This window comes from Pituophis catenifer, unplaced genomic scaffold (assembly GCF_029215685.1).
Source record: "Pituophis catenifer annectens isolate HBS135680 unplaced genomic scaffold, rPitCat1.0.hap2 SCAF_1, whole genome shotgun sequence".
NCBI classification, from domain to species: domain Eukaryota; kingdom Metazoa; phylum Chordata; class Lepidosauria; order Squamata; family Colubridae; genus Pituophis; species Pituophis catenifer.
Genome location: NW_027256881.1, coordinates 346902855 through 347047033, shown reverse-complemented (window position 1 = coordinate 347047033; position 144179 = coordinate 346902855). Strand labels below are relative to the sequence as shown.

General features: G+C 42.8%; 4 protein-coding genes across 4 annotated transcripts in view; all 4 read left to right on the top strand.

Moving 5' to 3' along the window:
- The window catches only part of LOC139312357 (vomeronasal type-2 receptor 26-like), a 12635-nt gene extending 972 nt beyond the window's left edge, over positions 1-11663 (top strand). The window contains exons 2-4 of the mRNA XM_070937081.1: positions 9724-9853; positions 10600-10656; positions 10759-11663. Coding sequence (XP_070793182.1) covers positions 9724-9853; positions 10600-10656; positions 10759-11663 — 1092 coding nt within the window. The remainder of the gene's footprint in view (positions 1-9723; positions 9854-10599; positions 10657-10758) is intronic.
- A 17831-nt stretch (positions 11664-29494) lies between these two features.
- On the top strand, positions 29495-35632 carry LOC139312350 (vomeronasal type-2 receptor 26-like). The gene is made up of 4 exons (XM_070937068.1): positions 29495-29632; positions 30374-30502; positions 33956-34016; positions 34728-35632. Exons 1-4 carry the CDS (start codon positions 29495-29497, stop codon positions 35630-35632), a joined length of 1233 nt encoding a protein of 410 aa, XP_070793169.1.
- Positions 35633-57892: 22260 nt separating this feature from the next.
- On the top strand, positions 57893-58822 carry LOC139312340 (vomeronasal type-2 receptor 26-like; the record flags this gene model as incomplete). Its single annotated transcript, XM_070937056.1, has 1 exon — positions 57893-58822. A coding segment is annotated over exon 1 (930 nt), but the record flags the coding sequence as incomplete, so codon positions are not given.
- Positions 58823-78754: 19932 nt separating this feature from the next.
- On the top strand, positions 78755-124749 carry LOC139312332 (vomeronasal type-2 receptor 116-like). Its single transcript, XM_070937044.1, has 8 exons — positions 78755-79009; positions 85979-86128; positions 86740-86814; positions 109979-110128; positions 116081-116317; positions 120202-120268; positions 121059-121942; positions 124597-124749. The coding sequence occupies exons 1-8, from the start codon at positions 78755-78757 to the stop codon at positions 124747-124749; spliced, it is 1971 nt and encodes a 656-aa protein (XP_070793145.1).
- Positions 124750-144179: the final 19430 nt, after the last annotated feature.

The window sequence follows — 144179 nt, the reverse complement described above, 5'->3', positions numbered from 1 at the left end:
TCTGGATGATTCTGAAGTCATATTGCTATATCTAAAGCCTTTCCATGGAGCCATGCATTTTAGGGATCACACCGGGGATATCTCAGAATTCAGCCATTTCCTCCTGTCTTTAGACCCCTTGAACCCACAAGAAGATATCTTTCTCTCAGTATTTTGGGACGTTGTCTTTCTTTGCAAACCAGGCAAGATCCCTCCAATGGGGGAAAAACAATGCACAGGAAAGGAGAATTTGCAGAATCTGCCAAATTACGTTTTTGAAACAAGCATGACAAGTGAAAGTTACAAGATCTACAATGCCATTTATGCTGTGGCACACGCCTTACATGCAATGTTTGCATCCAGAGCCCAACTGACCATGATGAGGCTTGGAAAGAGGATCTCAAATATCCAGTCATGGCAGGTAATTTCTTTGGCTTCCTTAGAGAGGAAGCTTCCCATATGCATTTCTTCAATTATTGATTAAATATCTGCATGTTATTATATCAATGCATATTAAAAACAATTACTAGAAAAATGTGAATTAAGAATGTTTTGATATACTTAGGGGAGTGGAGGAAATGGATAGAGTGGAATAAATGTTAAACTAGATTTTATGGGGAAGGCCGCTTTGAAATGTTATAGTAATATATATAGAAGATTAAATGTTAAAGTAGGACTTATCGTATAGTCTTAAAGTGGAAGGTGGTTTTGAATTGTTGTAATAATATATAGATATAAGTTTGGGAGAGGAGAAAAAAGGGCAGATTATTGCCAAATTGGGAGTTATAATACTATTATGCTAAATTAGAAGTTATTCTACAATGTTATAGTATAATGTCCTTTTTTTTTCTCTCTTTTCTGAAATGTATGGATAAAGGGGGATGTTATAATATTAATATTATATTAATATTAAGGTTTTATAATATTAATTAATATATTAATATTAAGGTTTTTTGTTATGAAGAAGTCACAGGGGGGGATGGGTGGGGAGGGGGGTTAGGGAGGGGGAGGGGAAAAAAAGGGGGGAAAATTTGTATTTGAAAACTTTTTCAATAAAAAAAAATGTTTTGTTGGAAGAGACGGGGGAAAAGAGAAGCAAACAAAGGAACTGTCCATAAGACCCATTGTTGTTGTTAGTTGCGAAGTCCTGTCTGACCCATCGCAACCCCATGGAGAACGTTCCCCCAGGCCTTCTCTACTGTCCCGCGGAGTCCATTTAAGCTCACACCGACTGCTTCAGTGACTCCATCCAACCACCTCATTCTCTTTCGTCCCCTTCTTCTTTTGCCCTCAATCCTTCCCAGCATTAGGCTCTTCTCCAGTGAGTCTTTCCTGCTCATTAGGTGGCCAAAGTATTTGAGTTTCATCTTCAGGATCTGGCCTTCTAAGGAGCAGTCAGGGTTGATCTCCTCTAGGACTCACCAGTTTGATCACCTTGCAGTCCAAGGGACTCGCAGGAGTCTTTTCCAGCACCATTGTTCAAAGGCCTCCATTCTTTGGCGCTCAGCCTTTCTTATGGTCCAACTTTCACAGCCACACATTGCAACTGGGAAAACCATAGCCTTGACTATACACACTTTTGGTGATGTCTCTGCTTTTTAATAAGCTATCTAGATTTGCCATAGCTTTCCACCCCAGGACGAAGTGTCTTTTAATTTTTTTCGCTGCCGTCCACATCTGCAGTGATCTTGGAGCACAGGAAAATAAAATCTGTCACTACCTCCATTTCTTCCCCATCTATTTGCCAGGAATTGAGAGGGCTGGATGCTATGATCTTAGTTTTTTTAATGTTCAGTTTCAAGCCAACTTTTGCACTCTCTTCCTTCATCCACATCAAGAGGCTCTGTGGTTCCTCTTCACTTTCTGCCATTAGAGTGGTATCTTCTGAATATCTGAACTTGTTGATATTTCTCCCAACAATCTTAATTCCATCTTGTGATTCATCTAGCCCTGCCTTTCTCATGATGTGCTCTGCATATAAGTTAAATAGGCAGGGTGACAGCCTTGCCTAACTCCTTTCTCAATTTTTAACCAATCAGTCGTTCCATGTCCAGTTCTCACTGTTGCTTCTTGACCCCCATATAGGTTTCTCAAGAGACAAATAAGATGGTCTGGTACTCCCATCTCTTTAAGAACTTGCCACAATTTGTTGTGATCCACATAATCAAAGGCTTTAGCATAGTCTATGAAGCAGAAGTAGATGTTTTTCTGGAACTCCCTAGCTGAATCTCCACGATCCAGCGTGTCAGCTTTGGAAGCCATATTAGGCCAGAAGCTTCAATGTTGCCACCTTCTAATGTGTGGGAAAGTAGGAGGGGGGATTAAGGAGAGGGGTTGATAGTAGACATAATAGCATTCTGCCTGTCGCTCAAGGTCAGGGCGATCCAGCATTTGGAGAAGGAGTGGTCAGGGGGCTGGGTCGAAATGGAACGGATGTTGATTGGATCATGTAATCGACTGGGGAGAAAGGGGATGGTTTTGGGGGTTTTGACTTACTGAGCTTTTCAGATTCAGGTTTTCCAAGATGTGCCAGTTTGCCTATTCTAGTAAAGAGAACTTTGGAAAATGCTTGCTTCTGCGTCTTTACTTGGAGTTGGGGTTTTTATGGAACACTGACACAGCATATGTTGGCAATTTGATCTCTAGTTCCTCTGCCTCTTCGAAATCCTGCCTGTACTGCTGATAGTTCTCGATCCACAGACTGCTAGAGTCTAGCTTGTAGGATTTTGAGCATAACGTTACTAGCATGTGAAATGAGTGCAATGGTGTGGTAGTTTGAACATTCTTTGGCATTGCTCTTCTTTGGAATTGGAATGTAAACTGACTTCTTCCAACCTGCAGCCACTGTTAAGTTTTGGTTATCAGGGATGTTAAGCTCGTTCTTGTATAGTTCCTCTGTGTAATTTTGCCACCTCTTCTTAATCTCTTCTGCCTCTGTTAGGTCCCTGCCATTTTGGTCCTTTATCATGCCCATCTTTGCATGAAACGTTCCCTTCATATCTCCAATTTTCTTGAAGAGATCTCTGGTCCTCCCAATTCTATTGTTTTCTTCTATTTCTTTGCACCCTTCATTTAAGAAGGCATTCTTATCTCTTCTAGCTATTCTCTGGACTTCTGCATTCAATTGGGTGTATCTTTCTCTTTCTCCCTTGCCTGTCAGGGTTCCAAGTAACACCCCCAATGAATGAAAATTCCAAGGCTTGAGTTTCCTTAAAGTTGCATTTTATTAGAGATGTCATATTGGCACATCTGGGAAAACCCGAATCTGAAAGTTTCCAAGTTTTCCCCACCCAAAGAAACATTCAAGTCCCTGCCCAACAACCACATGTCCATCACATGGTCCAATCAAATATCATTTCAACTGGAAATGCCTCTCAGTTCCAGCCTTTGAGGTGCAGGGCAAGTTGTCCTTGACTTCTTGAGAAAGGAATGTTATTATTACTATATTTATTTATTTATTTATTTATTTATTCAAATTTCTATACCCCCCTTCTCCTTTCGGACTCAGGGCGGTGAACAGCCAAGATAAAAACATCTATACAAAACATCACAGTTAAAAAATAAAGTTAAAATAATTTATAAATTTGGCCCATAATTTAAAACTTGTCAATTAAAATCAATATTAAAATTTTAAAACTAACCCTAAAATCAAGACAGACCGGCTAACTGGAAAAAATGAGTTTTTAGGGCCCGACGAAAAATCCGAAGGTCGGAGATCACTCGTATCTCTGGGGGTAGATTGTTCCATAGGGTAGGTGCCACCACAGAGAAGGCTCTCCTCCTGGGGGTCGTCAGCCGGCATTGTCTGGCCGACGGCACCCTGAGCAGGCCCTCTCTGTGGGAGCGAACCGGCCGGTGGGAGGCTATTGGTGGCAGAAGGCGGTCCCGTAAGTACCCTGGCCCTAAGCCATGGAGCGCTTTAAAGGTGATCACCAACACCTTGAAGCGCACCCGGAAGTCCACCGGAAGCCAATGCAGCTCGCGCAGGAGAGGAGTCACATGGGAGCGCCCCGTCGCTCCCATAATCCCCCGCGCAGCCGCATTCTGCACCAGTTGGAGCCTCCGGGTGTACCCCAAGGGGAGCCCCATGTAGAGAGCGTTACAATAGTCCAGACGAGAAGTGACGAGTGCTTGAGTGACCGTGCGTAGGGAGTCCCGGTCCAGAAAGGGGCGCAACTGGCGTATCAGGCGAACCTGACAAAAAGCCCCCCTGGCCACGGCTGTCATATGCCCTTCTAAAGACAGCCGCGCATCCAGGAGGACACCCAAGTTGCGGGCCCTCTCCGTGGGGGCCAATGATTCGCCCCCAATAACCAGCGATGGCGTCAGCTGGCTATACCGGGACGCCGGCAGCCACAGCCACTCGGTCTTGGAAGGGTTGAGTCGAAGCCTGTTTCTCCCCATCCAGACCCGCACGGCCTCCAGGCACTGGGACATCACTTCCAAGGCATCATTGGGATGGTCTGGGGTGGAAATGTACAGCTGAGTATCATCAGCGTACTGATGGAACTCCACCCCAAAACCACGGATGATCTCACCCAGAGGCTTTACATAAATGTTGAACAGGAGGGGCGAGAGGACCGACCCTTGCGGCACCCCACAAACAAGGCGCCTTGGGGTCGACCGCTGCCCCCCTGTCAACACGGATTGCGACTGGTCGGAGAGATAGGAGGAGAACCACCGCAAAACGGTGCCCCCCACTCCCAGTCCCTCCAGCCGGCGCAACATGATACCATGGTCGATGGTATCAAAAGCCACTGAGAGGTCTAATAGGACCAGGATAGAGGAAGAACCCCTATCCCGGGCCCTCCAGAGATCATCCACCAACGCGACCAATGCCGTTTCCGTGCTGTACCCAGGTCTGAAGCCGGACTGGAGCGGATCCAGATAGACAGCTTCATCCAGGTACTGGGGAAGCTGTCGCGCCACCACACTCTCAACAACCTTCGCAATAAAGCGAAGGTTGGAGACTGGACGATAGTTAGCCAAAACAGCCGGATCCAGGGATGGCTTCTTGAGGAGAGGCCTCACCACCGCCTCTTTCAAGGCGGCCGGCAGGACACCCTCGCTCAAAGAAGCGTTAATAATCCCCTGGAGCCAGCCTCGTGTAACCTCCCGGGAAGCCAGCACCAACCAGGAGGGACACGGGTCCAATAAACATGTGGTTGCGTTCAGCTGCCCCAAGATCCTGTCCACGTCCTCGGGAGCCACAGGATCGAACTCCTCCCAGATAACACTCTCAAGGCCTGCCTCAGTCATCTCGTCTGAACTAACCCAGTCGGCGGCCAAGTCTTCCCGAATCTGAGTTATTTTATCATCCAGATACTGTACAAAATCCTCAGCTCGGCCCTGCAAGGGGTCCTCCCGTGCTCCCAGATGGAGGAGGGAGCAGGTCACCCTAAACAGGGCGGCTGGGCGGTTATCTGATGACGTGATAAGAGCGGCAAAATAGCTAGATTTCGCCGCTTTTATCGCCACTATACATCACCCATGTTCCATACAATCCCCCCTCCCAATTTCCCACAGTAGTAAATGTAGCAGGTCTGAAGGCCTAATATAAAACATGGCTTCCAGACTTCCGGGTTGGCTCCGCGGCTCCATGGACGGTCTTTTTAGACCGCCGCCCCCGCGATCTCGTTGAGCCGTTCTGACAGCGCTAATCAGCTGTCAAACGGCTTGAAAATCTCCCCTTCGGGAAAAGAAGGGGAGGAGAGCTGGTGGGTGAGGGTAGAGCTCCCCGAAAACCCCTGGATTAATTCCAGGGATTTGGAGGGCGAGAGCTCCCCATTCAGCCCACTGAAGCTCCGGATCCGAGGGGACTCTTTTTTTACAGAGCTAGGTGTCGCATCCAATTTCTGCTGTCAAATAGAAGATTAAATGATTTCAAAAAAGCAGGTGGAACGGAAGCAGGAGGACAAGCTTTTTGCAAGTATAATGCTTAACTTCGGGGATACAATGTTTCTAATTGAATTTTCTGAGCTGGAAGTAAAGATGGCGTTTTTGTTGCGATTTTTAAAAAGTGAAAGCTAGAAAGGAAAGTGCCTGCTAATAGATTTGTGCTCAGAGACTGGCTTTAAGTTGCTGGATTAGATCTTAAAGAGCTGTTTGGGAAAAGATTATTTCGTTTGGTGATTTATAAAGAAATTGCTGAAAGTTGTTCAAGAGGATGGCTGTGATTTTATGACTTTATGGTTGTGGAAAGAAAGAAAATCTTTTTAAAATAAAATGGCTTCCAAGAAAGGAGATTTTGAAAGTGCTGGAAGCTATTTGGAGGTGTCAGAAACGATACAGTTGTCTGATTTACAGAACTACAAGGATCCTAATGCAGAATTTACAGAGTTTATAAAAGAAGCCATGAATAATCATACTGCAGCTATAAGTAATCAAATAGCAATTCTCAAAGGGATAACAACAGAAATGATGGAGCAGATAAAAGAAAGTACGGAGCATGATGACAATGCAGGAGACATTTTGACTGAAGCAGAGAAGGTGGAACTGGCTGGTTCTCAAGAATCTTCTCAAGAATTTTCAAGCTTATTTTCTGCTCTTTTTGAAAAAATTGACAGAATCTTTCAAAATTATGACTTGGTTTGGAAGAAAGTAGTAAATGATCAGACTTCCGAAGTTTTAGAAGAGGAAGGAGATTTGCCAGTGGTATTTATACATTTAATAGAAAAGAAACAACAACTTTTTTTTCACAAACTTTGGACAATCTTTGGTTTTACAGACGAAGGAATGAACTGATCTATTTAAGCAAGAAGAGGCAATATGGGGGCTCTAAATCAGAGGAAATTTTCTTAAAAAGGGGACAATCCTTGCAGTTACATCAACCTCAAATTAAAATTAAAAACCTCCTCAAAATTGAAGCAGGAGAGATGCAGAAAGACTGGAAAAAATATAAAAAGAAAGCAAGAATGGAAGATTAACTTTTCTTTTTGGCTTTGCAGTTGTTCTATTAATGGTTAAAAATGATTATGTTTTAGGTTTTATAACTACTGAGGGGGAAAATGTATAAATTTAAATATTGATTTTTAAATATGATGCATTAATGGTTAATTAAAATGATTATTTTTTTTAAAAAAAAAAGGTAGAAACTTAAATAATGATAATGGCTAAAAATGATTATGTCTTAGGATTTAAAAATGGGAGGGAGGAAAAAAGACTGAGGGGGTAAATGTACAGATTATGATTAATTAAGGTTTATTTTTTGTTTTAAGATTTTTAAAATATTCGAGAGTAAGAATGTAAGATTAATCTTTTTTGATATTCTAGTTTATGTATTAATGGTTGATTAAAATGCTGATGTTTATGTTTTAAAATTTTAAAAGTTGGAGGGAAACAATGAAGGGGGAAAATGTAGAAATTTAACTTGAATATTTAAGGTTTTTTTTTCGTTATAAGACTTTAAAATATTTGAATTTTGAGAAAAGTAGGAGGGGGAAAAATGTTTATGTAAATGAATTGAATACCTTATTGATATATTAAGAGATTTTTTAAGGTTTGAATGCTTTATATCTGTTAATGGTTTTAAAACTCTTATAGTTATTGGATTATATGCTATTTTGAGTCTATAAAAAGGGAGGTTGATGAAATTGTAAAAGGGGAGTTAAGGGGTCTTGGGAGCTATTAAATCTTGCAGTTAGCTAGTTTATTTTAGCGAATGTTTGGTGAAATCTATACCCTGTTTTTGTTCTGGGAAGTCGGGGGTAGGGGGTGGTGAGGAGGGGTTGAAGATTGAGTTTAGAGACGGATTATGGATTTAATTTTTTTTTTCCTGAGGATAGTTCGAATGATTGTTTATATTGTATACTTGTTTGATCATAAAATAAAAACTTTTTTAATAAAAAAAGAAAAAGAAAAAGAATAAGAAAATAAAAAAATAAAAAAATAAAACATGGCTTCCAGGCCTGACATTGCCTTTCGCTTCCCTTCTTTCTTCAGCCACTTATAAAGCTTCCTCAGAGAACCATTTTGCTTTCTTGAATTTCTTTTTCTTAGAGAAATCAATCTGATTTCTGTGTTGACTGTCTGGTGATGTCCATGTGTAGAGTCATCTCTTGAGTTGTTGGAAAGGAGCATTTGCTATGGCCATCCTATTCTCTTGACAAAATTCTATCAGCCTGTGCCCTGCTTCATTTTGTACTCCAAGGCCAAACTTGCCTGTTATTCCAGTTATCTTTTGGTTTCCTACTTTTGGTGTTAATTCTATTAGGTGCTGTAGGGTTTCATAGAACTGGTCAACTTCATCCGCTTCAGCACAGTGGTTGGGGCATAGACTTGGACTACTGTGATGTTGAATGCTTTGCCTTGGATTCGAACTGAGATCATTCTGTCATTTTGGACATTGTATTCCAGTATTGGTTTTCCTACTCTTTTATTGACTATGAAGGCTACTCCATTTCTTCTGAGGGATTCTTCCCGCAGTAGTATACCTGATGGCCATCAGAATTAAAATTCACCCATTCCTGTCCATTTTAGTTTGCTGATTCCTAAGATGTCATTGTCCAGTCTTGTCATCTCTTGTTTGACTACATCCAGCTTGTCTTGGTTCATGGATCTTACATTCCAGGTCCCTATGGAGAAAAAATCTTTTCAGCATCAGACTTTCCTTTCACTACCAGATACATCCACAGCTGAGCATCCTTTTGGCTTTGGCCCAGTCGCTTCATTCTTTCTGGCGCTACTAGTACTAGCCCTCTGCTCTTCCCCAGTAGCATATTGGACACCTTCCAACCTGAGGGGCTCATCTTCCAGCATCATATCTTTCTGCCTTTTGGTACTACTGTCCAAGGGGTTTTCATGGCAAAGATACTGGAGAGGGTTGCCATTTCCTTCTCCAGTGGATCACGTTTTGTCAGAGCTCTCTACTATGACCTGTCCATCTTGGGTGGCCCTGAATGACAAGGCTGTAATCCATAAAGAAAGCCATAACCGTAGTGCTAACTAAATAGTCCTATTTCTAAACGTCTCTTTTATTTCAGATTTTTGCCTATTTGAGGAATGTGCAGTTCAACAACAGTGCTGGAGATGAAGTCTCCTTTTCAGAAGATAGACTGGGATCTGCTCGTTATGATCTTTTAAATTGGGTTCTCCTCCCAAATCGATCCTTTGTTCCCATAAAAGTTGGGCAAGTAAATCCTGCGGCTCCCCCAGGCCAAGATTTCACCATTAACTCTGATGGAATCATCTGGGCCAGAAAGGTGAGCTGCAAGGAAATGTTGTAAGTTCAGGGAAAGATTCATTCTCTTCCTGAGATGCAAAACGTCTTTCTAATGTGAAAAGTAATCAATTGAATCAGAAATTATGGCATTTGGTGAAAAATCTGCTTTGCACATAACACCTTTGAGGTTGATTTATGTCATTCCACAAAGAATTAGGCTTGGGAATGACTTCTGCTTGAAACACAGGATGCAATTAAAAGGAAGCGATTTCCACAACCACTTCCTCTCAGTTGTATCCTCACAGTTCTTTCTTTTAGAAATTCTGTTGTCCCATCACAAGCCTTCCTCTACAGGCTGAGACTCCAGTTTCAATCTCCCACATCCATGGGTGTGTCAAGAATGCCACTGGCCTGAATCCCTCAGGACTGTTCTTGATTTCTGATAGACACTGGCAATACGTTTCTTTATAAGAGAATCTGAACACAGAAGAAGGAATAAGGAAGGGAAATAGGAATGGGGAAAGGAATGAATGCAGCAGGTTCATTGCTTAGGCCATCTCGAGTATTTCTTTTTTCTCTTTCAGAAGGTGCCCATTGCCAGGTGTGGCATGAAGAGATGCCATGCAGGAGAGAGGAGAAGAGTTCCAGAGGGAGAGCCAGTTTGCTGCTACCATTGTGAGGGTTGTCCCGAAGGGACCTTTTCTAATCAGACAGGTAAACAAGACTTCAAATGTCAATCTTCCAGGATGAAAGAAGACATTCATTAAGTCATTTTTCTCATTTTAAGAAGATTGACATGAAACAATATTTTTCAGGAAAACCTTTCAGTTTACAGATCTAAACTGCCCTGGCCACAGAGACACTTTTCCCGATCCTCAGCAGTTCCGTGCAGGATAGCTTTAAAGCAGAATTTATGAATCTCCAACTTGGATGTCCACTCCTACTCTAACATCCAATTGAAAAAACCACCTTCCAATCTTTCCTGGGGAAGTGGGGTCTGTGATCCAAGCTTTAAGTTTATTATTTATAATATGCTCCTTCCGTGAGCACTATCAACCTCTGAGGAAATAGACCTGCCAGGGAAAGAGGACATTCATCTATCTATGACTCTTTGAAAGAGCAGGAGGGAACAAAAAAACATCTGAATGAACAGATTTGAGATACAAAGCAGAGAGGTTGAGGCAGGGATAATGTACACAGAAACAAAACAGCAGCCTTTCTGGATAACAGATATATCACTCTTCTTTGTGTTCCATTATAAAATGGTGGAAAAAACAGGCAGCAATCTCAGATTAAAAGCTGCATTACTCATGGAAGTGCTGAGTGAATGGATAGCTGGAACTGAATAAATACTTGTCTCTGGCTAATCTATCCCCAGGATCATCATAAACAAAGGATGATTTGCTCTCTTTGACGCCCCATAATTAGCACAGGGGATTGTTTCATTGCTCCCTTTGTAGGTAGGACGACAGCAGAAAGGCAACACTCCTATGATTCTTTCATCAGTCCCTTTGTGGGTAAGCAATAGCAGAAAGGCAACACATGTATCTGTTATGCGGGAGAGATAATGTGCATGGTAGTTACTCAAGGAATCCTTAGACAAAGACTCTTGATTTCAGATGCAGCTCACTGTGAACCCTGCCCAGAAGACCAATTTCCCAACAAGGACAAGGACCAATGCATTGCCAAGAAGATCCACTTCCTTTCCTATCAAGAGACCCTGGGATACACTTTAGTTTCTCTCACTCTTTTTCTCTCTGTGATCACTTCTGCAGTCCTGGTGATTTTCTATAAACATCATGACACACCAATTGTTAAGGCCAACAACAGAGAACTCACCTACATCCTCCTGGTCTCCCTTCTGCTCTGCTTCCTCTGCTCCTTCCTATTCATTGGTCAACCAGAAAAGATCACCTGCCTCTTCCAACAATCTGCCTTTGCCATACTCTTTTCCCTGGCAGTTTCCTCTGTGTTGGCAAAAACTGTCATGGTGGTTCTGGCCTTCATGGCCACCAAGCCAGGGAACAAGACAAGGAAATTCTTAGGAAAACCACTGACCAACTCCATTGTTATAGCCTGTCCCCTGATCCAAGCAGTCCTTTGTGCCACCTGGCTGGGAACCTCTCCTCCATTTCTTAACTTGGACTTTCACTCCTTGTTTGGAGAGATCATCTTGGAATGTAAGCAAGGCTCAGCTGTAATGTTTTACTGTGTCCTCTCTTACCTAGGACTTTTGGCCCTAGTCAGTTTCACAGTGGCATTTCTAGCTAGGAAATTGCCTGATAGTTTTAATGAAGCCAAGTTCATTACTTTTAGCATGCTGGTCTTTTGCAGTGTTTGGATCTCCTTCCTCCCCACCTACCTGAGCACCAAAGGGAAGTCCATGGTGGCTGTGGAGATCTTCTCCATTTTGGCCTCTGGAGCTGCTCTCTTGGTTTGTATCTTTCCCCCCAAATGCTACATTATTCTGCTGAGGCCCCATCTTAATTGCAGAGAAAATATAGTAAGAAACAAGAATTTCTAATTAATGCAAGAATTAGCCTCAGTTATATTTGTCTCTGAGGCACATTTAGAATGGGATAAGATTTCTAATAAATAATAACATGAAGGTGGAATTTGTCCATAAAAGAATTCCTTATCAAGTGCTGCAATTGGTTACAATATTCCTGTGGTCAGTCTTTTGCTTTTCATGTTTTTCAAAGTGTCCTTAGTGAGGTCCAGTGCCTTGTTTGGAAGGAAAACTTCTCGTTAAAGATGTGTTTATTATTTTGGATATTTCTAAGTTTATATGGCAAAGGAAAAAACCAAGAATTAGATACAAACTACTGCAAGATGCTAAGGAAAAAAGGGGGCTGGGTTTTCCAGACCTGAAATTGTATTTTGAGGCATGTTGTCTGGCCTGGTTAAAAGAGTGGGTGAACCTCCAGAATAAGAGGCTACTTGGATTAGAGGGCCACGAATTAAGGTTTGGTTATTTATGGTATGATAAAGTTAAAGTTAATGTTGATTTTAATAATTATTTGCTAGATGTGCCATGCTAAGAGTTTGGAATAAATATAAAACAAGGTTCTGTACGAAGTTGCCTCATTGTATGTCCCCCCCAAGAAGCTTTTATAAGAAAAGAAATTGTGGTGAAGCCAGACTGCTGGACGTGTGATAAAATATTATCTTTCAACTCTGGTGAACCTACATTAAAGTTGAGGGAAGAACCTGAATTAGAAGGTTATGTTTGCCATTGGTTTACATATCAACAACTGAAAGAACGGTTTAAATCAAATAAAAAGAGTTGTGGGTTTGATTTTGCTAAGAATGAATTGGAAATATTACTATGTGGTAGTGATACTATTGCTAAGATTTATAAAATGTTATTGAAATTGAATTTGGAAAGTGAACATGTAAAACTTTGTATGATTCACTGGTTAAGAAATTTTGGATATAATGTGATGCTTAAACAATGGGAAAATATGTGGATGAAAGGTTTAAAAATTACACTAAACTATAATTTAAAAGAAAAATTTTATAAGATGATGTATTGCTGGCATTTAACACTGGAAAAGTTATCCAGAATGTATAAAGGTAATTTGAAATGAATGTTGGAAGTGTAAAAGCAAAGGAACCTTTTCCCATTTATGGTGGACATGTGATAAAGCAAAGACATTTTGGAGTAAGATTCATATTATAATACAGCATATTCTTCAAATGAAAATAAAAATGAAACCAGAAACTTTTCTTTTGGGTTTAATGGAAAAAGACTCGGAGAACATTTTTTATCTTATATATGTTGACAGCAGCAAGACTATTATAGGCACAAAAATGGAAGGAACCTTAGATTCCCTCTATGGATGAATGGCTACAGAAGCTGATGGAGTTGGCAGAAGTGGCAAAATTGATCGTTTTGGTTAAAGGAAAGAATATAAGTACCTTTATTTCCACATGGAGACCGCTTCTGAACTTTGTGCTTGTGGTGGAGAAAATCGGGTTTTGCTGATTAGATTGATACGTTTTTCTAGAAATGGCTAGCTTATATTACTATGGAAAAACAAAAAGTTGTGGTTTGATGTTAATGCTTTTTTTTTTTACTTCAACAGAGGGAGTCGGAAGTCAATGTTTCTTCTTTTCTTTTCCCCAATTTCTTCTCACTTTCCCCTCCCTGTTTCCCCCCTCACACACACTGTGTCTTCCTATTTACTTTTATATTTTATCTTATAACCTAATAAAAAATGTTAAACTGGAAAAAAGATGTGTTTATTATTTCAAGGAGGAAACTTTCTTATTTTGTTCCTTAGTTTATGTAGTTTATTTTTAAGGTAGTGTTTTAAAGATTTGGGTTCATTCAGTTGTGGTCCCTTGGAATATGGTGGCCGCTTCTGTCATTGCACCATGTGGCCTTGTGACAAAGTGATTCGTTCTGCTTCCCTCTTGCTGTTTGTGCAGCATTGTAGAAAACTCTGGAGCTCCAGCGAAGGTGAAGTTTCAGGTTGGGGTTATTTATTTTATTTTCTGAGTCCAGAATATCTTACATTAAAAGGAGAAAATATGCTATTTCAAATTATTCTTTCTATCAGAAAATGAATCCCCCATTTTAGGTTGGGGCTCTCTTTGATAAATTTCCAGCCATTACTTCTTGTCATTCCTACAAGCGCTCTGGAGAATAGATTGATCTCCTCTTCTCTGTGGCAATCCCTTAAATATTGGACAATCTCTTGGCGCAGTATTGGAAGAAGGAAGACCTACTTACTATTGAAGAATGGACATTAAAAGTATCTAATTTGGCGGAAATGGCTAAAATCTCTGCATATTTCAAGGATCACTCGAACGAAAGATACATATTGGAATGGAGAAGATGGATTGATTATATTCAAAACAAATATGGGACTAAAAAGTTGCAAATAGCTTATGAATGAAATATTTAGGTGAATTCTTATATTATTATATTTTGGTATATATGGGGGAGTTAAAGTGTGAGGGGGAGTTAAGAGCTTATAGTTAATTTGCTTATATTTGCTTATGTTTGTTAAATGTTATACCCTGTATTTTACTCTGGGAAGTCGAGGGGGGGGAGAAGGGAATGGGTGGGGGGGAGGAAGGGGGGGAATTTGTTTGTAAAAATATTTTAAAACTTTTTAAATAAAAAAAAAATATTGGACAATCTCTCAAATCTCTATCTATGCACCTTTGTCGTATAGCCATAATGGCCACAACACCATGGAAATTGTTTTGTTTTTTGTGCTTTAATTTATATGCCGCCCTTCTCCGGAGACTCAGGGCAGCTTACAATGCGTTAAGCAATGGCCTTCATACTTTTGTATATTTATACAAAGTCAGCTTATTGCCCCCACAAACTGGGTCCTCAATTTACCTACCTTAGAAAGGATGGAAGGCTGAGTCAACCTTGAGCCTGGTGAGATTTGAATTTGCAGTAATTGCAAGCAGCAGATGTTAATTACAGGGCTTTAGTCCACTGTACTACAGACTTTTCAGACAACACTGGTTCCCTTGGCCAAGATACAGAGATGAACACATGTGCAAGAGCCGGACACAACCTGATAACTTAGCTCTCCTGTTAAAATGCCATGTAGGACTTTCAATGGAATATCCCAAACCTTGAATTGGATGCGGATGCAAACCAGAAACCAATGCAGCTTGTACAACTGGGCTGTTACATGTGCCATTCTAGGGGTAGCTAACATTGTCCACCCTGATGCATTCAGCACCAGCTGTAGCTTCCAAATCCTCTTCAAAGATAGCCCTATGTAGAGCACATTCCATTAATTCATAGGAGAGATGACCAGGAGGCATGAGTGACTGAGCACAGGGACACATGATCCAGGAAAACGTCCAACTGGGACACTATAAGAAGTTACACAAAGGACCGCCTAGTCACAACTGTCACCTGTTCCTCAAGGAAGAGTTGTGAATCCAAAAGGGCCCTCAGATTCCACTACAACTCAGTCGGAGGCATTGCAACACCTTAATGTCCAAAGAAGATAAACACTCAGATAGAGAAGCCCTTCCCCCACACAACCACTCTATCCTACCAAGGGTCAGTTGAAGCCTGTTGTTCCCCATCCAGATCCCCACAGCATCCAGGCACTATGAAGGAACATCCATAGTACCTGTTAGTTCACCTGGGACACAGATGTACAACAGAGTATCATCTGCATAGAGACATATCTCATTCTATGGCAACATGTAGATGTTAAACGGGAACAGAGAGAGCACCAAGTCCTCTGGCATCCCACAAAGCAGGGGCTGCCTGGTGGACCTCTCCTTCTCCCTTGAGGTCAATTGGGACTGGCCACGGAGGAAGGAGAACAACCAGCACAAACTTCTACTCCAATCCCTTAAGTCCTGGAACCGACCCAAAGGTATACATGGTCAATCATGCCAAAAGACATGGCTAAGACTGCAAGAACAAGAATGGATGCATGACCTCTGTCCTGCTTCCACCAGAGATCATACAAAAGGGTGACTAATGGTGTTGCTGTCCCATTTCAGGTCTGAAATCTGACCGGATGAAGTCTAGATAGTCTAGATAATCACCTCAATCTCAATCACCTTATCTTAAAAGAGGAGGTAGGAGACTGGATGAAATAATCAGCATGGTGGTTTCCAGGAAAGGTTTCTTGAAGAGAGGCCATAACAGCACTTCTTTAAAGGATGCTGGGAAGACCCTTTTCCTCAAGGATGAATAAACCATCATTAGGATCCACCCACATGTGACCTTCCAGGTGGCCTTGACCAGCCAAGAGGGGCATGGATCTAGTTCACAGGTGGTCACATCTACATTCCTAGGATGACTTCCTTGGGTTCAACTGGATCAAACTGTTCCTAGATAACTGGGTAAGTTCTTTCCCCAGCCATCTCCATAGGATCTATACCAGTGATGGCTAACCTTTTTGCCATCGTGTGCCAGGAGGGGGGGGTGGGGGAGGGTCGCATGCGCACATGCCCACGCACATGTGTGTGCAACCCCCTCCCCCCCTGCTCCTGGCACATGATGGCCTGGTAGGCCCGTTTTTCTTTCTTACTTGGTTCCAGATCCTCTCTGTGTATCTGGGAATGGCGAAAACAGCCTTTCCCACTCCCTTGGAGGCCCTACGGAGGCTGAAAAGGCCCATTTCCCAACTCCCGGTGGGACAGGAAGTGACATTTTTTGCTGTCCCCAGCCTCCAGAACCTCTCTAGGAGTCTCTGGAGGCTGGGGACAGCGAAAAACGTCACTTCCTGTCCCACCGGGAGTGGGGAAATGGGCCCTTTGAGCTTCTGTAGGGCCTCCAAGGGAGTGGAAAAGGCTGTTTTCGCCGTTCCCAGATACACAGAGAGGATCTGGAGCCAGGTAAGAAAGAAAAACGGGCCCTCCCCACCCACCCCAGGCCCTTCAGCAGCAGGAAACAGCCTGTTTCCCTATTTCTGGTGGGCCCAGAAGGCCCGAAAATCAGCTGGCCGGCGCGCGCATGCGCCCCAGAGCTGAGCTGGCGTGCCCACTAATATGGCTCCGCGTGCCACCTGTGGCACGTGTGCCATAGGTTCGCCATCACGGATCTATACCATGCTTGGGTTCCAACTGGGAACAGATCCAAGCAATTTTATCAACCAGATGCACAGAGAATTCCTCGGGGAGGTCAGAAGGTAAACCTTCATGTGACCCTTACCAAGAAGGTTCTGGATAATCTTTTAAAAGGCTATGGGTGGCACTCAGTGCAATAAAAAGTGCAACAAGAATGGAGAAATATAGACATTTTGCAGCTTCTACTGCCGTGAGGTGGGCCTTAATAGAAGCTCTAGCTTATGTTCAGTCAGATTCATCCCTCATTCCTTCAGCAGAGCTCTAGATGCCTCTTGATCCTTTGTGATCCATCTATTGAATCATGGGGCATGTTAGGAGCAATGGATCAGGAGAGGTTGCATGCAAGTGATCCTATCCAAGGCCACAATATCTTTCCTATTTCAGGCAGTAACCAAAGTCTCAGCAGAACCATGCATCAGAGCCTCAGGTATAATCCTCAGTTCCTCAGATCTTGTCTCCCTGCAGAGAAGGGCAGCATAAAAGAATCTCACAGTCATCAGGCCATGATCTGGCCAGGACAAAGAGGACAAGGCTAGCTCCTCCTCAGATCACATTCTAGGAGTCTGTCAAGAAAACCATGTTGGGTGTATCATCGTTGTTTTGACTTGAGCCAGGAATGATGGTGGCCATAGTGAGATGCCTGTAAGGCCAGCCTCAGGGATAGCAAATGGACACCTCTCAAGACCATCAGTCTGGGGAACCCCACAGTCAACTGTGAAATGTTCTCCAGAGGCTCAGACATGGAGGTTGCTATGCAGCAGGAAGGTTGGTACAGTGGCAACGACCCCAACCGGTCCTGTGAATGTGTTGTGGCGTGGGAATAACGAGAGGAACAAACAGGCTAGTGACAACAGCTCTTTAATTCAGGGTGTGTTGTGGCCCCGCCCTCTGAGCCTGTCCCATCGGAGGAAGAAAGCTCCGAGCATGAGGAAGAGGAGTCAGCCAGGCCTCCCTCTCCAGGCCCCTCCCCTCTGGCATTGTCTCAAGTGCCGGTCGAGGGAGAGGAGACAGCTGATTCGAATCAAAGTGATAATGAAACATCATTCCTGGACGCACACCTCCGAAGGCGTGATAAACGTTTGCAGCAGCTTAGGAGGCGTGCTAGGGATTAGAACTGAGTCACTGGACCACACCCCAGAGACTATATAATAGAGGGTAGTGGTCAAAGGATCCTTGTGACGAACAAAGCAAAACCTTGGACAGTCACTAAAGCCTCGTCCGGAACTGCTGGGAGGAATATTATTTCTGTTTGGACTTTCTTGAACGTTCGTATCTTATCTGTCTGTTTGTGAAAATAAAGTCCCTTGGCAGACGGTGTGTCTATCGCTGCCAAGAGGGAGATAAGAACTGGGTGCGTTCCAAAGTGTTTCCTTAACCCTCGACTGGCTGTGTGTGTGTGTGTGGGTACGGGGACAGATCATCTTGTTCGTCACCCCATACTCCATCGTTAACCCACGATGGACCAACAGCTGCAGCAGCAGTTACAGCAGATACTGCAGGCCAATCAGCTTCTGCAACAGCAAGTAGCACAGCTAACTGCCCAACTTGCTTTGGGAAATGCTCCTGCAGCTCCACCTCCTCCCCCTCCCCGTCCGAGATGCCCAGTGAACGTGCCAGATAGGTTTTCTGGGCAGCAGGAGATGTTTCCGGCCTTCTTGGGACAATGCCAACTGTTTATGGCAATGAGGCCGGAGGATTTTCTGGATGACCGGGCTCGGGTGGCATTTGTTATCAGCTCCCTCTCTGGCACTGCCGCCCGATGGGCCACGCCCCTATTGTTGCAAGATAGCCCCTTGCTCCTGGACTTTCAGGGCTTTTTACAACACCTGCGCACCATGTTTGAGGATCCCCTCTGGGTGCAGACGGCAGCGAGGCGCATCAAGGACCTCCGCCAAGGCAAGCGCCCCCTGCAGGACTATATTGCAGAGTTCCGACTGCTAGGCCAGGATTTGGCTTGGAATGAGGTGGCGCTGATGGACACCTTCCAGGGCGGCCTTTCCGATGAGATGCAGGACGAGCTGGTTCGTGTGGAGGCGCCACCGACCCTCGATGCGCTGGTGACCCAATGCCTGCGCATCGACGCCCGCCTGCAACGGCGACGGCCCCGTCGGGCTCTTCTGGAACCATCGACAGCGTCGGCACCCCCGCGTTTCGCACCGACAGCGCTCCGGACCGCACAGCGTTTTGTGGCGACGGCTGAGGAGCCCATGGAGCTCGGAGCAGCCAGACCTCAACTGACGGCCCAGGAGCGGATGCGGAGACGTCAAGGGGGGTTGTGCCTCTATTGCGGCGAGGCGGGACATTTTGCCGCCTCGTGTCCCCGGAAGTGGAGTGGACCGCTCAAGCCTGTTCCGGAGTCTCGGCGTGACCAGCCGGGAAACGGGCCAGGCCTGGCCTAGGGGAAACTCTGGGTCAGGCACGTGACCATGCCCCGCCGGAGTCGGCGGCTGTGGACTGTGAGCCCCCTCGGCACCTGATTTTGAACACCCGGGTGTTGTTGGCTAACCGGTCGGAGGGGCTCCAAGCGCACGCGCTGGTGGACTCGGGGGCCACCACGAACTTTATGGACCAGGCCTTTGTGGCCCATTACAAAGTCCCCTTGGTTCCAGTGGACCCTCCATTGAGGGTTGAAACTATAGATGGGCGGGAACTCGTGGCGGGGCCCATCAAAACCGCTACCCAGCCCTTGCACCTCGCCATTGGAAACCACGAGGAGGCGATCCAGTTTTACGTAACGGCGGATCTGCACTTTCCCTTGGTCCTGGGGATGGCCTGGCTTCGGGCGCACGACCCTCAGGTGGCGTGGTCGAGAAATGCCATCTCGTTCCCGAGCCTGCAGTGTGTCGACCACCTTCGCCACACCTGCGCCGGCCAGGACGTCTCTGCCCCAAACGTCTCCTTGCCTCCGGAGCTGACGCCCTTCGCCGACGTGTTCAGTGAGAAGGAGGCGGACCGCTTGCCCCCGCACCGACCCTACGACTGTGCGGTGGACCTAATGCCCAACGCGCCCCTGCCCTCGGGACGCCTGTACTCCATGTCGGAGCCCGAGCTGGCCGCCTTACGGGACTTTCTGGAAAAGAACCTGGCCCGTGGGTTCATCCGGCCTTCAACCTCCCCGCTCTCGGCCCCGGTCCTCTTCGTTAAAAAGAAGACGGGGGACTTGCGCCTGTGTTGCGACTACTGGCGCTTGAACGCCATCACAGTGCGAAATCGCTACCCCCTGCCGCTGATCCCGGAGCTGATGGAGAGGTTGCGGGAGGCCTCGATCTTCACTAAGCTCGATCTCCGAGGGGCCTACAACCTGGTGCGTGTGAGAGAGGGGGACGAGTGGAAGACGGCGTTCGGCACTCGGTACGGACACTTCGAGTATACCGTCATGCCGTTCGGATTGACCAACGCCCCCGCGGTCTTCCAGCACTTGATGAACTATGTGTTCCGGGACATGCTGGATCGGTTCGTGGTGATCTATTTGGATGACATTTTGATCTATTCCCGGACCCTGGAAAGTCACCTCCAGCATGTCCGCCAGGTCCTGCAGCGCCTGCGGGAGCACCAGCTCTATGCGAAGTTGGAGAAATGCTACTTCTTCCAGACTTCCATAGAGTTCCTCGGGCACATCATCACCCCCGAGGGCATCGCGATGGACCCGCACAAGGTGGAGGCCTTGCGCAGTTGGGAACCCCCGCGTCGGGTGAAGGACGTCCAGCGTCTGTTGGGATTCGCCAACTACTATCGGACCTTCATCCCGGGCTTCGCCACCCTGACCTTGCCGTTGACCCAGCTCCTTCGGAAGAAGGTCCCGTTCCAGTGGGGGCCCCCGCAGCAGCAGGCCTTCGAGGTCCTCAAGCAGGCCTTCCTCACGGAGCCAGTCCTGAGGCACCCCAATCCACACCGTCCATTCGTGGTGGAGATGGACGCGTCCAACGTGGCGATTGGGGCGGTGCTGCTACAGGCTCCGGTGGATGGCGGCACTCTTTTTCCCTGCGCATACCACTCCCGGAAACTCAACCCTTCCGAGCGCAACTACACCATCTGGAAAAGGAGTTGCTGGCCATCAAGGCTGCGTTCGAGGCTTGGCAACATCACCTCGAGGGGGCCCGACACCAGGTGGAGGTGCGGACGGACCATCGGAACCTGGAGCACCTCACCACGGCCAGGAAGTTGAACCAGCGGCAGATCCGGTGGTCGTTGTTTTTTGCCCGGTTCAACTTCCACGTCACCTACATTCCGAGCAACCTCAACCAGAGGGCGGACGCGCTATCCCGTAAACCGGAATACTTTTGCCCCAAGGACTCCCTTCCCCCCCGGACGGTGCTACCAGCGGACTCCTTGGCCGCGGTCCAGGAACCGGTGGACCTGCGGGCTCAGGTGCTGGAAGCGCAGCGGCGGGACGACTGGTCGCAGCAGCGGAGAGCGGACGTCGGCCCCGCATCCCCATGGACCGTGGAGGAGGGCTTGCTCAGACATCGGGGTCGGCTGTACGTGCCCACGAGTCCGCTCCGAGCCCTCGTCATGAACCAGTGTCATGACAACCCCGCGGCAGGGCACTTCGGCTTCTTTAAGACTTTGAACCTGGTGACACAGACTTTTTGGTGGCCTCGGGTACGGCACGATGTGCACGCCTACGTGACGTCCTGTGTGACGTGCCGACAGGCCAAAGCCGCGTCCGGCCCCCCTCCCGGACTCCTCCAGCCGCTGCCGACACCGGAGAGACCATGGGGAGCCATCTCCATGGACTTCCTGACAGACCTCCCCCTGTCCGCTACGTACACGACCGTCCTCGTGGTGGTGGATGCGCTCACGAAGATGGCACATTTCATCCCGTGCCGCGGCCTGCCCTCGGCCCGCACCACGGCTCGCTTGTTCCTGCAACATATCTTCCGCCTCCACGGCCTGCCGGACCGGGTGGTTTCGGACCGCGGGGCCCAGTTCACGGCCCGCTTCTGGAAAAGCCTGATGGCCGCGCTGGAGGTGCAGGTGTGCCTGTCGTCGTCGCACCATCCGGAGACTGACGGGGGCACGGAGAAGGTCATCGGCATACTGGAGCAGTACCTCCGCTGTTTTGTCAACCAGCAGCAGGACAACTGGGCCGAGTACCTTCCCCTGGCGGAGTTCGCTTTTAATAACTCCCAACACACCTCCACCCAGATGACCCCGTTCCATGCCAACGTCGGATACCATCCACGGCTTTTCCCGTTGACCATCATGGACTCCCCTGTTCCCGAGACCCGGGACTTCCTCTCAGAGCTGCAGGCAGTGCAGCAACTGGTGCGGCGGCAGCTGATCCGGGCGAAAGAGGATTATAAACGGTTCGCCGATCGCGCCTGCCGGGCGACGCCACCGCTGGAAGTTGGAGATCGGGTGTGGTTGTCCACGAAACACCTCCCCACGGACCAGCCGGTGAGGTAACTGGCCCACCGCTTTATCGGTCCCTTCCCTATCGAGGCGGTCATCAATCCGGTGGCCTACCGGTTGACTCTACCCCGCTCCATGCGGCTCCACCCTGTTTTTCATCGGTTCCTCCTGGTCCCTGAGGCCCCCGCGAGCCATCTCCGCCGCCCGCCGACGCCTGCCCCCCCAGCTGCAGCCGACGAGGACGACGCCTCGACGTACGAGGTGGACAGTATCTGGGACTCCCGTTGGCTGAAGGGGTGCTTCCAATACCTCATCGCCTGGAAGGGGTACGGGCCCGAGGATTTCACCTGGGTGGACGCGTCTGCCGTTCAGGCCCCTGACCTGGTGCGGGCTTTCCACGAACAGTTCCCGTCCCGACCCCATCCCGACCGTCAGACCCGGGGGAAGGGCCCTGCGGTGGGGGATAGTGTTGTGGCCCCGCCCTCTGAGCCTGTCCCATCGGAGGAAGAAAGCTCCGAGCATGAGGAAGAAGAGTCAGCCAGGCCTCCCTCTCCAGGCCCCTCCCCTCTGGCATTGTCTCAAGTGCCGGTCGAGGGAGAGGAGACAGCTGATTCGAATCAAAGTGATAATGAAACATCATTCCTGGACGCACGCCTCCGAAGGCGTGATAAATGTTTGCAGCAGCTTAGGAGGCGTGCTAGGGATTAGAACTGAGTCACTGGATCACACCCCAGAGACTATATAATAGAGGGTAGTGGTCAAAGGATCCTTGTGACGAACAAAGCAAAACCTTGGACAGTCACTAAAGCCTCGTCCGGAACTGCTGGGAGGAATATTATTTCTGTTTGGACTTTCTTGAACGTTTGTATCTTATCTGTCTGTTTGTGAAAATAAAGTCCCTTGGCAGACGGTGTGTCTATCGCTGCCAAGAGGGAGATAAGAACTGGGTGCGTTCCAAAGTGTTTCCTTAACCCTCGACTGGCTGTGTGTGTGTGTGTGGGTGGGTACGGGGACAGATCAGGGTGAGACTTCAGCAAAGGAACACAGGCAACAGCCCTCTTTATATACTATTCAGGGGCAACCATTAACCAATCACAAGTCACAGTGCATTTGAATTTCCCGCACAAAATAGATACATACATAACACCCCTCCACTCCCAGAAGGCACTTATCCTATCTATTTACATATTTACATACAAAATCACGCAGGTGACCAGGGCGTGTCTTTACTCTGCTTGACCTGCGCAGTTCAGTTGCCGGAGAGGCGTCGAGCGGGTCAGAGGGACCTCCCGTCTCTCCTGGCTCCGCCAATGGAACCTCCTGGATTTCTCCAGAGGCGTGGTTATCCCCGGCTGGGAGTGTCGACTCGCTGGGGCGGCACGGGAACTCTGGCTTGCCTGATAAGTATTCCGGCTTACTCGGGCTTGAGATAGCTGTTTCAGGGAAACTTTGGAAGTTAGGATTTACCGTGTTGGGGTTTTCATAATGCAAACGTTTACGCAATTGGTCTATGTGCCTTCTCCAAATTTTACCATGCCCTACATCTACCGTGTATGATTTTAGACTGGTGATTCCTACGATAATTCCCTCGATCCACAGTGGGCCGTTGGCATAGTTTCTAGCGAATACCGGGGTTCCAATTTGGAATTGTCTTAATCCTCTCCCTTCCCCCTTGTAATTATCTGAGGAGTAATTTGGGTGTAAACGATCGAGAATGCACCTGAGCTTTTGGCCCATTAAGAGCTCGTCTGGGCTGTGCCCCATGGAAGCGCACGGGGTTGCATGTTGTATTGCTAAGAATTGATCAATCCTAGCTTGCCAATTTCCTGCATCAAGCTGGGACAGTGCTTCCTTGGCCCTTCGTAGAAATCTCTCTGCAAGGCCATTCAAAGCTGGATGAAAAGGAGCAGATAATGCGTGTCGTATGCCTAACTCGGCCAGATAGCCCTTGAATTGGGTTGCTGTGAATTGGGGCCCATTATCCGAAACCAGGATGTCTGGCAATCCATGAGTTGCAAAAAGTTTCCTGAGGACTTTAATTACGGCCTCAGAAGTTGTTGAGGGCATCAAAACGATCTCTAGCCACATAGAAAAGGCATCAACAATTATGAGGAAATTCTGGCCGTGGAACGGGCCTGCAAAATCGATATGGATCCTCCTCCATGGTCCCTTTGGTTTTTCCCATTCTCTGATGGGAGCTATAGGGGAATCCGGGCGGGACTCTTGGCAGGGCCTGCACTTCCCCACCCACTCAGTGACGTCTTGGTCGAGATGTGGCCACCAGACATAGCTTCGAGCTAGGCCTTTCATTCGAACAATACCAGGGTGGCCTTCATGCAGCATTTCCAAAACCCTATGCCTTAATCGAGAAGGAATGACCACCCTGTCTCCCCACAGCAAGCAACCCCCAACATAGACAGTTCATTTTTCTTATTAAAATACAATTGAAAATCCCCACTGTCCACCTTGGTAGGCCAACCCCGCATTACCCAGCCCATCACAGTGTGTAATACAGAGTCTTTGGCAGAAACCTTCGCCACTTCACTAGAAGAAATGGGGCCCAGGGACACGACATCAATCAGTAGCACTGGGGCTTCCGGAGTCAGGTTCTCTAATATCTCGGGCAAGGGGCAATGGCTGAGGGCATCAGCATGGCCCAGGGTTCGGCCCGGTCAGTGGCACAGTCTGTATGAATAGGCAGCCAGGAAAATGGACCATCTGGTCATCCAGGGGGAAAGTGCAGCCGGGGTCGGCTTGTCACCAGCCAAAAGTCCCAAAAGAGGCTGATGGTCTGTAATAAGTTCAAAAGTCCGGCCAAACAAATACTCGTGAAATTTTTTGACCCCAGCTACAGCCGCTAATGCCTCCCTGTCCAGCTGGCTGTAATTTCTTTCTGCACTAGACAAAGTTTGAGAGTAATATGCAATGGGCGCCTCTAACCCATTCGGTAGTCTATGGCTCAACACAGCGCCCACACCAAAAGGGGACGCGTCGCACGCGAGTACGAGAGGCAATTCTGAGTTGTACTGTATTAAGAAGCTGTCCTCGGACAAAAGTTTTTTAACTGCCCTAAATGCAGCCGCTTCTGATTTGCCCCACACCCAGGGAACGTTTTTTCCTAAGAGTCTATGCAGTGGCTCTGCAATGGTGGCTTTGTACTTTAAAAACATTGTGTAGAAATTAAGAAGTCCCAAGAAAGCCTGCAGTTCGGGCTTCGATTTGGGAATGGGCGCATTCTGAATGGCCCTGACTTTGCTTTCCGAGGGGTGAATACCCGTTCCGTCAATCCGGTAGCCCAAAAATTCTACGGAGGGTACCGCTATTTTACATTTGGACTTTTTGAGTTTAAGTCCTGCTTCTCTGAACCTGGTTAGGACTTGTCTAACCCTATCCCCAAGCTGTGCCTCATTCTGGCCACTAATGAGGACGTCGTCGAAATAGGGGACGACTCCTGGGAGGCCTTGTAGAAGGCGCTCCATGGTGCTCTGGAAGAGCCCTGGGGCGATGCTAACCCCAAACTGTAGTCTAGTGCATTTAAACGCACCTCTGTGAGTTATTATGGTCTGTGATTCTGCCGTAGCGTCATCTACTGGCAGCTGCTGGTACGCCTGTGCAAGGTCTAATTTGGCGAATAGCTTGCCAGGCCCCAGGGAGTGTAGTAGATGGTGGACGATCAGAACGGGATAGGCGCTCTGTTGCAAAGCCTTGTTGATTGTACATTTATAGTCAGCGCAGATTCTAATTGATCCGTCTGATTTTACTGGCATGACTATTGGGGTTTCCCACTTAGCGTGATCTATGGGAACCAGCACCCCCTGTCTGATTAGCTGGTCGAGCTCAGTGTCAATTTTGGGCTTTAAAGCAAATGGAACCCGTCTTGCTTTTAGTCTGATTTGGGCCACGTTGGGGTCTAAATTAAAAGAGATAGGGGTCCCCACGTACTTGCCTAGTGTCTCCTCAAAACTATCCCAAAATTCGTGAAGGAGGTTTTCTTTGAGTGATGGCCCGCCGATGCTGTGGACGCCCGTGAAGCCCATGCCAAGGGCTCAGAACCACACCATGCCCAGGAGACTTGGTAGCGGCTTGCTGACAATGGTCAGGGGAATACTCTTTCTGGAACTTGCCGTAGATGACCCGGAACGGGCCCACGCCTTCCACAGGAACTTGGTTTCCTTGGTAGTCGAGGAGGTGAACCCTTTGTCGTGACAGCTGGGTTTTCTGGATCTTTGGCAGGAGTGCTTTGAGTGTAGTCAGGACATGATGGACAGGGTAGACCCGGTGTTGATTTCCATTTCGCATGGTCTCCCTTCAATTTCTACTTTTGTGTAGACTTTCTCTTCGTCAGTCATGCTGGCTTGGCCGATTCTCGTGCTGTAGGTCTCTCGCTTTTGAATCTCATGCCGTTTTCTCGAGCCGTCATCTCTGGTTGGCTGTTTTGAACGTGCTGGTTCTGGTTTTTCGTGGTAGTCACGTGGCTTGCGACTACGCAGAAATTGAGCTCTACAGACTCTTGCTAGGTGGCCTTTCTTCTCACAGAGTCTGCAAATGGCGTCTCTGTATTTGCAGGATTGTCTCTCGTGATCCCCGCCACAGCTTGGACAGTTCTCATGGCGGTGGCTTTGCTCGCTTTTTTTCTTTTCCATGTGGAAGACGTCCTCGTCTGACTTTTCCTCCGGGCTGGTTCGCGCCTCCTCTCTGTGAACGGCAGCTGTTTTTGGGCCGTCTTTGCTTGGCAGTGGCCATTGTAGCACTTCAGAAGCCTTCGTGGACGCTTCGTGTGCTCTGGCTTCATCGAGTGTGCCGGCTAACATTAGATCTGGCTTCGCCAGAAGGCGCCTCTGTAAACGAGTGTCTCTAACACCACAAATCAATTGCTCGAGTAGCGCATCATCTAGATCCCGGTAGTCGCAATGCATTGCGGCTTTTCGAAGGGCGGCCACATAGGCGCTGACCGGTTCTCCTTCTCTTTGTACACGTTGCCGGAGCTCGTAGTGCTGTACAAATTTTAAAGGAACTGGAGTGTAGTGGGCTCTCAGGTTTGCTTGAAGGACGTCCCAAGGGACCGTCTGGACTGGGTTTGGCTCGCAGAGGGATTCGGCCATCTCGAATATGTCTGGCCCACAGTGTCTTAAAAATAGGACTCTTTTTCGGTTCACAGAGAGCCCTTGCATCTCGCTTGCTTCCAGGGAACACTCGAACCTGGTCAGATACGATCCCCACTTCTCTCAGGTCAGGTCAAAGGGTTTTGGAGGAACGTAGGCAGACATTGCCGTGTCTCCGTGTTCACTCGTTACCCTGGCTGAAACTCAGAGCTCTTTTTGATTTGCTTCTTGTGGCCTCAATCCCACCTTCGTCGCTAATATTGTGGCGCGGGAATAACGAGAGGCACAAGCAGGCTAGTGACAACAGCTCTTTAATTCAGGGTGAGACTTCAGCAAAGGAACACAGGCAATAGCCCTCTTTATATACTATTCAGGGGCAACCATTAACCAATCACAAGTCACAGTGCATTTGAATTTCCCGCACAAAATAGATACATACATAACAGAATGAATCTCCAAGAAAAGAATTTCAGACATGGCAACTTGCAGAGCAGCACCCAAAAAGACCAAAAGAGACACCTGGATGACAATTGCTACAGGAACAGAAATTTGCAAGTCTTGCCATAAAATTGGAAAAAAGTTAACATCCTGAGATTCTTCCTCAAATTACATTACTGCCTTGTGCCACTATTCCCAAGTAGCCCTCATATGATCTGACCCAACTAGGGCATCAGCCAAAATCCATCTTGTGTGCAGGAGTCACTTTCACATAGGTCAACTAGACAGCTTCCCCATGACTCCATCTGCTCTGTGAATTACAAGAAGAGACACAAATATATTTTCCAATCTCTTGCATGAAGAGAAGCTGTTGCTAAGGGGATAGGACAATGGCTCTTCCCTGCAATTATCAGAAGAACAGATACATGCTTCATGTATCCCCTATGGATTTCTAGGCACAAAAATCTTCCAAGATAAAACCTGCTTTAAAAAATATCTCTGAGTTCTCCAAATGGGGGCAGAACGTATCACCTTAGCCTGCCTTGCAAAGAGCTCACTCCTGGGTTGGAAGAGACTCACATGCCTTTGTTTCCTCTATGGTCACAGCCTAAACACAGGTAAGAGGACGCATTGTTGCTATAAATTTGTCCTCGTGCCATCCAGGAGGCACAAGTGGTGTCTGATCTGCTAATGGTCCAGTGAGATTTCAGGAGAAATCTTCAAATCAGTTTCTGCATAAACCTTGATTTCTGTACTAGGAGGGAAGGAGACAAGACTGACAGTCATGCTACTGCTGTTGCTGATGCTTTTCTGGCTCCTGGCTCCAACTACAGCGAAGAGTCTGAAAACCATCTGTGTGTTCAGGGGTTATATCGACTTAAAGGAAAGTTACTATAGTCCTGGTGATCTCATTATTAGTGGGAATTTGCCCTTGGGAACCATTGTAACGTCTGTTCTCCCAGCCTTTGATACAATGAATTTTCCTATAGTTAGTCGGTAAGTTTCAACTGGAAGGGAAATATGCAGATAATTGTTTTCTTTGCTTTAAATTCAGGGAGTTTTTTCAGAAATACTTCTAGAGTCTGTACTGTCCTGGTGCAGTGCACATTTTGTGCTTTTCTCAATAAAATAGCAAGCTGTTGAAATATGCTGGAATTCTCAATCTCTTCATCAAGAAGATGATAAACAACAAAAATGAAGAGGGAAGCTGTGCTGGCCTAGTGAAGAAGTTGAATTGTAATATTAATCTGACCAGTAACTTCTGGTAGAAAATTCAAATAAAAGCTCAGCACTCTTCAAGTGTCCAGGATACAAAAATCCCTCTCAGTGTTGGAATCAGCATTGCTCATGAATAATGGCCTTCAGGAAACCTATGAGGTGACCCCCACTGTACTCCTGTGCTCAGCAATCTTTACCCCACCTGAAGAAGCTGCTCCAAGAGAGACTTGAAAGAATTACATTGAAATGGGAGCAGTTGTAAAGGATTTCAGCCACTGGAGCAAAGTGAATATGGCAGGGATGATAGAGAGTATAAAACAGTCCATGATATTGGTGGAAAGGCTTGTCTCCTTTCTCCCAAAGTCATCCAAGTTTAGCCAAGGGAAATCCTTTGAAAAAAACCCAAACCCAGTAAATTTGGGAGTTTCTGCCTTCAAATGTCCCCACAAACAGTGAAGGAAATTCTACAGCCATGCACAAGTTTTCCGGTAATGTTCTCCAATGTTTTTCTCACTACAGACTCATACCCAGTAACTACCAGCAGTTCCTTGCATTGATGTTTGCTGTCTCACAGGTCAATAAGGATTTTCTTCTGCTCCCCAACATCACCTTTGGCTTCCACATCTATGGCCATTTCCAGAGGGAGAGGTCTATTTCCTTAAACAGCCTCTCCATGCTCTCCTCACGAGGCCACGTGGTTCCAGGGTACAAATGTGACCTGAAGGACACTCTGTTCTCCATCATTGGTGGTCTCAGTGCCAAATCCTCGAGGCAGATGGCCTCCATCTTCAGCATCTTTAAGGTCCCACAGGTAAGGGAGCTCTCTTGGATATAGTATGGAGTAGACAAACTCTCAACTTTCCAGTCCACATCTATGTGAATGCTGAAACAATCAAAGCCAGTTCACTGTGTTTGGATGATCAGTGTTTGGTTTAATTCACTATACAAGGGAATCAGGAAAAGATGAGAATGCTCCATACAAAGTCGGCGCTGAGAGCAACCAACTCTCAGCACAATTTAAACAAGCTGCGCCGCCCACACACCACCCTCGTAATGTGTCTCAGCTGTTCGGAGTTTTCGGCAGCCGCTTCCTGCCAGGATATGGGATCATGACGCTCCTGAAGCTACAATGATGTTGATTCGTGGGCCACATATCCCCTCATCTCGCACCCGTTCTAGCATCACCAGTAGTCCATTAGTGCATCCACCACAACCGAAACCTAGCCACACGGTGCACATCCCCTCCTGGAATCATTGCAGGAGCGTTGTGTGTGTGAACGTTCTTGTGACAAGCCATGGCTGGGGTCGACACAAACATCAGAAGCATACTCAGAAGCGAAAGAGGTAGTTTTTTTCTGGGAGGGGGCATATAACAAAGATGTGACATCAAAATGTGTTGCTGGGAGATCTTCCTAAAAAGGGCAGGAGATTAAGCTTTCCACTCAAAATGAGTCAATCTGACTGCTGGGGCCACAAACCACACAATGGTGACCCCTAAAGTCAAATATCTAACTTTACATCGTTTTTGAAAAAAGAATCTCTTTTTCTCCAGCTCGGTGTTGGCTTTGAGGTTTCTCAGGGGGAGAGAAGAATGTACCCTTCCTTCATCCGGATGAATCCCAAGGAATCTCCTCAGTATGTGGGTTTAGTGCAGCTGCTCCTGTATTTCCAGTGGAACTGGGTTGGTCTTATGGCCCCTGAAGATGACAGGGGAGAACATTTCATTTCAATTCTGATGCCAATGCTCCAGGAGAAGGAGATCTGCCTGGCCTTCACTGAAAGGTTGAAATTAGATAATATTCGGATTATAATGAAAAAATTACTTCTCAATTTACAGACTTGGTCAAAAACTGAAGTGATTATTCTCTTTGGAGACTTCGATTGTAGTGTCAGTGTACAGACAATTTTGTCTGTCCGTGAAAAAGTGACCAAAACAACATTTCAGAATGTTTGGATCTTAACCTACCATTGGAAACTTAGTGCGAAGGAATCTCAAAACACTTTGCTATTTCTAAAGTCTTTCCATGGAGTCTTGCATTTCAGGGACCACACCGGGGATGTCTCAGAATTCAATCATTTTGTTCTGTCTTTAGACCCCTTGAGCCCACAAGGGGATGTATTTCTCCGTCCATGGTGGGAAAATGTCTTTCGCTGCAAGATTTACCAACAAGACAAGATCCTTCCAAAGGGGAAAAAACAATGTACAGGAAAGGAGAATCTGCAGAATCTGCCCAATTACACTTTTGAAACAAGCATGACAGGTGAAAGTTACAAGATCTACAATGCCATTTTTGCTGTGGCACACGCTTTACATGCAATGTATGGACCCAGAGTCCGATCAACCATGATGAGTCTTGGAAAGAGGATCTCCAATGTCCAGTCATGGCAGGTAATTTCTGTGGCTTCCTTAGAAAGGAAAACATATTCAAAGCAATTATTACAAATATATGAAATAAGAATAATGTTTTGTTGGAAGAGTTTGGGGGTGGGGGGAGAAGAGAAGTAAACCAAATGAGCTGTCCATAAGATCCATAGAAGAAAGACCTTCGTAAAGTCCTGAAAGGCTTCAATGGTTGCCAGAGTTTCAGGAGGTAACCGTGACAGGGAGTAGATGTCAGCTGAGACCAAAAGAACAATCTGGCTGTGTTTGAGAAAGAAGCTTCCAGAAGTCAGTAGAAGTCCTACTTGAGACAGTTGCATAACAACCTCCGTTTCCCTCAGCATATAACCCAAATACAACTTGTAGAAAGACACTCAATTCCTTTTACCCTTGGTTTATGTTTCTATCAGTTAACATCCTATTTGACCCCACCCAATTTGTCCAGTTTTACATTTATCGTACTGCTCAGGTTGTAGTGTGAATGCAGCAAATCTTGGTTCACCTGAGCACATAAAGCAGGACTCAAAATAGTCTTAATGGGTTGTTTGTCTCAAACACATCAGACTTTTCTGGATAGACATTGAACTTCTCTGAACAGTGAAGAGAAAAACCAGGGCAAGCCTTTCCTTTTCCTTGATGCCCATTTCATCAGACATTGTTCTTGCTCTGTTCAATTCTCAGACAGAGAAAATCAGAAGAATTGTACTCTGTTCTCATACAAATTATTTCATTGTTGCTAAAGTGAATTTATCGGTTACAAGATCCCAGGACAAAGTAAATATTTAAAACTACATGTAATCAAGTATTACAGGAGGAAAAGCATATACGACCTCATAGACGACCCTCATTCTGTCAAAGATCTTGGAGTACTCATCTCAAATGATCTAAGTGCCAGAGCTCACTGTAACAACATTGCCAAAAAAGCATTAAGAGTTGTTAATATAATCTTGCAAAGCTTCATTTCTGGTAATATTATACTGCAAACTAGGACATACAAAACCTTTGCTAGGCCAATTCTTCAATACAGCTCATCTGCCTGTATTTCAGACATTAATACAATTGAGCGAGTCCAGTGATATTTCACGAGAAGAGTACTCCACTCCTCTGTTCACAACAGAATACCTTATGCTACCAGGCTCGAAATCTTGGGATTAGACAATTTAGAACTACACCGCCTTCAGTCTGACCTAAATGTAATATACAAAATTATCTGCTACAATGTCTTACCTGTCAATGACTACTTCAGCTTCAACCACAATAATACATGAGCACACAATAGATACAAACTCAAGGTAAACCGCTCCAAACTCAATTGCAGAAAATATGACTTCAGAAACAGAGTGCTCAATGCCTGGAATGCAATACCTGATTCTGTGGTTACTTCCCCAAACCCCCAAAACTTTAACTTTAGATTTTCTACTGTTGACCTCACCCCATTCCCAAGACGTCTGTAAGTGGCGTACATAAGCATACCAACAAGCCTAATGTCCCTGTCCTAATATTCCTTTTTATTTAAACTTTTCATGTATCCAAATTATGTTTATACTTTTACCTGTTATCTTATATATGACTGACAAATAAATAAATTTAATTAATTAATTGATTAATTAATTAATAAATAAATTTAATTAATTAATTAATTATGATTAATTTTGGGATGTGGCACTAAAATCTTTCAGTGTACTTATTCTGATAAAGCTTGATTTGAAGAAACCATGATACAAAGGACCAAAGGAAAACCATTTGTAGTTTCAGAGTTAAATATTTGGTCTTACTGCAGATTCCTCAGTTCTCCACCAAGAGAACTCCTCTAGCTTTTCAGACATGAACTCATCTTCTCAAGATGGTCACCATGTTCTGATAGAAGCCATAACCATAGCTCTAGCCCAAATACTCCTATTTCTGAAGGTCTCCTTTCTTTCAGATTCTTCCCTATTTGAGGAATGTGCAATTCAACAACAGTGCTGGAGATGAAATTTCCTTCTCAGAAGATGGACTGGGATCTGCTTGTTATGACCTTCTCAATTGGGTTTTCCTCCCCAATCAATCGTTTCTCCCCAAGAAGGTTGGGCAAGTAAATCCTGAGGCTCCCCCAGGACAAGATTTCACCATTAAATCTGATGGAATCGTCTGGGGCACAAAGGTGAGCTGCAAGGAAATGTTGTAAATTCAAGGAAAGATTCATTCTCTTTTTGAGATGTACAACATCTTTCTAACTGGAAAAATAATCAATTGAGTCAGAAATCTTGTCAGTCATTTGGTGTAAAATCAGCTTTACATGTAACGCGTTTGATGCCTGATTTGTGTCATTCCACAAAGGGTTAGCCTTGGGAACAATGTTGCTTGAAATGCAGGATGCAATTACAGCAAGCAACAGTGACTTCCATGGACCACTGATGCTCAGTAGTATCCTCGTGGTTCTTTTTTTTAGAAATGCTGTAGTTCAGTCACAAGCCTTCCTCTACAGGCTGAGATCCCAGTTCCAATCTCCAACATCTGATGGTAGGTTGGGAGTGCCAATGGCCTGAATCCCCCAGCAGCTGTTCCTGGTTTTTGATAGATGGTGGCAATCTATTTCTTAAGAAGAGAATCTGAAAATAGGAATAAAAAAGGGAAATAGGAATGAGGGAAAGAATGAATGCAGCAAGTTCATTGCTTAAGTAATTTCAAATATTCCTCTTTCAGACCATCCCTTTTGCCAGATGTGGCATAAAGAGGTGCCATGCAGGAGAGAGGAGAAGAGTTCCAGAGGGCAAGCCAGTTTGCTGCTACCAGTGTGACCCTTGTCCAGAAGGGACATTTTCAAATCAGACAGGTAGAGCAGACTTCAAAAATAGAACCTCCAGGATCAAAGAAGACATTCATTAAATCTATTTTGTTTATTGTGATCATTTTCTGTTTTCAACATAACTTTTCAGTTGGTGGATCTAAATTGCCCTGGCCACAGAAATCACCTTTCCTAATCCTCAGCAGTTCCATGCAGGATAGTTTTAGGGCAGAATTTATGAATCTCCAACTTGCATTTCAACTCCTCCTCTAATATCTGATTGTGAAACCCAAATTCTAATCTTTTCCTGAGGAAGTGGGGTTTTCAGTCCAAGCTTTAATTCTTATTACTTAGGGCATACTTCATCCATCAATACTATCAACTTCCGAGGAAATAGACCTGCCAGAGAAAGAGGAGATTCATCTATCTGTGCCTCTTTGATAGAGTAGGAGTGATCAAATAAGTCTGAATGAACAGATTTGAAGCACAAAGCAGAGAGGTTAAGGCAGGGATCATGTACAGATAAACAAATAGCAACATTCCTGGATAACAGGTCTATCGATCTTCTTTGGGTTCCATTATAAAGTAAGGGAGAAAACAGGCAGCAATCCCAAACTGAAAGCCACATTACTCGTGGAATTTCATAATGAATGGAATTGAAGTAATCCTCGTCACTGGCTAATCTATCCTAGAATCATTATAAGTGCAGCATGATTTGCTTGAATGAATGAATTCTTAAACGAAGATTCTTGATTTCAGATGGAGCTCAATGTGAACCCTGCCCAGAAGACCAATATCCCAACAAGGACAAGGACCACTGCATTGCCAAGAAGATCCACTTCCTTGCCTATCAAGACACCCTGGGATACACTTTAACTTCTCTCGCTCTTTTTCTCTCTATGAGCACATCTGCAGTCCTGGTGATTTTCTATAAATATCATGACACACCAATTGTTAAAGCCAACAACAGAGAACTCACCTACATCCTCCTCATCTCCCTCCTGCTCTGCTTCCTCTGCTCCTTCCTCTTCATTGGTCAACCAGGGAAGGTCACCTGTCTCTTCCAACAATCTGCCTTTGCCATCCTCTTTTCCCTGGCAGTTTCCTCTGTGTTGGCAAAAACTGTCATGGTGGTTCTGGCCTTCATGGCCACCAAGCCTGGAAACAGGTCAAGGAAACTCTTTGGAAAACCACTGACCAACTCCATTGTCTTAGCCTGTCCTCTGGTCCAAACAATACTTTGTGCCACCTGGCTGACAACTTCTCCCCCATTTCCTAAATTGGATTTCCACTCCTTGTTTGGAGAGATCATCTTGGAATGTAAAGAAGGTTCAGCTTTAATGTTTTACATTGTCCTCTTCTATCTAGCTTTTTTGGCCTTCATCAGTTTCACAGTGGCATTTCTAGCTAGGAAATTGCCTGATAGTTTTAATGAAGCCAAGTTCATTACTTTTAGCATGCTGGTCTTTTGCAGTGTTTGGATCTCCTTCCTCCCCACCTACCTGAGCACCAAAGGAAAGTCCATGGTGGCTGTGGAGATCTTCTCCATTTTGGCCTCTGGAGCTGCTCTTTTGACTTGTATTTTTTCCCCCAAATGCTACATTATTTTGCTGAGGCCCGATCTCAATTGTAGAGAAAATATAGTAAGAAACAAGAATATCTAACCAAGGCAAGGAGTTGCCTCATTTATATTTCTCTTTCTGGCATGTTTAGAATATGATAAGATTTCTATAAATGATCACATGAAGGAGGAACTGGTCCATAAAAGAATTCCTTATCCTTGCTTACAATATTCCTCTGGTCAGTCTTTTGTTTTTCATGTTTTCAAAGTGTCCTTAGTGAGGTCCAGTGCCCTGTATGGAAGGAAACTTCTTGTTAAAGATGTGTTTATTATTTTGGATATTTCTAAATTTATATGGCAAAGGAAAAAACCAAGAATCTGATACAAACTACTGCAAAATGCTAAGGAAAAAGGGGGCTTGGGTTTTCCAGACTTGAAATTGTATTTTGAGGCATGTTGTCTGGCCTTGTTAAAAGAGTTGGTGAACCTCCAAAATAAGACGCTACTTGGAATAGGGGGGCACAAATTAAGTTTTGGATGGCACCATTACTTATGGTGTGATAAAGTTCAAGTTCATGTTGATTTTAATAATCACTTTGCTAGATGTGCCATACTTAGAGTTTGGAATAAATATAAAACAAGGTTCTATACAAAGTTGTCTCTTTGGGTGTCCTCTCAAGAAGCTTTTTTAAGAAAATAAATGGTGGCGAAGCCAGACCGCTAGATGTATGGTAAAATATTATCTTTCAACTCTGGTGAACCTACCTTAAAGTTGAGGGAAGAATTTGAATTAGAAGGGTATGTTTGCCATTGGTTTACATATCAAGAACTGAAAGACTGGAATACTGAATGTAGAAAGTTTTGATCTTGAATTTGGATGGCATGCCTACTTATTTTATGACAACAAAGTCGACAAAGTATTTAAAAGCCATATACTTAGAGACTCTTTGATGAGAGTTTGGAAGAAGCACCGATTCAAATGGGATTATAAAATACCGCTATGGTTGGATCTTGGTCATACTTTGTGGAATACAAATATAATGTCACTCGGGGGGGGGGGGGGTTATATAAAGAGGTTCTTTTTACAGATGCGGACAGATGGCAGCTGAAGACACTACAGACACTGTTGGCTGAAGGGATTAATTTAACTTGGCTACAATATAATCAAATGCAACTGAGATGGAAAGAGGACCAAAAAACTGGTATTATGTTGCATGAGGAAGAATTGGTTAGACATATAAAGGAGAAAGGTCCAATGCATATTAAAAGGCTTTATAATGTTTTGTTAGAAAGGGATTCAGAAACCGAATTAGTTAAAGATTGTATGATTAAGTGGGCACAAATTTTTGAAGAACCAGTGATGTTGGAAACATGGGAAAAAATTTGGGTTCAGAACGTTAAATTTACACAATCGCAGAATTTGAGGGAAAATTTCTATAAAATGTTTTATAGATGGCATTTAGACCCCAAAAAGTTGTCATGTATGTACCCTAATGTTCAGCCAAAATGTTGGAGATGTGAATGCTTGGATGCTACATATTATCATGTTTGGTGGACCTGTAGGAAAGTTAAGGCTTTTTGGATAAAAATTTGGTGGGTCATGCAGAATGTCTTGAAGAAAAAAATTCAATTCTCTCCACAATTGTTTTTATTGGGTATAGTTAAGGGTTTTACATTGGGTGAAACAAAATTGATATTGTATATGATAACAGCAGCAAGATTGTTGATAGGTAAATACTGGAAAAACGAAGCTTTGCCCACTATTGAGGAATGGACTTTGAAGATGGCCAGTTTTGCAGAGATGGCGAAGATTTCAGCATACTTAAAAGATTGTTCACAAGAGACTTATGAATGGGAATGGAAAAAGTGGATAGAATATGTTCAGAACAAATATCAAACTAGGAAGTATCAAATAGCTTTTATTTGAAAATAATGTATTAGAAATATTTTAATGTAATGAAGATAAAAAGAAAAATTATAAGGGGGAGGGAAGGGGTTCAAGTTTTATACAAGTTTTATACTAAGGGTATTTTTTTTACCTGATATGAGTATATTGTGTGGAAGTCCGGGGGGAGGGGAGGGTTAGGGAGGTTGGGAAGTTTGGGGTGGATGGTGGGGGGGGGGGGAAAGGGGGTGAAAATGTAATTGTAAAACTTTTGCAATAAAAAAAAAAAGAACTGAAAGAATAGCCTAAATCAAATAAAAAGAGTTGTGGGTTTGATTTTGCTAAAGAATGAATTGGAAATATTACTGTGTGGTAGTGATGAACATATTATTGCTAAGATTTATAAAATGTTATTGAAATTGAATTTGGAAAGTGAACATGTAAAGCACTGTATGATTCACTGGCTAAGGAATTTTGGATATAATGTGATCTTGAACAATTAGAAAATATGCGGATGAAAGGTTTAAAATTTACACTAAACTATAATTTAAAAGAAAAATTTTATAAGATGATGTATCGCTGGCATTAAGCACCAGATTAGTTATCCAGAATGTATAACGGTATCTCAAATGAATGTTGTAAGTGTAAAAGAAAAAAGGAAGTTTTCCCATTTATGGTGGACATGTGATAAAGCAAAGAAATTTTGGAGTAAGGTTCATATTATAATACAGAATATTCTTCAAATGAAAGTAAAAATGGAACCAGAAACTTTTCCTTTCGGTTTAATGGAAAAAGACTTGGAGAAAAATTTTGATTTTATAGATATTGACAGCAGCAGGACTATTATATGCACAAAAATGGAAGGACACTTAGATTCCCACTATGGATGAATGGCTACAGAAGCTGATGGAGTTGGAAGAAGTGGCAAAATTGATCATTTTGGTTAAAGGAAAGAATGTAAGTACCTTTATTTCCACATGGAAACCGCTTCTGAACTTTGTGCTTGAGGTGGAAAAAAATGAAACTTTGATTTTGGGTTTTACCAATTAGATTGATATGTTTTTACAGAAATGGCTAGTTTATATTACTATGAAAAAACAAAAAGTTGTGGTTTGAAGTTAATGCTTTTTTTTTCTTCAACAGAGGGAGTCAGAAGTCAATGTTTCTTCGTTTCTTTTCCCCAATTTCTCCTGGTATAGGGTTTCTTGCCTGGGCAGGGGGTTGGACTAGAAGACCTCCAAGGTCCCTTCCAACTCTGTTATTTTATTCTATTCCTTGCTTTTCTCTCCCTGTTTCCCCCTCACACACAGTGTGACTTCCTATTTACTTTTGTATTTTGTATTTTATCTAATAACCTAATAAAAAACATTAAACTGCAAAAAGATGTGTTTATTGTTTCAAAGAGGATGCCATGGAAGACTTTCAAAGTGATAACCTTGAGTTGGGCATGGATGCAAAGCAGAAACCAATGCAGCTTGTAAAACAGGGCTATGACATGAGCCATTCTAGGGATAGATAACATTGTCCACTCTGCTTCATTGCACCAGCTGCAGCTTCCAAATGCTCTTCAAAGGTAGCCCTATGTAGAGCCCATTGTGTGAATTCAAATGCAAGAGGACCAGGGCATGAGTGACTGAGCCCAGGGAATCACGATCCAGGAAAAGGTCCAACTGGCACACTTTAAGAAGTTATGCAACTAGAAAGAGTTGTGAGTCCAGGAGGACAGGAAGGCCCCATCCCCAAGAAGCAGCTGGGACTCCCCTCCCCACTCTGCACCACCCGAACCCAGCTCCAGAGCTGACCCACACACACTGCTTGTATCTTGGGGCCCCACAGCCAGGCCACCCCGGTTTCCTTCCTGCCTTGCCTTGCAGCAGTGGCACCACCAGCAGCAGCAGCCAGGATCAGGAGGCAAGCAGGCCCGGGCATCCCCTCAGGGAAGTGGGGCTGGGCAGTAGAGTCCCGGTGCCCTGGGAACTCAAGGGTTGGGTACCTGCTGCCCAGGGTCCCAGGTAGCCCATGCTGCCCTCCAGGGCCTGCCCACGTGGCCTGAGAGGATCAGTGAGAGTCCTCCAGTGGATCAGGGCCTGGCACCCACCCTGGTCCCATCCCCAACACAAGGGACATTGAACTGGCCACACCCACACTGGCCATGCCCACCCAGGCAGCTGCAACCACCCAGTCACCACCACCCCGGCCCCCCAAGGGCAACAACAATCCTGATCTGACCCTCAATGAAATGGAATTTGACACCCCTGATCTAGCTCATGTTCAGTCAGTTTCATCCCTCATGTCCCTTCAGCAGAGCTCTGGATGTCTCTTGATCCTTTTCAGCTCTCTCAATTGAATGATGGGGCATGTTGGGAACAATGGACCAAGAGAGGTTGCATGTGATTGATCCCATCGAAGGCCTCAGTAGCTTTCCTATTCCAGGTAGTGGCCAAGGCCTCAGAAGGACCATGGAGCAGAGCCTGTGGAACCCCATCAGTCACTAAGATTGGACTGGTCAAATAGATGTGGCCTCCCTGCAGACAGAGGCAGCATCAAACAACCTCAAAGCCATCAGGCCATGATCTGGCCAGGACAAAGGGGACCAGGTTAGCTCCTCCTCAGATCCCATTGGAAGTGGTCTGCTTTGAGTTGAGCCAAGAAGGATGGTGGCCATTTTGAGATGCTGTAAGGCCTGCCCCAGGGATGGCATACTGACATTTCTCAAGACCATAAGCCTGGGGAACCCCACAGTCAACTGTGAAATGCCCTCCAGAGGCTCAGACAGGGAGGTTGCCCTGCAGTACAATGGCAACAATTCCAACTGGTCCTGTGAATGAATCTTCAAGAAAAGAATTTCAAACCTGGAAATTTGGGGAGCAGCACCCCAAAAGACCAAAAGAGACACCCGGATGACAATTGCTACCCTTCGGCTACAGCATTTGGCCTCTGGAGCTGCTCTTTTGACTTGTATTTTTTTCCCCAAATGCTACATTATTCTGCTGAGGCCTGATCTCAATTGTAGAGAAAATATAGTAAGAAACAAGAATATCTAACCAAGGCAAGGAGTTGCCTCATTTATATTTGTCTTTCTGGCTTGTTTAGAATGTGATAAGATTTCTAATAAATGATGACATGAAGGAGGAATTTATCCATAAAAGAATTCCTTATCCTTGCTTACAATATTCCTCTGGTCAGTCTTTTGCTTTTCATGTTTTTCAAAGTGTCCTTAGTGAGGTCCAGTGCCTTGTTTGGAAGGAAAACTTCTCGTTAAAGATGTGTTTATTATTTTGGATATTTCTAAGTTTATATGGCAAAGGAAAAAACCAAGAATCTGATACAAACTACCGCAAGATGCTCAGGAAAAAGGGGGCTTGGGTTTTCCAAACTTGAAACTGTATTTTGAGGCATGTTGTCTGGCCTGGTTAAAAGAGTGGGTGAACCTCCAGAATAAGAGGCTACTTGGATTAGAGGGCCACAAATTAAGGTTTGTTTATTTATGGTATGATAAAGTTAAAGTTAATGTTGATTTTAATAATTACTTTGCTAGATGTGCCATACTTAGAGTTTGGAATAAATATAAAACAAGGTTCTATATGAAGTTGCCTCTTTGGGTGTCCTCTCAAGAAGCTTTTTTAAGAAAATAAATGGTGGCGAAGCCAGAGCGCTGGACGTATGTTAAAATATTATCTTTCAACTCTGGTGAACCTACCTTAAAGTTGAGGGAAGAATTTGAATTAGAAGGGTATGTTTGCCATTGGTTTACATATCAAGAACTGAAAGAATGGCTTAAATCAAATAAAAAGAGTTGTGGGTTTGATTTTGCTAAAGAATGAATTGGAAATATTACTGTGTGGTAGTGATGAACATATTATTGCTAAGATTTTTAAAATGTTATTGAAATTGAATTTGGAAAGTGAACATGTAAAGCACTGTATGATTCACTGGCTAAGGAATTTTGGATATAATGTGATCTTGAACAATTAGAAAATATGCGGATGAAAGGTTTAAAATTTACACTAAACTATAATTTAAAAGAAAAATTTTATAAGATGATGTATCGCTGGCATTAAACATCAGATAAGTTATCCAGAATGTATAACGGTATTTCAAATTATTTTTTATTATTATTATTTATTATTCGAATTTCTATACCGCCCTTCTCCTTTCGGACTCAGGGCGGTGAACAGCCAAAATAAAAACATTTATACATAAATACGATTAAAAAATAGATTTAAAATAATTAAATTTGGCCCATAGTTTAAAATTTATCAATTTAAAATCCATATCAAAATTTAAAACCAACCATAAAATCATAAAATCAAGAGAGACCGATGAAATGAATGTTGAAAGTGTAAAAGAAAAAAGGAATTTTCCCATTTATGGTGGACATGTGATAAAGCAAAGAAATTTTGGAGTAAGGTTCATATTATAATACAGAATATTCTTCAAATGAAAGTAAAAATGGAACCAGAAACTTTTCCTTTCGGTTTAATGGAAAAAGACTTGGAGAAAAATTTTGATTTTATAGATATTGACAGCAGCAGGACTATTATATGCACAAAAATGGAAGGACACTTAGATTCCCACTATGGATGAATGGCTACAGAAGCTGATGGAGTTGGAAGAAGTGGCAAAATTGATCATTTTGGTTAAAGGAAAGAATATAAGTACCTTTATTTCCACATGGAAACCGCTTCTGAACTTTGTGCTTGAGGTGGAAAAAAATGAAACTTTGATTTTGGGTTTTATCAATTAGATTGATATGTTTTTACAGAAATGGCTAGTTTATATTACTATGGAAAAACAAAAAGTTGTGGTTTGAAGTTAATGCTTTTAGAGAGTTAGAAGACAATGTTTCTTCTTTTCTTTTCCCCAATTTCTCCTGGTGTAGGGTTTCTTACCTGGGCAGGGGGTTGGGCTAGAAGACCTCCAAGGTCCCTTCCAACTCTGTTATTCTATTCTATTCCTCGCTTTTCTCTCCCTGTTTCCCCCTCACACACAGTGTGTCTTCCTATTTACTTTTGTATTTTGTATTTTATCTAATAACCTAATAAAAAACGTTAAACTGCAAAAAGATGTGTTTATTGTTTCAAAGAGGATGCCATGGAGGACTTTCAGGCCACCCAGTTTCCTTCCTGCCTTGCCTTGCAGCAGTGGCACCACTAGCAGCAGCAGCCAGGATCAGGAGGCAAGCAGGCCCGGGCATCCCCTCAGGGAAGTGGGGCTGGGCAGTAGAGTCCCGGTGCCCTGGGAACTCAAGGGTTGGGTACCTGCTGCCCAGGGCCCCAGGTAGCCCATGCTGCCCTCCAGGGCCTGCCCACGTGGCCTGAGGGGATCAGTGAGAGTCCTCCAGTGGATCAGGGCCTGGCACCCACCCTGGTCCCACCCCCAACACAAGGGACATTGAACTGGCCACACCCACACTGGCCATGCCCACCCAGGGAGCCGCAACCACCCAGTCATCACCACCCCGGCCCCCCAAGGGCAACAACAATCCTGATCTGACCCTCAATGAAATGGAATTCGACACCCCTGATCTAGCTCATGTTCAGTCAGTTTCATCCCTCATGTTCCTTCAGCAGAGCTCTGGGTGTCTCTTGACCCTTTTCAGCTCCCCCAATTGAATCATGGGGCATGTTGGGAACAATGGACCAAGAGAGGTTGCATGTGAGTGATCCCATCCAAGGCCTCAGTAGCTTTCCTGTTCCAGTTAGTGGCCAAGGCCTCAGAAGGACAACACAGCAGAGCCTGGGGTATAATCCTCAGTTCCCTTTGGAACCCCATCAGTCACAAAGAGTGGACTGGTCAAATAGATCCGGCCTCCCTGAAGAGAGGGGCAGCATAAAAGAATCTCAAAATCATACGGCCATAATCTGGCCAGGACAAAGAGGACAAGGACAGCTCCTCCTCAGATCACGTTGGAAGTCATCTGTTTTGAGTTGAGGCAAGAATGATGGTGGTCATGGTGAAATGCCTCTAAGGCTTGCCCCGGAGATGGCAAATGGACCTCTCTCAAGAACATAAGTCTGGGGAACCCCACAGTCAGCTGTGAAATGAGGCCCAGACACAGAGGATGCCTTGCAATATGAAGGCTGCTACAGTGGCAACGATCCCAACTGGTCCTGTGAATGAACCTTCAAGAAAAAAATTCATACCTGGCAATTTGGGGAGCAGCACCCCAAAAGACCCAAAGAGACACCAGATCACAATTGCTACCCTTAGGCTACAGTATCAGTCTTGCCCAAAAAAAATGCAGTTAATATCCTGAGATTCTTTCTCAAATTACATTTCTGCCTTTTGCCACTGTTCCCAAGTAGCCCTCATATGATCTGACCAAACTAGGGCATAAGCCAAAATCCATCTTCTGTGCAGGGGTCACTTTCATGTAGGTCAACTAGACAGCTTTCCCAGGACTCCACCTGCTCTGTGAATTACAAGAAGAGACACAAACGTATTTTCTATTCTGCTGCGTGAAGAGAAGCTGTTGCTAGGGGGATAAGACACTGGCCTTTCCTTGCAATTATCAGAAGAACAGTCATTCTTTTTTTTTTTTTAATTTGATTTATATGCCGCCCTTCTCCGGAGACCCACCAAATTTTTATCCAAAAAGCCTTCACTTTCTTACAGGTCCACCAAACATGATAATATGTAGCATCTAAGCAGTCACATCTCCAACATTTTGGTTGAACATGGTTGAATCTGATTTTTTTTTTTAAAAAAAAAGGTTGACAAGAAGCAGGAACTTGAAAATTAAAGAATTCCTTATCAAGTTCTACAACTGGTTACATGTCAGGTCTCATAGATCTCTATCGGGAAAGTACCATTCTGGCGGGAGGGGGAGGCTTGTGTGAGATTCCTTGTGCAGGGTTTCATTTACTTTGCTTTGCTGTACCTTGTGGGAAATAGGGAGGGGGAAAGGAATGTGCTTTGAGCCATCTGCTTTATCTCACCACTAGAGAAAGTGAAATTGAAGCACCTGGGAATTTACAGTTATCACCATCTCTACCCGAGGTTCTCAAAACATCTTCACACTTTGGAATTGGCTCAATGTTGAACTGGACATTGGGAAGGGCTTTGCTTGTAGCAGTTTAGCCTAACACTTTGAGTGGGAAACTTTAGTTTCTGCCTATATTTCCTTTGCTATCACCGTCTTTCAATAAAAGTTCCCTTTCAAATGATAATTGTTTCAAGAGATCTGCTTTCTTGAGCAGACTGGCGAGGCAGGACCTTACATGACAATTTACCTGTGGTCAGCAATGACCCTCCAGTCTTTGTTTATCATGTTTTCAAAGTGTCCTCAGTGATGTCCAGTGCCCTGATTTGATGGGAAGCTTGTTCATAAAGATGCGTTTATTATTACAAGGAGGGAATTTTCTCATTTTATTCCTTTTAATTTAGTTCATTTTTAAGTTAGTATTTTAAAGGGGTGTGTTCAGTATTCGTGTTTTTAAGCAAATATGGTTGTTTCCTTAGATATCTGAGGCATTATAGAATTACCTACCACTATTCAATGATTTTTGAAATGGTGGAGTTTAAATCTCTCATACATCCAGATCTGATAAACTTCCTTGTCAATGTCAGGCAGAATTTTCCTGAGATGGATGAGCAAAGTATGTCATAAGTATGCAGCATATTAATAATCTCTCATGATATTTCATCTCTTGGACATCCTTGGTGAACAAAGGTGGTCTATCAGATCTTTGTGCACAGGGAGTCTGCAGAGGAATAATTTGACCTAGGATCACAACATAATTTTCTTAATGGGTATCTGTTACTAGCAATGCAATCCAGAGCATGAGAGTCATCTCAGTTTATTTATTTATTTATTTATTTATTTATTTATTTATTTATTTATTTATTTATTTATTTATTTATTTATATGCCCCCCTTCTCCAGAGACTCAGGGCGGCTTACAATGCGTTAAGCAACAGCCTTCATACTTTTGTATATTTTATACAAAGTCAGCTTATTGCCCCCACAAACCTGGTCCTCATTTTACCCACCTTAGAAAGGATGGAAGGCTGAGTCGACCTTGAGGCTGGTGAGAATTAATGTAAGTCAGGAGGCATCTGTCAATCACCCAGTTCTGTGACATGCAGTTATTCAAAGGTGATAACCAGCACCTTGAATGGTGCCTTGGAGGAAACTGGGGGCCACTGCAACTTATGCAACAGAAGTCTGAAATGGGTGAATCTAGAAGGGTCCAATATTGTGGGCTTCATTTTGGACCAGCTGCAGTTTTCAAGGGGTCTTCAAGGGTAGCCCTAATGCAAGAACATTGCAGCATGAAACAGTAGAAAATGTTCACAGCTCAGGTTTAGATTGTGGCAGTGGTTTGTTTTCCAATGAGATTTGATTATTGGTTTTCCGTCCTGCATTTCATTCCACAGTGGTTTTTGGATGGAGGGGGCCTGAAGGATTAAGCAGCCATAATAGTCACAAAAACGTTACAATTGGTTCTTCTTGAGCAATGATGATGAAAAAGTAACATTGCAACTTATCACATTGACAACATTTGAATGTTTGTAAAGCATACAAAAATTGTCATAATTCTTGCAAACATTTATTGGTTTATTGGTTTATTGGTTCAATTTATATGCCACCCTTCTCTGGAGAATCAGGGCGGCTTAAAATGCGTTAAGCGATAGTCTTCATACTTTTGTATATACCTGCTTAGTAGGGCTTTCGTCCCCCCCCCCCAAAGTGGTGTTTTTTTTTTTTTATACAAAGTCAGCATTATTGTACCCGACCTCAGCGAATGGCAAGAGGTCTGCCCAATTGGATTGCTGGTAGTTCACGTAACACCTCAGGTATTATTCTACCATGGCATTCCGTCTCTCTACCCTCCCATTGGTGCTCAGATGAAAGACCAAGCTAAGGCCCTGGGATGACCTAAAGGACTGCAGAAACTCCCTCCAAAATTTAGCCATGATCTGCACTGTGATTGACTTATTCGCCAAGCAGGCACACTTCTTTCTTGAGATAGGTAGCATTCTGGTCCTTGAAGAGAAACTATTAGTCCAGGAAGATCCTAGAGTGAAGAAGAGTCCTAAGCATTACAGTTCAATGTCATGATGAACCAAAGATGAAAAATTCCACTTCTGAGAGGACCAATCATGCACAGCTGCCTGTTTTTGCTAGGATTCAAACTGAGACTCTCCCTTTCTATCAAACCGCCGCCTGGGATAGTGCGGCTGCCGGGGCCTTGGACCGTGTCGTGCCTTTGCGGCCTCTGACCCGGCACCGAACTCACCTAGCTCCTTGGTTCTCCGAGGAGCTTAGGGAGATGAAGCGCCGGAAAAGATGCCTGGAGAGTAGTTGGAGGACCAGCCGCTCCGAATCCGACCGAACACTGGTGAGGTCTCATATTAAGACCTACCTAGTGGCAATAAAAGCGGCAAAATATAGCTATTTTGCCGCTCTTGTCGCGTCATCAGATAATCGCCCGGCCGCCCTGTTTAGGGTGACCCGCTCCCTCCTCCATCTGGAAGCGCGGGATGACCCCTTGCAGGGCCGAGCTGAGGACTTTGTGCAGTATCTCTATGACAAAATCGCTCAGATTCGGGAAGGGCTGGCCTCTGACTGGGTATGTCCGGACGGGATGACTGAGGCAGGTCTTGAGAGTGTTATCTGGGGGGAGTTCGATCCTGTAGCTCCCGAGGACATGGACAGGGTCCTGGGACGGCTGAACGCGACCACATGTTTATTGGACCCGTGTCCCTCCTGGTTGGTACTGGCTTCCCGGGAGGTGACACGAGGCTGGCTCCAGAAGATTGTTAACGCTTCTTTGAGTGAGGGGGTCCTGCCGGCCGCTTTGAAAGAAGCGGTTGTGAGGCCCCTCCTCAAGAAGCCCTCTCTGGATCCGGCTGTTTTGGCTAACTATCGTCCAGTCTCCAACCTTCGCTTTGTTGCGAAGGTTGTTGAGAGTGTGGTAGCACAACAGCTTCCCCGGTACCTGGATGAAACTGTCTATCTAGACCCGCTCCAGTCCGGCTTCCGACCTGGGCACAGCACGGAAACGGCATTGGTCGCGTTGGTGGATGATCTCTGGAGGGCTCGGGATAGGGGTTGCTCCTCTATCCTGGTCCTGTTAGACCTCTCAGCGGCTTTTGATACCATCGACCATGGTATCATGTTGCACCGGTTGGCGGGGTTGGGGGTGGGGGGCACCGTTCTGCGGTGGTTCTCCTCCTACCTCTCTGACCGGTCGCAATCTGTGTTGACGGGGGGGCAGCGGTCGACCCCGAGGCACCTTGCTTGTGTGGTGCCACAAGGGTCGGTCCTCTCGCCCCTTCTGTTCAACATTTATGTAAAGCCGCTGGGTGAGATCATCCGTGGCTTCGGGGTGGAGTTCCATCAGTACGCTGATGACACCCAGCTGTACATCTCCACCCCAGGCCACGCCAATGATGCCCTTGAAGTGATGTCCCAGTGCCTGGAGGCCGTGCGGGCCTAGATGGGGAGAAACAGGCTCCGACTCAACCCCTCCAAGACCGAGTGGCGGTGGCTTCCAGCGTCCCGATATAGCCAGCTGACGCCATCGCTGGCTATTGGGGGCGAATCACTCGCCCCCATGGAGAGGGCTCGCAACTTGGGCGTCCTCCTGGACGCACGGCTGTCTCTAGAAGACCATTTGATGGCCGTGGCCAGGGGGGCTTTTTATCAGGTTCGCCTGATACGCCAGTTGCGCCCCTTTCTAGATCGGGACTCTCTACGCACAGTCACTCAGGCACTAGTCACTTCCCGCCTGGACTACTGCAACGCTCTCTACATGGGGCTCCCCTTGGGGTGCACCCGGAGGCTCCAGCTGGTCCAGAATGCGGCCACGCGGGGGATTATGGGGGCGACGAGGCGCTCCCATGTGACACCTCTCCTGCGCGAGCTGCACTGGCTCCCGGTGGTCTTCCGGGTGCGCTTCAAAGTGTTGGTGACCACCTTTAAAGCGCTCCATGGCTTAGGGCTGGGGTACTTACGAGACCGCCTACTGCCACCAATAGCCTCCCACCGGCCAGTACGCTCGCACAGAGTGGGCCTCCTCAGGGTGCCGTCCGCCAGACAATGTCGGCTGGCGACCCCCAGGGGGAGAGCCTTCTCTGTGACGGCGCCCACCCTCTGGAATAACCTTCCCCCAGAGTTACGTATAATAACAGACCTCCGGATTTTTCGTCGGGCCCTGAAAACTTATTTATTTCAACTAGCTGGGCTGGCTTGAGCTAAATTTTAAATTGGTTTTAAATTGGGTTGTTTTAATTTACGGCCAGAATATCTAATTATTTTAATACTGTTTTTTAAATTTTGTATGCTTTGTTTTTACTTAGGCTGTGCACCGCCCTGAGTCCTATTTGGAGAAGGGTGGTATAGAAATTTAAACAAATAAATAAATAATAAATAAACCTTCATGCACGAGGGCAAAACCTTCATAGCACCGCTTGGTCAATCGGTGGTTGTACAACTGAATATCATCAGCATACAAATGATACCTGACCTCAAACTGAAAAGGCTTTCCAGATGGATCCTGAAAGTCAATGGATTTGGCTCAGTCTCACTCCTGCAACCAACACTGAATGGAACCACCTTCAGGTGAAGGAGAGACTCACCTAACACTATATACCCAACCTTTGTTATCCCAGTTTCTTATTTCATCCACTGCCATGTGGTTATTAAAAAAATGGTTCTTCCATCCAAGCATTGGCATGACTGCTCACAGTTACAAGGGGACAACTGATAGTTGTATGCCACCAAACCCCATGACTCTTACACTAGCTGACCAACTATGGTCCAGGCCAAACTCCATCTTGTTTCCAGGGGGTCAGTTTCAAGGAGGTAAGATTCACAACTTCAGCATGACTCCCTCTATCCTGTGCATTACAAGACACATAAACACGTTTTTCCATTCTGGTGAATGAGAAGCTATTGCTGCATAGGTAGAACCATTGCTTTTCCTTGCAATTATCAGAAGTACAGTAATTCATAGTGTGTCCCCTGTGGATTTCTCAATACGAAATCTTACAAAATAAACCCTGCTTTAAAAAAAAATATCTCTGAGTTCTTCAGATGAAGGCAGAAGATGTCACCTTAGGCTGCCTTGCAAAGAGCTAATTCCTGGGTTTCAGGAGACTTGAATGCCTTTGTTTCATCTATGCTCATGGCCCAAACACAGGTAAGAGGAAGCATTGTTGCTATAAATTTATCCTGGTGCCATCCAGGTGACACAGGTGGTGTCTGCCGTACTAATGTTCCAGTGAGATTTCAGGAGCAACCTTCAAATCAGTTTCTGCACAAAGTTTCTTTTCTGTTCTAGGAGGGAAGAAGACAAGAAAGATGGGGCAGGAGTCATGCTACTGCTGATGCCCTTCCTGCTCCTATCTCCAACTTCTCTGAAAAGGCTGCAAACCATATGTGTGTGAAGAAAGACTGGGCAGGAGTTATGCTACTTCTGATGCTGATGCTCTTCTGGCTCCTGGCTCCAACTACAGCAAAGAGGCTGCAAACCATGTGTGTGTTCAGGGATTATATCCCATTAGAGGAAAACTACTACAGGCCTGGTGATCTCATTATTGGTGGGAATTTGCCCTTTGGAATCACTGCAAAGTCTCCTGTCCTGGACTTTAATACAGTGAAGCTTGTTTTAATAATTGGGTAAGTTTCAGCTGAAGGGGAAACATGGAGAAAAATTGTTACTTTGCTTTACATTCAGGGACTTTTTTCAAAAAATACTTCTAGTGTTTTGAACTGTCCTGGTTTAGTGCATATTTTGTGCTTTTCTCGATAAATTAGGAAGCTCTTCAAATAGGCTGGAATTCTCAATCTCTTCATCAGATAGATGATAAACAACAAAAATGAAGAGGGAAGCTTTGCTGGACTAGTGAAGAAGTCAAATTATAATATTAATCTGAACAGTAAATTTTGGCAGAAAATTCAAATAAAAGCTCAACACTCTTCAAGTGTTCAGGAGTTACAAAAATCCCTCACAGCATTAGAATCACCATTGCTGATGAATAATGGCCTTCGGTAAAGCTATGAGGTGACTCCCACTGTAGTCCTGTGCTCAGCAATCTTTACCCCACCTGAAGAAGCTGCTCCAAGAGAGACCTTAAAGAATTACATTGAAAGTGGAGCAGTTGGAAAGGATTACAGCTATTGCAGCAAAATGAATATGGCAGATATGATAGAGTGTATAAAACAGTCTATGATATCTATGGAAAGTCTTCTCTTCTTTCTCACAAAGACATTCAAATTTAGCCAAGGGAAATCCTTTGGGGAAAGAAAAACCCAAACACAATGAAATTTGGGAGTTTCTGCCTTCAAATGTCCCCCCAAACAGTGAAGCAAATTCTACAGCCATGCACAAGCTTTCCTGTTATGTTCTCCAATGTTTTTCTCACTACAGTCTTGTACCCAGTAACTACCAGCAGTTCCTTGCATTGATGTTTGCTGTCTCCGAGGTCAATAATGATTTTCTTCTGCTTCCCAACATCACCCTTGGATTCCACATCTATGGCCATTTCCAGGGGGAGATGGATATTTCCTTAAACAGCCTCTCCATTATCTCCTCACGAGGCCAAGTGGTTCCAGGGTACAAATGTGACCTGCAGGAAACTCTGCTGTCCGTCATTGGTGGTCTCAGTGCCAAGTCCTCAAGGCAGATGGCCTCCATCTTCAGCATCTTTAACGTACCACAGGTAAGAGAGCTCCATTGGATACAGTATGGAATAGACAAAGATCAAAACACAAGATGAAACTAAAACTAGTTTTTTGTGGGGTGGGAGTGTATAATGAGCTTGTTGCCCTTAGATTACTCTTTATTAAAGGGTAGACATCATTTTAGTGCCATTTATTCTCTGTATCAGGTTGTTGGTTTCTTCTCTTGCCTTGTGATGTACCACAACCAATAAAAATGGCTAAGAAGGGAAGAAGATGAAGTTTGCCAGTCAATCTTAGGACCTGGTTATTTATGGGACCGCCTGCTACCACCAATAGCCTCCCACCGGCCAGTACGCTCCCATAGAGAGGGGCTCCTCCAGGTGCCGTCGGCCAAACAATGTCGGCTGTCGGCCCCTAGGGGGAGAGCCTTCTCTGTGGGGGCACCTACGATCTGGAATGAGCTTCCCCCGGAGATATGGAGGATCCCAGATCTGCACACCTTCCGCCGCGCGCTTAAGACTTTTCTATTTCATCAAGCCGGCCTGGCCTAAATCTTCCCCCTTTTAAATGTGGAAATTTTAAATTTGTTTTAATTATAGGGTTATGGGTAAGGCGTTTTAAATTGGGGAGCCATTTTGGATTTAATTTTTCTTTTAAATGTCTTTTAATGTTTATATTATATGTTTTTAATCTTGGCTGTTCACCGCCCCGAGTCCTTCGGGAGAGGGGGCGGTATAATAATTTAATAAATAAAAATAAATAAATAAAATCTGAGGGCCATCAGCCACACAATGGTAACTACTAAAGTCAACATAAAACTTTTACTTTGTCTTTGAAAAAGAATCTCTTTGTAGTCAAGGGATGCATATTGCATGGTGGCCACATATGCAGATACAATCTCGTTACGAGAAAGATTTTAAAATGTATGGTTTTAACAAAGAATTGAAAGTATCTCTGCAGACTTAGATGAACTCACAGAGACCGTAACATCATAGGTCAGCTTCTGTGAAGACCTATGTGTACCCACCAGGAACTTGCAAATATACAGAAACAACAAACCTTGGTTCACAGCTAAACTTAAGCAACTACATTATTCCAAAGAGGAAGCCTACAGAAAAGGTGATAAAATGCTGTTCAATGAGGCCAGAAATGTATTAACAAGGGAGACCAGAGCAGCAAAAAGAAGCTACTCTGAACAGCTAAGGAATCAGTTCTCAACAAATGAACAAGCAAACATGTGGAAAACTCTTTAAAATATCACTGGCTATTGCAAACCTCCTTCCCAGGCTGAAGGAAATCAGGAACTGGCAGATGACCTGAACGTGTTTTACTGCAGGTTTGAAAGGAAACTACAGCCACCTATCTCCACAACTCCATTTTAAGACACACCAACAACAGCCAAGCCTCCTTCAACTGACCCCATCCCATTGGGTTCACAACCCCTAGTGATCACAGAAAAGGAAGTGCAAGACCTATTTCACAGACAAAAGCCAGGAAAAACTCCAGGCCCAGACAAGATAACTCCTTCTTGCTTAAAAGTCTGTGCTGACCAGTTGTCCCCCATCTTCACCCGAATCTTCAATAAATCACTAGAGATGTGCTATGTTCCTTCTTGCTTTAAACACCCCACTGTCATCCCAGTGCCGAAGAAGCCCACCATCAAGGAACTGAATGACTACAGACCTGTTGCTCTAACATCTGTAGTCATGGAAACCTTTGAAAGGCTAGTGCTGTCCCACTTGAAAACCATCATGGATCGTTAGATATAGTGAATTAATGAATGAAAAGGGTGAACTTAAATTGAAGCAAGAATTAGAAGAACAGGGTTTCAAGATGGATTGGTTTTCATATTGGCAAATACGTTCTAGATATGAAGAAGATTTAAAACAAGAAGGTTTTTATAATGTTATGACTAATTTAGATAAAATTTTAATGGGCTCTGATGACTATGTAATTAAAAAATTATATGGATATTTGTTAGAAGTAAAATTGGAAGAAGAACAAGTTAAAGAATCAGTGACAGTGTGGGGAAAAAACTTTGGCTATGGTATTGATTTAGAGAAATGGCAAAAATTGTGGTCATAAAATTACAAAATGACAATGTCTACAGCATATAAGGAGAATTTGTATAAGATGTTTTACAGGTGGCATTTACCCCCGACGTGGATAGCCAGAATGTTCAAGAACAAATTGGAGAAATGCTGGAAATGTCATCAGACTCCAGGATCATACTACTATATGTGGTGGACATGTGAAGAAGCTAAGAGATATTGGACTAAGATACACACATGGCTGGAAAAAATGATAAAGAAACACATTGACTTTAAACCAGAAATATTTTTATTAGGGATTTTACCAGAAATATATAATAGAAATTTGCAATATCTAATTGTAAATGCCTTAACAGCGGCTAAAATTGTATTTGCTAAAAATTGGAAAGGAGATAAGTTACCTACTGATGATGAAGTCATTAAGAAAGTTATGGAATGTGCTGAAATGAGTAAATTGACATTTGAAATTAGAGAACAGGAAGATAAACAATATTACTTGATATGGGATTTATTTTATCAATGGATAGATAATAAAACATGGAGATGAAATATGAAAGATGAGGTTGATGTAAGGATAAAATATGTGAAGTTCTTTTTCATGGGAAATAAGCTTTTGTTATAAATTGATACTTTGGAAATGAGCTTAAGCACAAAAGAATGTTTACCGATCAACACACTGTCTGTAATTGTATGGAATGATGATGGTTTTATGTTTTGTTTTTGTTGTAAAATTCAAAAAAAAATTCAAAAAAAAAAAAAAACTATCACGGATCCACTGTTAGACCCCTTGCAATTTGCATACCAAGCAATAGAATACTATTGTAAACATTTAGATTATGGCTGCTTAAGAAACAATTGTACCCAGACTACACACTGTTTGATAGAAATTGAATTTTTATATGTTATATAAATAAAATAAATAAAACATGAAACTTTTACTTTGTCTTTGAAAAAAGAATCTCTTTTTCTCCAGCTCGGTGTTGGCTTTGAGTTCTCTCAGGGAGAGAGAAGAGTTTATCCTTCCTTCTTCCAGATTAATCCCAAGGAATCTTCTCAGTATGTGGGTTTAGTCCAGCTGCTCCTGCATTTCCAGTGGAACTGGGTTGGGCTTCTGGCCCCTGAAGATGAGAGGGGAGAACGTTTCGTCTCAACTCTGATGCCAATGCTCCAGGAGAAGGAGATCTGCCTGGCCTTCACTGAAAGGTTGAAAATGGATGATATTAAAATTGCTCAGGAGTCGCTTATTCTCAATTTCCTCACTTTGTCTAAAACAGAAGTGTTTATTCTGTTTGCAGACTCAACTGTTACTATCACTGTAATAGGGACAGTACTTGTTTTTAAAAAACTCAGAAAAGTATCATTTAGAAAAGTTTATATCTTCACTTCGCATTGGAATCTTGGCCTGAAAGAATCTGAAAACACATTGCAATATATAAAGTCTTTGCATGGGGCCTTGCATTTTAGGGACCACTCCAGGGATGTCTCTGAATTCAGCCACTTCCTCCTGTCTTTAGACCCCTTGAACCCCCAAGGAGATGTCTTTCTCCCTCCGTGGTGGGAATTTGTCTTTGCCTGCAAGTTCCATAAATCAGGAAAGCTCCCTCCAAAGGGGGAAAATCAATGTACAGGAAAGGAGAATCTGCAGAATGTGCCCAATTACACTTTTGAAAAAAAAATGACAGGAGAAAGTTACAATATCTACAATGCCGTTTATGCTCTGGCACACGCTTTACATGCAATGCATGGATCCAGAGTTCAACCAACCATGATGAGGTTTGGAAAGAGGATCTCAGATGTCCAGTCATGGCAGGTAATTTCTATGGCTTTTGACTCAGTCCACAGAAACTTTAATTGGAAGCTCCCCATACAAATTTCTTCAGTTTCTGATTAAATATCTTCATACTCCCATACCAATTCACCTGAGACCCTGCCCCCTTTTTTTAGTTTACCCTTTGTTGGGCTTCTCAGCTTCCTGTGTAAAAACAGCTTCTCACTAAGAATGGATGGAAACTAACCAAGGAGAGAAGCAACCTAGAACTAAGGAGAAACTTCTTAAGGGAGTGTTTATCTTTAGAATTTGTGGATGCCCCATTTCTGGAGTCATTGAAGAAGAGACAGGGTAGCCACTTGTATAAAACTGTAGAGGGTCTGTTGCTTGAGCAGGGGGTTGGACTAGAAGACCTCCAATGTCCCTTCCAATACTGTGATTCTGTTTCTATGACAACCACAGCAGACAGCAAGATTCAAAGTGGTCCTAATGGGTTCCTGGTCTGAAATTCACCAGAATTTTCTGCATCAAAGGCTAAAATGTTGGACCTCTCTGGATAGTGACCAACCAGATCAGATGCTTCCTTCCACATGGCCCATTAGATCAAACCTGGTTCGTGCATTCTGCTGCCTTTGTCAATGATCCAGAAAACCAGTGGAATTTTCCATGGTTCTGATAGAAATAATTTATTCATTTCAAACATTCATTTATCAGATAACAAGAACTAGGGCAAAACAAACTATTGGAAAGTGTATGGAGCCAAGTCTCACAAGAGGAAAAGCCTAAACTTAAATTTAAATTGTGGAACTAAAATTCTGTTTCGATCAAATTGGAGTTGGAAATCATGCCCAGTGATAAAGGGGAAACTTTTAGTTTCAGAGTTAAATACACCTGATACCTCAGATCGCCACCAAGAGATGGAAATAGCTTCTCAAATATAATTTCATCTTCTCAAGATGGCCATTATGTGATATAGAAGCCATGATGTCTCATTTGTAGCTCTAGCCCACATACTCCAATTTCTGAAGGTCTCCTTTCTTTCAGATTCTTGCCTATTTGAGGAATGTGCAATTCAACAACACTGCTGGAGATGAAGTCTCCTTCTCAGAAGATGGACTGGGATCTGCTCATTATGATCTTCTCAACTGGGTTTTCTTCCCCAATCAATCTTTTGTCCCCATGAAAGTTGGGCAAGTAAATCCTGAGGCTCCCCCAGGCCAGGATTTCACCATTAACTCTGATAGAATTGTCTGGTCCACAAAGGTGAGCCGCAAGGAAATGTTGTAAGTTCAGAGAAAGATTCATTCTATTTTATTTATTTATTTATTTCGTCAAGCATGTATTTTATGACAGATAGAAGTGTAAACATAATTATAAATACATGAAAAGAATACAAATAAAAGAAAACATTAGGACATGGACGGTAGGCATGCTGGTGCACTTATTCATGCCCCATATCCCTTTTAGGAATGGGGTGAGGTCTACAGTAGACAATCTAAGGTTAAAGTTTTGGGGTTTTGGGGAAGAAACCACAGAGTCAGGTAATGAATTCCAGGAGTTGACAACTCTGTTACTGAAGTCGTATTTTCTGCAATCTCTTCTCTTCTCTTCCTGAGATGAAGAACATCATCCTATCTTGAAAAATAATCAACTGAGTCAGAAATCATGGCAATCATTTGGTGAAAAATCTGCTTTGCGTGTAACACGTTTAAGGTCTGATTTGTGTCTGATTACACAAAGGGTTAGGCTTGGGAACAACATCTGCTTGAAATGCAGGATGCAATTACGGCAACCAACAGTGATTTCTATGGACCATTTCCATTCAGTTGTATCCTCATTAAAAATGCTCTCGTCCCATCACAAGTCTTCCTCTGCAGGCTGAGATTCCAGATCCAATCTCCCACATCCATGGGTGTGTGAAGAATGCCACTGGCCTGATTACCTCAGGGCTGTTCTTGATCTCTGATAGACAGTGGCAATCTATTTCATTAGAAGAGAATCTGAACATAGAAGTAGGAATAAGGAAGGGAAATAGGAATGGGGAAAGAATGAATGCAGTTTATTGCTTAGCTCATCCCAAGTATTTCTCTTTTCTCTTTCAGAAGGTGCCCTTTGCCAGGTGTGGCATGAAGAGGTGCCATGCAGGGGAAAGGAGAAGAGTTCCAGAGGGAAAGCAGGTTTGCTGCTACCAGTGTGATGCTTGTCCAGAAGGGACCTTTTCTAATCAGACAGGTAGACAAGACTTCAAATGTTAATCTTCCAGTAGCAAAGAAGACATTCATTAAGTCATTTTTTTTGTTCTTGTTGTCATTTTTTATGAGATTGAGACAAAATCATATCTCTCAGCAAAACCTTTCAGTTCACACATCTAAACTGCCCTGGCCACAGAGGCCACTTTTCCTGATATTCAGCAGTTCCATGCAGGATAGCTTTAGGGCAGAATTTATGAATGTCCAACTAGGATTTCCACTCCTACTCTAACCTCCAATTGCAAAAACTGCCTTCCAATCTATCCTAAGGAAGTGGGCTGTGCGGTCAAAACTTCAATTTGTATCATTCAGAATATGCTCATTCTTTCAGCTGCATCAGCCTCTGAGGAAATAGACCTGCCAGGGAAAGCGGACATTCATCTATCTATGTCTCTTGGATAGAGCAGGTGGGAGGGAAAAAATGTCTAAATGAACAGATTGAGATACAAAGCAGAGAGGTTGAGGCAGGGATAATATACACACAAGCAAAACAGGAACATTCCTGGATATCAGATCTATCAGTCTCCTGTCGGTTCCATTACAAAATGGGAGAAAAAAACAGGCAGTAATCTCAGACTGGAAGCCACATTACTCATAGAAGTGCCCAGTGAATGGATATCTGGAACTGAACAAAACCTTGTCTCTGGATAACCTGTCCCCAGGATCATCATAAATGGAGGATGATTTGCTCTTTTTGAGGCCCCATAAATAGCACAGGGAGACTATTTTATTACTCCCTTTGTAGGTAGGTCAGCAGCAGAAAGACAACGCTCCTATGATTTATGCAGGAGGGAAAATGTGCATGATAATTGCTCAAGAAATGCTTAGACAAAGAATTTTGATTTCAGATGCAGCTCACTGTGAACCCTGCCCAGAAGACCAATTTCCCAACAAGGACAAGGACCAATGCATTGCCAAGAAGATCCACTTCCTTTCCTATCCAGACACCCTGGGATACATTTTAGTTTTTCTTGCTGTTTTCCTCTCTGTGATCACTTCTGCAGTCCTGGTGATTTTCTATAAACATCATGACACACCGATTGTCAAGGCCAACAACCGAGAAATCACCTACATCCTCCTGGTCTCCCTCCTGCTCTGCTTCCTCTGCTCCTTCCTTTTCATTGGTCAACCTGGGAAGATCACCTGTCTCTTCCAACAATCTGCCTTTGCCATTCTCTTTTCCTTGGCAGTTTCCTCTGTGTTGGCAAAAACTGTCATGGTAATTCTGGCCTTCATGGCTACCAAACCAGGGAACAAGACAAGGAAACTCTTAGGAAAACCACTGACCAACTCCATTGTCATAGCCTGTCCCCTGTTCCAAGCCCTTCTTTGTGCCACCTGGCTGGGAACCTCTCCTCCGTTTCCCAGCTGTGACTTTCACTCCTTGTTTGGAGAAATCATCTTGGAATGTAAGGAAGGCTCAGCTTTGATGTTTTACACTGTGCTTGCCTACCTAGGTCTTTTGGCCTTCATCAGTTTCACAGTGGCATTTCTAGCTAGGAAATTGCCTGATAGTTTTAACGAAGCCAAGTTCATTACTTTTAGCATGCTGGTCTTTTGTAGTGTTTGGATCACTTTCCTCCCCACCTACCTGAGCACCAAAGGGAAGTCCATGGTGGCTGTGGAGATCTTTTCCATTTTGGCCTCTGGAGCTGCTCTGTTGGCTTGTATCTTTTTCCCCAAATGCTACATTATTCTACTGAGGCCGGATCTGAATTGTAGAGAAAATATAGTAAGGAACAAGAATTTCTAACTAATGCAAGGATCGGCCTCATTTATATTTGTCTTTGAAGCATGTTTAGAATGTGATGATTTTTTTAAAAAAATGTTGACAAGAAGGAGGAACTTATATGTTAAAGAATTCATTACCAAGTGTTGCACTTTACTTGATGAATGCAGGTTGGCTGCATCTCAACTGTGGGGTTGTTCCCAATAATAGAAGACTTTCTGCCTCCACTCTTCCACCACTCTTGCCTCTGTCCTCTCTGCTGCTCTCATAGATATTCAGATTCTCCAGAGCTCAATTTCATTCTATTTAACAAACTGAAGCCGTAGGAGGATTGGCAGAACCTGGGCATGGAGTCAAAAGAGGAATCAGCCTAAACTCTCTATGTAACCACAAATGAATTCCACTGACCGGTCAGTCCTGGAAGCCATCTTTTCTTTTGGAGCTTCAGGGCTGCCACATTTTTTGTGCCTGGGAACTTGGGAGGGGAATTTTCAAGGAGCAGTGGAAGATTAGCCATAACAACATTTCTTTCTCTGGGAGTCAAGGACAACTGCCCTGCACCTGGATGGGAGTGATTTAAAATTGTCTCCAATTGCGTTGAATAAATGATTGGACCATGTGATGAACTTGTGGGTGCAGGGGATGGATCTTTGATTTTGTTTTGGGTGGGGAAAACCCAGAATTCTCAGATTTGGGTTTTCCCAGATGTGCCAACATGACATTTCTAATAAAATGGGCCTTTGAGGAAATGTTAGTCTTTTGTTGGGGGTGTTTTCTGGAACCCTGACATGACCCTTATCTAACACCAAGATTTTACTAACCATTACTTTATTAGCTTCCTATGGATAGGCATAAATCAGTCTAATTGGAACTTCACAGGTGGTCTAAATGTTTTGCACCTTATACAATATTTACAAAGACTTTTTTTGAGCTAGCCGCCATACTGCTCCTTCAGCAAAAATTAATAGTCCAGAAAAACTGGAGATTGCAGTAGAGTCTGAAGGACAGTGAACTGTCATTCAGAACCAAAGATGAAAAGTTCCACTTCTGGGAGGACCAATCATCCACACCTGCTTGGTTTTAACACAATCTTGCCATTCTGAAAATACTTTCCTTTTCATCATGTCATCATGTTATAACGGAATACCAGAGTTGGAAGGGATCTTGGAGGTCTTCTAGTCCAACCCCCTGCTGAAGCAGGAGATCTCATACCATTTTGGAGTGAATGGTTGTCCAGTCCCTTCTGAAAAGGTTCCAGTGTTGGAGCACCTACAACTTCTGAAGGCAACTCTTCCTACTGATTAATTGCCCTCACTGTCAAGAAATTTCTCCTTAGTTCTGGTTGGATCACTCCTTGATAAATTTCCATCCGTTACTTCTTGTCCTGCCATCAAGTGCTTTGGAGAATAGTTAACCCCCTTTTTTTTCTGTGTCAGCCCCTCAAATATTGGAAGACTGCTTTCATGTCACCTCTCTTAGACTAGATATACAAAGTTCCTGATATCATTCATCGTAGGTGTAAGAGGAGGTGCCTCTCCTCTCCATTCAAGAAAGTAGAACTCTTGAAACAATTAGCATTTCAAAAGGAAGCTTTTATCAAAAGGAAAGTGATAGCAAGACAAAGAAAGCAGGATCTGAGGAGTCCCACGCAATTCGGTTAGGTTAAAGCAGTTAGAAACCCCTCCCGTCAGTCCGGTGTTGAATAGGCCAATTCATAGGTGAAGTTGTTTTGAGAATTGCAGGCTGAGAAGGTGATAAGAAGTTGTTCTCATGTATCACTTACTGGAGGCTCCAGAGCTGAGATAAAACAGATGGCCCTCCCCCTTTATATTCCCAAGAAGGTAAATCAAAGTACAGGATAGATAGGCACCAGGAAAAAGGCTATAAACTAAAGAATGCACTCAGGTCCCCTCTCCACGGGAATGGCAGTGTCTTGATTGGGATCTATGGGACCTGACTGTAGGTTTCAGCTTCCAGCTGCCTAATCATCTTTGTTGTTGTTCTCTGCACTGTTTCTAGAGTCTAAGCATTTTTTTTATATCATAGCGACCAAAACTGGATGCAGAATTCTACATGTTGACTTCCCAAGGGATTATAAAGTGGCATTAACACTTCACGTGATCTTGATTCTATCCCTCTGTTAATGCAGCCTAGGATTTAAACCGTGGCTGTTCCTCCCCATCCAACAGCCTTCGTGGACTAGGGCAATAAAACCTGGTCAGTATTGCTTGGTCAGTATTGCTTGGTCAGTCTGGGGTTATAGAAGTGAATATAATCAACTTACAAATGATACCTGACCTTAAACTGAGAAGGCCTTACAGTGGATTGGACTCAGTCTCTTCTCACCAACCAACATTTAAATGGCAACCACCTTAAGATGAAGGAAAGAACCACAAAACAGTATGGCTACCAAACCAGGGAACAAGGCAAGGAAACTCTTAGGAAAACCACTGACTAACTCCATTGTCATAGCCTGTCCCCTGATCCAAGCAGTCTTTTGTGCCACCTGGCTGGGAACCTCTCCTCCGTTTCTTAACTTGGACTTCCACTCCTTGTTTGGAGAGATCATCTTGGAATGCAAGGAAGGCTCAACTATAATGTTTTACATTGTCCTTTCCTACCTAGGTTTTTTGGCCTTCATCAGTTTCACAGTGGCGTTTTTAGCTAGGAAATTGCCTGATAGTTTTAATGAAGCCAAGTTCATTACTTTTAGCATACTGGATCTTCTTCCTCCCTACCTACCTAAGAACCAAAAGGAAGTCCATGGTGGCCATGGAGATTTTCTCCATTTTGGCCTCTGGAGCTGCTCTCTTGGGTTGTATCTTTTTTCCCAAATGCTACATTATTCTACTGAGGCCCGATGTGAATTGCAGAGAAAATACAGTAAGAAACAAGAATATCTAACTAAAGCAAGGAGTTGCCTCAATTTTATTTGTTTTTGTGGCATGTTTAGAATGTGGTAAGATTTCTAATAAATGACAATGTGAAGGAGGAATTTGTCCATGAAAGCATTCCTTATGAAGTTCTGCAGCTGCTTACAATATTCCAGTGGTCAGTTTTTTGTATTTCATGTTTTCAAAGTGTCATTAGTGAGGTCCAGTGCCCTGTATGGAAGGAAAACCTGTTGTCAAAGATGTGTTTATTATTTTGGATATTTCTAAGTTTATATGGCAAAGGAAAAAACCTAAAATTAGATACAAACTACTGCAAGATGCTAAGGAAAGAGGAGGTTTGGGTTTACCAGACCTGAAATTGTATTTTGAGTCATGTTGTCTGGTCTGGTTAAAAGAGTGTTCATGTTCAGTCAGTTTCATCCCTCATGTTCCTTCAGGAGAGCTCTAGATGTCTCTTGATCCTTTTCAGCTCCCTCAATTGAATCCTGGGGCCTGTTGGGAACAATGGACCAAGAGAGGTTTCATGCGAGTGATCCCATCAAAGGCCTCAGTAGCTTTCCTATTCCAGGCAGTGGCCAAGGCCTCAGAAGGACAACGCAGCAGAGCCTGGGGTATAATCCTCAGTTCCATTTGGAACCCCATCAGTCACTAAGAGTGGACTGGTCAAAGAGATCCAGCCTCCCTGCAGAGAGGAGCAGCATAAAAGAATCTCAAAGTCATCAGGCCATTATCTGGCCAGGGCAAAGGGGACAAGTATAGCAACTCCTCAGATCATGTTGGAAGTGATCTGTTTTGAGTTGAGCCAAGAAGGATGGTGGCCATGTTGAAATGCCTCCAAGACCAGCCCCGGGGATGGCAAATGGACATCTCTCAAGACCATAAATCTGGGGAACCCCACAGTCAGCTGTGAAATGCCCTCTAGAGGCCCAGATACGGAGGTTGCTATCTAGCAGGAAGGTTAGTACAGTAGTAATGATCCCAACTTGTCCTGTGAATGAATCCAATGAAGGAAAGATTTTCATATCTGGCAATTTGGGGAATTACACCCCAAAAAACCAAAAGGGACACATGGATGACAATTGCTACCCTTCGGCTACAGCAACAGAAATTTACAAGTTTTGCCAAAAAAATGCAGTTAATATCCTGAGATTGTTCCTCAAATTACATCTCTGCCTTGTGCCACTATTCCCAAGTAGCCCTCCTATTATCTGACCAAACTAGGGCATAAGACAAAATCCATTTTCTGTGCAGGGTTCACTTTCACATAGGTCAACTAGACCGTTTCCCCATGACTCCATCTGCTATGTGAATTACAAGAAGAGACACAAACATGTTTTCCATTCTGCTGTATGAAGAGAAGCTGTTGCTAAGGGGATAGGACAATGGCATTTCCCTGCAATTATCAGAAGAACAGTCATTCTTCAGGTATCCCCTGTGGATTTCCAGACACAAAGATCTTCCAGGATGAAACTTGCTTTAAAAAATATCTCTGAGTTCACCAGATTGGGGGCAGAATGTGTCACCTTAGCCTGTCTTGCAAAGAGCTCACTCCTGGGTTTGAAGAGACTCACATGCCTTTGTTTCTTCTATGGTCATAGCCCAAAGACAGGTAAGAAGGAGCATTGTTTCCTCAAATTTGTCCTGGTGCCATCCAGGTGGCACAGGTGGTGTCTGATCTGCTAAAGTTCCAGTGAGATTTCAAGAACTTCAAATCCGTTTCTGCATAAACCTTGATTTCTCTCCTAGGAGGGAAGGTGGAAAGAATGACCAGACAGGAGTCATGGTACTTCTGATGCTTCTGCTGCTCTTCTGGCTCCTGGCTCCAACTACAGCAAAGAAGCTGCAAACCATCTGTGTGCTCAGGGATTATATCCAGTTAGAGGAAAGTATCTACAGGCCTGGTGATCTCATTATTGGTGGGAATTTGCCCTTGCGAATCATTTTCAAGTCTTCTGGCCTAGATTTTAATACAGTGAATCTTCCATTACGAAATGTGTAAGTTTCAGCTGAAGGAGAAATATGCAGATTAATGTTCTCTTTGCTTTACATTCAGGGACTTTTTTCAAAAAATACTTCTAGTGTTTTGAACGGTCCTGGTGTAGTGCGCATTTTGTGCTTCTCTCAGTAAATTAGGAAGCTCTTCAAATAGGCTGGAATTCTCAATCCCTTCATCAGGAAGATGATAAACAATAAAATGAAGAGGGAAGCTATGTTGGCCTAGTAAAGAAGTCAAATTATAATATTAATCAGAATAGAAGCTTCTGGTAGAAAATTCAAATAAAAGCTCCACACTCTTCAAGTGTTCAGGGGTTACAAAAATCCCTCTCAGTTTTGGAATCAGCATTGCTGATGAATAATGGCCTTCAGTAAAGCTATGAGGTGACTCCCACTGTAGTCCTGTGCTCAGCAATCCTTACCACACCTGAAGAAGCTGCTCCAAGAGGGACCTTAAATAATGATGGTGAAAGGGGAGCAGTTGGAAAGGATTACAACCACTAAAGCAAAGTGAATATGGAAGGAATCGATAGAGAGTATAAAACAGTCCATGGTATCTATTGAAAGGCTTGTCTCCTTTCTCACAAAGTCATCCAAGTTTAGTCAAGGGAAATCCTTTGAAAAAAAAGCCCAACACAACGAAATTTGGAAGTTTCTCCCACCATAAGTCCCCCCAAACAGTGAAGCAAATTCTACAGCCAAGCACAAACTTTCCTGTCATGTTCACCAATGTTTTTTTTTACTACAGTCTCGTATCTAGTAACTACCAGCAGTTCCTTGCATTGATGTTTGCTATCTCTGAGGTCAATAAGGATTTTCTTCTGCTATCCAACATCACCCTTGGCTTCCACATCTACCGTCATTTCCAGAGGGAGGAGATTATTTCCTCAAACAGCCTCTCCATGCTCTCCTCACGAGGCCAAGTGGTTCCAGGTTACAAATGTCACCTGCAGGACACTCTGCTGTCAGTCATTGGTGGTCTCAGTGCCAAGACTTCAATGGAAATGGCCTCCATCTTCAGCATCTTTAAGGTCCCACAGGTAAGAGAGCTCTCTTGGATATACTATGGACTAGACAAATATCAGAAGCACAGACAAAAGCCAAAAATAAAACTAAAAGTATTTTTTGTTGGGGTGGGGAACATAATGACCTTGTGACTCTTAGTTTACTTTTTATTAAACAGTAGCCATCATTTTAGTGCCATTTATTCTCTGTATCAGGTTGTTGGTTTCTTCTCTTGTCTTCTGATGTACCACAACTAATAAAACTGGCTAAGAAGGGAAGAAGATGAAGTTTGGCAGTCAAAGTGAGTCAGCCTGTCTGTGAGGGCCATCAACCAGACAATGGTAACTACTAAAGTCAACATAAAACTTACTATGTCTTTGAAAAAATAATCTCACTTTCTCCAGCTCGGTGTTGGCTTTGAGTTCTCCCAGGGAGAGAGAAGAGTTTATCCTTCCTTCTTCCGGATTAATCCCAAGGAATCTCCTCAGTATGTGGGTTTAGTCCAGCTGCTCCTGTATTTCCAGTGGAACTGGGTTGGTCTTTTTGCCCCTAAAGATGAGAGGGGAGAACGTTTCATCTCAACTCTGATGCCAATGCTCCAGGAGAAGGAGATCTGCCTGGCCTTCACTCTAATGCTGGAATTGGATGATGTTCAAATCAATAACAAGAAGTTTTTTCTTAATTTCCTTACCTTGTCTAAAACAGAAGTGTTTATTCCGTTTGCAGACTCACTTGTTACTCTCACTGTAATAGGGGTGATGTATTCTTTTGAAAACCAGAGGAAAGTATCATTTAGGAAAGTTTATATCTTCACTTCCCATTGGAAACTTGGCATGGAAGAATCTGAATACACATTGCAATATGTAAAGCTTCATCATGGGGTCTTGCACTTTAGGGACCACTCCGGGGATGTCTCAGAATTCAGCCACTTCCTCCTGTCTTTAGACCCCTTGAACCCCCAAGGAGATGTATTTCTCCCTCAATGGTGGGAAAAGGTCTTTGGCTGCAAGATCCATAAATCGGGAAAGATCCCTCCAAAGGGGGAAAAACAATGTACAGGAAAGGAGAATCTGCAGAATCTGCAAAATTACATTTTTGAAACGAGAATGACAGGAGAAAGTTACAATATCTACAATGCTGTTTATGCTCTGGCACACACTTTACATGCAATGTATGGATCCAGAGTTGGACCATCCATGATGAGGCTTGGAAAGAGGATCTCAAATGTCCAGTCATGGCAGGTAATTTCTGGGTCTTTTGACTCAGTCCACAGATGCTTTAATTGGAAGCTCAGCATATGCATTTCTTCAGTTACTGATTCAATGACTGCTTACTTCAATACCAACTCATCTGAGACCATGCCCTTTTTTTAGTTTACCCTTTGTTGTGCCACTCAGTTTGCTGTGTGAAAAGAGCTTCTGATTAACAATGGATGGAAACTAACCAAGGAGAGAATCAACCTAGAACTAAGGAGAAATTTCTTAAGGGAGTGTTTATCTTTAGAAGTCGTGGGTGCCCCATTGCTGGAGCCATTGAAGAAGAGACAGGATAGCCACTTGTCTAAAACTGTAGAGGGTCTGTTGCTTGAGCAGGGGGTTGGACTAGATGACCTCCAATGTCCCTTCCAATACTGTGATTCTGTTTCTATGACAACCACAGCACAGAGCAAGATTCAAAGTGGTCCTAATGGGTTCCTGATCTGAAATTTACCAGAATTTTTTGCATCAAAGGCTAAAATGTTGGACATCTCTGAATAGTGAAGAGACCAACCAGGTGAGATGTTTTCTTCCACATGGCCCAGTAGATCAAACCTGGTTCCTGCCTTCTGCTGCCTTTGTCAATTAGCCAGAGAAAATCAGTGGAATTTTCCATAGTTCTGATAGAAATAATTTATTCACTCCAAACATTCATTTATCAGTCAACAAGACTTTGGAACTATTTCAAAGTGCACATAGCAAAGTATCACAAAAGGAAAATCCTAAAATTAAATTTAGATTGTGGAACTAAAATTCTTGTGTTTTAGTGAAATTGGTATTGGAAAGCATGCCCAGTGATAAAGGGAAAACTTAGTTTCAGAGTAAAATACACTCGATTCTTCAGATCGCCACCAAGAGATGGAACAATGATGTTCCATTTGTACCTCTAGCCCCAATACTCCTATTTCTGAAGGTTTCCTTTTTTTCAGATTCTTCCCTATTTGAGGAATGTGCAGTTCAACAACAGTGCTGGAGATGAAGTCTCCTTCTCAGAAGATGGACTGGGATCTGCTCGTTATGACCTTCTCAACTGGCTTTTCCTCCCCAATCAATCTTTTGTCCCCATGAAGGTTGGGCAAGTAAATCCTGAGGCTCCCCCAGGCCAGGATTTCACCATTAACTCTGGTGGAATTGTCTGGGTGACAAAGGTGAGCTGCAAGGAAATGTTGTAAGTTCACAGAAAGATTCATTCTCTTCTTGCGATGCAGAACATCTTTCTAAGTTGGAAAATATTCAGTTGAGTCAGAAATCATGGCAGTCATTTGGTGAAAAATCTGCTTTGAGATCTGATTTATTTATTTATTTATTTAAGTATACTTTATTAGTTTTATGGTTAAAGACATCAAATCTCTACTAAAATCAGAAGTGCAGTGTTTGTACATATTTATAAAATATACATCAGGTATACTTCACACTTAAATTGCAAGAAATAAGCATACCCTGACATCATGATTTAATCCTATTGTTTAACCATTCGTACCACTTTCCCCATACTACATGGTGTTTTGATTTCTCATCGTTATTTAGCTCATTCGTTAGTTTTGACATTTCTGCACACTCTAACATTTTATTTATTAAAATTTCCTCTGGTGGTATGGTTTTATCTTTCCAAAATTTCGCATAAACTAATCTGGCCGCTGTTGTTATATGAATTATAAGTTGAATTTTATCTTTAGTAAACCCATCCCTGATTATTCCCAAAAGAAATATTTCAGGGGATAAATCTAATTCCTCTTCAATTATTTCCCGTAACCAATTTCAAATTCTAGACCGAAACCTTTTTGTCTTTGAGCGTGTCCACCACATATGATAGAAGGTGCTGACATCCTTACTGCCCTTCCAACACGTTGCTGAAGCATTAGAGAACATTTTCGCTAATCTGGCTGGCGCTAGGTGCCACCTGTGGAGCATCTTATAATGATTTTCCCTGTATGTTGCTGCTTTAGTCACTTTATAATTTCTGTTCCAGGCCTCTTCCCAATCATTAAAAATTAAACTATATCCAATGTTTTTTTCCCAGATACTTAACTGGTTTCTGGCTATATCCTCTGCCCTGTCCTCGTCTAATAGAAGATTGTATATTTTTGCTAACATTTTCTTCTCTACCCCCAGCATAATTTTGTCTAAATTTCTATACTTTGCTTCTATGCCATATTGATCCCTATCCTTCTGGTACCTTGAATTTATCTGTAAATAATTCCACCAGTCTAGGTTAAAGCCGTGGTCTCTCTGTGTGTCCAGGGGTTTAAGATGCCCGTTTTCATCTAATATATCCTTATATATGCCAAATTTTAAAATGTCTCTTCTATTTGGAGAGGTCAGGGTCTCCATAATAGAAAGCCAATTTGGTACCTTGGCGTAGAACCGCTGCCTAATCTCCTCCCACATTTGTATAAGGGTCTCCCTTACTTTATGTTTGTGAAAATAGGATTTTTTCTTATTTCTTGGGTCCCACAAATGGGCGTGCCATCCTTCTTGTAAATCGTGACCTTCTAAGGTCAGAATTCTCCTATTTTGCAATGTGACCCACTCCTTAATCCAAACTAATTTAGCTGCCTTTTGGTAAACTTCCCAATCAGGGAGTCCAAAGCCACCCATGTTTCTTTTCCCTTGCAATATCTTATATGAGATCCTCGCCTACTTTCCCTCCCATAAAAAATTCCTAACACTTTTATTCAAATCTAGAAAGAATTTTTTGTCTAGACTCACTGGTATGCTTTGGTATACAAATATAATTTTGGGGAGGATATTCATCTTAATTGCTGCTATTTTACCCGTGAAAGACAATTTTAGCTTTTTAGATTAGGAAAGAAATTTTTAAAACGCAAGCCTTTGCAGATGATGTGGCTCTAATAACAAAAGACCCATTAGAAACTGGCCCAAAATTACTACAGGAAATACAGTAGTGTAGAGAAGTTGCCGGCTTTAAACTTAATAAAACAAAAACCAAAATAATAGTGAAAAACGTAACAGAAGCATATAAGAAAGAGTTGGAAGAACCTTTAGGTCTCCAGGTAGTGAAGAAAACATAATACTTAGGAATATGGATAACTTCGAGGTATTCATCATTGAGATCTGATTTATATCATTCCACAAAAGTTTAGGCTTGGGATCAACATCTGCTTGAAATGCAGGATGCAATTACACCAAGCAACAGTGATTTCCATGGAACTCAGTTGTATCCTCATGGTTCTTTCTTTTAGAAATGCTGCGGTTCAGTCACAAGCCTTCCTCCTCATGACGAAACCCCAGTTCCAATCTCCAGCATCTATTGATGTCTCAGGAATGCCAGTGGCCTGAATCCCTCAGGAGCTGTTCTATATTTCTGATAGACGGTGGCAATGCATTTCTTTAGAAGAGAATCTGAACATAGAAATAGGAATGGGGAAAAGAATGAATGCAGCATATTCAATCCTTAAGTAATTTCAAATACTTATCTTTTAGACTATCCCTATTGCCAGGTGTGGAAGGAAGAGGTGCCATGCAGGAGAGAGGAGAAGAGTTCCAGAGGGCAAGCAGGTTTGCTGCTACCAATGTGGCCCTTGTCCAGAAGGGACCACTTCTAATCAGACAGGTAGACCAGACTTCAAATTTAAATCTTCCAGAATCAAGGAAGAAATTCATAAAATCAGTATATTTTTGTTATTGTGACCGTTTTTGATAAAATTGACATGCACTGATACTTTTCAATAAAACCTTTCTTTTGATCTAAACTGCCCTGGCCACAGAGGCCACCTTTCTCGATCCCTAGCAAGGATAGTTTGAGGGCACAATTTATCAATCCCCAACTTCCGTTTCTGCTTCTACTTTCACCTCCAATTGGGAAACCACTTTTCGGTCTTTTCCTGAGGAAGTGGGGAATGCAGTCCAAGGTTTTATTTGGTCATTTAGTGCCTGCTTCTTCCAGTATCTCTATCAACGTCTGAGGAAATAGACCTGCCAGAGAAAGAGGAAATCCATCTATTTATGTCTCTTCGATAGGGCAGAAAGGGAGGAATCAACAGCTTTTTAAAAAGTTTTTTATATTTTTATTTTATACATCTCATTCCGTGAATGGTTTGATTCCTGGGTTTCAAATATTTCAATATAAATAATCATAACAACATTTTTCTTAATAATTACAGCCCATTTTCATTTCTAATTTTACTAACATATAATTTCTACTGTTACCTTTCAACTCTAAACCTTCTCATAATTCTATCATACTTCATATCATCTTAATATACTATTAAGATGATATACTACTACTTTTTACTATTTCCTCCCTCATATTTCTACTTCTATTTTAGCCCTTTTTTTTGCCCTTACCCCTATCATTCTAATAATCAAAGACGTGATCTTTCCTTTTTTCATTATTTAATATTCCAGTATATCAATCATGATCTTTCTCTAGCTTTTCATTAATAATCACATTTTTTTAATATACATATTATCTCCAACCATTCATTTCTTATATTCATTATGTTACTACCAGTAGTGGGTTGCTCCCGGTTTGCACCGGATCTATGGAACCGGTAGTAAAACCAGCGGAAGGCTCTGCCCACTGACCCCGACATCATCAAAATGCTTCTGCGCATGTGCAGAAGCTTCTACGCACGAAGCTTCATTTCCTTATGTTGTTCTTTTATAAAATCCTTAATGTCTTGATATGTCAGCTCCATATCCTTATATCCACTTATTTTCATTTTACAGTCAGTCCAATTTTTTAAAAAGTCCAGGGGTTATCCACGTCCCTTCCAATCACTTTTATTTCTTTAAAAGTTTTGTATTTTGAACTTTAAAGTAAATTTGAAGTAAATCCTTATAATCCAACAAAGATACAAATTCCCATAGATGCACAGTTCTCCTCTTAGCAGCAAGTGGCACTCATGATTCAGCTTGGTATTGTCTCTCTGCATAGTGCTGATAATCCAATTTTAATTATTTTAGATTGTAAATCCAATAGGTGGGCGAATGAATAATAATAAAATTTGATAGTCATAAAATATAAACAATTTCCAGATCAAATTCCAGTATATATATTATTTAAAAAATACCTTTTCAATCTCACGTCTTCACTTTGAGAGTTCAATTTTTAAACTTAGTTTTCTTTAAAAAGTTTCTCTTCTTAAATATTAGAGCTTTTATATGTGTGTGTGTGTGTGTGTGTGTGTGCTTATTCCACAGCTAGTAAATAGTTCCAGTATTCTTCCCCCTCATATTTCTTGGGGATATTTTTAAAGAAAATTATTCTTTTGCCCAGTTCACAAGCCACTCACTTTCTCTGCTCCTGCCCAGTCTTGGGTATTCAGGTTGTCTTCAGCTTCAGGACAGCCATGTTTGCTGCCGCTTCTCCCTGTCGTTGGCAGAGTGGGCTTTCCTAGTCAGGGAAGGGAAACGTGACTCCCCTCTATCTGCTAGGCTGTCCCCCTTTGCTTCACCACCCCTCCAGGGAGGCTATGGTCCCGATTTGAACCCTCCAATAACGAGAGGTCGGAGCTGACCTCAAAGCTTGCGGATCAGGCTTCTGAAGGCACCGGAAGTACAACTGGAAGTCAGGAATGAACAGATTTGAAGTACAAAGTAGAGATGTTAAGGCAGGAATAATGTACTCAAAACAAAACAGCAACATTTCTGGATAATGGATCTGCCGTTCACTTTGTGTTCAATTATAAAATGGCGGAAAAAACAAGCACGAATCTGAGACTGAAAGCCACATTACTCATGGAAGTGCACAGTGAATGGATAGCTGGAACTGAATAAATCCTTGTCTCTGGCTAATCTATCCCCAGGATCATCATAAACGAAGGATGATTTGCTCTTTTTGATGCCCCATAAATAGCACAGGGGATTGTTTCATTACTCCTTTTGTAGGAGGGTCAACAGCAGGAAGGCAACACACATATCACTTTTGCAGGAGGGAAAATGTTCATTGTAGTTGCTCAAGAAATCCTTAGACAAAGACTTTTGATTTCAGATGCAGCTCACTGTGACCCCTGCCCAGAAGACCAATTTCCCAACAAGGACAAGGACCATTGCATTGCCAAGAAGATCCACTTCCTTGCCTATCAAGACAGCCTGGGATACACTTTAGTTTTTCTTGCTTTTTTCCTCTCTGTGATTACTTCTGCAGTTCTGGTGATTTTCTATAAACATCATAACACACCGATTGTCAAGGCCAACAACCGAGATCTCACTTACATCCTCCTGGTCTCCCTCCTGTTCTGCTTCCTCTGCTCCTTCCTCTTCATTGGTCAACCAGGGAAGCTTACCTGTCTCTTCCAACAACCTGCCTTTGCCATTCTCTTTGCCCTTGCAGTTTCCTCTGTGTTGGCAAAAACTGTCATGGTGGTTCTGGCCTTCATGGCCACCAAACCAGGGAACAAGACAAGGAAACTCTTAGGAAAACCACTGAGCAACTCCATTGTCCTAGCCTGTCCCCTGATCCAAGCAGTCCTTTGTGCCACCTGGTTGGGAATGTCTCCTCCGTTTCTTAACTTGGACTTCCACTCCTTGTTTGGAGAGATCATCTTGGAATGTAAGCAAGGCTCAGCTGTAATGTTTTACGGTGTCCTCTCTTATCTAGGACTTTTGGCCCTAGTCAGTTTCACAGTGGCATTTCTAGCTAGGAAATTGCCTGATAGTTTTAATGAAGCCAAGTTCATTACTTTTAGCATGCTGGTCTTTTGCAGTGTTTGGATCTCCTTCCTCCCTACCTATCTGAGCACCAAAGGGAAGTCCATGGTGGCTGTGGAGATCTTCTCCATCTTGGCCTCTGGAGCTGCTGTCTTGGCTTGTATCTTTTCCCCCAAATGCTACATTATTCTGCTGAGGCCGGATCTGAATTGTAGAGAAAATATAGTAAGAAACAAGAATTTCTAACTAAAGCAAGGATTGGCCTCATTTTTATCTCTCTTTGTGGTGTGTTTAGAATGTGATAAGATTTCTAACAAATAATGACGTGAAGGCGGAATTTGTCCATAAAAGAATTCCTTATCAAGTTCTGCAACTGCTTACAATATTCCGGTGGTCAGTTTTTTGTTTTTCATGTTTTCAAAGTGTCGTTAGTCCTGTAAGGAAGGAAAACTTGTTGTCAAAGATGTGTTTATTATTTTGGATATTTCTAAGTTCATATGGCAAAGGAGAAAAACAAGAATTAGATACAAATTACTGCAAGATGCTAAGGAAAAAGGGGGTTTGGGTTTACCAGATCTGAAATTGTATTTTGAGGCAAGTTATTTGGCCTGGTTAAAAGAGTGGGTGAATAAGAGTCTACTTGAATTAGAGGGCCATGAATTAAGATTTGGGTGGCATGGTTATTTATGGTATGATAAAGTTAAACTTAATGTTGATTTTAATAATCACTAGACGTGCCATACTAAGAGTTTGGAATAAATATAAAACAAGGTTCTATACAAAGTTGCCTCTTTGGGTGTCCCCCCAAGAAGCTTTTTTAAGAAAAGAAATGGTGGCGAAGTCAGACTGGTGGACGTATGGTAAAATATTATCTTTCAACTCTGGTGAAGATATATTAAAGTTGAGGGAAGAACTTGAATTAGAAGGTTATGTTTGCCATTGGTTTACATATCAAGAACTGAAAGAAAAGTTTAAATCAAATAAAAAGAGTTGTGAGTTTGATTTTGCTAAGAATGAATTGGAAATCTTACTGTGCTGTAGTGATATTATTACTAAGATATATAAAATGTTATTGAATTTGAATATGAAAAGGGAACATATAAAACATTGTATGATTCAGTGGGCAAGGAATTTTGGATATAATGTGATGCTTGAAAATGGGAAAATATGTGGATGAAAGGTTTAAAATTTACACTAAAGTATAATTTAAAAGAATTTTTTATAAGATGACGTATCACTGGCATTTAACACCGGATAAATTATCCAGAATGTATAAAGGTATTTCAAATGAATGTTGGAAGTGTAAAAGAAATAAGGAACTTTTTACCATTTATGGTGGACATAGCAAGGAAAATTTGGAGTAAGATTCATATTATAATACAGAATATTCTTCAAATGAAAATAAAAATGAAACCAGAAACTTTTCCTTTGGGTTTAATGGAAAAAGACTTGGAGAAAAATTTTGATCTTATATATGTTGACAGTAGGAAGACTATTATGCGCACAAAAATGGAAGGGCCCTTAGATTCCCACTATGGATGAATGGCTACAGAAGCTGATGGTGTTGGCAGAAGGAAAGAAGTATATTCTTTCCTTTAACCAAATTGATCATTTTGGTTAAAGGAAAGAATATAAGTACCTTTATTTCCACATGGAAACCACTTCTGAATTTTGTTGTTGAGGTGGAAAAAAATGAAACTTTGATTTTGGGTTTTACCGATTCGATTGGCTAGAAATGGCTATCTTATATTATTATGGAAAAACAAAGTTGTGGTTTGATGTTAATGCTTTTTTTTTTTTTACTTCCACAGAGGGAGTCAGAAGTCAATGTATTTTGTCTTATAACTTAATAAAAAATGTTAAACTGCAAAAATATCTGTTTATTGTTTCAAAGAGGATGCCATGGAGGACTTTCAGTGTGATAACCCAAAACCTTGAGTTGGACACGGATGTAAAGCAGAAACCAATGCAGCTTGTAAAACAGGGCTATTACATGGGCCATACTAGGGGTAGTTAACATTGTCCACCCTGCATTATTCAGCACCAGCTGTAGCTTCCAAATGCTCTTCAAAGGTAGCCCTATGTAGAGCACACTGTATGAATTCAAATGCAAGATAACCAGGGCATGAGTGACTGAGAACAGGGAATCACGATCAGAGAACAGGGAAGCAGCTGGGACTCCCCTCCCACACCTTAACCCAGCTCCAGAGCTGACCCACATGCCCTGCACTCATGTATTTCGGGGGCCCTGCAGCCAGGCCACTCCCGCTTTGCTTCCTGCCTCGCCTTGCAGCAGTGGCACCACCACCAGCAGCAGCCAGGATCAGGAGGCAAACAGGCCCTGGCATCCCCTCAGGGAAGTGGGGCTGAGCAGTAGAGTCCCGGTGCCCTGGGAACTCAAATGTCGGGTCCTTGCTGCCCAGGGCCCAGGGCAGCCCATGTCCTGCTGCAATCCAGGAAATGCCCATGTGGCCTGAGAGGATCGATGAAGCTTTGCCAGTGGATCAGGGCCTGGCGCTTACCCTGGTCCCACCCCCAACATGAGGGATGTTGAGCACCCATGCCCCCACCGGCCATGCCCACCCAGGCAGCTGCAACCACCCAGTCACCACCACCCCGGCCCCCCAAGGGCAACAACAAACCTGATCTGACCCTCAATGAAGTGGAGTTTGACACCTCTGCTCTAGCTCATGTTCAGTCAGCTTCATCCCTCATGTTCCTTCAGCAGAGCTCTGGATGTCTCTTGACTCTTTTCAGATCCCTGAATTGAATCATGGGCAATGCTGGGAACAATGGACCAAGAGAGGCTGCATGCAAGTGATCCTATCCAAGGCCTCAGTAGCTTTCCTACACAACACCATCTATCAATAAACAATTATCACACTCACTATTTTTTTATGCATAAAAAAATTAGCAACTTACCCAAAATTAGGTGAAGGAACCAGGCAGGCAGGCAGATCCAGTTGCTCTCAGCAGGCCGGTGAGATGGATGCAGCTGTGTGGGATGCAGGCAAAGCAATGCAAGCGATCAGCCGCTCGGGATTCGGGAGTCGCTCGTGAAGGTAAGCTGGAGGCTGGTGACGGTGGGTTAGTTAGCTAGGCTCTCCTGGAATGGAGCTGAGGTTGCTTAACCAGGCAGGCAAACCCACCTCTCAAGGGTGAATTCATGCTGGGTGCATCTCAACTATAGGCTTCTTCCCCAAAACAGAAGACTTTTTGCCTCCAGCCTTCCACCACTCTTGCCTCTATCCTCTCTGTAGCTCATGTGGGTGTTGAGATTCTCCACAGCTAAATTTCATTCTGTTTAACAAACTTAGGAGGAATGACAGAACCTGGACATAGAGTCAAAAGAGGAATTAGCCTAGAGGATCTATGAAGCCACAAAAGTCCAATCCCTCAGGAATTCCATTGACCCTTATCTAACACCAAGATAGCGCTAACCATTCATTGAGTGGGTTCCTGTTTGCATGACTAGTAATCAATCAGTCTTATTCTAATGTCATATGTGGTTTCAATGCTTTGCATGTGACACAACATTTACAAAGACCTTTCTTGACATAGCTACCATACTGTTCTTTGAGCAGAAACTAATAGTCCAGGAAGACCCTAGACCAGAGGTGGGCAACTATGGCCCTTTTATGACTTGTGGACTTCAATTCCCAAAATTCCGGAGCTAACATGGCTGGCTCAGGAATTCTGGGAGTTGAAGTCCACAGGTCATAAAGGGGCCATATTTGCCCACCCCTGCACTAATGCAAAACCTTGATAGCACTGCTTGGTCAATCATTGATTGAACTGAATATCATCAGCATATGATGATACCGGATCTCAAACTGAGAAGGCTGTTCAGATGCACCCTGAAAGTCAATGGATTTGGCTCAATCTCTCTCCTGCGACCAACACCCAATGGAACCACCTTCAGATGAAGGAGAGACTCACATAACAGTATGCACCCATGCCGTTTACCCCAATTTCTAATTTCATCCCCCTGTCAAGTCTTTGTTAAAACTGGTTATTCCATCCAAGCATTGGCATGACTGCTCACAGCTACAAGGGTACAACCGATTCTCATGTGCCACCAAACCACATTAGCACTCATACTAGCTGACCAACTATGGCACAGGCCAAACTCTCTCTGGTCAGTTTCATGGAGGTCAAATTCACAACTTCACCAACTTCCATCTGCTCTGTGCATTACAAGAAACACAAACATGTTTTTCCATTCTGGTGAATAAAAAATTATGGCTACTCAGGTAGAACAATTGCTTTTCCTTGCAATTATCTGAAGTACAGTAATTCTTAGTGTGTCCCCTGTGGTTTCCAAGATTCAAAAGCTACCAAGATAAAACCTGCTTTAAAAATATCTCTGGGGGCAGAACATATCCCCTTAGCCTGCCTTGCAAAGAGCTCACTCCTGGGTTTGAAGAGACTCAAATGCCTTTGTTTCCTCTATAGTCACAGCCCAAACACAGGTAAGAGGAAGCATTGTTGATATAAATTTGTCCTGGTGCCATCCAGGTGGCACAAGTGGTCTCTGATCTGCTAAAGTTCCAGTGAGATTTCAGGAGAAACCTTCAAATCAGTTTCTGCATAAACCTTGATTTCTGTTCTAGGAGGGAAGCAGACAAGAATGACTGGCAGGAGTCATGCTACTTCTGATGCTGATGCTCTTCTGGCTCCAGGCTCCAACTACAGCAAAGAGGCTGCAAACCATATGTGTGCTCCAGGATTATATTGACTTGGATGAAAACTACTATAAGCCTGGTGATCTCATTATTGGTGGGAATTTGCCCTTGAGAGCCAATTTAAAGTCTCCTTTCTTTGATTTTAATACTTTGGAGCTTGATTTAGTAAATAAGTAAGTTTCAGCTGAAGAGGATACATGCAGATAAATCGTTTCTTTGCTTTACATTCAGGGAATTTTTTCTTCCAGTGTTCAGGAGTTACAAAAATCCCTCTTCGTTTTGGAATCAGTATTGCTCATGTATTCAGTAAATCTATGAGGTTACCCCCACTCTAGTCCTGTGCTCAGCAATCTTTACCACACCTGAAGAAGCTGCTCCAAGAGAGACCTTAAATAACTACGGTGAAAGGGGAGCAGTTGGAAAGGATTCTAGACACTGGAGCAAAGTGAATATATCTATAACTGTCTGATTTGGTTCTGCAACCCAACAAGACAGACACAGACTTCAGAAGATAATTAGAACTGCAGAAAAACAATTGCTACCAAGCTGCCTTCCATTGAGGACCTGTGTACTGCACGAGTCAAAAAGAGGGCTGTGAAAATATTGACAGACCCCTCACATCCTGGACATATTGTTTCAACTCCTACCCTCAAAATGATGCTGTAGAGCACTGCACTCTAGACACAACTAGACACAAGAACAGTTTTTCCCCAAATGCCATGTTATCAGAGCTTCATCACTTGAGACTTTCAAGAAGAGATTGCCATTTGTCAGGAATGGTGTAGGGTCTCCTGCTAGAGTGGGAGGGGGGGTTGGACTAGATGATCTATAAAGTCCCTTCCCACTCTGTTAAATCTGCCATCACCCTGCTAAACAAATAATTCCCTCAACACTGTCAAGCTATTCACTAAGTCTGCATTACTATTAATCTTCTCATCATTCCTACCACCCATCTCCTCCCACTTATGACTGTATGACTGTAACCTTGTGGCCTTATGATTCATATTGACTGTTTCCTAATATGATTTGATTGCTAATTTGTTCCCTATGACTATCATTAAGTGTTGTAGCTTTTGATTCTTGAAGAATGTATATTTTCTTTTATGTACACTGAGAGCATATGCACCAAAGACAAATTCCTTGTGTGTCCAATCACACTTGACCAATAAAGAATTCTAGTCCATTCTATTCTAATGTGGCAGGGATGATAGAGAGTATAAAACAGTCCATGATATCTATGGAAAAGCTTTCTTCTTTCTCACAAAATCATCCAGGTTTAGCCAAAGGAAATCCTTTGAAAAAAACCCAACCCAATGAAATTTGGGAGTTTCTGCCCCAAAAGTCCCCCCAAACAGTGAAGCAAATTTTACAGACATGCACAAGCTTTCCTGTAATATTTGCCAATGTTTTGCTCACTACAGACCCATCACCAGTTACTACCAGCAGTTCCTTGCATTGATGTTTGCTGTCTCCGAGGTCAATAAGGATTTTCTTCTGCTCCCCAACATCACCCTTGGCTTCCACATCCATGGCCATTCCCAGAGGGAGATTGAGATTTCCTTAAACAGCCTCTCCATGCTCTCCTCACGAGGCCAGGTGGTTCCAGGGTACAAATGTCACCTGCAGGACTCTCTACTGTCCATCATTGGTGGTCTCAGTGCCAAGTCCTCAAGGCTGATGGCCTCCATCTTCAGTGTCTTTAAGGTCCCGCAGGTAAGAGAGCTCCACTGGATCCAGTATGGAATAGACAAAGATCAGAAGTAAACAGAAGCCAAAGATGAAACTAAAATTAGTTTTGGGGTTTTTTTGGGGGGGGAGGGGAATTAATGAACTTGTGACCCTTAGATTATTCTTTATTAAAGGGTAGCCATCATTTTAGTGCCATTTATTCTCTGTATCAGGTTGTTGGTTTTTTCTCTTGTCTTTTGATGTACCACAACCAATAAAAATGGCTAAGAAGGGAAGAAGATGAAGTTTGCCATTCAAAGTGAGTCAGCCTGACTGGAGGCCCATCAAGCACACAATGGTCACTACTAAAGTCACCAGAAAACTTTTACTTTGTCTTTGAAAAAAGAATCTCTTAAGACCGTCTTAACAAGTACAAACTCTGCTGCCACTTATCACTCTAGCCTGTCAGTCAGTTTGCCGCTTTCAATGGAGCCTCCCATGCTCCCTCTCGTCGGCTTTCCCTCATACACACACCTCTCCAAGTAATCCGATCCCAACACAGGCTCCTCCGCTTCACGTCTCTCTGTGTTGTGGGCAAATCTTCTTCCACTGGGTGCGAGCCTGGCTTCGGGGCTACCATCTGGAGCCCTCTTCCTCCGCTGGCATCCCGGGGGGGGGGATTTCCCTTCACAAATCCAGCCGATCGCAATTCAGCAGGCTTGCTAGGGCTTCCCCTCTACTGCACCCTCCCCAATGAGGTGACCAGTGGCCAATTCACGCCACTCAGCGGATAAAATCCAGCCAAGGAATCAGGAGCGATCCATCTTGGCTGTAGCCACCAGTGACGTCACACCCGGAAGTCTCGGAATGTATGGTTTTTATTGTTATGTATAATCAATGTTTTTGTCTTATGTTGATTTTAACTTGGAAAATTTAATAAAATTTATTTTATAAAAAGAAAAAAGAATCTCTTTTTCTCCAGCTCGGTGTTGGCTTTGAGTTCTCTCAGGGAGAGAGAAGAGTTTATCCTTCCTTCTTCTCGATTAATCCCAAGGAATCTCCTCAGTATGTGGGTTTAATCCAGCTGCTCTTGCACTTCCAGTGGAACTGGGTTGGTCTTTTTGCCCCTGAAGATGACAGGGGAGAACGTTTCATCTCAACTCTAACGCCAATGCTCCAGGAGAAGGAGATCTGCCTGGCCTTCACTCTAATGCTGGAATTGGATAATGTTCTAATCACTCTGAAGAAGTTAATTTTCAATTTCCCTACTTTGTCTAAAACAGAAGTGTTTATTATGTTTGCAGACTCAGCAGTTACTCTCAGTGTAGCAGGGGCAATGCATTATTTTGAAAAAATCAGAAAGGCATCAATAAGGAAAGTTTGTATCCTCACTGCCCATTGGAAAATTGGTGAGAAAGAATCAGAACAAACATTGCGATATATAAAGATTTTTCATGGAGTCTTGCATTTCAGGGACCACTCCGGGGATGTCTCTGAATTCAGCCACTTCCTCCTGTCTTTAGACCCCTTGAACCCCCAAGGAGATGTCTTTCTCCCTCCATGGTGGGAATTTGTCTTTGGCTGCAAGATCCATAAATCAGGAAAGATCCCTCCAAAGGGAGAAAAACAATGTACAGGAAAGGAGAATCTGCAGAATGTGCCCAATTACACTATTGAAAAAAGAATGACAGGTGACAGTTACAATATCTACAATGCTGTTTATGCTTTGGTACATGTTTTACATGCAATGCATGGATCCAGAGTTCAACCAACCATGATGAGGCTTGGAAAGAGGATCTCAAATGTCCAGTCATGGCAGGTAATTTCTGTGGCTTTTGACTTAGATCAGAAGCTCCTCATATGAATTTCTTCAGTTCCTGATTCAATGTCTGCATATCAAGTTATTTGAGACCCTACCCTTCTTTTTAGTTTACCATTTCTTGTGCTACTCAGCTTGCTATGTGAAAACAGCTTCTGATGAATCATGGATGGAAACTAACCAAGGAGAGAAGCAACCTAGAACTTAGGAGAAATTTCTTAAGGAACGGTTTATCTTTATAGGTCGTGGGTGCCCCGTTGCTGGAGTCATTGAAGAAGAGACAGGATAGCCACTTGTCTAAAACTGTAGAGGGTCTGTTGCTTGAGCAGGGGGTTGGACTAGAAGACCTCCAATGTCCCTCCCAATACTATGATTCTGTTTCTATGACAACCACAGCACAGAGCAAGATTTCAAAGGGGTCCTAATGGGTTCCTGGTCTGAAATTCACCAGAATTTCCTACATCAAAGCCTAAAACGTTGCACCTCTCTGAATAGTGAACTGACCAACCAGGTCAAATGCTTCCTTCCACATGGCCCAGTAGATCAAACCTGGTTCCTGCCTTCTGGTGCCTTTGTCAATTAGCCAGAGAAAATCAGTGGAATTTTCCATGGTTTTGAGAGAAATGATTTATTCATTTCAAACATTCATTTATCAGTTAGCAAGACCGAGGGCCAGAGTAACCAATTGAAAGTGCACGTAGCCAAGTATCACAAGAGAAGATCCTAAGATTAAATATAGATTGTGGAACTAAAATTCTTCTGTTTTGGTGAAATTGGAATCGGAAACCATGCCCAGTGATAAAGAGAAAAGTTTTAGTTTCAGAGGTAAATACACCTGATTCCACCAAGAGATGGAACTAGCTTCTCATCTTCTCAAGATGGCCATTATGTGATGATAGAAGCTAGGCTGGGGTCACCCTTTTTGAAGATAGGAAAGACTGTGGCTAGTGACCATAGCTTGGGCAAGGAGCTGGTCCAGAAAGATTTTTCATAGATTATGCTTAGAGGCTCAGTGGAAAGCTTTTTAAAGAATTAGGCACATAATCCATCAGGTCCAATAGATAGAGATGGTTTTAGGCTGCACAGTGCCTTTTCAACATTATCATCTGCAAAATCAATATGTAGTAGATCATTGCAATTAGTTGTGGTACGAATAGGAAATGTGGGACTTGAGCCATTGCCTTTTAGGGGTGGGATGGATCTCGAGTCTTGCTGTTTACCAAATTATAGAAGGTGCGGGTAGATTTTGTGTGTAGAAGGTTTTCCTCTTGTTTACTGTGGTAATTGATGCATTCTGTCTTTATCTGGCAGCATAAGATTTTGTAGCAGCTTTTAAAGTTAGCAATATAGCCAGTTTTTTTTTTTTTTCGCGAAAGGGATTATTTTTTTGATTTAAGATTCCTTATTGTTATGGGTGATTTGTTTTTTTCTGGTTTTGGGGTAATTAGTGGTACCTATAGTTTAATGACACTTTTGATTTCAAGCAAAAAAATGTTATAATGGTCTTCAGCAGTATTACAACCAGGGAACAGAATTTGTCAATCAAGAGGTGAGAGGTCAGTGTCTATGAGATCATAGTTGGATTTTTTTAAAGTTATAATTGGGGATCCCATCATTATGATATTCTTTGTAAGGATGTATATTGAGACAAAAGTCAGTCATGCTGTGGTCACTGTTGGAAAAGGATTCTTTTATTTGTAGACCACAAATTGAGTTTAAACTTTTGCAGAAGATGAGATCAAGGCAGTTGTTGAGTCTGGTGTTGTTAGATACTAGTTGATCTAGTCCCAGATTAGTAACAGAATTGTACTGGGTTGCATGTATGGGTTCAGTTGTACATTCGTTTATGGTCCAATTAATAAGCAGTAGATTGAGGTCACCAAGAAAGATGAGAGGGTGTGTGACCACCTTAGTAGTGAAATTAGCTGGTTCACATGTACAAGGTCGTAATCAGGGGTTCTGTAACATAGTAAGAAGCTAAACATTTTTTGTGCTACTCAGTTTGCTGTGTGAAAACAGCTTCTGATTAATAATGGATGTAAACTAACCAAAGAGAGAAGCAACCTTGAACTAAGGAGAAATTTCTTAAGGAACGGTTTACCTTTAGAAGTCATTGGGGGGGGAGGGGGCGGCATTGCTGGAGTCATTTAAGAAGAGACCGGATATGATAAAGAAGAAAATACCCAAATCATGGACTAAGGTGTATATTACTTTGATACATAAGGAAGATGCAGACCCACAACAAATCAAAAATTCCCTGCTAAATTCAGATTATAAAATTTTTGCTTCAATATTGGCAGAAAGGCTCAAGAGATATCTGACCAAGTTTATACATGCAGACCAGAATAGATTTCTCCCCAAAAGACAAATTAGAGATAATATAAGAATAATTCTGGACACATTAGAATATTATGAAGCACATCCGGAAAAGCAGATGGCTTTGATATTTTTAGATGCACAAAAAGCTTTTGACAATGTTAACTGGCGATTTATGATACTTCAAATGGAAGAGATGGGCTTTGGTAGGAAATTCTTTTCAGGCAATTGAAGGTATATATTTTAAACAGATGGTAAAAGTAATGATAAATGGTGAATTGACTGATTCTATCGAAATAGAAAAAGGTATTAGACAAGGATGTCCACTGTCCCCATTGTTGTTTATATTGACTTTAGAAATTTTAAATAGAAATATCAGAGAAGATAAAGAGATAAAAGGTATGAAAATACGAAAAGAAGAATATAAATTACAAGCTTTTGCAGATGACCTGGTCTTTATTATTGAAGAACCACTAATAACAATAAATAAACTGACAGAAACTATTGGAGAGTTTGGGAAAGTAGCTGGCTTGAAAATTAATAAAGACAAAACAAAGATAATGACTAAAAATATGTTGAAAATGCAAAAAGAGGAATTGACGGAGTTTTCAAAGATGCAGCTCACAAACAAGGCAAAATATTTGGGGATATATTTGACAGCAAGGTGTAGCATGTTTAAAGAAAATAATTATAATAAGCTCAAACAACAAGGAATTTTTTGTAGATTTGAATAAAATGATATTGAAATATATTTGGCAGAGAAAGAAGGCGAGAATAAAGTTAAAGTTGTTACAAGATGCTAAAATGAGGGGTGGTTTTGTCCTGCCTAATTTTGAACTATATTATCAAGCAACAAGTTTAATGTGGATTAAAGAATGGATAACTTTAAGAAATACTAGATTATTGAATTTGGAGGGACATGATTTGTTGTTGGGATGGCATGCCTTTTTATGGTATAAAGGAACCAAAATACAGGGGTATTTTAGAAGACATCAGATACGCGAAGCTTTGTGGTTGAATTGGGAGAAGGTTAAAAAACATCATCATTTGAAGATTCCAGTCTGAGTATCTACAATTGAAGCTTTTTCATATCCAGTAATATTTAAAGGGGAACAAATTGTTCGATATAGTGAGTTATTGGATGAAAAGGATGAACTTAAGTTAAAGCAAGATTTAGAAGATCAGGGATGTAAAATGGATTGGTTTTCATATATTTTCTAGCTATCGAGAAGATCTCAAACAAGAAGGTTTTTATAATGGTTTTGACTAATTTAGATAAGATATTAATAGGTTCTGATGACTATGTAATTAAAAAGTTATATGGATATTTGTTAGAGGTAAAATTGGAAGAAGAACAAGTTAAAGAATCAATGATAGCGTGGGGGGAAAATTTTGGTTATGGTATCAATTTAGAGAAATGGCAAAAATTGTGGTCGCATAATTATAAAATGACATTGTCTACAGCATATAAGGAGAATTTGTATAAGATGTTTTACAGGTGGCATCTACCCCCGACGAGGATAGCCAAGAATAAATCGGAGAAATGTTGGAAGTGTCATCAGACCCCAGGATCATATTACCATATGTGGTGGACATGCGTAGAAACAAGGAGATATTGGACTAAGATACACATATATGTGTATATGTGGTTGAAAAAAATGATAAAAAGACACATTGATTTTAAACCAGAGACATTTTTATTAGGGATCTTACCAGAGATATTCAATAAAGAATTGCAATATTTGATTGTGAATATTTTAACAGCGGCTAGAATTGTATTTGCTAAAATCTGGAAAGGAGAGAAGATAATTACTGATGAAGAAATTATTAAGAAAATGCTGGACTGTGCTGAAATGAGTAAACTGACATTTGAAATAAGAGAACAGGAAGATAAACAATATTATTTGATATGGGAGTTATTTTATCAATGGATAGACAATAAAACATGGAGATGAAATATGATATATGAAACGAAATTAAGATAAAATGTGTAAACACTTGTTTTCTTTTAGGGGGAAAGGACATTTGTCATATATTGATATTTTGAAGATTTTGGGAGCACAAAAGGATTTTAACCGACCCAAACACTGTCTGTAACTGTTTGAAAGGATGATGTTTTTATATTGTTTTTGTTTGAAAATTAAAAAAAAAATCTTAAAAAAAAAAGAAAGAAGAGACAGGATAGCCACTTGTCTAAAACTGTAGAGGGTCTGAGAAGGGGGTTAGACTAGAAGACCTCCAATGTCCCTTCCAATACTGTGATTCTATTTCTATGACAACCACAGCACAGAGCAAGATTCAAAGGGGTCCTGAGGGGTTCCTGGTCTGAAATTCACCAGAATTTTCTGCATCAAAGCCTAAAATGTTGGACCTCTCTGGATAGTGAAGAGTCCAACTGGGTTGGATGCTTCCTTCCACGTGGCCCAGTAGATCAAACCTTCATTTTGTTCCTGCATTCTGCTGCCTTTGACAATGATCCAGAAAATCAGTGGAATTTTCCATGCTTCTGATGGAAATAATTTATTCATTTCAAACATTCATTTATCAAATAACAAGACCGTGGGCCAGAGTAACTGTCTGAAAGGGCATGTAGGCAAGTATCACAAGAGAAAATCCTAAAATTAAATTTAGATTGTGGAACTAAAATTCTTCTGTTTTGGTGAAATTGCAGTGGGAAACCGCACCCAATGATAAAGAGAAAACTTAGTTTCAGAGTTAAATACACCTGATTCCTTAGATTGCCACCAAGAGATGGTAGTAGCTCCTCAGACATGAACACATCTTCTCAAGATGGCAGTCATGTTGTGATAGAAGCCACAATGTCTCATTTGTAGCTCTAGCCCTAATACTCCAATTTCTGAAGGTCTCCTTTCTTTCAGATTCTTGCTTATTTGAGGAATGTGCAATTCAACAACAGTGCTGGAGATGAAGTCTCCTTCTCAAAAGATGGACTGGGATCTGCTCGTTATGATCTTCTCAACTGGGTTCTCTTCCGCAATCGATCCTTTGCCCCCGTGAAAGTTGGGCAAGTAAATCTTGAGGGTTCCCTAGGCCAAGATTTCACCATTAACTCTGATGGAATCATCTGGGCCACAATGGTGAGCTGCAAAGAAAGACTGTAAGTTCAGGGAAAGATTCATTCTCTTCCTGAGACGAAGAACATCTTTCTGACATGAAAAATAATTGAGACAGAAATTATGGCAGTCACTTGGTGAAAAATCTGCTTTGCATGTAACACCTGATTTATGGCATTCTGCAAAGGGTTAGGCTTGGGAACAACATCTGCTTGAAACACAGGATGCAATTACAGCAAGCAACAGTGATTTCCATGGACCATTTCCACTCAGTTGTATACTCATGATTCTTTCTTTGAGAAATTCTCTAGTCCCATCAGAAGACTTCCTCTGCAGGCTGAGATTCCAGATCCAATCTCACACATCCATGGGTGTGTCAGGAATGCCTCTGGCCTGAATACCTCAGGATTGTTCTTGATTTTTAATAGACAGGGGCAAACTATTTCTTTAGAAGAGAATCTGAACATAGAAGTAGGAATAAGGAAGGGAAATAGGAATAGGGGAAAGAACGAATGCAGCAGGTTCATTGCTTAGGTCATCTCAAGTGCTTTTCTTTTCTCTTTCAGAAAGTGCCCTTTGCCAGGTGTGGAAGGAAGAGGTGCCATGCAGGAGAGAGGAGAAGAGTTCCAGAGGGAAAGCAGGTTTGCTGCTACCAGTGTGACCCTTGTCTAGAAGGGACCTTTTCTAACAAGACAGGTAGAGCAGACTTCAAATGTTCATCTTCCAGGATCAAAGAAGACATTATTTAAGTCATATTTTGTTATTGTTGTCTTTTTTGATAAGAGTGACATGAAATCATATCTTTCAGCAAAACTTTTCAGTTTACAGATCTAAACTGCCCTGGCCACAGAGGCCACCTTTCCCGATCCTCAGCAATTCCAGGCAGGATATCTTTAGGGCAAAATTTATGAATGTCCAATTTCCATTTCCACTCCTACTCTTAACATCTAATTGCAAAAACCGCCTTTCAATCTTCCATGAGGAAGTGGGACATGCGGTCCAAGCTTTAATCTTTATTATTCAGAATATGCTCCTTCCATCAGCACTATCCACCTCTGAGGAAATCGACCTGCCAGGGAAAGAGGACATTCATCTATCTATGTCTCTTTGATAGAGCAGGAAGGAGGGAAAAAACGTCTGAATGAACAGATTGAGATACAAAGCAGAGAGGTTGAGGCAGGGATAATATACACACACACACCAAAAAAACCCAGCAACATTCCTGGAGAACAGATCTATCAGTCTTCTGTGGGCCCCATTATAAAATAGGAGAAAAACAGACAGGAATCTCAGACTGAAAGCCACAATATTCATGAAGTGCACAGTGAATGGACAGCTGGAACTGCATAAATCCTTGTCTCTGGCTAATCTATCCCCAGGACTTCTTAAATGAAGGATGATTTGCTCTTTTTGATGCCCCATAAATGGCACGTTGGGTTCTTTCATCAGTCCCCTTGTGGGTAAGCAATAGCAGAAAGGCAACACACGTATCTGTTACGCAGGTGTTGTGGCCCATCAGCAGCCTGTGCAGCTCGTAGCTGATTCAGACAGCGAGGAGGCTGGTGTGGTGCTGCGCCAGCAGCATGGGCAGCTGGCACTCGAGTCAGACAATGAGGAGGCTGGAGAAGATGTGGTGCCAGAGGCAGGAATTCAGCCAGGGCCTTCAGAACTTCCGGAAGCTCCCTTAAGTGAAGAGGAAGAAGAGGAGGAGCCTCTTATCGATGCACGTGCATGCAGAGCTGCCAAAAGGCAGGAGTGGCTCCTCAGGAGGAGGTCTCCTCGAGAGTAAGGCTTTTGGCTAATTGGCCACTCCCTTAGCCTATTTAAGGAGGAACGCCGACTGAAGCAATTTGCAGGGAACAACTTCGTTCACATACCTTCGTGTCTTGTCTTGCTTATCTTATCAGCTTCCTGCAAACTGCTTCTGGGCATTCTGCCAACCACAGTAAGCTTTCAATATTATTCTTTGAATTCTTGGCAGCTGTTAATGCAGTTAATTAACAGCCGTTGTTGTAAAAAACTGGTTTATATAGTAAACTAGGGTTTGAACGGACTTTGTGTATGCTGCATTCTTTGGGGTCCATAGCTGGGGCAGAACAGCGGGAGAGATAATGCCCCTGAAATTCTTAAACTAAGACTCTTGATTTCAGATTCAGCTCACTGTGAACCATGCCCAGAAGACCAATATCCCAACAAGGACAAGGACCAATGCATTGCCAAGAAGATCCACTTCCTTGCATATCAGGACACCCTGGGATACACTTTAGCTTCTCTCACTCTTTTTCTCTCTGTGAGCACATCTGCAGTCCTGGTGATTTTCTATAAATATCATGACACACCGATTGTTAAGGCCAACAACCGAGATCTCACCTACATCCTGCTGGTCTCCCTCCTGCTCTGCTTCCTCTGCTCCTTCCTCTTCATTGGTCAACCTAGGAAGATCACCTGTCTCTTCCAACAACCTGCCTTTGCCATTCTCTTTTCCCTGGCAGTTTCCTCTGTGTTGGCAAAAACTGTCATGGTGGTTCTGGCCTTCATGGCCACCAAGCCAGGGAACAAGACAAGGAAACTCTTAGGAAAACCACTGACCAACTCCATTGTCCTAGCCTGTCCCCTGATCCAAGCAGTCCTTTGCATCACCTGGCTGGGAATCTCTCCCCCATTTCTTAACTTGGACTTCCACTCCTTGTTTGGAGAGACCATCTTGGAATGTAAGCAAGGCTCAGCTCTAATGTTTTACGGTGTCCTCTCTTACCTAGGAGTTTTGGCCCTTGTCAGTTTCACAGTGGCATTTCTAGCTAGGAAATTGCCTGATAGTTTTAACGAAGCCAAGTTCATTACTTTTAGCATGCTGGTCTTTTGCAGTGTTTGGATCTCCTTCCTCCCCACCTACCTGAGCACCAAAGGGAAGTCCATGGTGGCTGTGGAGATCTTCTCCATTTTGGCCTCTGGGGCTGCTCTCTTGGCTTGTATCTTTTTTCCCAAATGCTACATTATTCTGCTGAGGCCAGATCTGAATCATAGAGAAAACATAGTAAGGAACAAAAATTTCTAACTAATGCAAGGATTGGCCTCGTTTATGTTTGTCTTTGTGGCATGTTTAGAATGTAATAACTTTCTAATAAATGATGACGTGAAGGACAAATTCATCCATAAAAGAATTTCTTATCAAGTTCTGTGACTGCTTACAATATTCTTCTGGTCAATCTTTTGTTTGCCATGTTTTCAAAGTGTCCTTAGTGAGGTCCAGTGCCCTGTATGGAAGGAAAACTTCTCGTTAAAGATGTGTTTATTATTTTGGATATTTCTAAGTTTATATGGCAAAGGAAAAAACCAAGAATCTGATACAAACTACTGCAAGATGCTAAGGAAAAAAGAAGGTTGGGTTTTCCAGACCTGAAATTGTATTTTGAGGCATGTTGTCTGGCCTGGTTAAAAGAGTGGGTGAACCTCCAGAATAAGAGGCTACTTGGATTAGGGGGCCAGGAATAAAGATTTGGTTATTTATGGTATGATAAAGTTAAAGTTAATGTTGATTTTAATAATTATTTGCTAGATGTGCCATACTAAGAGTTTGGAATAAACATAAAACAAGGTTCTGTACAAAGTTGCCTCATTGTATGTCCCCCCCAAGAAGCTTTTATAAGAAAAGAAATTGTGGTGAAGCCAGATTGCTGGACGTATGGTAAAATATTATCTTTCAACTCTGGTGAAGCTACATTAAAGTTGAGGGAAGAACTTGAATTAGAAGGGTATGTTTGCCATTGGTTTACATATCAACAACTGAAAGAACGAAAGATAGAGACAAATTTGGTATAGAAGCTAAATATGGAAATTTTGATAAAATTATTTGGGGAATAGACAAGAAAATGTTAGCAAAAATATATAATTTTTTATTAGATGAAGATAGGGCAGAGACCATAGCAAAAAACCAGCTAAATATTTGGGAAAAAAACCTGGGATATAGACTAAATTTTAACGACTGGGAGATGGTCTGGAATAGGAACTATAAAATGATGAAATCGGCAACATTTAGAGAAAACCATTATAAAATGTTACACAGGTGGTATTTAGCACCGGCTAGGTTAGCGAAAATGTTTCCCAATCTCTCAGCTACGTGTTGGAAATGTGGAAAAACGGTCGGCACCTTCTATCATCTATGGTGGACCTGTCCAGAGACCCAAAAGTTCTGGTCAAATATTCGATACTGGCTTTGTGAAATAACGGGACAGGAGATAGTTCTAGCTCCAGAAATCTTCCTCCTGGGTGTAACCGGAGACAGCTTTAACAACAACAAAACTCAACTCATAATCCAGATTACAACTGTGGCTAGATTAGCTTTTGCAAAATACTGGAAAAATAAATCCATACCCTCAGAAGAAATAATAATAAACAAAATCCTAGAGTGCGCAGAAATGGCAAAATTGACGAGTGAGATAAATAATGAGGAGAAATCTAAATATTATGAAATATGGGGAAATTGGTACAATTGGTTGAAGAATAAGACCAAAACATGATTTCAGGATATGACTTGTTACGCATTCGAAATACAAGTTATATTGTATAGAATATTGAATAGATAGTTTATTTAACGTATGATTCCGTAAATTGTATAAACACTGTACCTCTGAAGGACATAGAGATTGTATATTTTCTGTTATAATGACAAAATTTAATAAAGTATATTTAAAAAAAAACAACTGAAAGAACGGTTTAAATCAAATAAAAAGAGTTGTGGGTTTGATTTTGCTAAGAATGAATTGGAAATATTACTATGTGGTAGTGATACTATTGCTAAGATTTATAAAATGTTATTGAAATTGAATTTGGAAAGTGAACATGTAAAACATTGTATGATTCACTGGTTAAGTAATTTTGGATATAATGTGATGCTTGAACAATGGGAAAATATGTGGATGGAAGGTTTAAAATTTACACTAAACTATAATTTAAAAGAAAAATTTCATAAGATGATGTATTGCTGGCATTTAACACTGGAAAAGTTATCCAGAATGTATAAAGGTATTTCAAATGAATGTCGGAAGTGTAAAAGCAAAGGAACCTTTTCCCATTTATGGTGGACATGTGATAAAGCAAAGAAATTTTGGAGTAAGATTCATATTATAATACAGAATATTCTTCAAATGAAAATAAAAAGGAAACCAGAAACTTTTCTTTTGGGTTTAATGGAAAATGACTTGGAGAAAATTTTTTATCTTATATATGTTGACAGCAGCAAGACTATTATATGCACAAAAATGGAAGGAACCTTAGATTCCCACTATGGATGAATGGCTACAGAAGCTGATGGAGTTGGCAGAAGTGGCAAAATTGATAGTTTTGGTTAAAGGAAAGAATATAAGTACCTTTGTTTCCACATGGAGACCGCTTCTGAACTTTGTGCTTGTGGTGGAGAAAATCGGGTTTTGCTGATTTACTTCAACAGAGGGAGTCGGAAGTCAATGTTTCTTCTTTTCTTTTCCCCAATTTCTTCTCACTTTCCCCTCCCTATTTCCCCCCTCACACATACTGTGTCTTCCTATTTACTTTTATATTTTATCTTATAACCTAATAAAAAATGTTAAACTGGAAAAAAGGTGTGTTTATTATTTCAAGGAGGAAACTTTCTTATTTTGTTCCTTAGTTTATGTAGTTTATTTTTAAGGTTTGGGTTCAATATCAGTGTTTCTAAAGATATAGGCTGTTTCCTTAGATGTTTGAGGCTTTATAAAACTTCCCTACCACTACTCAATTGTTTTTGAAATAGCAGAGTTTAAATCTTCCTCACAGCCAGATCTGCAGTACTGCCTCATCAATGTTGGGCAGAATTTCCCTGAGAGGAATGAGCAAAGAATGTCATAATTGTATGGAGTAGGTTAGTCATCTCTTGTGACATTTCATCTTGTGGACTTCCCTGGTAAACTACGCTGTGTGCACAGAAGGTCTCCACAGGAATCATTCTATCCATGCCCAACATCACAATCCAATTTCTTTATTGAGGACAAGTTCCCAGTAATGTCATTCAAGGTGTGCCAAGATCTGACAGGAGATGGCTCTGAAATACTTTTAAAAAAGAGTTGTTGTTCCAGTTGCAGCTTGGTGTGACTTCTGCCCAATAATCCAGTACCCTAAACAAAGAGAACAACATTCCCAAGAAGCTGTACTTCTTGTCTATCAATGGACCCTGGGCTACAATTTTGTATCTCTTGTCTCTGTATCTCATCTGCAGTCCTGATCATCTTCTTTAAAGACTGCCAAGGCCTATAAGAGACCTAAAACAGATGGAAACCAGAGTTGATGTAGAAGATGACAAGGCTGAGCCTGATGGAGGGGTCAAATGCTCCATTCACCTCAAGTCTCCAAGAGATCTAAGTCCAACCCAACTGTTGACTCTTATTTAGCGGCAAATTTGCTTTCACCATTTGTAGATTGGATTCATGTGGAGACCATTAGCATACAATAACCTTTGTTCATTTGGGTCACCTGGACTCTTGATTTCCTGCAGTTGATGACATTAAATACTACCAAGAGGTCACGTTGAGCCAGAATGGATGCACTGCCCTCATGCTGCTCCTTCCAAAGTTCATCTAAATGTGCAACCAATGCCATTTCCTTCCCACACCCAATCCTGCATCTTAACAGAAATGAGGATTCATCTATGGTCCATCAAAAGTATCTGAATATGATGTGGTCCAGCTATTGTTTCTTGAGTAGGGGTCAAACTGAGTCCTCCTTCAGAGGAGGAGGGGAACAACCCCCTCTCTCAAGGATGAATTCATGCTGACTGCATCTCAACTGTTTGGTCCCAATAATGAAGATGTTCTACCTCCACTCTTCCACCACTCTTGCCTCCATCATCTCTGTTGCTCTGGTGGACATTCAGACTCTCCACAGTTCAATTCTATTCTGTTTAACAAACTGAAGCTGTAGGAGGAGTGACAGAACCTGGGCATGGAGTCAAAAGAGGAATCAGCCTAAACTCTCTATGTAGCCATAAATGGACTAAATCAAATCCCTCTTGAATTCTATTGACCCTTATCTAATAACAAGATAGTACTAACCATTACTTGATTGGCTTTCTATGGATAAGCACAACTAGTACTAAATCAGTCTAATTCGAACTTCATGGGTGGTCTCAATGTTTTGCACCTGACACAACATTTACAAAGACTTTTCTTGAGGTAGCCACCATACTGCTCTTTGAGCAGAAACTAATAGTCCACAAAAAAAATCCATATTGTACAAGAATCCTAAGAAGGACAGTGAACTGTCATGCAGAATCAAAGATGAAAATTTCCACTTCTGGGAGGCCCAATCATCCACACCTGCTTGGTCTTAATATAATCTTGCAATTCTGAAAATGCTTTCCTGGTCTTCATGTTAAAGCAGAATAACAGAGTTGGAAGGGACTTTGGAGGTCTTCTAGTCCAACCCCCAGCTGAAGCAGGAGACCCCATACCATGTTAGATAAATGGTTGTCCAGTCCCTTCTTAAAAGTCTCCAGTATTGGATTACCCACAATTTCTGGAGCCAAGCCATTCCACTGATTAATTGTTCTCACTGTCAGGAAATTTATCCTTTGTTCTAGTTGGATCACTCCTTGATAAGGTTCCATCCATGACTTCTTATCCTGCCTTCAGGTGCTTTGGAGAATAGGTTGACCCCCTTTTCTCTGTGACAGTGCCTCAAATTTTTAAGCCTCCTATTATGTCAACCCTAGTCTTTCTCTCTTAGACTAGACATAAAACAGTTCATTGTAGGTTTCAGCCTCCCGCTGTCTAATCTTCTTTCTTGCTTTTCTCTACACTCTTTCTCAACATCTTTTTTATATTGTAGCGACCAAAACTGGATGCAATATTTCAACTCTGATCTTCCTAAGGTATTATAAAGTGCTACTAACACATCACATGATCTTGATTCTATCCCTCTGTTAATGCAGCCTAGGATTTAAGCCACGACTGTTCCTCCCCATCCAACAAACATCATGCACAAGGGCAAAACCTTGACAGCACTGCTTGGTCAGTCCATGGATAAAGAACTGAATATCATCAGTATACAAACGATCCCTGATCCTGACTGAGAAGGCCTTATTGATGCACCCTGAAGGTCAATGGATTTGGCTCAATCTCATTCCTGCAACCAACACTGAATGGAACCACCTTCAGATGAAGGAGAGGCTCACATAACACTGTATACCCATTCTTTGTTCTCCCAGTTTCTAATTTCATCCCCTGCCATGTGGTTATTAAAAAGCTGGTTATTCCATCCAAGCATAGGCAGGACTGCTCACCACTACAAGGCCACAACTGATTCTCATGTGCCACCAAACAACATTAGCACTCATACTAGCTGACCAACTATGGCACAGGCCAAATTCTCCCTTGTATGCATGAGGTCAGTTTCATGGAGGTCAAATTCACAACTCCATTTGCTCTGTAGAAACCCAAACATGTTTTTCCATTCTGGTGTATGAGAAGCTATTGCTACCTGGGTAGAACAACTGCTTTTCCTTGCAATTATCAGAAGTACAGTAATTCATAGTGTATCCCCTGTGGATTTCCAGACACAAAGATCTTCCAGGATGAAACTTGCTTTAAAAATTATCTCTGAGTTCACCAGATGGGGGACAGAACATATCATCTTAGCCTGCCTTGCAAAGAGCTCACTCCTGGGTTTGAAGAGACTCCCATGCCTTTGTTTCCTCTATGGCCACAGCCCAAACACAGGTAAGAGGAAGCATTATTGATATAAATTTGTCCTGGTGCCATCCAGGTGGCACAAGTGAAGTCTGATCTGCTAAAGTTCCATTGAGATTTCAGAAGGAACTTTAAAATCAGTTTCTGCATAAACCTTGTGTTCTGTTCTAGGAGGGGAGGTGATAAGAATGACCGGCAGGAGTCATGCTATTGCTGATGTTTCTGATGCTCTTCTGGCTCCTGGCTCCAACCACAGCGAAGAGGCAACAAACCATGTTTGTGCTCATAGGAGATATTGACTTAAAGGAGAGCTACTATAGGCCTGGTGATCTCATTATTGGTGGGAATTTGCCCTTGGGAATCACTTCACGGTTATCTTTCTTTGACTTTAATAGAGGGATATTTCATTTCCAACATGTGTAAGTTTCAGCTGGAGGGTAGACATGCAGATAATTAAATTCAGAGACTTTTTTCAGAAATCTTTCTTCTAGTATTTGTACTGTCCTGGTGTAGCGCACATTTTGTGCTTTTCTCGATAAAATAGCAAGTTCTTCAAATAGGCTGGGATTCTCAATCTCTTCATCAGGAAGATGATAAACAAGAAAAATGAAGAGAGAAGCTGTGCTGGCCTAGTGAAGAAATCAAATTATAATATTAATCTGAACAATAACTTGTGGCAGAAAATTCAAATGAAAGCTCAACACTCTTCAAGTGTTCAGGAGTTACAAAAATCCCTCTCAGTTTTGGAATCAGCATTGCTGATGAATAATGGCCTTCAGTAAATCTGTGAGGTGACTCCCACTGTAGTCCTGCGCTCAGCAATCTTTACCACACCTGAAGAAGCTGCTCCAAGAGGGACCTTAAATAATTTTTATTTTATTTATTTTATTTTTTATTTATTTATTTTGTCAATCATATATAAGATAACAGGTAAAAGTATAAACATAATTTGGATACATGAAAAGAGTAAATAAAAAGGAATATTAGGACAGGGATGGTAGGCACGATGGTGCATTTATGCACGCCTCTTATAGACCTCTTAGGAATGGGGTGAGGTCAACAGTAGACAGTTTAAGGTTAAAGTTTTGGGGGTTTGGGGAAGAAACTACAGAGTCAGGTAGTGCATTCCAGGAATTGGACACTCTGTTGCTGAAGTCGTATTTTCTGCAATCGAGTTTGGAGCTGTTTACCTTGAGTTTGTATCTATTGTTTGCTTGTGTATTGTTGTGGTTGAAGCTGAAATAGTCATTGACAGGTAGGACATTGTGGCAGAAAATTTTATGTACTATGCTAAGGTCAGACTGAAGGCAGCGTAGTTCTAAATTGTCTAAGCCCAAAATTTGGAGTCTGGTGGCATAAGGTATTCTGTTGCAAGTAGAGGAGTGGAGGACTCTTCTCGTGAAATATCTCTGGACTCTCTCAATCATATTAATGTCTGAAATGCTGTGATGATTCCAGACAGATGAACTGTATTCAAGAATTGGTTTAGCAAATGTTTTGTATGCTCTAGTTAGTAGTACAATATTACCAGAGAAGAAGCTACGCAAGATTAGGTTAACAACCCTTAGTGCCTTTTTGACAATGTTGTTACAGTGGGCTTTGACACTTAGATCTTTAGAAATGAGTCCTCCAAGTTCCTTGACAGAGTGAGGGTCATCTACAAAGTTATGTCCATCTAATTTGTATTTTATGTTTTGATTTCTTTTGCCAATGCGCAAAACAGAGCATTTGTTGGTTGAGATTTGAAGTTGCTACTTGTTAGACCAATCTGACACATAGTCAAGGTCTTTTTGAAGGGTAGTTGCATTGTCGGTGGTGTTGAATAGTTTGACATTGTCAGCAAAGAGAACACAGTTGCTTTTAATATGATCGCAAAGGTCATTTATGTAAAGTGTGAAGAGTGTTGGACCTAAAACACTGCCTTGGGGAACATCGTTATTAACATGTACAGGATTTGATAGAGCGCTTCCTATTTTGACCACTTGTTGTCTGTTTGACAGGAAGGCAGCTATCCAGTTATGTAGGAGTCCAGAAATGCCATAGGATTTTACTTTTAGAACTAATTTGTTGTGTACCACGGAATCAAAAGCTTTACAGAAGTCTATGTAAACTGCGTCTATTTCTTTGCCCTGATCGAGATGTATAGTCCTTATGATTTTGCAATGTAATAGTTGATGATTACAGGATAATTTTTTTCTGAAACCAAATTGTTTGTTAGAAAGTGGGTTGTTTGTCTCTAGGTGAAGGGTAATAGATTGGTTAATGATTGATTCCTGTTAAAAGCTGGATCTAGCCCAATAACTCAAAGACATAGCCCAATTCTTTTCAGTAGTTTTATTGTTGATCTGTTGGTACTGGAGGTCACTGACCTTGTACCTTTCTCTTTCAGGTATACATCTGGAATCAACTGTGGAACATGTGGTTGGACCTTTTGTACCCAGGAGGAGGGGCCAAGAGGTAAGGAGTGGTTACAGGGATTATGGGATATGTGGTTAGTTAACCCTTGAAGGTCCGGGTGGTCAGGGAGATGTAGTAGTTAGGCATTTATCATGACAAAACCCCCTCTAAATGCCTAACTGGGTACCTGGGGCAATGTTTGCATACATACAGGAAATACACAAGTACAGACATGAATTACAAGCAAACACACATTTTTGACATTAGGTAAGCATGTTGTTTATGTGGTAGGGGTTTAGTGAGAATATCTGCTGTTTGCTCCTCTGTGTCACAGTGTACTGCTCTAATGAAGCCTATCTCTGAAAACTGCCTGACGTGTTTGTATTTAATGTCAATGTGCCTAGAACGCTGACCTATGGCATCGGCCCTAGAGATCTCTATTGCTGCTTTGTTGTCTTCGTGGATAACTATTGGATATGAGGGTTCAGCCCAGATGTCACAGAGCAGGTCATCGAACCATACTAAATTGTTTGCGGCCTTTGATAGGCAAACAAATTCTGCTTCCGTAGTTGATGTGGCCACCAGTTTTTGCTTTCCAGTGTACCAATGGATGGGGCAATTGTTGAGTAGTAGCACGTAGCCAGAGGTGCTTTTTCTGCACCCTATGTCCCCAGCCCAGTCAGCGTCAGCATAGCAGGTTAGCTTTGGTTTCTCGGATGTTTCTGGTTCTAGGCAGAGTAGGGCATCCGCACTGAATTTTAAGTATCTGAGTAGTCTTTTGATGGCGTTCCAGTGTGTTAACGTGGGCTTGCTTACATGCCTGGACAGTAGATTGACGGCTAAGGCGATGTCGGGCCTGGTCCAGTTGGATATGTACAGCAGTGACCCTATCGTTGATCTATACAATTTGTTGTCTGTGAAAGGTTCAGATTCCTCATACATGGTCTTCAGGAACTCAGGCTGCATGGGGGTCTCGCTGGGTTTTGCTTCGGACATGTTGCATTTGGACAGCAGCTCGATGATCTTTTCTCTCTGGGAGAGGCGGAAGCCCTTGTTGGTTTTTATCACTTGGACCCCTAGGTATCTGTCAATCTTTCCAAGTGACTTTAGGGAGAAGTGGCTACCCAGGTCAGTGGCGAACTTGTCACATCTGTCCTTGTGTTTGCTGATGTACAAGATGTCGTCCACGTAAACGAGCACACCCTCGAATGTGTTGTTTTCTCTCCTCGTAAAGAAACATTTGTCGGCTGAGGTGGCCTCGAAGCCCATGGATCTGAGTGCCTTGGCCAGGCAGTCATACCACCTTTTGCCTGATTGCTTGAGCCCGTACAGGCTTTTGTTCAGCAGCCAGGTTTGGTCCTCGCCTTTGTTGTACCCAGGCGGCGCTTTGACATATATTTCTTTATCCAGCTCGGCGTGTAAGTACGCTGTTTGTACGTCGAACTGGAAGACCTCCAAGCCCAGGATGGTGGCCACCACCAGGGCGCTTTTGACACTTTCCGCCCTGACGGTTGGCGAGTAGGTGTCTGTATAGTCTTCGGGGTATCTTTGGGCGAAACCCTGCGCGACTAGTCTTACCTTGTATAGGACCTTGTTGTCCTCTAATGTCTTAACCCTGAACACCCATTTGGTTCCTATTGGTTTTTTGTCCTCTGGAACTTGGGCAGGTGAGTATACCTGGAGGTTCCTTAGGCTTTCCATCTCCTTCTCCATGGCAGACATCCATTTTTATTTTTCTTCCTGGGGGAGCCCGAGGATGTCTTCATATGAGCTGGGCGTGAAATGGGTGTTGTGGATGGTCATAACGTAGTCCTCTAACTTCTTTGGTAACTTGTTTCTGGTTTCTCTGATTGGCCTGCTGGGGATTGGCTCGGTTTCCTGCATGTTGTCTGCCTCATTGTCCGTCAGGTCATCTATCTTCAGTGAAGGGTGCCCTTCTTTCCAACCTTTGACGCTTGCCTTGCGATGGTTGGCTTTGTGCCCTGTGACCTCTCTGACCTCCCTTTCCCCTTGGTCATGCTCGAACGTGACCCTATTGGTTGGGATGTCATTGGAGTGTACCCTCGACCAGTTTGCGTTTTCGTGGAAACTGGCTGATCTGGAAACCACAAAACGGTTATTGTTGTCGACAAATCTGTAGCCCTTTGTGCCCGGTTCGTAACCCACGAACCTTAACCTTTTTGATAATTTCTCCCCCTTTCTTCTTAGCTGCCTGGGAATGTGGACATCAGCTGGGGCGCCGAATATGTGTAAGTGAGCAATGTTGGGCTTTCTGTTGTATAGCATCTCGTATGGCGTCTTATTGATAGAGCTTGACCACAGTCTATTCAGGGTGTAATTGGCGTAGTGCAATGCCTCTGACCAGAAATGCTGCCCCATCCCAGCATCCTCCAGGGCGCATCTCATCATGGTTTGCAACACCCCGTTTTTTCTCTCTGAGACTCCATTTTGGAAGGGGGAGAAAGGTGAAGAGGTGTAATGCGCTATGCCCTGCTCCCTCAGCCACCTTGTGAATTCTTTGGCCATGAACTCTGAGCCCCTATCAGTCATTATCTGCCTTATTTTCATGTTGTGTTGCATATCTACTCTCCTGTGGAATTCTTTAAACCTTTGGAATACTTCATTTTTGTGTCTGAGGGAGTAGACATACCCGTATCTGGTGTAGTCATCTACAATCGTGAGGAAGAACCGCTTCCTATGTCCTACAGAGGGTTTCATTGGCCCTACCAAGTCCATATGCACCAATTGGAAGGGGTATTCCGTGGTTCGTTTGGATCCCCTGGGGATGGCCTTAACCTTGATCTTAGAACGCTTACAAACTGAACACTCCAAGTAGTTTTCGCAGTTCTTTACTTTGAGACCCTCGGTACATTCCGTCATTTTCTTTACAATGGGGAAGCTTATGTGTCCCAGTCTCCTGTGGAGGAGGTGGGCGCAGTTATCATGTAATGGCTTGCCGATAGATACAGACTTGTTTGTCTTCTCATGGCTACTTCCTGCCTCCTGCTGCACCCCCTCTGTTTCTGGATACTTATCTACCCTGTGGTTTGTGCTGGTATCAATGCCTTCTTCCTCCCTTGCGTTGGGTGTGAAGTAGGGAAGTCCCTCGTGTATGGTTACCTTTCCTATCTCTTTCCCTTGCTTGATCAAGTGTGCCTTTCCATCTTTAAATTTTATTTCTATATTTGTGTCTCGTGTTAGCCTTGTGATGGCTAGCACATTGTGGGGAATCTCTGGTATGTACAGTACTTCTTTTAAGTCCCCTACCTGTGTGATGTGTACGTTTCCTTTCCCCACTACTCTGACCTTGCTTTGGTTTGCCACCTTTATTTCTGAGTCTATTTCTGTGAGTGAGTCTAGCAGCTCTGGGTTACAGGTAGTGTGGCTTGTGGCCCCTGAATCTAGAAGCCATGAGTTTCTCTCTATCTTATGTTTGTCATTTGGGTCATCGTGCCTGATCCCGTACATGGAGCCAGAGCTACTCTCCCTGGAGTGGTCTCTGCGCTCGTGGTGTTTCCTGGGGTTGGGTGACCACCCTCGCCCCCTTTCCTTTGGGTACCTGCGTTCAGGTGACCTTCCCCCTCTACTGTCGTGCTGTCCCCTATCCCTATGGTTCCTGGGGCAATCCTTCTTTAAGTGGTTCCTCGATCCACAAGAATAACATTCTGAGGTATCCCTGGCCCTATCCTGGAAATCCACCCTCTTTGTGGGTCTAGGTTCCCCTTTGGCTAGTTGGCGTTCCCTCCTCAGGGTGTCCTCCGCAACGAGCTGACTGGTCAGTGAGCCTAGTGTGAGGTATTGCAAGCTGAGGCTATTTAGTTGGGTCATGAAGATGTCCCAGCTGCTATCAAGAGAGTTTATGATTATGCTTATCATGCTCTCTTCAGTGATGATTTCCCCCCTCTGCATGAGTTCTGTCCTTGCAGCATTCATCTTTAAGATGTGCTCACTCATGGGGACCCCTGCCTTATGCTTGGTGGAGTGGAACTCCCTAGATAGTCTAGTGGTGGTGGCTCTGCTTTGGCTATAAAACAGGTTACATAGTTTTTGCATAATATCATAAACAGTTAGATTGTCCTCAATAGATGGATACATAGCAGATGGAATGGAGGTTAACATGATGCAAAATGCCCTGTGATGAATGCAGTCAATTTCCAGCGACCAGGGCTTTTGGGGAGGTTTGTTAGCTAGGAACAGTGCATTCTCTCTCATGAGAGCAACTCTTAATTGTTGGCTCCATTCTATAATATTACCCCCATCTAACTGCAGTTTTGGCAAATTGGCATAATTTGCCCCAGAAATGTTAGTAAGGTTACTTACTGGGGGGAGCTGTCCATGGTCCAAGTTGTGATTAAACTCACAATAAGGCTTTGGGATGTCTGTGGCCATTCTGTACTTGCTTGGATCTATGTAACTTGCTTCTCTTATTACAGGCAGGTACTGGGCATGCGCGAAGCTCATTCCGCGCTGGAGTCCATCGGGTGAGGTTCCTGTTGCTGGAGCTCCCAGGCCTAGGCCTAGGCCGGTCGGTGGGAGGCTGGACCCGCCCCCGGTGGGTCCGAAGATCCCTCCCTGAGGTGGACACCACTGCTGGATGGCCGGATCCCCGGCGAAGAAGGGCAAAAGGTGAGGGGGCGACGCGGTCGCAAGTCGAGGACTTTCGCGGGTCAGCGGCGCGGCAGCAGCGGAGGTCGTAGGTTGAGGATTCCCTGCACCCAGCGGCTCGGCGGCAATGGCGGCGGCGGCGGCGGCTGATCCTCCCTCGTGGTCGCTGGTCCCTGGTCGCGTGGACTGGCCTGATGGGTGTCGTGGCGTTGGTGAGTAGCCGGTTCTTCTCTTCTGCCTCGGGCCTCGCGTTGCCGGTGTAGCGGGTGGTGAGTTCGAGTTCTGCGGTTGATTTTTCCTGCAGGTGGGTGGTCTTTTGTGCCGGTTGTTGGTGCGCGCGGAGTTTTTTGTAGGCTGTGACTCGGTTGCCTGGTCTCTGTTGGTTGTCCTGGCCTTCTTGTGCCCTCCAGGATTTTTCTTTGATTTATTGATTGCCGCAGGAGGCTCGAAAGCAGAGCCTAGGGCAGCGGTGATGGTCTCGATTGCCTTTTGCAATTCGAGATCGGTAGGCGTTTTTCTCTTTGTTATTGCGATCTCTTCGTGGTCGCTTTCAGAGCTGGGCTCTTCGTAGTCGCTTTCTGAGCCCCCCTCGTCTGTTTCGGGGTTCGGGCATTTTCGCGCCAAGGGATTCAAATCCTGGCTTCCCATTGGCTGGTGCTCGTCCCAAGATGGCTGCCAGGAAGGGGGCGCGGAAATGGATTCTGCCGGCTCAGGGTCATCGGGTTGGGGTGGCTTACCCTTTTTTGCTGGCTTTTCTTTCTCGGTGGTCTTTGGGGCCTCGATCGCTGCTTCTTGTTGCTCGAAGAGGCTTTGAAGGTCCGCGATGAGGTTTTCTTTGTCGCTGTTTCCCTCCATCAGTTTCAGGATGGAGAGTTTGAATTTTTTCATTTTCTGTGCTGTTTCTTCTTCCGGGGCGGTGATTTCCTTGGATGGCCCCTCTTCATCTGATTGTGAGTCCAGGCTGGAGTCCTGTTCGCTTCCAGCTTCTGTCTCCTCCATGGCTGTGGCTTTGGTTGCAAGCTTCTCAGCCATCTTCTTGGTAAGAGCTCTGGTCTGTGCTCTGTTTGCTTCTTCAGGGTAGGTGTTGGGTTCAGTCATTGTCTGGAGTTATGGGCAACCGACCTCTGCTACCATTTTGTTAAAAGCTGGATCTAGCCCAATAACTCAAAGACATAGCCCAATTCTTTTCAATAGTTTTATTGTTGATCTGTTGGTACTGGAGGTCACTGACCTTGTACCTTTCTCTTTCAGGTATACATCTGGAATCAACTGTGGAACATGTGGTTGGACCTTTTGTACCCAGGAGGAGGGGCCAAGAGGTAAGGAGTGGTTACAGGGATTATGGGATATGTGGTTAGTTAACCCTTGAAGGTCCGGGTGGTCAGGGAGATGTAGTAGTTAGGCATTTATCATGACAATTCCATGCCTTTGCAGGTGACGCAACATAAAGAGATTGGTCTGTAATTTTCAACTAGGCTAGGGTCTCCCTTTTTGAAGATAGGTATGACCTTGGTTTGGGACCATTGGTAAGGCAAGGTGCTGGTACTGAAAGATTTTTCAAAAATTATTCTTAGAGGTTCTGCAAATGCAGTGGAAAGCTTTTTTAAGAAGTATGCACATAGTCCATCAGATCCAATAGATAGGGGTGGTTTTAGATTGCGTAGTGCCTTTTCAACGTTGTCTTCTGTAAAATCAATATGTATAAGATCACCATAATTGTTGTAATTGTCTGTAGTACAGCTGGGAAATATTGGGTATGTGTTGTTGCTGTTTACAAAGACAGAGCCAAAGAACGTGTTAAAGAGATTGGCTTAAATGGTTTCGTCAATACAATCTTCATTGTTTGGTCCTTTTAGGGGTGGGATGGATCTCGAGTCTTTAAGTTCGCTGTTTACAAAATTATAGAAGGCACGGGTAGATTTTGTGCATAGAAGGTTTTCTTGCTTGATGCGATAATTGGTGCATTCAGTCTTTATTCATTGGCATAAGTTTTTGTAGCAGTTTTTACAATTTTTATATTGAAAGGGGAACAGTTGGAAAGGATTACAGCCACTGCAGCAAAGCGAATATGGCAGGGATGATAGAGAGTATAAAACAGTCCTTGATATCTCTTTAAAGGCTTTCCTCCTTTCTCACAAAGTCACCCAAGTTTAGCCAAGGGAAATTCTATGGAAATAATCCAACCCAATGAAATTTGGGAGTTTCTGCCCTAAAATCAAAGGTGGGTTTCAGCAGGTTCTTTTTTTCTTTTCCTTTTTTTTAAAAAGTTTTATTTTAGATTAAAAATAAAAAAATAAGAAAAAAAAGCACAACAACAACATAAAAATATCATCCTTACAAACGATTATAGACAGCATCTCAATCGGTTAAAATCATTTCGTGCTTACAATTCTCCAAATCTCCTCATATAGCAATTATTCTTTACTTAAACTAAAGATAAATATTTAAACATTTTATATATGCTATCTCATCTCCATACTTTTTTATCAAACCATTGATAAAATATCTCCCATATCAAATAGTATTGTTTATCTTCCTGTTCTCTTATTTCAAATGTCAACCTACTCATTTCAGCACAGTCCAACATTTTCATAATAATTTCTTCATCTGTAATTATCTTCTCTCCTTTCCAGTTTTTTGGCAAATACAATTCTGGCTGCTGTTAAAATGTTCACAATTAAGTATTCTAATTCTTTATTAAATGTCTCTGGTAAGATTCCTAATAAAAATATTTCTGGTTTAAGGTCAATATGTCTCTTTGTCATTTTTTCTAAGCATGTCTGTATTTTAGTCCAAAATCTCCTTGCTTCCACGCATGTCCACCACATATGGTAATGCGATCCTGGAGTTTGATGACACTTCCAACATTTCTCTGATTTATTCTTAAACATCCTGGCTATTCTCGTTGGGAGTAGATGCCACCTGTAAAACATCTTATACAAATTCTCTTTATATGCTGTTGACATTGTCATTTTATAATTATGTGACCACAATTTTTGCCATTTCTCTAAATCAATACTATAACCAAATTTTTTTCCCCATGCTATCATTGTTTCTTTAACTTGTTCTTCTTCCAGTTTTGCTTCAAGTAAATATCCATATAGCTTTTTAATTATATGGTCATCTGAACCCATTAATATCTTGTCTAAACCAGTCGAAACACTATAAATACCTTCTTGTTTAAAGCCTTCTCGATATCTGGAAAGTATTTGCATGTATGAAAACCAATCTATCTTAATTCCCTGATCTTCTAAGTTTTGTTTCAATTAAGTTCACCCTTTTCATCCAATAATTCATTATATCTAACAATTTGTTCCCCTTCAAATACCACTCGATAAGAAAAAGCTTCAATTGTAGATACCCAGACTGGAATCTTCAGATAATGGTATTTTTTGATCTTCTCCCATGTCAAAAACAAAGCTTCACATATCTGGTGCCTTCTAAAATACCCCTGAATTTTAGTTCCTTTATACCATAAGAAAGCATACCATCCCATCAGCAAATCATGTCCCTCCAAATTTAATAATCTAGTATTTTTCAGTGTTACCCATTCTTTAATCCACATTAAACAAACTGCTTGATAGTATAAGTCAAAATCTGGTAATCCAAAACCACCCCTCATCTTAGCATCTTGTAACAGTTTGAGTTTTATCCTTGCCTTCTTTCCCTGCCAAACATATTTCAAAACCATTTTATTTAAATATGCAAAAAATTCCTTACTAGCTTTACAGGAATTGTCTGAAAAAGATACAAGTTTCTAGGTAAAATATTCATCTTAATAGTTGCAATTCTACCAATCAAAGATAACTGCAAGTTTCCCCATTTCACCAGATCCTGTCCTATCTGTTGCTTAAGCTTATTATAATTATTTTCTTTAAGAGAACTACATCTTGCTGTTAATTGAATCCCCAAGTATTTTACCTTATTTGTGACCTGCATCTTGGAGATCTCCCTCAATTCTTCTTTTTGCTTTTTTAACATATTTTTAGTCATTATCTTCGTCTTCTCTTTATTAATTTTCAAACCAGCAACCTCAACAAATTCACCTATTTTTTCTATCAATTTATTTATTGATATTAATGGTTCTTCAACTATAAAAACCAGGTCATCAGCAAAGGCTTGTAATTTATATTCTTCCTTCCTAATTTTCATTCCTTTTATCTCTTTTTCAAAGGTGGATTTCAGCAGGTTCTGATCAGTTCTGGAAAACCCATAGCGGAATTTTGAGGACTTCGGAGAACCAATAGTAAAAATTCTGACTTGCCCTGCCACTGTCTATTCTCTGCCTCCCAAGTCCCAGCTGTTCGGGAGGAAATGGGGATTTTGTAGCAACCTTCCCCTGGATTGAGGACAGAATGGAGATTTTACAATATCCTTCCCCTGCCATGCCCACCAAGCCACACCCACAGAACCAGTAGTAAAAAAAAAATTTAAACCCACGACTGCCTCAAATATCCCCCCAAACAGTGAAGCAAATTCTACAGCCATGCAGAAGGTTTCCTCTAATGTTCTCCAAACTTTCTCTCACTACAGATTCACCATAGGTAACTACCAGCAGTTCCTTGCATTGATTTTTGCTGTCTTCGAGGTCAATAAGGATTTTCTTCTGCTCCCCAACATCACCCTTGGCTTCCACATCTATGGCCATTTCCAAAGCGAGATACATATTTCCTTAAACAGCCTCTCCATGCTCTCCTCACGAGGCCAAATGGTCCCAGGTTACAAATGTCACCTGCAGGACACTCTGGTGTCCATCATTGGTGGTCTCAGTGCCAAATCCTCAAGGCAGATGGCCTCCATCTTCAGCATCTTTAAGGTCCCACAGGTAAGAGAGCTCTCTTGGATACAGTATGGAACAGACAAAGATCAAAAGCTCACACAGAAGCCAAAGATGAAACTAAAAGAAGGGGGGTTTGTTTGGGAGGGGGGTGAATATCATGAGCTTGTCGCTCTTAGATTACTCTTTATTAAAGGGTAGCCATTATTTTAGTGCCATTTGTTCTCTGTATCAGGTTGTTGGTTTCTTCTCTTATATTCTGACGTACCACAACCAATAAAAATGGCTAAGAGAGGAAGAAGATGAAGTTTGTCAGTCAAAGTGAGTCAGCCTGACTGGAGGGCCATCAACCACACAATGGTTACTACTAAAGTCAACATAAAGCATTTACTTTGTCTTTGAAAAAAGAATCACTTTTTCTCCAGCTCGGTGTTGGCTTTGAGTTTTCTCAGGGAGAGAGAAGAGTTTATCCTTCCTTCTTCCGGATAAATCCCAAGGAATCTCCTCAGTATGTGGGTTTAGTCCAACTGCTCCTATATTTCCAATGGAACTGGGTTGGGCTTTTCACCCCTGAAGATGACATTGGAGAACATTTCACTTCAACTCTGACGCCAATGCTCCAGGAGAAGGAGATCTGCCTGGTTTTCACTCTAATGCTGGAATTCGGTAATTTTGAAATAACTAAGAAGAAGTTAATTCTCAATTTCCTCACGTGGTCTAAAGCAGAAGTGTTTATCATATTTGGAGAATTAATTGTTACTGCCATTGTAATAGACACAATATATCATTTTGAAAATACCAAAAAGGTATCATTGAGGAAAGTTTGTATCTTCACTTCCCAATGGAAAATTGGCTTGAAAGAATCTGAATACACATTGCGTTACATAAAGCTTTTTCATGGAGCCTTGCATTTCAGGGACCACTCCGGGGATGTCTCTGAATTCAGCCACTTCCTCCTGTCTTTAGACCCCTTGAACCCCCAAGGAGACGTCTTTCTCCCTCCATGGTGGGAATATGTCTTTGGCTGCAAGATCCATAAATCAGGAAAGATCCCTCCAAAGGGAGAAAAACAATGCACAGGAAAGGAGAATCTGCAGAATGTGCCCAATTACACTTTTGAAAAAAGAATGACAGGTGAAAGTTACAATATCTACAATGCTATTTATGCTCTGGCACACGCTTTGCATGCAATGGATGGAAACAGAGTTCAACCGACCATGATGAGGCTTGGAAAGAGGATCTCAAATGTCCAGTCATGGCAGGTAATTTCTATGGCTTTTGACTCAGTCCACAGACACTTAAATTGGAAGCTCCCCATATGAATTTCTTCAGTTTAGTTTAGTTTAGTTTACTTTATTATCATTGCGCCTTGTACAATTTAATTAAATGCTATCTTCAGTGTACATATATATATATATATAAACACACATCCTTCACATTCCATACAATTGAATTGAAAACTCCTGATATTGCATTAATATTACACTGTAGAATTTAATACAGTTACTGCTCTGGGATAGAAGCTGTTTTTCAGCCTGCTTGTCCTTGTTTTTATTGCCCTGTACCATCTGCCAGATGGTAATAGTTCAAAAAAAGGGTGCCCAGGATGAGATGGATCCTTGAGAATGTTTTGACCTTGAGCGGGAGCTATAGAGCTCTTCCAAAGAGGGGCGAGGGTAACCAAAAATCCTCTGGGCCATGATCTTAATAACCCTCATACATTTAATTAGGTACTGATTCAATGTATGCATGCTCCCATACCAATTCATCTGAGACCTTGCCCTTTTTTTGGTTTACCATTTGTTGTGCTACTCAGCTTCCTGTGTGGAAACAGCTTCTGATTAACAATGGATGGAAACTACCAAAGGAGAGAAGTAACCTAGAACTAAGGAGAAATTTCATAAGGAGCGGTTTACTTTAGAAGTCGTGGGAGCCCCATTGCTGGAGTCATTGAAGAAGAGACAGGATAGCCCCTTGTCTAGAACTGTAGAGGGTCTGTTGCTATTGTCCCTTTCAATACTGTTGAAAGGAAATAATAATAATAATAATAATAATAATAATAATAATAATAATAATAATAATAATAATAATAATAATAAAAAATTATTATTATTATTATTATTATTATTATTATTATTATTGACGTTGCAATACCTGGTGATGCACGGATTGAAGATAAGCAGTAAGAAAAAATCACAAAGTACCGGGACTTGCAAATTGAAGTTGAGAGACTGTGGAAAAAGAAATCGTGTGTTGTCCCGATTGTAATTGGAGCCCTTGGAGCAATACACAAAGGGCTACCCTGCTATTTAGAAATTCTAAATTTGCTGGAGTTGAACATTTTGACTCTACAAAAAACCACCTTACTCGGAACAGCTTACATCCTCCGACAATACCTTAACAGTTCCTAGGTCCTTGGTTAGGACTCGAGCTGCTGAGCTATTAATCAGCCTCAAAGGTTGTGAATCTCACTAAAGATTAACTAATAATAATAATAAAAATAAGAAGAGGTAGAATTACTGGGAGATAATTGTAGAGTCAGTAGAATTGGTTTAACTTGCTGTTTTGCTTCTGTAAGAATTGCTTTGCTAAGAATTGGAATTGCCTCTGCCATTTGCTTCTGTCAGTGATTTAACTCCTGGTATCTTGGGGTTTTTTTTAATAACTCGGTGCCTGGTATGTATCTCAAACAAGAAGCAGGGTATGTCATGGTTTGGCAGGGTTACATCGGGCCAATTGCTGTGTTGCTAAGCCCCCAGCCCCCCTGTTGCTTGCTGCACCGCCAATGCAGGGCTACAAGGAAGGCAGGGGCCAGGGGGCCAGAACTGGGTAATAAGCTGATGTCTCTGAAGGTATAAAAGGACGCCATTCTTTCCCAAAGGTGTGGCCTTCCTTACATGTATCTTCTCTGTATGTTCATGGAATGGTCTACCCAGCTCTTCTTTGTACAAATAAAGGCTGTTTCTTTTCCAAGCCTCTTCTTGGGTCTCTCTCTTTCACATTCTGGTGACTCAAGTACATTTGGGGACCTTACACTCTGATTGTGTTTCTATGACAAGAGTCTAGATGTTCTGCCCTGAAATTAATCAGAATTTTCTGCAACAAAGGCTAAAATGTTCCACCTCTCTGAATAGTGAAGTGACCAACCAGGTCAGATGCTTCCTTCCACATGGCCCAGTAGACCTCAGATTGCCACCAAGAGATAGAAATAGCTTCTCAAATATAAAATCATCTGCTCAAAATGCCCTTGATGTGATGATAGAAGCCATGATGTCTTGTTTGTAGCTCTAGCACAAATACTCCAATTTCTGAAGTTCTCCTTTCTTTCAGATTCTTCCCTATTTGAGGAATGTGCAGTTCAACAACAGTGCTGGAGAGGAGGTCTCCTTCTCAGAAGATAGACTGGGATCTGCTCGTTATGATCTTCTCAACTGGGTTCTCTTTCCCAATCGATCTTTTGTCCCCGTGAAAGTTGGGCAAGTAAATCCTGAGGCTCCCCCAGCCCAAGATTTCACCATTAACTCTGATGGAATCGTCTGGGCCACAAAGGTGAGCTGCAAGGAAATGTTTTAAGTTCAGAGAAAGATTCATTCTCTTCCTGAGATGCAGAACATCTTACTTCATGGCTACCAAACCAGGGAACAAGACAAGGAAACTCTTAGGAAAACCACTGACCAACTCCATTGTCATAGCCTGTCCCTTAATCCAAGCCCTTCTTTGTGCCACCTGGCTGATAACCTCTCCTCCGTTTCCCAGCTGTGACTTTCACTCCTTATTTGGAGAAATCATCTTGGAATGTAAGGAAGGCTCAGCTTTCATGTTTTACACTGTGCTTGCCTACCTAGCTTTTTTGGCCTTCATCAGTTTCACAGTGGCATTTCTAGCTAGGAAATTGCCTGATAGTTTTAATGAAGCCAAGTTCATTACTTTTAGCATGCTGGTCTTTTGCAGTGTTTGGATCTCCTTCCTCCCTACCTACCTGAGCACCAAAGGGAAGTCCATGGTGGCCGTGGAGATCTTTTCCATCTTGGCCTCTGGAGCTGCTCTCTTGGCTTGTATCTTTTTTCCCAAATGCTACATTATTCTACTGAGGCCAGATCTGAATTGTAGAGAAAATATAGTAAGAAACAAGAATTTCTAACTAATGCAAAGATTGGCCTCATTTATATTTGTCTTTCAGACATATTTAGAATCTGATTTTTTTTTAAAAAAAAAAAAGGTTAAGAAGAAGGAGGAACTTGTCCATTAAAGAATTCCTTATCAAGTTCTACAACTGGTTACATGTCAGGTCTCATAGATCTCTATCGGGAAAGTACCATTCTGGCGGGAGGGGGAGGCTTGTGTGAGATTCCTTGTGCAGGGTTTCATTTACTTTGCTTTGCTGTACCTTGTGGGAAATAGGGAGGGGGAAAGGAATGTGCTTTGAGCCATCTGCTTTATCTCACCACTAGAGAAAGTGAAATTGAAGCACCTGGGAATTTACAGTTATCACCATCTCTACCTGAGGTTCTCAAAACATCTTCGCACTTTGGGATTGGGTCAATGTTGAACTGGACATTGGGAGGGGCTTTGCTTGTAGCAGTTTAGCCTAACGCTTTGAGTGGGAAACTTTAGTTCCTGCCTATATCTCCTTTGCTATCACTGTCTTTCAATAAAAGTTCCCTTTCAAATGATAATTGTTTCAAGAGTTCTGCTTTCTTGAGAAGACTGGCGAGGCAGGACCTTACATGACAATTTACCTGTGGTCAGCAACGATCCTCCAGTCTTTGTTTATCATGTTTTCAAAGTGTCCTCAGTGATGTCCAGAGCCCTGATTTGATGGGAAGCTTGTTCATAAAGATGCGTTTATTATTACAAGGAGAGAATTTTCTCATTTTATTCCTTTTAATTTAGTTCATTTTTAAGTTAGTATTTTAAAGGGATGTGTTCAGTATTCGTGTTTTTAAGCAAATATGGTTGTTTCCTTAGATAACTGAGGTATTATAGAATTGTCTATCACTATTCAATGATTTTTGAAATGGTGAAGTTTAAATCTCTCTCACATCCAGATCTGCTATACTTCCTTGTCAATGTCAGGCAGAATTTTCCTGAGATGGATGAACAAAGTATGTCTTAACTGTTTGCATTATATTAATAACCTCTCATGATATTTCATCTCTTGGACATCCTTGGTGAACGAAGGTGGTCTATTAGATCTTTGTGCACAGAGAGTCTGCAGAGGAATAATTTGACCCAGGATCACAATCTAATTTCCTTAACTAGTATATGTTACTAGCAATGTCATCCAGGGCATGAGAGTCATCCCAGCTTTGTAATTTAAGTCAGGAGGCACCTGTCAATCATCCAGTCCTGTGACATGCAGTTATTGAAAAGTGATAACTGGCACCTTGAATGGTGCCTTGGAGGAAACTGGGGGCCACTGCAACTTATGCTATGGAAGTTTGAAATGGGTGAACCAAGAAGGGTCCAATATTGTGGGCTTCATTTTGGACCAGCTGCAGTTTTCAAGGGGTCTTCAAGGGTAGCCCTAATGCAAGAACATTGCAGCATGAAACAGTAGAGAATGTTCACAGCTCAGGTTTAGATTGTGGCAGTGGTTTGTTTTCCAATGAGATTTGATTATTGGTTTTCCGTCCTGCATTTCATTCCACAGTGGGTTTTGGATGGAGGGAGCCTGATGGATTAAGCAGTCATAATAGGCACACAAACATTACAATTAGTTCTTGTTGAGCAATGATGATGAAAAAGTAACTTTGCAACTTTTCACATTGACAGCATTTGAATGTTTGTAAAGCAAACAAAAACTGAAGTCATAATTCTTGCAACAGTTTCACTTGGCAAACACTTCCGACATGATTTTCAAAGCAGCCACCACTGATCCCATTTAATTATGGTCACTTAGAAAATAGTGAGCACTTCTGTAATTGTGCCATGCAGCTGTGTTTGATGGTTGATGACATTATAGACCACCAAGAGGTCATATTGAGCCAGAATGGATGCACTGGCCTCATCCTGCTCCTTCCAAAGTTCATCTAAAAGTGCAACCCATGCCATTTCCATCCCATTAAAGGCCTGAACTTTCACAGAAATCAGGATTTATCAAAGTTCCACTAAAATTGTCCAGTATGGTAGGACCCAGGAATTGTTTCTTGCATATTAGCCAAACCAAATAATCCTTCATAGGTGGATGAACACACCCATCTTTCAAGGATGAATTCATGCTGGGTATCTCTCAACTGTAGCTTTGTTCCCAACAATTCCTGACTTTCTGCCTGCAACCTTCCACCCCTCTAGCCTCCATTGCCTCTGTTGCTCTCATGCAAGTTGACTCTCCACTGCTCAATTTCGTTCTGTTTAACAAACTTAACCTATTGGAGGAGTGGCAGAACCTGGGCATGGAGTTAAAAGAGGAATCAGCCTAAAGTCTCTACATAGCCACAGATAAACTAAGTCCAATCCCTCATGAATTCCATTAACCCTTAGTGCTAAACATTAATTGAGAAAGTTACTGCTTGTATGATGAGAAATTAATCAGTCTAGTTGGAAGTTCATGTCTGATCCAAATGTTTTGCACCTGACAGAACATTTACAAAGACCTAGCTGGCCAAAGTCAAGGCCATCACCATAGAAACCAGTAATGACCAGAGGGAGTGACTTCTACGACCTGCAAAATTGATTCGTTGGGGACTGTGACTGATGACACACCTTGGGGGGAGGGGAAAACAGGGTCAGAGGCAAGACATAAATTGAGTGAAACTGGCTTCACTTGGTCCGTGCTGACATGATGCACCTAATAAACAACTGGATTTTTCTTGAAACTTTGCTTGAGGCTCCTGATCTTATTGGGCATTGGTCGGAACCTTAACAGCCAATCGGTCAGGCTGATTGAAGAAAGGGGATCTCTTGGGTATTCTGGCATTGGGACGAAGCCTATACCACTTACTACCTTGAAAGGGGTTAGTTCCGTGCTACTGTGAACAGCATTATTGTACCCGACCTCAGCGAATGGCAAGAGGTCTGCCTAATTGGACTGCTGGTAGTTCACGTAACACCTCAGGCATGGTTCTACCATGGCGTTCAGTCTCTCTACCCTCCCATTGTTGGTCAGATGAAAGACCAAGCTAAGGCCTTGGGATGACCCAATGGACGGCAGGAACTCCCTCCAAAATGTAGCCATGATCTGCACTGTGATTTATTTGTTATTTATTTATTGGTTCGATTTATATGCTGTCCTTCTCCGGAGACTCAGGGCAGCTTACAATGTGTTAAGCAATAGCCTTCATACTTCTGTATATACCTGCTTAGGATACCTGCTTTTGGCCCCCACTAAGCGGAGACTTATTCTCCAAGCAGGCACACTTCTTTCTTGAGATAGGTACCATTCTGCTCCTTGAGCAGAAACTATTAGTCCAGGAAGATCCTAGAGTGAAGAAGAGTGGTTGTACAACTGAATATCATCAGCATACAAATGATACCTGACCTCAAACTGAAAAGGCTTTCCAGATGGATCCTGAAAGTCAATGGATTTGGATCAGTCTCACTCCTGCAACCGACAATGAATGGAACCACCTTCAGGTGAAGGAGAGACTCACCTAACACTATATACCCATTCTTTGTTATCCCAGTTTCTGATTTCATCCACTGCCATGTGGTTATTAAAAAAATGGTTCTTCCATCCAAGCATTGGCATGACTGCTCACAGTTACAAGGGGACAACTGATAGCTGTATGGCACCAAACCCCATGACTCTCACACCAGCTGACCAACTATGGCCCAGGCCAAACTCCATCTTCTTTCCAGGGGGTCAGTTTCATGGAGGTCAGATTCACAACTTCAGCATGACTCCCTCTATCCTGTGCATTACAAGACACATAAACATGTTTTTCCATTCTGGTGAATGAGAAGCTATTGCTCCATAGGTAGAACAATTGCTTTTCCTTGCAATTATCAGAAGTACAGTAATTCATAGTGTGTCCCCTGTGGATTTCTCAATAAATAATCTTACAAAATAAACCCTGCTTTTAAAAAATATCTCTGAGTTCTTCAGATGAAGGCAGAAGATGTCACCTTAGGCTGCCTTGTAAAGAGCTAATTCCTGGGTTTCAGGAGACTTGAATGCCTTTGTTTCCTCTATGCTCATGGCCCAAACACAGATAAGAGGAAGCATTGTTGCTATAAATTTATCCTGGTGCCATCCAGGTGACACAGGTGGTGTCTGCTGTACTAATGTTCCAGTGAGATTTCAGGAGCAACCTTCAAATGAGTTTCTGCACAAAGTTTCTTTTCTGTTCTAGGAGGGAAGAAGACAAGGAAGATGGGGCAGGAGTCATGCTACTGCTGATGCCCTTCCTGCTCCTATCTCCAACTTCTCTGAAAAGGCTGCAAACCATATGTGTGTGAAGAAAGACTGGGCAGGAGTTATGCTACTTCTGATGCTGATGCTCTTCTGGCTCCTGGCTCCAACTACAGCAAAGAGGCTGCAAACCATGTGTGTGTTCAGGGATTATATCGAATCAGATGGAAGCTACTACAGGCCTGGTGATCTCGTTATTGGTGGGAATTTGCCCTTGGGAAGCATTAACAAGTCTCCTGTCCTAGAGTTTAATACAGTGAAGCTTGTTTTTAAAAAGGGGTAAGTTTCAGCTGAAGGGGAAACATGGAGATAAATTGTTTCTTTGCTTGACATTCAGGGACTTTTTTCAAAAAATACTTCTAGTGTTTTGAACTGTTCTGGTGTAGTGCATATTTTGTGCTTTTCTCGATAAATTAGGAAGCTCTTCAAATAGGCTGGAATTCTCAATCTCCTCATCAGGAAGATGATAAACAACAAAAATGAAGAGGGAAGCTTTGCTGGACTAGTGAAGAAGTCAAATTATAATATTAATCTCACCAGTAACTTCTGATAGAAAATACAAATAAAAGCTCAGCACGCTTCAAGTGTTCAGGAGTTACAAAAATCCCTCTCAGTGTCGGAATCAGCATTGCTGATGAATAGTGACCTTCAGTAAATCTATGAGGTGACCCCCACTGTACTCCTGTGCTCAGCAATCCTTACCACACCTGAAGAAGCTGCTCCAAGAGAGACCTTAAATAATTACATTGAAAGTGAAGCAGTTGGAAAGGATTACAGCCACCACAGCAAAGTGAATATGGCTGGGATGATAGAGAGTATAAAACAATCCGGATATCTACGGAAAGACTTGTTTCCTTTCTCACAAAGTCATCCAAGTTTAGCCAAGGAAAATCCTCTGAAAAAAACCCAAACCCATTGAAATTTGGGAGTTTCTGCCCTCAAAAGTCCCCCCAAACATTAAAGCAAATTTTACAGCCATGCACAAGCTTTCTTGTAATGTTTGCCAATGTTTTGCTCACTACAGACTCATCACCAGTAACTACCAGCAGTTTCTTGCATTGATGTTTGCTGTCTCCCAGGTCAATAAGGATTTTCTTCTGCTCCCCAACATCTCCCTTGGCTTCCACATCCATGGCCATTACCAAACTGTGATAGTTGTTTCTTTAAACAGCCTCTCCATCCTCTCCTCAGGAGGCCAAGTGGTTCCAGGGTACAAATGTGACCTGCAGGACACTCTGTTCTCTGTCATTGGTGGTCTCAACTCCAAACTCTCAAGGCTGATGGCCTCCATCTTCAGCATCTTCAAGGTCCCACAGGTAAGAGAGCTCTCTTGGACACAATATGGATAAGACAAAGATGAAAACACACACATAAGCCAAGAGGAAATTAAAAGTAGTTTGGGGGAGGCACATCATGGGCCTCTTACTCTCCGCTTATTCTTCATTAAAGAGTAGCCATCATTTTAGTGACATTTATTCTCTGTATCAGGTTGTTGGTTTCTTCTCTTGTCTTCTGACATATCACAATCAGTCAAGATGTGTAAGTGGTGGCTCTCCCTAAGAAGGGAAGGAGATGAAGCTTGCCAGGTTGACTGGTGGAGCAAAATCCATACAATGGTGACTCCTAAAGTTGCCCTAAGACTTTACTTTGTCTTTGAAAGATGAATCTCACTGTTTTTCAGCTCGGTGTTGGCTTTGAGTTCTCTCAGGGAGAGAGAAGACTTTATCCTTCTTTCTTCTGGATTAATCCCAAGGAATCTCCTCAGTATGAGGGTCTAGTCAAACTACTCCTGTATTTCCAGTGGAACTGGGTTGGGCTTTTCACCACTGAAGATGACAGGGGAGAACATTTCCTCTCAACTCTGATGCCAATGCTTAAGGAGAAGGAGATCTGCCTGGCCTTCACTAAAACGCTGAAATCACATGATTTTGAGATTATATGGAAACAATTACTTCTCAATTTCCAGACTTGGTCAAAAACTGAAGTGATTATTCTGTTTGGAGACCCCAAATGTAGTGTCAGTGTACAGACAATGTTGTTTATCCATAAAAACTTCAAGAAGAAAACATTTCAGAATGTTTGGATCTTAACTTCCCATTGGAAACTTATTGTGGGTGAATCTAAAGACACCTTGCTATTTCTAAAGTCTTTCCATGGAGTCTTGCATTTCAGGGACCACACCGGGGATGTCTCAGAATTCAAACATTTTGTTCTGTCTTTAGACCTCTTGAACCCACAAGGGGATGTATTTCTCCCTCCATGGTGGGAAAAGGTCTTTCGCTGCAAGATTCACCAACCAGACAAGATCCCTCCAATGGGGAAAAAACAATGTACAGGAAAGGAGAATCTGCAGAATCTGCCCAATTACATTTTTGAAAGAAGTATGACAGCTGAAAGTTACAATATCTACAATGCCATTTTTGCTGTGGCACATGCTTTACATGCAATGTATGGACCCAGAGCCCGACCGACCATGATGAGGCTTGGAAAGAGGATCTCCAAAGTCCAGTCATGGCAGGTAATTTTTGTGGCTTCCTTAGAAAGGAAAACATATTAAAAGCAATTATTAGAAAGATATGAAATAAGAATAATGTTTTGTTGGAAGAGTTTGGGGGGGGGGGAGAAGAGAAATAAACCAAATGAGCTGTCCATAAGATCCATAGAAGGAAGACCTTCATAAAGTCCTGAAAGGCTCCAATGGTTGCCAGAGTTTCAGGAGGTAACCATGACAGGGAGTAGATGTCAGCTGAGACCAAAAGAACAATCTGGCTGTGTTTGAGAAAGAAGCTTCCAGAAGTCAGTAGAAGTCCTACTTGAGACAGTTGCATAACAACCTCCGTTTCCCTCAGCATATAACAAATATCCAACTTGTAGAAAGACACTCAATTCCTTTTACCCTTTGTTTATTTTTCTATCAGTTAACATCCTATTTGACCCCACTCAATTTGTCCAGTTTTACATTTATTGTACTGCTCAGGTTGTAGTGTGAATGCAGCAAATCTTGGTTCACCTGAGCACATAAAGCAGGACTCAAAATAGTCTTAATGGGTTGTTTGTCTCAAACACATCAGACTTTTCTGCATTAATGGATAGACATTGAACTTCTCTGAACAGTGAAGAGAAAAACCAGGGCAAGTCTTTCCTTTTCCTTGATGTCCATTTCATCAGACATGGTTCTTGCATTGTGCTCTGTTCAATTCTCAGGCAGAGAAAATCAGAGGAATTGTACTCTGTTTTCATACAAATTATTTAATTGTTGCTAAAGTGAATTGATCAGTTACAAGACCTCAGGACAAAGTAAATATTTAAAACTACATGTAATCAAGTATTACAGGAGGAAAACCATATACGACCTTGTAGACGACCCTCACTCTATCAAGGACCTTGGAGTACCCATCTCAAATGATCTAAGTGCCAGAGCTCACTGTAACAACATTGCCAAAAAGGCATTAAGAGTTCTTAATCTAATCTTGCAAAGCTTCATTTCTGGTAATATTATACTGCAAACTAGGACATACAAAACCTTTGCTAGGCCAATTCTTGAATACAGCTCATCTGCCTGGAATCCGCACTGTATTTCAGACATTAATACAATTGAGTGAGTCCAGAGATATTTCACGAGAAGAGTCCTCCACTCCTCTGCTCACAACAGAATACCTTATGCTACCAGGCACGAAATCTTGGGATTAGACAATTAAGAACTACACTGCCTTCAGTCTGACCTAAGTGTAGTATACAAAATTATCTGCTACAGTGTCTTAACTGTCAATGACTATTTCAGCTTCAACCACAATAATACACGAGCACACAATAGATACAAACTCAAGGTAAACCGCTCCAAACTCAATTGCAGAAAATACGACTTCAGCAACAGAGTGCTCAATGCCTGGAATGCAATACCTGACTCTGTGGTTACTTCCCCAAACCCCCAAAACTTTAACCTTAGATTTTCTACTGTTGACCTCACCCCATTCCCAAGACATCTGTAAGTGGCGTGCATAAGCATACCAACAAGCCTACTGTCCCTGTCCTAATATTCCTTTTTATTTAATCTTTTCATGTATCCAAATTCTGTTTATACTTTTACCTGTTATCTTATATATGATTGACAAATAAATAAATTTATTTAATTAATTAATTAATTTTAAAAATATGATTAATTTTGAAATGTGGCACTAAAATCTTTCAGTGTACTTATTCTGATAAAGCTTGATTTGAAGAAACCATAATACAAAGGACCAAAGGAAAACCATTTGTAGTTTCAGAGTTAAATATTTGGTGTTACTGCAGATTCCTCAGTTCTCCACCAAGAGAACTTCTCTAGCTTTTCAGACATGAACTCATCTTCTCAAGATGGTCACCATGTTCTGGTAGAAGCCATAACCGTAGCTCTAGCCCAAATACTCCTATTTCTGAAGGTCTCCTTTCTTTCAGATTCTTCCCTATTTGAGGAATGTGCAGTTCAACAACAGTGCTGGAGAGGAAGTCTCCTTCTCAGAAGATGGACTGGGATCTGCTCGTTATGATCTTCTTAACTGGGTTTTCCTCCCCAATCAATCTTTTCTCCCCAAGAAGGTTGGGCAAGTAAATCCTGAGGCTCCCCCAGGCCAAGATTTCACCATTAAATCTGATGGAATCGTCTGGGGCACAGAGGTGAGCTGCAAGGAAATGTTGTAAATTCAAGGAAAGATTCATTCTCTTCTTGAGATGTACAACATCTTTCTAACTGGAAAAATAATCAATTGAGTCAGAAACCTTGGCAGTCATTTGGTGTAAAATCAGCTTTGCATGTAACACGTTTGATGCCTGATTTGTGTCATTCCACAAAGGGTTAGCCTTGGGAACTATGTCTGCTTGAAATGCAGGATGCAATTACAGCAAGCAACAGTGATTTCCATGGACCATTGATGCTCAGTGTATCCTCATGGTTCTTTTTTTAGAAATGCTGTAGTTCAGTCACAAGCCTTCCTCTACAGGCTGAGATCCCAGTTCCAATCTCCAACATCTGATGGTAGGTTGGGAGTGCCAATGGCCTGAGTCCCTCAGCAGCTGTTCCTGGTTTTTGATAGATGGTGGCAATCTATTTCTTAAGAAGAGAATCTGAAAATAGGAGTAGGAATAAAAAAAGGAAATAGGAATGAGGGAAAGAATGAATGCAGCAAGTTCATTGCTTAAGTAATTTCAAATATTTCTCTTTCAGACCATCCCCTTTGCCAGATGTGGCACAAAGAGGTGCCCTGCAGGAGAGAGGAGAAGAGTTCCAGAGGGCAAGCCAGTTTGCTGCTACCAGTGTGACCCTTGTCCAGAAGGGACATTTTCAAATCAGACAGGTAGAGCAGACTTCAAATATAGATCTTCCAGGATCAAAGAAGACATTCATTAAATCGATTTTGTTTATTGTGATCATTTTTGATAAGATTGAGTTCTGTTTTCAGCATAACCTTTCAGTTGATGGATCTAAATTTCCCTGGCCACAGAAGTCACCTTTCCTAATCCTCAACAGTTCCATGCGGGACAGTTTTAGGGCAGAATTTATGAATCTCCAACTTGCATTTCAATTCCTCCTGTAATATCTGATTGTGAAACCCAAATTCTAATCTTTTCCTGAGGAAGTGGGGTTTTCAGTCCAAGCTTTAATTCTTATTACTTAATGCATGCTTCATCCATCAATACTATCAACCTCCGAGGAAATAGACCTGCCAGAGAAAGAGGAGATTCATCTATCTGTGCCTCTTTGATAGAGTAGGAGTGATCAAATAAGTCTGAATGAACAGATTTGAAGCACAAAACAGACAGGTTAAGGCATGTACAGATAAACAAATAGCAACATTCCTGGATAACAGGTCTATCGATCTTCTGTGTGTTCCATTATAAAGTAGGGAAGAAAACAGGCAGCAATCTCAAACTGAAACCCACATTATTCATGGAATTACATAGTGAATGAATAGCTGGAATTGAACTAATCCTCGTCACTGGCTAATGTATCCTAGAATCATTATAAGTGCAGCATGATTTCCTTGAATGAATGAATTCTTAAACAAAGATTCTTGATTTCAGATGCAGCTCAATGTGAACCCTGCCCAGAAGACCAATATCCCAACAAGGACAAGGACCACTGCATTGCCAAGAAGATCCACTTCCTTGCCTATCAAGACACCCTGGGATACACTTTAGCTTCTCTCGCTCTTTTTCTCTCTGTGAGCACATCTGCAGTCCTCGTTATTTTCCTTAAACATCATGATACACCAATTGTTAAGGCCAACAACAGAGAACTCACCTACATCCTTCTGGTCTCCCTCCTGCTCTGCTTCCTCTGCTCCTTCCTCTTCATTGGTCAGCCAGGGAAGATCACCTGTCTCTTCCAACAATCTGCCTTTGCCATCCTCTTTTCCCTTGCGGTGTCTTCTGTGTTGGCAAAAACTGTCATGGTGGTTCTGGCCTTCATGGCCACCAAGCCTGGAAACAGGTCAAGGAAACTCTTAGGAAAACCACTGACCAACTCCATTGTCCTAGCCTGTCCCCTGATCCAAGCAGTCCTTTGTGCTACGTGGCTGGGAAACTCTCCTCCGTTTCTTAACTTGGACTTCCACTCCTTGTTTGGAGAGACCATCTTGGAATGTAAGCAAGGCTCAGCTGTAATGTTTTACGGTGTCCTTTCTTACCTAGGACTTTTAGCCCTAGTCAGTTTCACAGTGGCCTTTCTAGCTAGGAAATTGCCTGATAGTTTTAATGAAGCCAAGTTCATTACTTTTAGCATGCTGGTCTTTTGCAGTGTTTGGATCTCCTTCCTCCCCACCTATTTGAGCACCAAAGGGAAGTCCATGGTGGCTGTGGAGATCTTCTCCATTTTGGCGTCTGGAGCTGCTCTCTTGGCTTGTATCTTTTTCCCCAAATGCTACATTATTCTGCTGAGGCCCGATCTCAATTGTAGGGAAAATATAGTAAGAAACAAGAATATCTAACCAAGGCAAGGAGTTGCCTCATTTATATTTGTCTTTCTGGCATGTTTAGAATGTGATAAGATTTCTAATAAATGATGACATGAAGGAGGAATTTATCCACAAAAGAATTCCTTATCCTTGCTTACAATATTCCTCTGGTCAGTCTTTTGTTTTTCATGTTTTCAAAGTGTCCTTAGTGAGGTCCAGTGCCCTGTATGGAAGGAAAACTTCTAGTTAAAGATGTGTTTATTATTTTGGATATTTCTAAGTTTATATGGCAAAGGAAAAAACCAAGAATCTGATACAAACTCCTGCAAGATACTAAGGAAAAAGGGGGCTTGGGTTTTCCAGACTTGAAATTGTATTCTGAGGCATGTTGTCTGGCCTGGTTAAAAGAGTGGGTGAACCTCCAGAATAAGAGGCTACTTGGATTAGGTGGCCACAAATTAAGGTTTGGTTATTTATGGTATGATAATGTTAAAGTTAATGTTGATTTTAGTAATTACTTTGCTAGATGTGCCATACTTAGAGTTTGGAATAAATATAAAACAAGGTTCTATATGAAGTTGCCTCTTTGGGTGTCCCCTCAAGAAGCTTTTTTAAGAAAATAAATGGTGGTGAAGCCAGACCGCTAGACATATGGTAAAATATTATCTTTCAACTCTGGTGAACCTACCTTAAAGTTGAGGGAAGAATTTGAATTAGAAGGGTATGTTTGCCATTGGTTTACATATCAAGAACTGAAAGAATGGCTTAAATCAAATAAAAAGAGTTGTGGGTTTTATTTTGCTAAAGAATGAATTGGAAATATTACTGTGTGGTAGTGATGAACATATTATTGCTAAGATTTATAAAATGTTATTGAAATTAAATTTGGAAAGTGAACATGTAAAGCACTGTATGATTCACTGGTTAAGGAATTCTGGATATAATGTGATGCTTGAACAATTAGAAAATATGCGGATGAAAGGTTTAAAATTTACACTAAACTATAATTTAAAAGAAAAATTTTATAAGATGATGTATTGCTGGCATTTAACACCAGATAACTTATCCAGAATGTATAACGATATTTTAAATGAATGTTGTAAGTGTAAAAGAAAAAAGGAAGTTTTACCGTTTATGGTGGACATGTGATAAAGCAAAGAAATTTTGGAGTAAGGTTCATATTATAATACAGAATATTCTTCAAATGAAAGTAAAAATGAAACCAGAAACTTTTCCTTTGGGTTTAATGGAAAAAGACTTGGAGAAAAATTTTGATCTTATAGATATTGACAGCAGCAGGACTATTATATGCACAAAAATGGAAGGACACTTAGATTCCCACTATGGATGAATGGCTACAGAAGCTGATGGAGTTGGAAGAAGTGGCAAAATTCATCATTTTGGTTAAAGGAAAGAATATAAGTACCTTTATTTACACATGGAAACCGCTTCTGAACTTTGTGCTTGAGGTGGAAAAATATGAAACTTTGATTTTGGGTTTTACCAATTAGATTGATATGTTTTTATAGAAATGGATAGTTTATATTACTATGGACAAACAAAAAGCTGTGGTTTGAAGTTAATGCTTTTAGAGAGTTAGAAGTCAATGTTTCTTCTTTTCTTTTCCCCAATTTCTCCTGGTGTAGGGTTTCTTGCCTGGGCAGGGGGTTAGACTAGAAGACCTCCAAGGTCCCTTCCAACTCTGTTATTCTATTCTATTCCTCGCTTTTCTCTCCCTATTTCCCCCTCACACACAGTGTGTCTTCCTATTTACTTTTGTATTTTGTATTTTATCTAATAACCTAATAAATAATTGGTTACTACCCAAATGACTGTACACCCTTCACTTTCTGGTAGGTCAACAATAAAATCCATGGATATTTCCTTCCAAGGGGCGTCCGGTCTTGCCACACTCTGCAGCAAACCAGGTGGCTTCCCCGGAGGTCTTTTAGCTGAGGCACACACCGGACAACTAGCCACATATGCTTCTATGTCTTTTTGAGGGCAGGCCACCAAAACTGTCTTTTAACAAGATGTAGAGTTTTAACAAATCCAAAGTATCCGGCTGCCTTGGCATCGTGAGCATATTGTAATACTGTTAGTCTTAAACTCTCAGGGACATACAATTTAGCCCCTATCCAAGCTAGACCATCACGGAGGGTACATTCATTTGAATGGGTTTTAAACCATTCGTCAGTTTTTAAGGTTTCTTGTAATTTCTGTAGTAGGTCGCCCGAAAGGGCTGGATCGGCCCTCGCCTGTGTTCTGGTAGTCATTGGCGCTGCCAGTTGTGTTGAAGGGATGATGGGTTGAACCACTTCTTTCTTGGTACTGTTGTATTGAGGCATTCTGGAGAGTGCGTCCACCATGAAATTCTTTCCACCAGGAATGTAGCATAGGGTGAAATTAAAATGGTTGAAATGCTGGGCCCAACGAGCTTGCTTTGGTGACAGTTTACGTGGTGTTTTCAACGCCTCCAGATTTTTGTGATCAGTCCAAACTTCAAACAGGTGCTTTGCTCCTTCCAGAAATTGTCTCCACGTTAACAATGCCCATCGCACCGCAAAATCCTCTTTTTCCCATATGGCCCATCTCCTCTCGGTTTCTGATAATTTACGGGACATGTAAGCACAGGGTTGTAATTCCCCTTCTGCATTCTTTTGCAGGAGTACTGCTCTCACAGCCACGTCACTCGAGTCTGCTTGTACTATGAAAGGCTCTTCCATGTCTGGATGTTTGAGGACCGGCTCAGCAGCAAACAGTTGTTTCAACTTTTCAAAAGCTGCTTGACAGTCCATAGTCCATTCAAGAGGTTGTGAAGGCCTTGGTTTTGCCTCACCCTTAATTTTCAGAAGATTTGTTATAGGCAGAGCTATTTTGGCAAATGAGGGGATAAACTGTCTATAGAAATTCGCAAAACCCAGGAAACTTTGTAATTGTTTGTGGGTGCGTGGGGCGGCCCATTCCAATACGGCCCGAACCTTCCCAGGGTCCATCTCTATCCCCTCATGTGATATGCGATATCCAAGATAGTCAATTTTGCTTTGATGGAACTCGCACTTAGAAAGTTTGGCATATAGTTCAGCAGCCCTGAGTTTTTTCAGGACCATTCGGACCAATTTCACATGGTCGTCCATGTTCTCTGAGTAAATAAGAATGTCATGCAGACATGTACATCCAGAATGTAGACCAGAACCCCCTTAAACAGGTGCTCATGCAGTACTTCGCTAATCAATTGCATGAACACAGCAGGGGCTCCCTGTAGTCCAAACGGAAGTACTCTAAACTGGAAACATCCAAGTGGGCAGCTAAATGCTGTTTTCCATTCATCTCCCTTTTTAATTCTCACTTGGTCGTAAGCTTCCCGTAAGTCAAGTTTGGTGAAGATTTTTCCCTTTCCTAAGTGAGATAGCATGTCCTTCATAAGTGGTAGGGGGTAAACGTTCTCCACACAAATCGCATTTAGGTTCCTATAATCAACTACCAAGCGAAAGGAACCATCCTTCTTTTCTCGGTGCCGCCACCTTTGGTTTGGCAGGTTTAATAAACCCCCGTTCTAGATTTTTATCAATAAAGTTTTGCAATTCCCCTAATTCTCGAGGGGTCATGGGGTAGATTTTCAGTTTAGGAAGTTTCACACCTGGGAGTATTTCAATGGTACAGTCCGTATCTCTGTGGGGAGGCAGTACATCCGAGGCCTTTTCACTAAAAACTTCACGGAGATCCCAATACTCTTTTGGAATCGTTTCCTCCCTTTCAATGTGGCCTACTGCCATTTCCACAGTTTCGGGCCCTGACCTGTCCTCTGGGGGGGGGGGGTCCCTATCTAGTCTTGGTTTTCTGGTGCGAATACGCAAAACCCCTGTTTTCCAATTAACCCATGGGTTCCATCTACGGAGCCAAGGAAGTCCAAGTATGAGGGGTCGTTCCATGCCAGGGGCCACAATGAATTGGAGACTTTCTATGAGATCCCTCAGCTGCATTTCAATGAGTTTGGTCACAAAACTGGCTGGGCCCCCTCCTGCAATTGATCCGTCCAACTGACAGAACGCAATGGGCCTTTTTAGCGTTTTTAGTCTCAGGCCCATCTTTTCCACCACTTTCGGGCTGATTACGCACCTGGTGCACCAAGAGTCTAGTAGGGCTAATATCTGTGCTTGTGTCCCTGTGGATGGCACCCTTATTTCTACGGGGATGAGCATGGGGTCCTCTGTGTGACTCACCAAATCATCGGAGTCAGAGTCGGAGTCCGTCCCGCTGTCGTCATCGGTGGTCGGAGTTCCCAACTCACCCTTGTTTCGGGTCCCAAACTGGTGGTCTTAGGTACTGGTTTGGAGAAACATTCGGCAGTTTCTTTCTCTGTTTGAAATGAAGGCATCGTAGAGCCAGATGCTCCCATTTCTGCTTCTTCAGTTTCCTGATCCGACATGATCTGGATCACAGTGCCCTCGGTGGTTATCCGGGATGACTGGGGTGAGTTTCAGCTTAATGTCAGGTGTACTTCCTTCAAAGTCCAGGAAAAAATGAGCCAAACTCCATATTTAATAGAGTAATGTACTTTTACTGGAAAATGAAATGAACGCAACCAAAGGAAAGCTGAAACTAAAGCAATAGGCACGAAAGTTGCATATAGAAAGCATCCCCTCCCACTGTCCATCATCAATCACCCAATCCAAAGGTTTCCAGAGGTCAGGTGGAAGCACGTCTGGCATCGTCATCAATCAGGAACGCGATGACAGTTGACCCGATAGCCACTTCGGTGATTAGGTTTTGTTTCTTCAAAATCTACCAGCTTGCTTCCCTACCCCCACACTCCCCCCCCCGTTTCTTATGGCAGCCAAAGCAGAAAGTCGGAGGCTGAAAGTCTGGCAGTAGTCACAGCCCATGCTGGGCAGGTGGGTCCAAGCACTGGGACTGCCAGGTTGGCCCTCCAAGCAAAAGGGGGAGGCAGAGCCGTGGGGGGAGCACATGATCAGACCTGCTGAATGCACCAGGTGGATGCCCACTCACTTACCCACACTGTCCCTCAATTTGTTTTTGCTTGCCCACGGCCATCCCAGCTGGAACAGGGCAGGCAGATGCGTGGCCCCCTTGAAGACCAAATCTCCTGCCTTCCCCCAAGCATCTACTTCCACCTGCTGTTGCTGTCACCTTGGGGTTCAGCCCCTGCTTTCCAAACCTCTTCCTCCAGCTCCACCAGACAGGTGGGATGAGCCTCCCACCCACTTCCCCACCTGCAATGGCCTCAGTATATGGGAAGGGCAGGAAGACCCATCCCCAAGAGGCAGCCGGGACTCCCCTCCCTACTCTGCCTTGCCTGAGTCCAGCCCTAGAGCTGACCTACATGCCCTACACCAATGTACATGGGGACCCCTCAGCCAGGCCACACCGTCTCACCCCCTGCCTCACCTTCAAGCAGTGGCACCAGCAGTAGCAGAGCCCTCCAACAGGAGCCCCACTGTCCCTCAGCCCCTCCCCCAAGTCCAGGAAGCCCAGACTGGGCAAGCAGTAGCCTGGAGCAGGAGGCAAGTGAGCCCAGGCAGCCCCTCAGGGAAGTGGGGCAGGACTGTGGAGTCCTGGTGCCCAGGGAGCTCAAAGGTCAGATGACTCATGCTGCCATCTGTGCACCCCCCGTGTGGCCCAAGAGGGTCAGTGAGTCTCCTCCGGTGGATCAGCCTGGTCCCACCCCCCAACATGAGAGACATCTAGCTCGCCATGCCCATACTGGCCACACCCACCCACAATCACACAGCCATGCCACACCCTGCACCCCTAAAGGCAACAACAATCCTGATCTGGCCCTCAGTGAAATGGAGTTTGACACCCCTGCTCCAGCTCAAGTTCAGTTAGATTCATCCCTCATGTTCCTTCAGCAGAGCTCTGGATGTCTCTTGACCCTTTTCAGCTCCCTCAATTGAATAATGGGGCATGTTGGGGACAATGGACCAAGAGAGGTTGCATGCAAGTGATTCCATCGAGGGTCTCAGTAACTTTCCTATTCCCGGTAGTGGCCAAGGCCTCAGAAGGACAAGATAGCAGAGCCTGGGGTATAATCCTCAGTTCCCTTTGGAACCCCGTCAGTCACTAAGAGTGGACTGGTCAAAGAGATCCTGCCTCCCTGCAGAGAGGGGCAGCATAAAAGAATCTCAAAGTCATCAGGCCATGATCTGGCCAGGAGAAAGATGACAAGGATAGCTCCTCCTCAGATCAGGTTGGAAGTGGTCAGTTTTGAGTTGAGCTAAGAATCTCTAAAGACCATAAGTCTCGGGAACCCCACAGTCAACTGAGAAATGCCCTATAGAACGTCAGACATGGAAGTTGCTGTACAGCAAGAAGGCTGGTATAGTAGTAATGATCCCAACTGGTCCTGTGAATGAATCTTCTAGAAAAGAATTTCAGACCTGGCAATTTGGGGAGCAGCACCCCAAAAGACCAAAAGAGACACCCGGATGACAATTCCTACCCTTAGGATACAGTAAACAGAAATTTTCAAGTGTTCCCAAAAAACTTGCAGTTAATATCCTGACATTCTTCCTCAAATTCCATTTATGCCTTGTGTCACTATTTCCAAGTAGCCCTCCTATTATCTGACCAAACTAGGGCATAAGCCAAAATCCATCTTGTGTGCAGGGGTCACTTTCAGGTAGGTCAACAACACAACTTCCCCATGACTCCATCTGCTCTGTGAATTACAAGAGACACAAAGATGTTTTCCATTCTGCTGTATGAAGAGAAGCTGTTACTAAAGGGAGAGGACAATGGCTTTTCCCTGCAATTATCAGAAGAACAGTCATTCTTCATGTATCCCCTGTGGATTTCCAGACACAAAGATCTTCCAGGATAAAATCTGCTTTAAAAATCATCTCTGAGTTCACCAGATGGGGGGCAGATTGTGTCACCTTAGCCTGTCTTGCAAAGAGCTCACTCCTGGGTTTGAAGAGACTCACATGCCTTTGTTCTCTCTATGGTCACAGTCCAAGCTCAGGTAAGAGGAAGCATGGTTGATATAAACTTGTCTTGGGGACACCCAGGTGGCACAGGTGGTGTCTGATCTGCTAAAGTTCCAGTGAGACTTCAAGAGCAACCTTCAAATCAGTTTCTGCATAAATCTTGATTTCTGTTCTAGGAGGGGAGGTGATAAGAATGACCGGGCAGGAGTCATGCTACTGCTGATGATGCTGATGCTCTTCTGGCTCCTGGCTCCAACTACAGCACAGAGGCTGCAAACCATCTGTGTGCTCAGGGATTATATCCCATTAGAGGAAAACTACTACAGGCCTGGTGATCTCATTATTGGTGGGAATTTGCCCTTGGGAGCCATGTACCTGTCTGATGTCCAAGACTTTAATAAAGTGAATCATATTTCGGCTATTGCGTAAGTTTCAGCTAGATGTGAAACATGCAGATAATTATTCTCTTTGCTTCACATTCAGGACTTTTTTCCAAAAAAAACTTCTACTACTATTTGTTCTGTCCTGGTGTAGTTCACATTTTATGCTTTTCTCCATAAAATAGCAAGCTCTTCAAATAGGTTGGAATTCTCAATCTCTTCATCAGGAAGAGATAAAGAAGCAACAAAAATAAAAAAGGAAGGTCTGCTGGCTTAATGAATAAGTCAAATTATAATATTAATCTCAGCAGTAACTTCTGGTTGAAAATACAAATAAAAGCTCAGCACTCTTCAAGTGTTCAGGAGTTACAAAGATCCTCTCAGTTTTGGAATCAGCATTGATGATGTCTAACGGTCTTCAGTAAATCTATGAGGAGATCCCCACTGTAGTCCTGTGCTCAGCAATCTTTACCACAGCTGAAGAAGCTGCTCCAAGGGAGACCTTAAATAATTACAGTGAAAGGGGAGCAGTTGGAAAGGATTACAGCTACTGCAGCAAAGTCAATATGGCAGGGATGATAGATAAAACGGTCCATGATATCTATGGAAAGGCTTGTCTCCTTTCTCACAAAGGCATCCAAGTTTAGCCAAGGAAAATCCTTTGAAAAAAAACCCAAACCCAATGAAATTTGGAAGTTTCTGCCCTCAAAAGTCCCCCCAAACAGTAAAGCAAGTTCTATAGCTTTCCTGTAATATTTGCCAATGTTTTGCTCACTACAGACCCATCAGCAGTTACTACCAGCAGTTCCTTGCATTGATGTTTGCTGTCTCTGAGGTCAATAAGGAGTTTCTTCTGCTCCCCAACATCTCCCTTGGCTTCCACATCTACAGCCATTTCCAGACTGGGATACTTATTTCCTTAAACAGCCTCTCCATGCTCTCCTCACAAGACCAAGTGGTTCCAGGTTACAAATGTCACCTGCAGGACACTTTACTCTCTGTCATTGGTGATCTCAGTGCCAGGTTCTCAAGGCAGATGGCCTCCATCTTCAGCATCTTTAAGGTCCCACAGGTAAGAGACCTCCACTGGATACAATATGGAGTAGGCAACGATTAAAACACACACATAAACCAAGAGGAAACTAAAGGTAGTTTGGGGGAGGCACATCATGAGTCTGTGACTCTCCGTTTATTCATCATAAAAGGGTAGCCATCATTTTAGTGCCATTTATTCTCTGTATCAGGTTGTTGGTTTCTTCTTGGAGGACTAGTCAATCCGATTCCGACCGGACACAGGTGAGGTCTTATATCAAGACCTACCTAGTGGCGATAAAAGCGGCGAAATCTAATCATTTCTCCGCTCTTATCGCATCTGCAGAGAACCGCCCAGCCGCCCTGTTTAGGGTGACCCACTCCCTCCTCCGGGGGGGAGTGCGGGAAGATCCCTTGCAAGGCCGCGCTGAGGATTTTGTGCAATTCCTGCATGATAAAGTCGCTCGGATTCGGGATGGCTTGGACTCCGATTGGATGAGTCCAGGGGAGGAGACAGGAGCAGGCCTTGAGAATATTATCTGGGAGGAGTTTGATCCTGTGGCTCCCGAGGATGTGGTCAGGGTCCTGGGTAGGATTAGTGCCGCCACATGTTTATTGGACCCGTGTCCCTCCTGGTTGGTACTGGCCTCCCGGGAGGTTACACGAGGCTGGCTCCAGGGGATTATAACTGCTTCTCTGAGTGAGGGTGCCTTTCCCGCCGCCTTGAAAGAGGCGGTGGTGAGGCCCCTCCTCAAGAAGCCTTCCCTGGACCCGGCTGAATTAGCTAACTACCGTCCGGTCTCCAACCTTCGTTTTGTGGCGAAGGTTGTTGAGAGTGTGGTGGCACGACAACTGCCCGGGCACCTGGATGAAGCTATCTATCTAGACCCGTGCCAGTCGGGCTTCAGGCGGGGGCACAGCACAGAAACGGCATTGGTCGCGTTGGTGGATGATCTCTGGAGGGCTCGGGACAGGGGTTGCTCCTCTGTCCTAGTCCTATTAGATCTCTCAGCGGCTTTTGATACCATCGACCATGGTATCATGCTGCGGCGGTTAAGAGGGTTAGGAATAGGGGGCACCGTTCTGCGGTGGTTCTCCTCCTTCCTCTCTGACCGCTCGCAGTTCGTGTTGGCAGGGGGGCAGAGGTCAACCTCGAGGCATCTCGCATGGGGAGTGCCACAAGGGTCGGTCCTCTTGCCCCTTCTGTTCAACATTTATGTGAAGCCACTGGGTGAGATCATCCGTGGTTTTGGGGTGAAGTGTCATCTGTACGCTGATGATACTCAGCTGTACATTTCCACCCCAGACCACCCCAACGATGCCCTTGCTGTGATGTCTCGCTGCCTGGAGGCCGTGCGGGTCTGGATGGGGAGTAACAGGCTCAGACTCAACCCGTCCAAGACCGAGTGGCTGTGGCTGCCGGTGTCCCAATATAGTCAGCAGGTGCCATCGCTGACTATTGGGGGTGAATCTTTGCCCCCCACAGAGAGGGCTCGCAATCTGGGTGTCCTCCTGGATGCACGGCTGTCTTTAGAAGAGCATATGACGGCCGTGGCCAGGGGGGCCTTTTATCAGGTTCGCCTGATCCGCCAGTTGCAGCCCTTTCTGGACCGGGACGCCTTGCGCACAGTCACTCATGCCCTTGTCACCTCCCGGCTGGACTATTGTAATGCTCTCTACATGGGGCTCCCCTTGAAGAGCACTCGGAGGCTCCAACTGGTCCAGAATGCGGCCGCGCGGGTGGTTATGGGCGCAACCCGTTGTGCCCGTGTGACACCCCTCCTGCGCGAGCTGCACTGGCTCCCAGTGGTCTTCCGGGTGCGATTCAAGGTGTTGGTTACCACCTTTAAAGCGCTCCATGGCATAGGACCCGGGTACCTTCGAGACCGTCTTCTGCCACCAATAGCCTCCCACCGACCAGTCCGCTCCCACAGAGAGGGTCTCCTCAGGGTGCCATCAGCCAAGTTATGTCGGCTGGCGACACCAAGGGGGAGGGCCTTCTCTGTGGGAGCCCCAGCCCTGTGGAATGAACTGCCCCCGGAAATACGCAAGATCTCCGACCTCCGGGTGTTTCGTTGCGCATTGAAGACCCTGTTGTTCCGCCAGGCCGGGCTATCAACTTAATAATTTTAAATTGGGGTATTTTAAATTTTTGGGGTTTTAAATCGGCCAAATTTATTTAATCATTTTAATTTTTAATTATTGTTGTGTCTTGTGTTTTTAAATTGGCTGTACACCGCCCTGAGTCCTTCGGGAGAAGGGCGGTATAGAAATAAAATTATTATTATTATTATTATTATTATTATTCTCTTGTTTTCTGACATATCACAATCAGTCAAGATGTTAAGTGGTGGCTTTCCCTAAAAAGGGAAGGAGATGAAGCTTGCCACTGGGGGTCACTCAGCCTGACTGGTGGAGCAAAATCCACACAATGGTGACTCCTAAAGTTGCCCTAAGACTTTACTTTGTCTTTGAAAGATGAATCTCACTGTTTTTCAGCTCGGTGTTGGCTTTGAGTTCTCTCAGGGAGAGAGAAGAGTTTATCCTTCCTTCTTCCGGATTAATCCCAAGGAATCTCCTCAGTATGTGGGTTTAGTCCAGCTGCTCCTGCATTTCCAGTGGAATTGGGTTGGGCTTCTGGCCCCTGAAGATGACAGGGGAGAATTTTTCATCTCAACTCTGACACCAATGCTCCAGGAGAAGGAGATCTGCCTGGCCTTCACTGAAAGTTTAAAATTAGATGATATTCAGATTAGAATAGAAAAAATGCTTCTCAAGTTACAGACTTGGTCAAAAACGGAAGTGATTATTCTCTTTGGAGACTATGGTTGTAGTGATACTCTACAGACACTTTTATTTTTACATGAAAAATCGAGCAACACAACATTGCAGAATGTTTGGATCTTAACCTCCCATTGGAAACTTAGTCTGGATGAATCTGAAGACACATTGCTATTTCTAAAGCCTTTCCATGGAGTCTTGCATTTCAGGGACCACATTGGGGATGTCTCAGAATTCAGCCATTTCCTCCTGTTTTTAGACCCCTTGAACCCACAAGAAGCCATCTTTCTCCCAGTATTGTGGCAACCTGCCTTTCATTGCAAATTCCACAAACTAGGCAAGATCCCTCCAAAGGGGAAAAAACAATGTACAGGAAAGGAGAATCTGCAGAATCTGCCAAATTACGTTTTTGAAACAAGCATGACAGGTGAAAGTTACAAGATCTACAGTGCCATTTATGCTGTGGCACATGCCTTACATGCAATGTATGGATCCAGAGCCCAACCGACCATGATGAGGCTTGGAAAGAGGATCTCAAATATCCAGTCATGGCAGGTAATTTCTTTGGCTTCCTTAGAGAGGAAGCTTCCCATATGCATTCCTTCAATTACTGATTAAATATCTGCATGTTATTATATCAATGCATATTAAAAACAATTATTAGAAAAATGTGAATTAATAATAATGTTTTGTTGGAAGGATTTAGAGAGGGGGGAAAAGAGAAGCAAATAAAGGAGCTGTCCAGGAGACCCATTGTTGTTGTAAGTTGCGAAGTCATGTCCAACCCCTCGCAACCCCATGGACAATGTTCCCCCAGGCCTTCTCTACCGTCCCCCAGAGTCCTTTTAAGCTCATGCCTACTGCTTCAGTGACTCCATCCAGCCACCTCATTCTCTGTCACCCCTTTCTTCTTTTGCCCTCACTCTTTCCCAGCATTAGGCTCTTCTCCAGTGAGTCCCTCCTTTTCATTAGATGGCCAAAGTATTTCAGTTTCATCTTCAGGATCTAGCCTTCTACAGAGCAGTCAGGATTGATCTCCTCTAGGACTGACCAGTTTGATCGCCTTGCAGTCCACGGGACTCTCAGGCGTCTTCTCCAGCACCATATTCAAAGACCATAGAAGATCTTCGTAAAGTCGTGAAAGGCTTCAATGTTTGCCAGAGTTTCAGGAGGTAACCATGACAGGGAGTAGAGGACAGCTGAGACCAAAAGAATAATCTGGCTGTGTTTGAGAAAGAAGCTTCTAGAAGTCAGTAGAAGTCCTCCGTTTCCTCTTTTCCCCCCAGACATTCATTATCCCTTGTTTTTGGCATTCTTCCTCTTATCTAACCAAATATAAAATTTATTCCAGACTTCATAGTATGTTAATTCACTTTTGTTTTTGAGTTCTAAAGTAAGTCTCTCCATCTCTGTACAGCTGTAGATTTTGTGTATTACTTCTTCTTCTGAGGGTATTTCTTTACACTTCCATTTTTGAGCAAATGCTGATCTTGCCGTGGTAAGTATATGCAATATTAAATAGGTTACATTTTTGTCATATTTGCCATCTGTCATGCCCAGTAAGAAAAATTCCGGCTTGACTTCTATTTTGAACACTAACATAATGAATGTCTGGAAATGCATATATCAATGTATATCAAGATATCAAGATATATTGAATTTGTGAATGTAATATTGGAATAGGAATGTAATATTGTTTAGGAAGTAAAATACTGTATACTTGATATATAATGAAATAGGAGATATGTAAATTTGTATATAGATTAAGGAATAAAATTACTTATTAACTTGAATTTGACGCAAATGTTAGAAACCAGAGACATTTAGCAATGGTTATTGTTTTACTTTTAAAACTAATAAAATATTTTTTTTAAAAAAAGGGGGGGGAAAGAAGTCCTCTGTTTCCTTGAGCATGTAACAAAAATCCAACTTGTAGAAAGACACTCAATTCCTTTTAACCTTGGTTTATGTTTCGATAGGTTAACATCCTCTGTGACCCCACCCAATTAGTCCAGTTCTACATTTATTGCACTGCTCAGCTTGTTGTGTGAATGCAGCAAATCTTGGTTCACCTGAGCACATATAGCAGGACTCAAAATAGTCTTAATGGGTTGTTTGTCTCAAACCCATCAGACTTTTCTGCATTAATGGATAGACATTGAACTTCTCTGAACAGTGAAGAGACAAACCAGGGCGAGCCCTTCCTTTTCCTTGACTCCATTTCATCAAACATGGTTCCTGCATTGTGCTCTGTTCAATTCTCATGCAGAGAAAATCAGAGGAATTGTACTCTGTTGCCATACAAATTATTTCATCATTGTTAAAGTGAATGTATCAATTACAAGACCTCAGTACAAAGTAAATCTTTACAATTTCATGTAATCAAATATCACAAGAGGAAAGTATATGATTAATTTTGGAATGGGGCACTAAAATCTTTCAATGTACTTATTCTGATAAAGCTTGATTTGAAGAAACCATGATACAAAGAACCAAAGAAAAAACGTTTGTAGTTTCAGAGTTAAATATTTGGTGTTACTGCAGATTCCTCAGTTCTCCACCAAGAGAACTCCTCTAGCTTTTCAGACATTAATTCATCTTCTCAAGATGGTCACCTTGTTCTGATAGAAGCCATAACTGTTGTTCTTGTTAGTTGAGAAGTCGTCTTTGACCCATCATGACCCCATGGACAACGTTCCCCCAGGACTTCCTTCCTCCATCCCCCAGAGTCCATTTAAGCTCTTGCCTACTGCTTTAGTGACTCCATCCAGCCACCTCGTTCTCTGTCATCCCCTTCTTCGTTTGCCCTCAATCTTTCCCAGCATTAGGCTCTTCTCCAGTGAGTCCTTCCTTCTCATTAGATGGCCAAAGTATTTCCGTTTCATCTTCAGGATCTGGCCTTCTAAAGAGCAGTCAGGGTTGATCACCTTGCAGTCGGACTTGCAGGAGTCTTCTCCAGCACTATAGTTCAAAGGCCTTAATTCTTTGGTTCTCAGCCTTTCTTATGGTCCAACTTTGACAGCCACACGTTGCAACTGAGAAAACCATAGCCCTGACTATGTGCACTTTTGGTGGCAGGGTGATGTCTCTGCTTTTTAGTAACCTATCGAGATTTGCCATACCTTTCCTCCCCAGGAGCAAGCGTCTTTTAATTTCTTCACTGCAATCCCCATCTGCAGTGATCTTGGAGCACAGGAAAATAAAATCTGTCACTACCTCCATTTCTTCCCCATCTATTTGACAGGAATTGAGAAGGCCAGATGCTGTGATCTTAGTTTTCTTAATGTTCAGTTTCAAGCCAACTTTTGCACTCTCTTCCTTCACCCTCATCAAGAGGCTCTGTAGTTCCTCTTCACTTTCTGCCATTAGAGTGGTATCTTCTGAATATCTGAGGTTGTTGATATTTCTCCCAGCAATCTTAATTCCATCTGGTGATTCATCCAGCCCTGCCTTTCTCATGATTTGCTCTGCATATAAGTTAAATAGGCAGGGTGACAGCCTTGACTAACTCCTTTCTCAATTTTGAACCAATCAGTGGTTCCATGTCCAGTTCTCACTGTTGCTTCTTGACCCCCATATAGGTTTCTCAAGAGACAAATAAGATGGTCTGGGTCTCCCATCTCTTTAAGAACTTGCCACAATTTGCTGTGGTCCACACAATCCAAGGCTTTAGCATAGTCAATGAAGCAGAAGTAGACGTTTTCTGGAATTCCTATGCCTATGTTGGCAATTTGATCTCTAGTTCCTCTGCCTCTTTGAAATCCTGCCTGTAATTCTGGTACTTCCTGATCCACTTACTGCTGGAGCCTAGCTTGTAGGATTTTGAGCAGAATTTTACTAGCATGTGAAATGAGTGCAATGGTGTGATAGCTTGAACATTCTTTGGCATTGCCCTTCTTTGGAATTGGAATGTAAACTGACTTTTTCCAATCCTGCGGCCACTGTTGAGTTTTCCAAATTTGCTGACAGATTGAATGTAGCACTTTTGCTGCATTCTCTTTTAAGATTTTGAATAGCTCAGCTGGAATACTGTCACCTCCACCTGTTTTGTTGTTGCTCAGATTTCCTAAGGCCCATTTGACTACACATTCCAGGGTGTCTGGCTTGAGGTCAGTGACCACCCCATTGTGGTTATCAGGGACGTTAAGCTCGTTCTTGTACAGTTCCTCTGTGTAATTTTGCCACCTCTTCTTAATCTCTTCTGCCTCTGTTAGGTCCCTGCCATTTTGGTCCTTTATCATGCCCATCTTTGCATGAAACGTTCCCTTCATATCTCCAATTTTCTTGAAGAGATCTCTGGTCCTCCCGATTCTATTGTTTTCTTCTATTTCTTTGCACTGTTCATTTAAGAAGGCATTCTTATCTCTTCTAGCTATTCTCTGGAATTCTGCATTCAATTGGGTGTATCTTCCTCTTTCTCCCTTGCCTGTCAGGGTTCCAAGTAACACCCCCAATGAATGAAAACTCCAAGGCTCGAGTTTCCTTAAAGTTGCATTTTATTAGAGATATCATATTGGCACATCTGGGAAAACCCGAATCTGAAAGTTTCCAAGTTTTCTCCACCCACAGAAAAGTTCAAGTCCCTGCCCAACACCCACATGTCCATCACATGGTCCAATCAAACATTGTTCCAACTGGAGATGCCTCTCAGTTCCAGCCTTTGAGGTGCAGGGCAAGTTGTCTTTGACTTCTTGAGAAAGGAATGTTAGTATTACTATACATCACCCATGCTCCATACAATTCCCCCTCCCAATTTCCCATAGTAGTAAATGTAGCAGGTCTGAAGGCCTAATACAAAAGATGGCTTCCAGGCCTGACATTGCCTTTCGCTTCCCTTCTTTCTTCAGCCACTTATAAAGCTTCCTCAGAGAACCATTTTGCTTTCTTGAATTTCTTTTTCTTAGGGATGGTTTTAGTTGCTACCTCTTGAACAATATTGCGAACCTCCGTCCATAGATCCTCAGGCACTCTGTCTATGAGATCTAATTCCTTAAATCTATTTGTCACCTCTACTGTATATTCATCAGGGATATGATTTAGTTCATTCCTGAGTAGCCTAGTGCTTTCCCCTACTTTCTTCAATTTAAGCCTAAATTTTGCAAGGAGAAGCTCATGATCTGAGCCACAGTCAGCTCCTGGTCTTGTTTTTACTGACTGTAAAGAGCTTCTCCATCTTTGGCTGCAGAGCACATAGTCAATTTGATTTCTGTGTTGACTGTCTGGTGATGTCCATGTGTAGAGTCATCTCTTGGGTTGTTGGAAAGGAGCGTTTGCTATAGCCATCCTATTCTCTTGGCAAAATTCTATCAGCCTGTGCCCTGCTTCATTTTGTACTCCAAGACCAAACTTGCCTGTTTTTCCAGTTATCTTTTGGCTTCCTACTTTAGCATTCCAATCCCCCATGATGATAAGGACATCGTTTTTGGTGTTAATTCTATAAGGTGCTGTAGGGCTTCATAGAACAGGTCAACTTCATCCTTTTCAGCACAGTGGTTGGGGCATAGACTTGGACTGCTGTGATGTTGAATGAGTTGCCTTGAATTCAAACAAATCATTCTGTCATTTTGGAGATTGTATCCCAGTATTGCTTTTCCTACTCTTTTAATGACTATGAAGGCTACTCCATTTCTTCTGAGGGATTCTTGCCCACAGTAGTATACCTGATGGTCATCTGAATTAAATTCACCCATTCATGTCCATTTTAGTTTGCTGATTTCTAAGATGTCGATGTTCAGTCATGTCATCTCTTGTTTGACCACGTCCAGCTTGTCTTGATTCATGGATCTTACATTCCAGGTTCCTATGGAAAAAAAATCTTTTCAGCATCAGACTTTCCTTTCACCACCAGATACATCCACAGCTGAGCATCCTTTTGGCTTCGGCCCAGTCGCTTCATTCTTTCTGGCGCTACTAGTACTAGCCCTCTGCTCTTCCCCAGTAGCATATTGGACACCTTCTGACCTGAGGGGCTCATCTTCCAGCATCACATTTTTCTGCCTTTTGGTACTACTTTCCAAGGGGTTTTCATGACAAAGATACTGGAGAGGGTTGCCATTTCCTTCTCCAGTGGATCATGTTTTGTCAGAGCTCTCAACTATGACCTGTCCATCTTGGGTGGCCCTGAATGGCATAGCTCATAGCTTCATTGAGCTACGCAAGCCCCTTTGCCACAACAAGGCAGTAATCCATAAAGAGGGCCATAACCGTAGCTCTAACTAAATAGTCCTATTTCTAAACGTCTCTTTTATTTCAGATTCTTGCCTATTTGAGGAATGTGCAGTTCAACAACAGTGCTGGAGATCTCAGAAGATGGACTGGGATCTCCTCATTATGACCTTTTGAATTGGGTTCTCCTCCCCAATCGATCCTTTGTTCCCATAAAAGTTGGGCAAGTAAATACTAAGGCTACCCCAGGCCAAGATTTCACCATTAACTCTGATGGAATCGTCTGGGCCAGAAAGGTGAGCTGCAAGGAAATGCTGTAAGTGCAGGGAAAGAGTCATTCTCTTCCTGAGATGCAGAACATCTTTCTACCTTGAAAAACAATCAATTGGGTCAGAAATCACGACAGTCATTTGGTGAAAAATCTGCTTTGCGTGTAACACGTTTGAGGTCTGATTTGTGTCATTCCACAAAGGGTTAGGCTTGGGAGCAACATCTGCTTGAAATGTAGGATGCAATTAGAGCAAGCAACAGTGATGTCTATTGACCAGTTATGCTCAGTTGTATCCTCATGGTTCTTTATTTTAGAAATGCTCTCGTCCCATCATCAACTTTCCTCTGCAGGCTGAGATTCCAGATCCAATCTCACACATCCATGGGTGTGTCAGGAATGCCACTGGCCTGATTACCTCAGGGCTGTTCTTCATTTCTGATAGACGGTGGCAATCTATTTCTTTAGAAGAGATTCTAAACACAGAAGTAGGAACAAGGAAGGGAAATAGGAATGGGTAAAACAATGAATGCAGCTGGTTCATTGCTTAGGTCATCTCAAGTGTTTCTCTTTTCTCTTTCAGAAGAAGCCCTTTGCCAGGTGTGGAAGGAAGAGGTGCCATGCGGGAGAGAGGAGAAGAGTTGCAGAGGGCAAGCAGGTTTGCTGCTACCAATGTGATGCTTGTCCAGAAGGGACCATTTCTAACAAGACAGGTAGAGCAGACTTCAAATGTTAATCTTCCAGGATCACAGAAGACATTCATTAAGTCATTTTTTTGTTATTGTTGTCATTTTTGATAAGAGTGACATGAAATCATATCTTTCAGCAAAACATTTCAGTTTACAGATCTAAATTGCCTTGGCCACAGAGGCATCTTTCCCGATCCTCAGCAGTTCCATGCAGGATATCTTTAGGGCAGAATTTATGAATGTCCAATTTGCATTTCCACTCCTACTCTAACGTCTAATTGCAAAAACCGCCTTCCAATCTATCCTGAGGAAGTGGGGTATGCAGACCAAGCTTTAATTTTTATTATTCAGAATATGCTCCTTTTGTCAGTACTATCAATTCTGAGGCAATAGACCTACCAGGGAAAGAGGACATTCAACTATCTATGTCTCTTGGATAGAGCAGGGGGGAGTAAAAAACGTCTGAATGAACAGATTTGAGGAACAAAGCAGAAAGATTAAGGCAGAGATGATATACACACAAACAAAACAGCAGCCTTTCTGGATAACAGATCTGTCGTGCTTCTGTGGATTCCATTAGAAAATAGGAGAAAAAACAGGCAGGAATCTCAAATTGAAAGCCTCATCAGTCATGGAAGTGCACAGTGAATGTTTAGCTGGACCTGAACAAATCTTTCTCTGGCTAATCTATCCCCAGGATCATCATAAATGGAGAATGGTTTGCCATTTTTGATGCCCCATAACTTGTACAGGGAGACCTTTCATCTTTCCCTTTGTAGACAGGCCAACAGCAGAAAGAGAAAGTCATATCACCTCTGTAGGAGGGATAATGCATTTGGCAGATACCCCTGAAATTCTTAGCCAAACACTCTTGATTTCAGATGCAGCTCACTGTGAACCCTGCCCAGAAGACCAATTTCCCAACAAGCACAAGGACCAATGCATTGCCAAGAAGATCCACTTCCTTGCCTATCAAGACACCCTGGGTTACACTTTAGTTTTTCTTGCTCTCTTTTTCTCTCTGATCACTTCTGCAGTCCTAGTGATTTTCTATAAACATCATGACACACCAATCGTCAAGGCCAACAACCGAGATCTCACTTACATTCTCCTGGTCTCCCTCCTGCTCTGCTTCCTCTGCTCCTTCCTCTTCATTGGTCAACCAGGGAAGATCACTTGTCTTGTACGACAATCTGCCTTTGCCATTCTCTTTTCCCTGGCAGTTTCTGCTGTATTGGCAAAAACTGTCATGGTAGTTCTTGCCTTCATGGCTACCAAACCAGGGAACAAGACAAGGAAACTCTTAGGAAAATCACTGACCAACTGCATTGTCATAGCCTGTCCCTTAATCTAAGCCCTTCTTTCTGCCACCTGGCTGATAACCTCTCCTCGGTTTTCCAGCTGTGACTTTCACTCCTTATTTGGAGAGATCATCTTGGAATGTAAGGAAGGCTCAGCTTTGATGTTTTACACAGTGCTTACCTACCTAGCTTTTTTGGCCCTTATCAGTTTCACTGTGACATTTCTAGCTAGGAAATTGCCTGACAGCTTTAATGAAGCAAAATTCATTACTTTTAGCATGCTGGTCTTTTGCAGTGTTTGGATCACTTTCCTCCCCACCTACCTGAGCACCAAAGGGAAGTCCATGGTGGCCGTGGAGATCTTCTCCATTTTGGCCTCTGGGGCTACTCTCTTGGCTTGTATCTTTTTCCCCAAATGCTACATTATTCTACTGAGGCCAGATCTGAATTGTAGAGAAAATATAGTAAGAAACAAGAATTTCTAACTAATGCAAAGATTGCCCTCATTTATATTTGTCCTTCAGACATATTTAGAATCTGATTTTTTTTTTAAAAAAAAAAAAAGGTTGACAAGAAGAAGGAACTTGTCCATTAAAGAATTCCTTATCAAGTTCTACAACTGGTTACATGTCAGCTCTCATAGATCCCTATTGGGACACTACCATTCTGGCGGAAGGGGGAGGCTTGTGTGAGATTCTTTGTGCAGGGTTTCATTAACTTTGCTTTGCTGTACTTTGTGGGAAATAGGGAGGGGGAAAGGAATGTGGTTTGAGCCATCTGCTTTATCTCACCACTAGAGAAAGTGAAATTGAAGCACCTGGGAATTTACAGTTATCACCATCTCTACCCGATGTTCTCAAAACATCTTCACACTTTGGGATTGGGTCAATGTTGAACTGGACGTTGGGAGGGGCTTTGCTTGTAGCAGTTTAGCCTAACACTTTGAGTGGGAAACTTTAGTTCCTGCCTATATTTCCTTTGCTATCACTGTCTTTCAATAAAAGTTCCCTTTCAAATGATAATTGTTTCAAGAGATCTGCTTTCTTGAGAAGACTGGTGAGGCAGGACCTTACATTACAATTTACCTGTGGTCAGCAATGATCCTCCAGTCTTTGTTTATCATGTTTTCAAAGTGTCCTCAGTGATGTCCAGAGCCCTGATTTGATGGGAAACTTGTTCATAAAGATGCGTTTATTATTACAAGGAGAGAATTTTCTCATTTTATTCCTTTTAATTTAGTTCATTTGTAAGTTAGTATTTTAAAGGGATGTGTTCAGTATTAGTGTTTTTAAGCAAATATGGTTGTTTCCTTAGATAACTGAGGCATTATAGAATTGTCTACCACTATTCAATGATTTTTGAAATGGTGGAGTTTAAATCTCTCACACATCCAGATCCGATAAACTTCCTTGTCAATGTCAGGCAGAATTTTCCTGAGATGGATGCGCAAAGTTTGTCATAAGTATGCAGTATATTAATAATCTCTCATGATATTTCATCTCTTGGACATCCTTGGTGAACGAAGGTAGTCTATCAGATCTTTGTGGACAGAGAGTCTGCAGAGGTATTTATTTATTTATTTATTTATTTATTAAATTTCTATACCGCCCTTCTCCAAATAGGACTCAGGGCGGTGCACAGCCAAGATAAAAACAAAGCATACAAAATTTAAGAACAATATTAAAATAATTAAATGTTTTGGCCGAAATTAAGATAACCCAATTTAAAATCAATTTAAAATTTAACTCAGGCCAGCCCAGCTTGTTGAAATAAATAGGTTTTCAGGGCCCGACGAAAAATCCGGAGGTCTGTTATTATACGTAACTCTGGGGGAAGGTTGTTCCAGAGGGTGGGCGCCGCCACAGAGAAGGCTCTCCCCCTGGGGGTCGCCAGCCGACATTGTCTGGCGGACGGCACCCTGAGGAGGCCCACTCTGTGCGAGCGTACTGGCCGGTGGGAGGCTATTGGTGGCAGAAGGTGGTCTCGTAAATACCCCGGCCCTAAGCCATGGAGCGCTTTAAAGGTGGTCACCAACACCTTGAAGCGCACCCGGAAGACCACTGGGAGCCAGTGCAGCTCGCGCAGGAGAGGTGTCACATGGGAGCGCCTCGTCGCCCCCATAATCCCCCGCGCGGCCGCGTTCTGGACCAGCTGGAGCCTCCGGGTGCACCCCAGGGGGAGCCCCATGTATAATTCGACCCAGGATTACAACATAATTTTCTTAATGGGTATCTGTTACTAGCAATGCTATCCAGAGCATGAGAGTCATCTCAGCTTCTTAATGTAAGTCAGGAGGCACCTGTCAATCACCCAATCCTGTGACGTGCAGTTATTTAAAAGTGATAACCGGCATCTTGAATGGTGCCTTGGAGGAAACTGGGGGCCACTGCAAGTTATGCAACAGAAGTCTGAAATGGGTGAATCTAGAAGGGTCCAATATTGTGGGCTTCATCTTGGACCAGCTGCAGTTTTCAAGGGGTCTTCAAGGGTAGCCCTAATGCAAGAACATTGCAGCATGAAACAGTAGAGAATGTTCATAGCTCAGGTTTAGATTGTGGCAGTGGTTTGTTTTCCAATGAGATTTGATTATTGGTTTTCCGTCCTGCATTTCATTCCACAGTGGTTTTTGGATGGAGGGGGCCTGAAGAATTAAGCAATTATAATAGTCACACAAACGTTACAA

Bases quoted from the DNA above. Each gene is read 5' to 3' on its own strand.
- LOC139312350 (XM_070937068.1), top strand. From the start codon at position 29,495: ATGCTCTCCTCACGAGGCCACGTGGTTCCAGGGTACAAATGTGACCTG. The intron at 29,633-30,373 runs GTAAGGGAGCTC...CTTTTTCTCCAG, and splicing joins GCATCTTTAAGGTCCCACAG to CTCGGTGTTGGCTTTGAGGT. The intron at 30,503-33,955 runs GTTGGTCTTATG...GTTCCAGAGGGC, and splicing joins TGTATTTCCAGTGGAACTGG to AAGCCAGTTTGCTGCTACCA.
- LOC139312332 (XM_070937044.1), top strand. From the start codon at position 78,755: ATGTTTGCTGTCTCCGAGGTCAATAAGGATTTTCTTCTGCTCCCCAAC. The intron at 120,269-121,058 runs GCAAGCCAGTTT...TCTTGATTTCAG, and splicing joins GAGGAGAAGAGTTCCAGAGG to ATGCAGCTCAATGTGAACCC. The intron at 121,943-124,596 runs GTAAGAAACAAG...ATTCTTTTGCAG, and splicing joins TCAATTGTAGGGAAAATATA to GAGTACTGCTCTCACAGCCA.